Source organism: Aythya fuligula, chromosome 3 (genome assembly GCF_009819795.1).
Source record: "Aythya fuligula isolate bAytFul2 chromosome 3, bAytFul2.pri, whole genome shotgun sequence".
Lineage (NCBI taxonomy): Eukaryota > Metazoa > Chordata > Aves > Anseriformes > Anatidae > Aythya > Aythya fuligula.
The window spans coordinates 31389844-31526898 of NC_045561.1; the positions used below are offsets into that span (position 1 = coordinate 31389844).

A 137055-nucleotide genomic window follows, 5' to 3' on the forward strand; every position below is an offset into this window, starting at 1 on the left:
GGTACGGCGAGGAGGGGTAGGGGCCCGGGGAGGAGATGGCTGGAGGCTTTCCAGCCCCGGCTCACGCAATGCAAACTCCGCACGCAACGGGGAGGCGACAGGCGGAGGAGGGGAAGCTCGGCAGCTCCCTCAAGCCCCCCCCTCCCCATCCCCGAGATGCAGGGAGACGGTGCCTCCTGACACAAGAGGGGCTGCTGCGAGCCTCCCGGCCGCTCTCCTCCGCCGTGAAAAAAAAATAAAATAAAGAAAGGGAAAAAAAAAAAGGGGAAAAAAAAAAAGCATCCGGCGGCTCAGCCGCTCGCCTTGGCGACGGCCCAAGGGCGGCTGGCAAATAGCGGCGACCCCTCCGGCCAGGGGAAGGGCGATTTGTCAGCGGGGCCAAGTGCGGCACGCCCGCAGCGCAGCGCACCGCGGATGCCGGGGGATTTAAAGCCGCGGCTCCCCATGCCAGGAGCCCAGGCGAGGCTGCTCCGGCTCCGGCTCGGGCTCGGCAAGGCGGGCGGCCCCCCTCTCGCCCCCTGAATCCTCCGCACCCTTCTCCCGTGGAGGCTGCGGCAGGTGGCTGCCGGCGGGGCGAGCTCCGACGGGTGAAAGCGGCCCCATGGGGGGCAGGAGCCGGGGCTCCCGATGAGATTCCCAGAGCCCGGGATCTGAACGCCGATCTCAGCAGCCGCCCGGCTCCTCTCCATCCTCCCCGAGGGCTCCGATGGAGGCTGCGTGCAACAGGTCAGTCCTGCCGTCTCCCTCCTTCTTCCCCGCGCCGCTTCGGGCAGGCTGCGGCACACGGGGGGGAGCGCAGCCCGCGGTCAGCCCCTGCCACCGAGGAGCGGGGCCGGGGGCAGGCTCGGCAGGAGGGGGCTCCGCGGCTCCGTAGCCCTGCGGAGCGCTGCTGGGCGCCGGGATCAACCTGTCTGCGTGCGGCACCCGGGGAGCTCGTCCGGCCAGAGCATCCTCCCCTGCCTCAGCCGTTTGCAAAGCTCCCCTGGCAGGAGGGAGAGAGCAGCGGCCCCGCCGCTTCTGAGCCCTTATTGTCGATTATTCCTTGGTTTTCTTTTTTAATTTTTCTTCTCTTTGCACAGGACCCAGGCGGGCGCCTAGCGGGGACGCGCCGCCACCCCCGCGCCCTGCCGGCCGGCGGCGCGCCCCCGTGCCCTCGGACTCCCTCTGACCTGTCCCCTTCCCTTACAGCATGGCCCTGAAGAGGCTGGGGGAAGCCCTGCGCGGTCCTCCGGCCCCGCAGAGCTGCCTGCTGCTCCTCGTCTGCCTGCTGGCCGCCGTGCACCTGGGCAAGCTCCTCCTGCAGCGGAGACGCCGGCGGCGGCAGGGCGAGCGCCGGGGGCCGCCGGGCCCTTTTCCCTGGCCCCTGATCGGCAACGCGGCGCAGCTGGGCAGCGCCCCGCACCTCTCCTTCGCCCGCCTGGCCGGCACCTACGGCGCCGTCTTCCAGCTGCGCCTGGGCCGCTGGCCCGTGGTGGTGCTGAACGGCGAGCGGGCCATCCGGCAGGCGCTCGTCCGCCAGGGGGCCGCCTTCGCCGGCCGGCCGGCCTTCCCCTCCTTCCAGCTGGTGTCGGGCGGGCTCAGCCTGGCCTTCGGCGGCTACTCGGAGCTGTGGAAGCTGCACCGGCGGGCGGCGCACGCCACGGTGCGGGCTTTCTCCACCGGCAGCCCCGCCACCCGCCGCCTGCTGGAGCGGCACCTGCTGGGCGAGGCGCGGGCGCTGGTGGCGCTGCTGGTGCGGGGCAGCGCCGGCGGCGCTTTCCTCGACCCGTCGCGGGTGCTGCTGGTGGCCGTGGCCAACGTGATGAGCGCCCTGTGCTTCGGCCGCCGCTACAGCCACGGCGACGGCGAGTTCCTGCGCCTGGTGGGGCGCAACGAGCAGTTCGGGCGCGCCGTGGGCGCCGGCAGCCTGGTGGATGCGCTGCCCTGGCTGCGCCGCTTCCCCAGCCCCGTGCGCGCCGCCTACCGCGCCTTTCGCGACCTCAACCGCGATTTCTACGCCTTCGTCCGCCGAAAATTCCTCCAGCACCAGCGCAGCCTGCGGCCCGGGGCCGCCCCCCGCGATATGATGGACGCCTTCATCCGCCTGCAGCGGGAGCAGCCGCGCCTGCAGCTCGAGCACGTCCCCGCCACCGTCACCGACATCTTCGGCGCCAGCCAGGACACGCTGTCCACCGCCCTGCAGTGGCTCCTCATCTTCCTCATCAGGTGCGCGGCGAGGGGCGAGGGGAAAAGGGGAGGCTGGGGGGGGAACGCGCTGCCCATCCCCGGCGAGACGGGGGGCTTGAGAGGCGTCGGGAAGAAAAGCACAGCTGGGCAGGGGTAGGAAGAGGTTTGAAAGAGTACGCAAGAAGCACAGGGTGAGGAAATCGCACCTAAACAGTAACAGAAAAGGGACGGAGAGAGTAGTTTCTAAGAACAGGATAGTCATAAAACTCCTCTGAGCACCGTTAGCAGGGATTTCTCAAAGCATGCAGACCTCCACGGGGGTGTAACGCCCAGCGATAACAAACCCCGTGCCGGCTTCTAGGAGGCACACACACAGCTGGAAAACCAAGTCCTCGTTCTGCCAGAAAGCCCCGTATTTTAAAAAGTAAGGTTCACTATAAAACAAAACTTCAAAATTGGATCAGTACATTCAGCTTAAAACATTTTAAGTTATTTTCACCCTTTACATTAATGTCACATGTAATCATTTTTTAATGTGAAAATTGAACCTAAAATGACACCATTGCATGGAAAACTGGGAGTTCACAAAGTTTTCCATCAAGATCTACACAACCGAAGTTTAAAAATATCGCAGGAACAAGCTGCCTGATTTAGAGCAGGGATGAGGATCTGGGAAAAATGTTTACAGCACGGGTTGTTTAAAAAGCATTATTGAGAAAGACGACTAAATCCTTTGAAGGTGTTATGTATGTACACACGCTTACTTTAAATGGCAGGTATCCCAAAGTGCAGGCCAAAATGCAAGAAGAAGTGGATCGGATTGTTGGCAGAGACCGCCTGCCGTGTGCTGAAGATCAGCCCCGTTTGCCCTACATCATGGCTTTCTTGTACGAGTCCATGCGGTTCAGCAGCTTTGTGCCCGTTACCATCCCGCACGCCACCACCACCAATACCTTCATAATGGGCTACCTCATTCCCAAGGACACCGTGGTATTTATTAATCAGTGGTCAGTGAATCACGACCCAGCAAAGTGGTCCAACCCAGAGGACTTTGACCCAACGAGATTTCTGGATGAGAACGGCTTCATCAACAAAGATCTCACTAGCAGCGTGATGATTTTCTCGATGGGAAAGCGGCGGTGCATCGGGGAGGAGTTGTCCAAGATGCAGCTGTTTCTCTTTACCTCCATACTGGTGCATCAGTGCCATTTTACCGCTAATCCAAATGAGGATCCTAAAATGGACTTCATTTATGGGTTGACCATTAAACCGAAGCCGTTTACCTTGAATGTTACGCTTAGAGATACTATGGATTTGCTTGATAAGGCTGTCCAGAGACTGCAAGCAGAGAAAACAGCCAACGAAAGTCAGCTGTCTGCAAACACCTAAGCACCGAGCCTTGCATCTAAAGATACTTCCTCTGTCTTCTTAGAATTAAATAAGTTATAGTTTGTTTTGCTGATTCTCTCTTTTTTTTTTTTTTTTTTTTTTTTTGGAAAACAGCCAACATTGCAAGGAACAAGAGCAGAAAGGAAAACTTCACAAGACATAATTCAGTACTCTCTAACTCTAGGAGAGCCAGGGTAATGATTTAATATATTAAATGTTAAACATACGCAGTTTGAAAGCAGGACTTCCATTTCCTTGCATGTTCACAGAAGTTGCCATTGTAAAGCACATTATATCTACTGACTGGTTGGATGGAGCACCTCTGGAAACTGGTGGTACAATCCTTTCTGTGTCTCCACACGCTGTGCCTTAACTCTAACTTTGCCTTCAGTGACTCCACATCCCAAAGTAAGATCTCATACTGACAAAACAAAACACACAGAAACCAACCAGCCAAACACGCTAGGATTATTGTAGCCTCCCTCTGAATTCACCATCCTGGAAAGAGCCATAAGCATGTGGCAAGCCCTGTGTTGTGACTGCTGGGGATGTACATTAATGCCTCAATAATAAATGTTTGAATGAGTTTTGGGAAAATGCCAATGTAAAGTCTTGCCTTTAACGTTCCAAAGTGTTTACATAAATGACTTTAAAAAAAAAAAAACACAGACTTGCTTATGAACACAACATTTTAAAATACAATTCATATTTTATATGCGAATGAACAGAATGTCCTGATACAATAACTTTTCATTAACTTTTGAAAGGAAAAGTCAAGTTTGATATGTCACCAAATAGCAAACGGGATATAATCCATATGCTGATATGTTCATTAGCGTGAAGCAAAGAGATATTTGAATTAGAAAGTTCTTGTAAAGGAAAAGCTGAACTTTTTTTTTTTCTCTTGCAAAGTATTAATGCCCTGTCCTTGGGCACATAGGTAAGTCATTTAAGATTCACATGTTCCAAAGTACACAGAAGTGAGAATTTGGGAGTTCTACATTGAAACACTCATGCCACAAGTAATGCCTACTGCAAATACAGGCCAGCTCACCACTCATTCTGTTAGGCTGAGTGCATCCAAAAACTAACTACATAGTTATTCTTCTGAGACTTTGTTCCAAGCAAATCATGCTAAAACTAACATTACACATCCTGATTGCTGTACATGTTAACTGAAGAAAAAGGTACTTCTAATTTCTTTTGATGAGGCAAATGGTTAAAACAAAAATCTAAACTATTATTTTCAAGTAAAACATACATGTGAAACTTTATGGCCTTGAACCTCTGGTTAATGTTTGTGCACACAAAGTAGCCTGTAATTCTCTGAAAAACAAGCTGTCATACATAAATGCCTGATTTTGAAATGTGTTGGGCATTTCCGAGGAGATACAGATCACCACAGGACATCCATCAGAAATGAGCATACCTCACGAACCAAGGTGTTCGTAGATACAGAAACACAAGGGCTCAGTGCTGCAGAGTGAGGTAGCTCTGTGAGACCCAAGCAAGTCAAGGGTTGCAGGGCCAGGTCTTCTCCTAGTCTTCATCACATTGGCAGCGGTGACAGTGCTCATACTGAGATAGGTGAAAGCTGGGTTGGTGGCACCACCCTCACTTTCTCAAGTAGAAACTTCACTGCTGCTGTTGTAATAGCCTGAACTAAGTCTAGCAGTACTGCCCCACGCAGTAGTGCTGTAACCATTTCAGGTCTCCGATTTCATACGGCATCAATTCCCTTTTTTCAAAGCTTAAGCACACACATGAACAACAAAACCCTTTCTTTGCCATGCAAAAAGAGTAACCTCAGGTGTTTTTCTGAATTATGTACAAGTCTGTGATATCCCAGAACTTAGCCTATACCTGTGAAAAGCTTTATATGATACTCAACATTTCCATATAGAGATCTACATTAGATCAAATACTAGCAAGACAGTTCTCTTTATGCCTTTCTACGTATCATTATTAAAAAAATAAAGGATATAACCTGTAACTGAATAGTTAGTATAACCGAAGGATCACTCATTCACGTTTTAGTAAAACAGGCTTTTGCAATTTTATACTCTTCCAAAAGCTTTACCTACGCATGGGCTACTAATGCAGCTTCCATTCACACTGTTCGTGCCTGTCAGGGGGTCACGCTCCGTAGCTGCTGGTCAATTAGTGCCTCATGTAATCTGTAAAGTTACTCTAATTTAGTAGCACCCATTTAGAATGTATGTAGTTGTTCAGTGGTTCAGTGAGCTAACTTTTATCGTCATTTTGAGATCGGTTGTGTTACCAAAATATTAAATAAAATTATTCTTATACTGCTTTGGCTTAGTTTGCGTGTGACTTCCTAATGTTAAGATAAAATTATTATCACTGATCTGGAAAGTATTCTTATTTTAGACCTTCGCTGTTCGTATACCTTTCACCCTCTTCCCATTTCTGGATGTTGATGTTTTTCTGCCCGATCACACCTTGCCACCTGCATTCACACACCATGCTATCAGCAGTCTCTGCTGCTCACCTTGGCAGTGCTCTGAATCCTCTCGTGTCTTTGGCTTTCTTCTCATGCCTGCCAATCTCTCCTCAGCCTGCGCGATCTCCTGTGTTTTCTACTTCCCTTTGGCATTTCAGCTGACATCCACCTACCCTGATTTCAAGCCTACAAACTGGTTTTCTTTTTTTTTTTTTCCCCCCTCCCCCTTCTATATCCAGTGCTGGCATCTACAGATTCCTGACAGCAGGTCCCACCACCACCCGTGGGACCAATTTGGGCCATTTTGGCCTCAGTGCATAGTCAGGAGCACCAGAAAGGAAACCTCAGGGCCAAACATGCCTTACTGTGCCCCCACGGCACAACCTCCTACGAAGTCAAGGAACAACAAAAAAACTGCACAGGCTGATGAGGGGCAGCTCCCTGCTGATGTTGGATTATTTTTTTTCCCCAGAGTTCCTCCCTGAGGGGGTGGGATTCTGAGTACTGGATGAGTTTGTGAAATGAGAAGGAGCACAAGCTGAAGATGACATTCAAACACCCCCTAGAGGTAGCTAAGGACCTGTGGAGTAGATTCAGTGTCCAAAGGCACCCATATGGCTCATAGGCGGCTAGGGCTGACCAGTGGGAGACACAGCATAGAGAAAAGGCGTCCTCCCTGGGGCAAGGCCCAGGAGCAGCACTGCATGCTCGAGGTGCTGCCACACTGTCCCTCTTCCCATTGTGTTGGGTCTGTCTGAGCTGGAGTCACCTTTTCCCTGCAGCAGCCCGCACAGTGCTGTACTCTGCACTCGTAGCTGGAACAGCACTGATATCACTCCAGTGTTGTGTCTATTGCTGCGTAGTGCTGGCACAGCATCAGGACTCCTTCCAAGCCCCCAAGAGCCAGCAGGCTGGGGGTGGGCAAGTGATGGGGAGGGGACATTGCTGGGGCAGCTGACCTAAACCAACCAAAGGGATATTCCATAACACCTGATGTCACACTCAGCAATAAAAGGGGGGGCTCTCGTGGGGGAGGGGGCTGTTCCTCCTGAACAACCACTACGCGTTTGAGGCCCTGCTTCCCAGGACGTGGCCGAACACCGCTCGCTGATGGGAAGTAGAGAATAATTTTTTCTCTCTCTGTGCTTCCGCACGGACTGATTGCTTCTTTTGTCTCTGTTTTTTCCTCCCCATTCCCTTTCCCTTTAATTAAACCTTTCTTATCTCAAACCTCGAGTTCTCTGTGTTGTATTTTCTCCCCCTTCCTCTTTGAGGAGAGGGGGAGTGAGAGAGCAGTTCTGGTGGAGCTCGGCTGCCCACCTGTAAAACCACCACACCCATTAATTTCTAGGTATTTCTCTGCTTATCAGTCATCCACAGCTAAAGCCTGGACTCCCTCTTCAGTGCTGGCAGGCACATCTGTAAAGCAAAACCTGCTCCCTTAGTGCCAAAAGATGCAGTGTTAATGACAGCCAGAAGTTGGCATGAAGAAGCTGTGCTTAGAGAGATCCGTGAATGTCACTGCACAGCTGTGTAATAGGGAACCGAACATTTCTGACTGCACACTGTAAGCCAGCACCAAGTGTTAGGGAAATAAAGAAAATTAGCTTAAACTTTTTTTTTCCTTTTTTTTTTTTTTTTTTTTAAATAATTCTCTATTTCCATTTTCCCTCTGTTTCATTAGAACAATTGGTAGAAACCCCCAAATTTTCAGTCTGGCCAAGGTGACGTCTAATAGCAGGTCATGCACATCTCAGGAGGTTTCCTGTTTGCACTGTCACTGCCTCACTCACCAGCCTGTGACTGGATGTCATCACAGCAACACTAGACAACAACACATAGTTCTTTCTTCATGAAATACAGCACGAAACGAATAGAGGTTAAGCAGCTGTACTCAAGACAAGTGTTTGCCCATTTCAACCTTCATGCTCAGGTTGCAGTGGTTTCTGTGGGCCAGGAAAGGCAAATATCAACTCACATCTGCTTTGTGTGCGCGCACACTAAGTCCGTCTTCCAGAATTTTATGAAAACCCTAAATTCAGATCTAGTTACTTAAAATAAATAAAAGACCAGGAATCTCAGGGAGAATTCAGGAAATCACGTTTCTTGGAAAACCAGCAGCTGTCAGGTCACCCCACTACGTAACACGGAGGGGAAGCAAGCAGGCTGCCCTAGCAGGGTGCAGTGGAATACATTCGCGCATCATTACATTCCTCATGAAGCCAAGAGTTAAACTCACTGGCTTCAGCAGGAGACAGTTCAGGGCAGCTGAAATAAAAATAATATAAGAGTAAAGAACAAAACTCACCAGAAACAGCCACTGCTAGAAAGAGGAGAAGGGGATCAATCCAGGATCTGGGGATCAGCTCTCGGTTCCAGCATAGCCATGGCACAATGCTACTAAAAGCAAATTTGCACCACAAACTCCAACTAGTTTCACATCTGATCCAGGACGTTTTTGTAAGTGGCACATACTGGGTGGGTGTAGGTCTGACGGTAGGAAATGAGTTCAGATCACCCAGGCAGAGCAACTGGGTAATTGAAAGCTTACATTTTACCTGAGAAAGTCGAGGACTTGGCCATGGAAAGAGAATAGTTAACATTTGCCTTCACTGCATCTTTAGCTCGGCCAAATTTCACATAGACCTCCCATTCACCCACACAAAGAATTCGAGTTGGGATAACAGGGAAGATGGACTTGGCTGTTTCATGGGTGAAGAAAAGGGCTGGATTCTCAGCGGTGCCATTATTTGGGTACGCAGCACAACACAGATGCAGTGACTCAAATTTCAACAACTCTGCTGTTTACTGCTCCACATTTTTGCAACTGAGTTTTTTCTTGTGTTCCAGTTGCTTGTGCTCAGACCAGGCCAACTCACCGAACTGCCAGGTGAAAACAAGCTTAGTGCTGAGCCCCAGAGCATTCAGGAAGACTGCAGTCAATGCTTTGATAGCCCTCCCTCAGGGCTTTTTGCTAGCTTTTCAGACAGCTCCACTAACCAAAACATTCCTTGTTAGCGTTGCCCTGTCCTTCAATATGTAGAACAAATCTGGCTCCCACTTGAAAGGGCTACGCTAGAGATAACTAAATCAAATGAATCTATCAATACTCTCCACTCTTTATCCATGCTGAAAGGCTGAGGATACTTATTGGTCTGTGCAGTAAGCTTGGAAAACTCAGGACTGAGGCATTTCAGCTGCAACCATGCAGAGGGAGGGAAAAGTACACACAGGGGACTTTTTAGAGGTGCATAAATCAACTGCAGAGATATGTCAGAGGGACTGAGAGCTAGCAGAGGAAAATACACTTCTAACATGTAGAAAGACCCTCCAGCTAGGGAAGAAGAGAGCACAGGGCCTCTGACAGGGAAAGAAGCAGTGGGTTTTGCTCTGTTTATACCCACAGTGTGCCAGGGTTTGGATGGTAAGAGCTCCTTGTGGTGTTAGAGAGGCTCACTCACATCGGTGGCAGGGTTCATCAGAGGGCTCTGGACACACCACAGATGTTCAAACACTAACTCCCTCTTGTTCCCAGTAATAAAGCAACATTTAAGACAATTTTGACTTTACAAAGCAAGTATGATTTGCAATAATCTGCAAAACCAGATAAAACTCCATGTTTCTTTTATGCTTTATATTCTGTGAAAAACTTCCAACCTGCAGCTTGAAAATTTAATTCTACTGTACATCTTATCTTCAATTATACTTTCTCCTTTCTATAGAGAAAAATCATGAATTGTGAAGCTATTCATCCTTTGTGGTTCAGGAAATTTGAGTAGCTCAGTTCAGCTAGAAAGAAGTGCCACCTGAGATTAAACAGACTTCACAAAAATTACTCTTTCCAATGAAAAATGAGATTCACTTTTGCATCTCATTGCAGCAACCCCCCTTTTCCTTCCTTTCACTCACATGCATGGCTGCCAGGACACAGCATCGTGCTGCAGCTTGCTCTGAGACAGAGCTACGTTCATCTTTCTGGCCAAAGCAAAGAGGAACTGTACCTACACTCCAGAGCAATATGTCTTGAGGGGAAGCTTTCTGGGCAGCCCTTTCAAGCGGTACAGGAGCAGAAGGGAAGGGTTTTCCATCACTTTTCTCCGAACGTGTGTTGTTTCTCTCCAGTACCTAACATCCTGCATGTGTGCCGTGGTGAGCACTGAGCTTTGGTCAGAAACATTGCAGGAAGTGTTTAATACTATTAAACAGAGATGAATTCCCAGAAAGGAGAGAAAAATCAGTTTTAGACAAATAATATAAATTAAGAAGGTTCCCCAGAGAATTACAAAGCAAATTCTCCGGTGATGTTGATGAACTAAGACTGAAATCTTGTAGTGAGAAGTCTGAATGCTGCTGGCATTATGACTAAGATGCTTAACATCTGTGCACACAGAACTGCAGCACGCTGACAGTACCACCTTCTGCGTTTTAAGTAAAAGGCACTAATTTTCTTGAAGCCATCAGCAGAGCCAGAATTCAAATCATTTGGCTGGTAATGTAAAGTATATGAACACTTCTTCAAATACCTTTGTCTCCTGAGAGCCAGAAAGATTCCTGCTGTATCTTCAGAAGTTAGAGAGGGAAGAAGAGACGGATATTTAGACCTGTTGTGTTTAGATGCAGACACGTAAAGCTCCAGGACCTCCTCAGTGGTGCCGAGAGATTATAAAGAACAGTCCCTAGGGGTTGAGGAAACAAGCCACACTGATTTAACAAGACCGTGCTGTAGAGTCTCTCCAAATTTAGCTACCTGATGCCACAGCATCACAGAAGGGTTGATGCTGGAAGGGACCTCCAGAGGTCACCTGGTCCAACCCCTGCGAGAGCAGGGCCACCTAAAGCTGGTTGAGCCATTCTGCTTTCACCACAAGATGCATTAAAGAAGTGAAGCCATCTCCCCAGTATTTTAAAAAAGAAACCCCTTGCAAAGCACTGCCATCTGTTTTCCTATGTTCCCAAATATCCCCATGGTAATGGTAGATGAATGGCATTTCTTTCGGCAAACTTTGTAGGCAGTATTAAAGAGAGGAAAAGATGAGTGTCTGCAAATATGATGTTCTATAAATCCCTAATCTTACCATTACATTTTACCACGTATTTATTTACCACAAACTGAAAATTAAATTTTATATGTAAAACACATATTACAATTTATGTCTATCCAAATCTTGACAGGAGAAATTCAGAGCACAGAAAAACAATTGAAAAATAACTAGAGAGCAGAACTCTGCCTTTTGGTTGCCAGTATTCAATTTTTTTTCTTTGTTTTCCCCTTCTTGAAACCTGAACTCTCAAGTCATTTTGAATTCATTCTTACAAAAGCACTCAAGCACAACTAAATAGCAAACTAAAGAGAATCGCCACATCCCCAAGATAGTGTAAAAACCACACCACCCTCTTTCAATTCTGCACTTGCTGATGTCAAGTTTAGCCATCCAGCCCCAGGAGCCACTATCAGAGTTTCTCTGCCAGTAGCTTGCAAGTCATGATGAGGTCACTGATTTTATCCAGGGACAAACTAAAGCATGGGGTTGAAGTTCACGGTTAACTAAAGCTCTACTCAAAGCCCTTGATGAACATCAGCATGGTTCCAGGACTGTCAGGTTACTTTCCTCTCCCAGACAAGTAAAAGGCTGTCCAGGAGACACACAAGGAGCTTGATTTCTGCCTCCACGACCCCTAGATTTATTACTACTCCTCTTGTTTTTAACGAAACACACTGAAGGTCCACATTGCTGTCAGCTGTTTGCAGCTTTTTTTTTTTTCCTTGTTTAGCTGCTAATACAGTTAATACAAAACAGGTACAGCCCCCATCCTGCTTCAGAAGCACATCTTGGAAATTAGACAGCTCTGCTAAAGTCATCCCAGATCAAGATTATGAGATGCATATAAAGAGTCACAAGACAAACCATTCTTAATATGCCACGAAAGCATTGTTTATCCGTGTGCACGCACTGAGGCATCTGATGTTGCACTTCCCCATTTACAGAGAAAGCCAGCTCCACGCAGGGAGACCACACACTGTGTCACATTTAGCACCTGTTAGGAAACTTCAGCATGACTTTAATTATCTCCAAGCCTGGTAAATCCCTTTCTGCCTCCTTGCTGCAGGGGTTTACACCAATTACTGTGATACATCATATAAACCATACAAACCCCTAGAAAGCTGCAGTTTGCATCCCAGTTCGCAAATTCCTCTCTTTTTCACTTTCTGGTTGCAGCACTGGCCGTGACAGAACAAAAGACACAATTGCATCCCCGTACTGCAGTGCATACTTGTTATCAGTTGCTTGCACTGTCTATAGAGCTATCCTACGTTGACAGAGGAACCACGTGAGAGCAGTGATGCCAGGGTTCACACCCTTTCAGCATTTTTATCTAAAGAGTAAATTTCTAGAAAAATTTTGTAATGTTAACTTGTTGTCTATGTCTACGACCACATTACCTACATCTAAATCTGCTGAGAAACATCAGGTTTCACACCCAAAACCAAACGACTTCACTCATCTCAGGGTACCATCTGCTTAAGCTAGAAACAGGAGCCAAGTGTAGCACCAGCACAATAACATGGCCAAGCCCCTGGCCAAAGCTCTGGCTGGGGATGGCTGTAACCACGAAACCTACGTGCATATTTTGAGCTGTGGACCTCACAGCCAGCTTGCCCTTTCCCTAGGGAAACAGCTGTGTGTTAAGGAGATGCTCCTAGGAAAGTTTTTTGGCAACCCAACTTTCAGCCCCAGGGAAACACTCATGTCCCTGGACAAGCTTTTCATCTCTGGGCCTGAGTGCCAAAAATGAAGGAGCTAAGAAATAAGTAAATGGAAAATTAAAATCCCACGGCATTTCATTGTGGGAGCAACAAAATGTGGGACTCCTGGAACAACAGCTGTGCCCCAGGCACCTCCACCACTGCTGCTCGACACCGCTGAGACCCACCGGCTCCCGGCCATCCGGGTGGGAGGGCAGCTGGGGACCGCCGGGGGACAAGGAAGAAATCCTGGCATGCATCCGGGTTTCTCCTTTCTTTCCTTCTTTGATGTCTGTGCTGCTGTCTGTAAGGCAGCTAACAAAAGCTCCAACAACTGAAACAACACACGGGGCTTCCTCAAAGCAGCCCCTTGTCTGAGGGAGCCGTACGGCTGGCAGCTCCGCAGCTGCTCGGCCCCGGTTTCTGCCCCACATCCCCGTGTGGTTATCGGTGTATCGAGACTGACCTGCAGGCTGACAGCTGGCCTCTGGCTACAGGAAGAGCTGCCAAAATTTCTGTTTTTATTTAATTGACAGACATGCCTCTTTGCATATCAACACCAGGAAGGTGTTAAAGCCACTTTCACGAGGAAAAATTTGGATTAATACAAAAAATATGTTTCAAAGGTAACAATATTTAATCCTTTAGTATGATTTTTCCTAAGTTCTTTGCTGAATTGTCACTGATAACATTGCAGTGGAAACATACCCTTTTCTTTCCTATGCCACATAATCTATTGAATTCCCCCAACCCTAAAGTTTGCAGGCAGTTTAGAAGCTAGGGCTTTTGTAACGTGCAAAACCCACACTTTCACTGGCCAGCTTTATTGCAGGGCATTAATATGCTGTCACTTGGCATCCTTTCTGGACAGCGACAGAAACCCAGAAGACGATTCCAGTTCAGTTTATGACACACTACTCACTACCACATCTGAGAACAGTCCACTTAAAAATCAGCTGGCAAGTGCCTGCTGAACCTCAGGGCACCTGAATGCCTCTCCCCCTTCCATCAGGATCAGATTTAGAGACTGGTTTGATGGCTTTGCTGTTTTAATTTTTATACCTAGAGGGAGAAGGGAAAAACACGAAGGATAAGGAATAGAGAGCAGTTTGCACAGGGTGAGTGTCAACTAGGGAAGAAACATCTTAAAAGGCTTATGCAATATTTCTCAAAGTAAAAGAGCAAAGGTAAACAACGTGTCCAAAAATATTGTTTCAAAGGCTCATGGCACATAAAAGTTGTCACAAAGCACTTTGGATAAAGCAATATTCAGAAGGCTAGCATTTCACATCGGAAGTTTTCCAAAACATTCTGCAAAGTTTAGCAAAGATTTCTGTCCGTGTGTGTCTCTCTAAGGCTCTGTGATGCCAGCAATACCAAGAACTGCTCACCCTGTCTCCAAATATAAAAGACACATCTTTCTGAAATCTGACTGTAACAACTGGAAAAAAAAAGAAACTTGGTCAATTGGGCTGCTTTGTACCCAAGCTTCCACACCAGCTGTATTTTACCATAATTGTATTGATTGAAATACCACCTGACTGGAAAGTTTCACAGGTCTCCAGTGAAATAATTATTTATTGGTTTATTTTTAGCATTTAGGAAATAAGAGATGTTCAGTGGAGCCTTCAACAAAACCTAAGTCAAAGGAAGGCAACGTCAGCAGGCTTTGGATGAGATCTCTAATGAAGCACACAACCTCCCACTACACAGGAGGTGTTCAGGCAGACTGGAGACAGAAGAAAAAAGACTGTAGGATACAGGGGTGGCTTTTGCTTCTCCCTAGTACTTTCTGCCTGCAGACAGTGATGCTCTGACTGGAAGACCCTGTCCTTCCAACTAGGAATCAAGCTACAAGACCCGGAGGTAAAAGCTTGTGTAAGATATTAAGTCTTGCTATTTAGAAACACCTTCATATATTGCCTCTAACTTCTATATCCCAAAGGATGAAAACTTTCTGAAGAGCAACAATTAAAATCTTTTCCTGTCCTACAATTTTTCCTTTATTTTCCTGCTAAGACTGCCAGCTAAAGCACTCTAGCTTAAAAAGTGACAAATCCTAATTAATCAGCACTGCTACACAAGCCAGCTAAATTACACTAATCAAGAAGTTGGATTAAGCAGAAACACAATGAAATTGTGTTCTAACAAACACTATTAAAGGCGAGCCCAGAAAGAAAGTCATCCATGTTCAGCATTGAAAATTAGTTGCCAAAAACCTTGTGAACTGAAGTCAGTCTTTGAGAGGTACATGTCTCTTCCAAGGACTTCATTTTTATGGTCACCTTCCCTTCTGGCCACAGGTTCCCAACTCATAGGTCAAACTGTGGACAGACCTGCAGCTACTGCTGAATGCCCCCACCTGGTTGCTGGGCCAAAACAGCGCCGGCTCTAAAGCTCACTGATTTAAGATTTGGTTTTGACTTCTCCTTACCTGGAGTACCACTGAAAACACCACCTGTTTTGGCAAGAAAACTAGAAGAGATTCAGCGTCATAGTGGTGAGCAGACCAACAATTTGAGTCTCAGCAGGAGCCATTCCTGTCTATTCAACTCCTGCTGGGCAGGAGGTGCAGACTGCCTTCTGATCAAGGAAACGGTGGCAGTAAATCCCAAAAGAGAACAGCGTCAAGCTCAGAGGAAACCTATGTTAGCTCCTGCCTCATGTCTCCCCTCAGCCTCTTGCTACTCATCTGCATGCCTGGGGAGGGAGATGAGGAGGGAGACAGAAAGGCGATGGCTTCACACGCTAGCTGCACGCGGTGCTGAGAGAGGCAGGGGGAGGAGGCAGTCCCTGCCACTAGGAAGCATCTGGCCCCAGGTTCTGCACTCCAGGGATTATTTAACTTTTTATTATTTTCTCTTCCCCTCCCACAGGTGATACTTTACTTTTCAGAGACTCTTATTCTAGCAGCTGACTACCAAAGAAGAAAATTCTAGAAGATAGCTTCAAGTCCATAGGTTAGTCCTTTTTGTTCTGTGTCTGTCACACTCACTCTTAGTTTATTGATCAGTGAGTACTGACTTGAAGAAACCAAAGAAAATCAAACCAAAGGTGGGTGGCAAGCCTCCTTCAGCATCTCCCTGCACCCCATAATGCTTGCTTCCAAAACGCACCCTCAAAGTACAGACAAAACCCCACCTCTGGCTGCATAAGGCCCCCTCTCCCTCCCTCCCCTTCAGGCACAGTTTCGCTAGAAGCAGGTGTGATGTTTTGGAGATGCTGATTACGTGCATCCCTCTAAGAGGCAATATTCATTTCTAGAAGTAGTTTGGTTTCTACTGACTCAGTAAGCCCTTCAGAGTTCACAAGATCCTTGTTTCAAAGCAGGGACAACTAGTACATCAGTTTACAGCTTCTTTCACCTTTTTTCTTTTTAATCTGCTGGCCCCAAGTCAGGGGATTCCAACAGCAACGGTTGGCTCTGGTCATGATGAGCTTGCAGTCTCAAGCAGGGCTATCACCCAGCATTTCCTCTGCAGTTTACAAGCAACACACTACTGAGCTGTGGCAACTCCCTTTCACAAGGTAGTTTTAACTCAGGTCTTGGAAGTAGGTTTCTGCCTGCACAACCTTTCTCCAAACTTTCTTAAATTTTCAGTTCACATCTTATAAATTTCAAAATGTTCATGAAGTAATCATGTTGCTTACCTTAGCTACAAAATGAAACAATTCATATCTATTATAATTCCCCTATTAAACTTACAGGTACATACATCTACACAAAGATTTTATATGCGTATTTACACAAAAACAGAAACTGTGGTTTCCATTTAATTTCTACATGTGTAATTATGACTCGACATTCAAAATAAGAGAGGATGAAGTCCCAAAGCCACAGCATTTGTGCCAAAGTAAATCCAGTGCATCCCCCAGAAACCAGCGTATTGCAGTGCAGATGAATGCAATCATCTGGTTTGCCTTTATCTGGTATCATTGTAGATACATGAAACATTCACTTCTGCTTCATATAAACAACAAAACCTCCTTCATTCAAATTCTTTCTCTAGTATAAATTTAAAATTCACTTTTAAGGAAACCCTGAACAGTTTAAGAAAAACACAACAAAGCTTAGCTTGCGTGTAAGGCTGCAAATTACTGAAGGAGATGCCAGCTGCTGGCTGTCAGCATTAACTCCTCCTGCAGACACTCAGGCTATGGAGCTGGGCTTGCTCTGGCCACAGTACTTCATGCAGGCCAGTCAGCAAGGGTCTTAACTAGGCATTGTGAAGAGTTAGAGAGGAAACCGAACAAAACATTGCACATGCACAAGCCCTGAGGGTACAGAAGAGGCTGGGGCGGGCCCTCAGAGGAAGGCTCTGGGGCATCCTCACAGGCCTGGCCACAAGCCCCAGGGGTAGCAAAGCCCTGCATGGAGAGTCTTGTATTTAGCTAATTACAGGCTCAAAACTGAATATGCCTCCTTGTTAGGACTTGCCAAATCCTTTCTACGCTTGGTTAACTTTCCTACAGGCAGCTTCCAGATTTTCTCCTTTAACTGAACCCTGGCAGGTGCCAGGAGCAAACACGCAACCTTGTGAAAGACCAACCATTACAAAACCCATTAGGTGCACCAGAGGCTCTCAAACAAAAGCAGAATAAAATTGGATACTCAGCAAGGCGTTTACTCACCCACTTCTTCACCTCCAGCAGCCAGAGGCTCAGCCTGTCTTCCAGCAGACTCCTGCAGTGGCACAGCTCCAGAGCAACCAACATGCACCCCCCAAAGATAAGAAGCAGCCAGGCCCACCACATGCCTAACACATTTCTAGAGCTCCCAGAGAAGCTTCAGCTCAACCACATGCACCCAGCTGCTGATTCTCCCCCAGAAGGGCCCACCTGAGCCCCAGCTGCAGGCACTCAGGGCCTGTCCCCCCCAGCCCTCAGCCAGGTGGGCACATCCCTGCCCCAGGTGTGGGGCTGATGGCCCAGAGCTGTGGGGAGACCTGGCTCAACCCCACCTGATCCATGGATTTTGCTGATTTGCCACTTTCTCCTGAACAACAGACAAGAACATTTCTATCATCTGGGGGCTAAAATTTCATCCGTCATATTGATTTCCTTTATCCAGGAACTAGAAACCTTAACATAGTTTGTTAGGTTAAAAAGTACCTCCATATTCACGCCCATATCCCTACAACATGTTCAGTTTACAATATTCCCAGCCAATATTGTGTAACTGTTTGTTGTTGTTTTTATTTTTAATTTTGTCATGTAGGCAATTCAAATCAGCTCAAAATTAATCACAATAAACAAGACAAATGAAAAGTGGATAGATGGTGTTTGCATGCATGTAACTTGAGCAAGTAACTTGCCCTCATCATGGGTCAGCAGCGCAACCAAGCACAGGACTCAGATTGTTCATATCCAAGTTCACATCGGACATTGCCTCTACAGATGCTTCTAGAATGACCAGCTGTTTACTTTAATGAAGTGAAGTAAAACATTTCCTAAAAAAATACTGATGTTTCACATTTGTAGTTCTAGTGCTTCATTTACCAGTGTCACACATGCACGGGTTACACAAACACAGACCAGGACAAAAAAGCTTATTTCCTTTTGTACTGTCAAGACAGTTCAATTTATTTCTTCTCCAAGGAACATGGGAGAATCTGTAAAAAAGGAAAAGTGCTGGAAAATGAGAATATAACCTTACATACACTGTTAGTCCTGAGTTTGCACTGGATGAATGCTGCAATACAATTTAAACTATCACATTACTGCAGGATTCTCTCTTTTGGCATAGTTGTAATACATCCATCATGACTACTGTGCCCACTGAAAGAAAACACCACAGAACCATGTTCCAAAGCCTCCAGTAAAAATCTAGAAAATCCATGGACCTTGCTGGACTCCCTAGAGCCCGGCACTTCACAGGGAAGGTGTTCAGGTAGTGATGACTGAAGAAGGATATGCAGGCTCCACATAAACAGGTATGTTCAGGTTGACATGGCTGGATCTCTGGGTAGCCACTTCTTCACTGTTTTATTATTATTATTTTTTTTTTTAATTCAGGCTATCACTACTATAACAACAGGGTTCTGTTTTGTTTATTTAACTGGACAAAGGAATTGACACTTTCCTTTCTAAATTGTCAGCTACTCACCATTGGACAGTTGGACGGTTTCCTGATTCATTCCAGAATGAATTATATGTCAGTGTATTGATATTACTACATAAAACTATGTAAATCACCCTGAGACTCCAAAAAAGGAAAGAGCAATTTAAACAAATTTGTGAGAGTGTACCCTTGTAACTGTTTCCTCAATGAACCAGCGGCCAATTGCTAAAAATAATATTTATAATAAATTAACTTAGTCTGTGTTTACCTATTGTTGCACAGGGGCAATCCCAAAGGGATCAGAATCCACTGACAGAGTTCTTAGCTTCACCACAAGAAAAGAAACACCTCAGTTATTCAGGAAGGCAGAACGAGTAAGTTTAACTGTAGGAAGCACATGAATGCTACTACTGGATCAAAGCTCCCTGAACTCACCTTCTGCAAACACGCACAAAGACCAACTTCCCCAGGGAATGTACACTATACATACAGGAGCAGAGACCAAATGAGAGATGCCATAGCAGAAGAACTAAAGGAGGTAGTGGGCATAGCTGCAAGGACACGGAGGCTTCAGACAGCTGGTGGCACCATCCATAGGGCGTAAAGGCCTGCAGGGGTTCATATGGTTAACTTGTAGCTCCTCCAAGGAGACAAAACTACGGAAGTGAACGTCTGCTTGTGGATATTTTAAACAAAAAATAAAACATATGGCCCTCTGGAGCTATGGTTGCTGTTTCTCTAACTGATATGTCACAGAGAACAGATAGCCTAGGCCTAGAATGACGTGGAAAAGTTTTATTCCAAGGAGCAATTGGAGAACAATTCAGGGAACTTTAAAACCTTTTTTTTTTTTTTTTTTTTTTAAAAGCTTCGACTTTAAAAGATCTCAGTTTAGCATAGCAGAAAACACAGAAGATGAGAATACTTGGAATACTTGTGTACAGTACCCAGAAACTATAAAAAAGCACAAAATGCCTTATCTGTATAAAGCAGCAGTTTCTTACCTCTGTGAGGAACATATCTGCAAATGATGGAAGACACCTTAGGACAAATAATTAAAACCAGCCTTTTGATTCGCAGATGATATTTTGTGATTCTACACATAGACCAGTAATGAGTGGAAAATTAAAACAGCAGAATGCGCTTCATTCAGGAAGCTGCCTAGAAAGATCAGTGATCTATTTTATAAAATCAGAACTTTCATTAAAAAATGTAAGCGCGTGGAATAAAACCACAGGTGCCATAAAGAAATCATTGAGGGCAGTTACCACATGATCTTCAAATTCATGTCTTGAAACTCGATGGTGAATGTTTTGCAGTACAAGTTCATTAGGTAGTATGGGGCCAAATTCAGAGCCAGTGTGTGCAGCCACGATCCCCTTGATTGCAAAACTGGTGTAGGAGCGCCCATGGCTCACAGAGGGCAAGGCCAGGAGAGATCATAAACAGTCATCCAGACTATGCCCTGCCAGAGGATAAGCTGTGCCTTAAACATCGCCAACGTTTAAAGACTTTTTCAACTTTTTCTTAAAAACTTGTGTAAGTGATTTTATAATGTTCTCAGGAAATGTACTGCGGGGCTTTGCAAAAGTTGCCAATTACTTCTTGTCTTGTGAACAGGGGATTTGGAGGACAACTTTTTTTGCTTTTTTCTTCTTTCCTGTCTTCAATAGCTTTTTTACAAATGTGAGTATTCCTTTGCTCGTTGCTTCTACAGACTAAACAAACCAAATACTTTCATTTTTTAACACACAAAATGATGTTGTCTAGCCCTCTCATCTTACTTGTCTCTCTCCACTGGATTCTTTCCATTTAGCCCCCAGCCTGCTTGTAGTGTGATGCCTGAAATTGGATATAGTATTCCAGCTCAGAGCTTATTAGGCCTAATTAGAGGAAAAGGTTATTTCATGTGCATTTAATGGGGAACTCTTATTTATTCACTCTATTATGAAATCTGCTTTCTCACCAAAACATGACATTATTGACCCATGACTAGCCTGCCACTCACTGGAATCTACACATCTTCTTCCTCAGAGTGACCTCCACTTCCAGATCTCCCCCATCCTGTTACTTAAGATGGATAATCCAAACTATTTTATTCATCAAGTAACAAATTATTTAAATAGAAGCCCTATTTACTGCATCCTCCTAGGTGACAGTGAATTGCTAACAACCCTAAGCACCAATCACTCTCATAGTTCCATTTAGGATATGCTTCCTGCATTGGGTATAAAAATATGAAAAACAGCCTTTCCCAGAAGTCCCTTACCAAAATCAAGACATGTCACCTTTGCAGCTTCTCTGTCCACACACCAGTTGTTCTGTCACGGAAGGAGCTATCTAATAGGATTTCACTCACGTATTTCCCTTTTTTTCTGAAATTGTGTGAGAAAAAAGGAGAACTCTGGGACTGAAAAACAGGTATAGGAACTATTTTCCCTCAGAATGAGCAGTAAAAAATAAATAAAATTATTATTTTGATTTGTGAAGATCTTCAGGATAATAAAAACTATGAAAACGACAGCAACAACTTCAAACCAGTTCTGAACTTTCAGAGTTTGTTCAGTTATGTCACAGTAAGGCTTGCATTTCTGAAAATACATTTTAAACGAATTTGTTTTAAGAAGGACAGTCTTTTTTTTATGAAAAGCTTGAGAAATCTCTGTACTTTATAAGGCGTCATAGATTCAGGTTAAATTTAATACAACTCCACATGTCTTCCTCTGGTCTACTGCAGCTATTGCCTTCTGTCGTTAATAGTTAAAAGCTCACTCTTACTAAGAGATGCTTCAGTCATACATCCGTATGACTTCTTCACATAGTCCTTCACACCAGCCCTATTTTTAGATCTTTGCTGAGACCACAATAGCTCCTAGATGCCTATAAGCTAATATAACTATCCTAAATTAAAGGCCCAATTATTAGTTCAATATATTGGTGCCATATGAGTCCTCCTCACCTTAGCCATAAACTGGTCCATGTTACCTTACACATCAAACAAGCCAAGGGATTGTGCAGTTGTCCTTATCCAATTATACTTCCTCTGTCTCCTTTAACAGAAATACTTTCTTCTTCCAGATAAACTCCCCACATCTAAGATTAAGACCCTGAATTCAAAAACAATGAAAACAGACCTTTGTTCTTCATTACACTTAGGTGAATTCTGGATCAGTTCAATGGTGAACAAAATTATCTCCCTGCCCACCACATTTTATTGAACACTCCCGTCCCGCATGCTCAGATAGAGCATGTATTTTTATGTGTAGGTTACATTATACAAAAGATTAGGGATAGTTACCTGCTGAACTAAGTTCTCATAAAACATATTAACACCATCCCATTAGACAACTGCTTAAACAGAAAGATCCAGGATTCACAAACTTGATGGAGATCTCGTAACAAAACCACTAAACATCACAGCTGTAATATACTCATCCAGATCACTGAATTTCATCAGTCAGATTTTTAATATTGTACTTGTTGATGTTACAAATAAAATACAACTTAAATATTTTATTTATAAATTTTTCATGTTTCCATGTAAAACCAGCAGTAGGTTTAAGGTAAAAAGAGCTTTGTGGAAGCAACAGCTTTTACTTTAATAAGATTCTAATTTTATAAGAATAATGTGTAAACATACACATACATGATTTCCTTTTGTACACAACTGTGTAGATTAGTTGATACAAATATAATTTATTATAGAAACATTTTTGTTTTTGCTACATGCAGTTCTATGCTGGCATCATGTATTTATTGATTAATCTTTCAAAGAGTAAGATGTGTGCATTTTGCATTCTATCCCCAGTATGTCCATTGCCAGCAGTGGACCTCCTGTTTAGAGAATCGAATTCACAGTGTCAGCAATCTCAAATTAAACTTCAATACCAGATTATAAATAATCAAAAATGAACGTGTCGTTTTCATGTCATAATTGCCAGATGCTCAAAGGCCAAGATCCAAGCCAACAAAAATCAGAGACAGTTTTCCCATTGACTTAGCTGGAATTCACCTGCAGTCCCCAATCACTACAGACTCTCGTTTTAATTCTTCAGTTTTATCACAACGTGAAGAGTTAAAAAGTGCATCGTATCAGAGCTTCAGTGTGAGAAGTAAAGCCTCTAAGTCTTTCTGGGCCTCTTTGTCCTGAAAGAAACAGACAATCATGCATCAACTCAAATAGGATAAATCCCTTGGTTTGCTAATACGTGCCTATCCACATTTCTTTACTAACAACAGACATAACACACAACTGGAATAGCCACAGAATGTACAAGACGTAAAGTAAGTTAATTTGTCAGTGATTGCAAAAATAAAGCATGAAGTAAAAACAAGAGCCAGATGGCAGCCCTCCTTTTACAGCTCTGTTAAAGCACTTAAAATGTTAGCCCCACATATCCTTCTCAGCAGACAAGTAAGCCTTTCAGCCCGGGCTACAACTTTTATTGGTGTAACTTGTATAAAGTACATCCTTGCCTTATACTTTATGCAAGCTGGTAACCTGACTGTGCAGTTTTTCTACGGGTACTTCTGTGATGTTTGCTAACGATTTAATATCCAACTAACAAGGAAACACTGGAAAAGGCAATTAACAACAAAGGTTAGATAGTGGCTTCAGTGTATAAAGCCATTGCTATCTGTACTCACCACCACGGAGTGACTGCAGCTTCAGTACCATCCAGACTGGTGTTGGTGGGCTCTACCTAATCTACTGGGCTCACAGAAGAGTGGAGCCAGTCAGTGAGCAAGGGGCAAATAACCTGCTGTGGTCAGAGCCAATACCATAATATATCTCCTATGACAGAAGGGAAAGGCTCCTTTTAGCCTGACAAGTAAATGCACAGTGTGCATGGGGCTGTAAACCAAGCCCAGCCCACAGAACTCTTTCAGAGGTAACCAGTAACATACATTTTGCCTATTCCATATATAACCAGTTACGAAAGGAGCACGTGCATAAAACTCCATTATTCTGCTCATTTTTGAAGTGTCCCCTGGGTATAATCCACTTGCTCTACTTGCTGCTGCAAAACTTGCAAAATGCACCTTGGTTTAAGTCCACGTTTCTAAAAATTCAGCACCTCATACCTCCAGGCTGGTAAGGGTCCAACCACCCAGTATATGCGCTCGTGTGCATTCAGAAGCGCAAAGCCAAGAGCACATGGACATCACAAATTTTGTGCAAGTATTTCTAATGACAGAGACCAGTATTCCTTTCCCAGATAATGCCACAAGCAATTCTGAAAGAAAATACTTCTGACAGACAGTGAAGTAATAACTGAATTTCAGGATCACTTCATTATCCAATCAACCAAAGAGCTGGAACAAAATACTGGATATTTTAAAATACATTTTACGGGTGAAGAAATCCCTGCTTCTCTTTATTTTGGTTAGTTGTCCATAATGTCATGGAGGAACAGAGAAGAATATTGAGATGATAAAAACCATATGCCAGACACGTCAAAATACATTATATTATTGGTCTGGATTAAGGCATTAATACATTAGCTGGATGCTTCTCTTGGAGTCATTGCCTTGCTCCCACTGGCAACAATAGGCTAAACTATCTGCCTAATCATTTATCAGAGGCCTTGGAAGGCACACACTGCAAAGCCAGTAAGCTCTTGCCAAAATACTCTAACAGAAGGAAACATCACACTGAATTCAGCACCCCTTAAATTCCACATCACTACAGGCTGCCTGGAGCACCAGCCCATGGCTTGCAATAAAAACCAGGAAACTCAAGATCTGTACCAATACATTCATTAATTTAAGGAAAATACACTCTCTTCTGTACTTACCACAGTCGACTTGTGCAAATTATGCCAAACTCCATTAAACAAAAAAGTAAAATGCCAGATACTGTCCCACGTTATTAAGAAAATGGTTTCATTGTATCTGGTCCTATTTTTTTTTTTTTTTTTACACTTTTCTAAGCCAAAAATAACGATGATGCAGGTTTTTCATATCTGAACAGTGTCCAGCATTTCATGGGTTGACAGATTTTACTCATTTTTCATGACACAGCTTTTTAAAATACAGCTCCAAGCAATCACGTGTAATTGCCCAATATAGTCCTTTGCTTCTAAGGAAAGAAACAAGGAGCTCTAGTGAGTTGCAAGGTCCCAAAACCATTGAGCAATCCTTCCTGAATCTCCCTCTGAGCTTAGGACAAAGAATGAAGCAAAACTGTGACTGTTCTAAGAACTAATTGGAGAAGAAACTGCAAACGTGCAAAACTCTCTGCTCTGGGTTGCCAGTTCTAAACAAGACTGGATCAGGAACAAGAAGTATAATCGTTACAAACTATTTAATGGACTGCGTTAATCGAGCCAGTGGCTTCCAGTCAATAATAATAACCCAGATGGTAAAAGCATTTTAAAAGTCTGTAATGGTGTTAAAAGCAAAGCTGAGAACGGCCAGGGAAGGGAACAATATTGTCACACTTGGAGAAGGTCCTTGCAGACCCAGAGTTATGTCACACCAGAAGGAGAGAGAAGCCCAGACCGCTGTTCATTGAGCCTGTCTCCAGTCTTAAGGATGAAAACTTCATTAATGTCAAAGCTTTATTTCAATTAACTGTAAAGGCTTGAAGTCCTATATTTGAACAACGTGCTTTCTCTTTGATTTCTGGGTCTGTGGCTTTCTAAAAATGAACAATTTTTGTTTTAAATTTGTTTATTTTAAATTTTTTGTTGTTTTTTTTTTTTTGTTTTGTTTTTCCAAGGACAGGCAGGCTTTGATCTCCCTCTAGAGTGCAGCAGGAAGAGGAAGAGGTGCAAGGCACAAGGAATGCAATGTATTTTGCGTCAGTCCCATTTGTTCCCCCTGAGGCTTAGTTCAGCGTTCACTAAATACCCAGCCATTTTCAACCTTGACTTTTTACTGTCAAGGCTTACATTTATTAAACACTTCTCATATAATTTTCAGAGTTGAACACAAGTTCAAATGTTCTGCTAACTGCTACACGAAGGGTATTCGGAGTTACAGGGTCAGTGACTGCATTTTCCCCTTCTCCTCTTTAGTTGCCATTCTCTTCTGTTTCATCATTCACAGGGGATATGCACAGGAAAAAAAAAAAAAAAAAAAAAGACCTGGGAGGCCAGGGGCTGAAGAAGGGAAGAGAGGGAGTTGAAAACAAGAGCAAGAGAGAAGAGATAGCTGGCAGGAAGAAGGGAATGTTGGCTTAACTGCATGTAGCCCACATTTTTACAGCTAATTTCTGCTAAAAAAATAAAAAAATATATCAATAAGCATACACACCGACATAAATGTGCATATACAACTTAAAAATATAGTGTATAAATGTGCATATAAAACTTAAAAAGCAATTAGAACTGACAGAAAGATAACGATTTTACCTTCCATCTCAGCTAATTATTTCCGTATGCACTAAGCACACTCAGCCCAGGCACTACACATGTGTGCACTTGTCGACAAAGTCCCAACTGTCAGCGGAGAACAGATAGACCCCCATGACCACCGACAGAATGGTAACTCCAGCCAACTACAACATAACTGCGCAGCCAGAGCCAAATCCCGAGCTGACATGCATCCTGTAGGGTTTCACTGAAGTCAGTGTGGCTGCTTGGTATATTAAATGTGAGGGCTGCGAGGGTGGTCCAAAGCTGTGCTCTGATATGTGGTAACAGAAAGGAGGTGCTGAGAGCCACCCCTGCTTTCGGGTACAGCTGTATCATTCCTTCACAGCTCCAGGAAAAACCCTGGGCTGTAACAAAAAAGGCTCCCTAACAGGCACAAGGATTGTTAATTAGAGAGCAATAGCTCTTGTGGAGCATATAAATCATATAAAGCTATATGCTATCCATTCCCAATGTCATAGTAGATTCTCACACACGGCGTGACTGTAGTAGGTGTTTGTTTGCACACCAAGGCATATGTATTTTTTTTCCTTCCCTTAGATACTTCAATAAACCAATACAATCTTTCACTTGCAACTTTCTGTATGACTGCCGTACATCCCAAGTCAGGGCGCTTTGTGTTCTTTCATATTTTTAGTATCTTCCTCTGGGGATGAACTGTAACTTCTCAAGGCTCCTAGGATCAAGGTAAGCACAGCTTTAAAATATGTAGTTGACAATAATTCAACATGTTCTGATTACACTTTGAGCAGACAGGAAAACACCCTTTCACACCCAGATGTCGAGGACTAAATAGTTCAGCTAGTTCTAGGACTGCTGTTGAACAATTACAAAATGTCAGATTTCCGTTCAGAATAATTGCTAACGGAGCAAAATTTTAATCCACCAGCAGATTCTTTTCTAATTTACAAGACCTGGTTGCACCCATACTCTGGTTTCCTTTAATTATTGTATGGAGCTGTTGGTGTCCAAAAGCAGATGTTCAGAGAGATGCCTGTTGAGGCTCTCCCTCCACCCTGTCTATTGGCCCCAGGACAACATGCTTTAAACTCCTGGAAGCTTGACGTCCCTCGGCCACTCTTCAAAACCAGGAAAGTAACTGCACACCTCTTCATCCTGCAATGCCTCCGAGAATCCTGCTCTGGAAGTACTCCTCCTGCACCGCCAGCAGGAGACCCGCTCCGTGCTCCGAGGAGCTGCCTGCCGAGCACTCCTGCTGCACGAACAGCTGTGCTAAAACTGTGCTGCCTTCCTCAGGATTTTGCCTCCAGTACTGCGTGATAAACTAGTCATTTAAACCACAAACTGTAATTCACTCGGCATTTATCAATGCAGGCTTTCTCCCTATGTATGAAAATACTACACCACAAAAAATAGCTTCAGCATTTTGGGAAATGGCTTTTGGAGGGAGATAAAGTATTAGCAGACAATGCAAACAAACCTTTCAGCAAGAACTTCAAAATGATGCAGATTGCAAATCAGCCCAATCACTAAGAGAAAAATACACTGATAAAATAATTTACAATAATGGAGGTCTCAACTTCTTTAAGCTGATCTTTTACAAATGTCTCATTTTTAGCAGCATTTTACAGTTTGAAATGTGATCTCTTTGCAATGAGTTTTTAAAAGGACTATTCCCTGAGCTCGAAGCACTCTTATTCAGTGTAAACTGAACCACAATTTAAGGAATAGCTTTTAATAGTGTTTTTTTTGTCATTGTTTTTGTGTTTTTTTTGTTTTTTTTTTTTTTTTTTAGCAGTTACTGTAATTTTTGACAAACAGTGCATCCACAAGAACTTTTAATTTGGGGTTGGTGGTAGCTGCTAGGAAGTTCTTGTTCAACTTCACAAACAGCATTAGCAGGAAAAGCAATAGTCCAAAATTCAACATGAACACAAATACGAATGCTTCCTTTATTGTGTAAATAAAGCATTATGGACTTCTGCTTTTGGATAGCAACGCACATAAAATCTAAAGGAATTAACATCCTCTGAAGACAGTAACATTTTGCACTGAGCAACATGTATAGTTTGATATATCTTAACAGGGGAAAATCAGGAAGATGAAAAGAAAATTCATAATTTTTACCCTTCTTTTAAAAGCAAATTAAATTTTTCCTCCTTAAATTCTCACTCAGAAGAACTGCAGCAACTTCAAATGAGATCTATTGGAAATATCACAGCAAGGTCTGCTACACAGAACCAGTCAGTGGCGGCTGGAGGAGGCATTTCTTGGTGAACTTGTATTGGAAAATTCAGGATATTCAAAAAGTCTGTTGTGATGAGAACAACTGATAGAAGCTGAAGTTTATAATAATCCGCTCTCACTTCAATCCCTTTTAAACTCCCATTCTTTTATTTACAAACAAAATTCAAAATGTGAATTAATAACCTGTGAAATTAATTATGAATTGTAAAAAAAAAAAAAAAAAAAAAAAAAAGTAAGAAAATCTTACAGGCATTATTTCTTCTCAACAGCTACACTCTTATTTAAACATTCAGCCACCATTCTTTCCCGTTATTACTTTTACTTCCTTCTCTTCCACACTGATTTCCCCAGATTTCAAATGTCACTGCGGCTGCAGGCAGATTCCTTACCAACCCTTACACTCCTGCCATGCTCCAGCTGTAAGAAGTGAATGTCAGAATGATAAAGTTCTCTAATATCTAAATCTCTCTTTCTTGTTACTTTTAACTCTGAATTGCCTTTATTTTTGTTGGGAAGGAAGGAGTGCTTTTTAAATTAATATTTTTAAAGTCACCAATAACTTTAAAATACATTCTTAGCTCCAGGAAACTTTTTATCTGCATTTTAAGTAAGACTTTTCAGTACCTCTCAGTGCAAACATTTATTTTGTAGTTTTAGAAGAGCTGAAAAGAGAAAACCAGGAAGAAGAAATTTATTGTAACGTAACTACTGCTTTTTGGATTTGTTTTTAAAACATGTCGGAGAGACCTGAACTTTGAGCTTTTAATGAATTAATCCACTACATCTTTTTCTCTGTTAGGCTGCTAATACCTCACTGTGAGCTCACTGGCCCTAACAGCACATATGGTTCATTCCCAATCCCCAAGCTCACCTCCAGACAAGAAAAAAATAGTAATTTCTTCACATTTATACTTCATAATTCTACATTTATATGTACATTTTCTACAAGTTCCTCCCCTGAAAATGCCAAACGATCTTTTATAAACAAGAAATTGGTGTCATCTACCTAGCTCTGTCAAATCACCTTATTCCACTCATGTGAAAAGCACTGTGTGTTTAATCAAGCTCAGACACCCACACACTGATTTTGTCTTTCTGAATATAAGAACATTCATGTTTTCAAATATATATATTTTTTCCAAATTCAAAGAAAGGTATTTTCCCATCACAGTAGTCCACCACATCTGGTTTTGACAGCCCTTTATGTAGCCACACTCAACGAGGCTCTGAGCACATAACAAAATAATGAGTCTCAGTAAGGGTAGTGCAAGTTCGATGAGATAAACAGAGCAGCTGTTACACACTTTGCAATAACTCACAGCAATGCTAAGCGTTAGGATGTCTATTTTTGAAGGGGTAAATGTTTCCCAGGACCCAGGGGTTATCCACCTGGACAGCAACCAGAGAAAAGCAGGACAATTTCATGTCCCATGCACCTCCAGCTATGTAATACCACCCCACAGTGTGACGGTATTTATGGCCAAGGAAGGACCATATGATTCATCGGAGGTTTCTGTTTAGAGTAGAGATGATGGAGAAAGATCTCTAATGTAGTGCTGTAACAGGAGTTTTGTTTCACAGATCTAATTTCTACCAAAAACACCATTTCTCTTGTATTCCCTTTCAAAAGAAAAAAAAAAATATATCACAGAATGGTTGGCTGAAAATGTGCCAAACTATGAAAAAAAATCACACTAATATTAGGATTTACAGGAGTCAGCCATTCAATCAGAAGTTGTCTCTACCTTGATTACTTCTTTAGTACCCTTTTACAAGTTTTTTGTTTGGTTGGTTGTTGTTTTTTCTTTTTGTTTGTTTTGCCTTTTTTTTTTTTTTTTTTGGAAGAATTAATTCTGTTTGGAAGCCACTGGAATGAAAAAGATATTCTGTAAGTGGTAGAAAATACACACGGAAAGGCTATTTGGATGCGATACAACATTCAAGACCAAAACCATCTCACTTAGCCTGCAATGTTACATGAAATGAATCCTAGACAAATGTCAAAGAAGTACCCTGAGTTAGACCAGCTGAGAATTTGACCTGGGGATTAAAATGAGCTATGGGCTATTTTACTGATGCCGAGTAACTCTAGTTCCCACTGAAGTCAACGGAAACTGTGGATGCTCAGAAGCAAAAAAAAAATAAATAAATTAAACCATTATCTACTATTATTTTTCATAGCTATGCTGCAGGGTGATTTGTATCATGAAATAGTACGTATTTCCTCACTGTGGCACCATTCCAGCAAGCATGTCTCAGTCTACAACTGATTTTATGCCTTTATACATATATATATACGTTTCTCAGAAAAAAATAACATTTAGAAACAAAGGAATTCCCCTGCCTGAAGAAAAAGATGTTTTAAAACAACTCACATGAGAAACTATGATTATACTTAGGAATGATGGGTTTCACATGACTGTGACTGCATCCTATGCTGCTGACAACCTTAAGATCCTGTGCTGTGGCAAACGGAAAGGAATCATCAAACTGCTGCTGAACTCTGTTTTCTATTCCAGACCACAAACCCTGCATTTCACATGGCTGTAGGCAATTCAGTCTCCAGCCATTACAGTCTCTTCCCTCCCTTAAACTAGCCTGACTAAATGTTATTCCTACATACAGCTCCAAGCTCTGAATCATTTCAGTTCCAACACATTTCCCCCAGAATTAACAGTTTTTCTCTAAACAAGTGAGACACGGTATTCTAATTCAACTGGGATTCATGGTAACAGTTAGCATTCAAAGAGTTTGTGTTCCAGATCTTTATTTTATAGTAATTCCCATATGTGAGCTTGGTGTTACCTTGTGCTGCCTGCTTTAATAAAAAACAAAACAAAACAAAACACAACACATGGTTGCTCCAGTACTGTGTTTTCTTAGACCCTTTTTTCTAAACTTAAAACAAAACAAGCGAATGAACCAAAGCAGACAAATCTGTGATATCTATAGAATTAGTCAAAACAGAAGAGGACTTTGTCTTGCTGTCATCTTCAGGTGGACAGAAGATTTTGGGTGCTGCTTGCTGCTGCTTCTTCGGTTCACAGACCAATATGATTCTTATTTCATCACCACTCTGCTTGCCAGAATACACACGCACCTCAAATTGCTCCCAAATTCCTGCTCTCACCTCTGGCCTGCTGGCACTTCAGAAATGTGACAGGGTGTTCCTTTTGGCAGGGACTAACCCCTGTCCCCAGGGTGGCCCAGGAAACACTGAACTCTGAGGACTGAACTGAGCTCACGTTTAGACTGATGCCGTTGGCCTTCAGAGGTAGGATTCACCTCCCATTAACTATGCAGTCTGGAAGTCAGGTGTCTCAGGTATGCATCTTACACGTGTCTTCACACCTAATCTCTCTCACCCACCAGGGAAACGAGTCAGGATGAGACACCTGGAAGCCTCTGTCTTTCCTCCACTGAGCGTACGGGGAGCCTCAGCAACTACCTGTGACTAGACACCAAAATTTTGTCCAGCTGCTGTTACCAAAGATGAATACAACTCTGTGTTATCTCTGTGCTTTTCCAAGGAGTCTGATGAACATGCTGCATGACTTCCAGTTCACTAAACACACACAGCCTTCTGCCCACCAGAAGTTTCTGCAATGCATATGTTTGAAATTGTGCTGGATAGCTACAGAGTTCATTGCGATAAGACCTGGCATGTAGTAGGTTAAATACAGAAAAAATAAAATAAGATGCATGAACACAGTCAAAGCAGATATATACAAAACAGGCTGAGTTCAAGCAATTGCAGTTGCATGCGCTCTCTCTCAAACCATTTCTCCTATGTTTTATGCAACAAAGGTAGAAAATAACTGATAATTCTGTAAAAACATTCTGTAAAAATGCACAAGTTGAAGGTACGTTTCAACAAAAGGTAAAGAATAAAGAGTTAAGATGTTATTATATCGTGTCTACATCAGTACGTATTTAAAGAAACAATGAACTTAAGCAATGATTGCTTAATTTATGATTGGTACATGCTCTCATTTGGACCAAAAACAAATGCCACCCAGGAGCAGCTGCTGGTGAGGCACGCAGTGGTCTTTCTTCTGAGTGGGAACATTTGACATAAACATGTTAGTGCTCCACACACAGCGCTTATTGTCAATCAAAACACAGAGCTATTTAATGGTCTTTTTCCTTAACTTCAAAGAACTCAATGGGATAGGGCCAATTCATCTCCGGAATCACCTCTCTCTCTCCCTACCACATCTGCTGTGCTCAAAGGGGGTCCCTTAGGCTGACAAAGCTCAGGTTTGAACTTGTCACGCTCTAGGATGGTAACACTTTTTCAGTCATAGGTCGATAATTATGGAACTTGCTTCTACATGAGATGAGACAGCAAGAGGGAACCTTCTTGCCATGACTTGGTTTACATTTGAGAAATTCAATCACTTAAAAACTCACAAATATCTCTAGAAACTTTGCTCGCATATACTAAAATACTCTAAAGGGTCTAAAAGAGAATCTAATAATCTCTTAGAATGAATTATGTTGCAGCAGATATAACAAAGAACTATGCCACTTTAATCACATTGTGGTTGAAGACAAAACCAAGTTTGAACAATTCATCCACTTCTGCTGCAGCTACAATCACACAGTGCCCACAGGCCTCGACACAGATCACAAAACAGAGGCTTTCAGGAACAGAAGTAGATCTTGTGGGACAAAAATCCCAAGTAATTTCAACTGAGAAAAAGTAGGTCTGAGGCAAAATTTCAGAACAGTAACATGCTCAGCGGCTATGGGTTGAATTACAAAGACTGCAATTCAATTTCTGACAGCCTCTGACACTGACACAGTCCCTCTCTCAAACAAAGATGATTTTTTTCTTTACAGCTGTAGATACAAACAACTGCAATAATCCAACCTAGAATGGAGGAAAAAGGAAGGTTCTGTGTTCAGAGGAAAAAGTGAAACATTATTACTGACAGTGTAATAATGGGTACCAAAGCAGGACAGTGGTCACAAGAGAACAACTTATCACTCTCAATACCCACCTCATTAGTAACTGAGAGAACTGACAGTGCAGAATCACAGTACTTCAGTGCATTGTTTTTCTGCCCAAGGTCTTTATAGCACTGAGAAGAAAAAACATTTTGTTTCCAATCAGACCACTGTAAGAATACCAGAGTCTACAAGCCATTAGTTTTAAAAGAACTTGGTTACCTTTGCCAAATACACATAATTGTATTTGGAATATCCTGGATGCATTTCTTCTGCCTAAAGAATAAAAAACAGGAAACAAAACAGACATAAAAACTGCATGAGGAGATTTACATGGTCCATGTAACGTTTTCTGTAATGCAGTAAATTTCCTCAAACATCAGAGTGAATCATCCTTACTGTGCACCACAATGTTTAGCACTTCCAAAAAAAAAAAAATCCCAAGAAAATTAAAAAACCAAACACTAATCCAGGCACACAAGTTGTTGATATTGCACACAAAAGCATTCTGTATTCTTTGGTCTCCTCTCTCTAAATGCTTACATGTAGTAAAGATACTGGAACATTCTATAGAACATTATTGGATTCATCCATTTACACAATAGGCTAAAAGACACTGCTGTCACTAGATTATTAATAATTATTTCCTCATCACAGAAATTAACACGCAACCAATCATTCACATGTTGAATAACTGATGCTGAACTGCATTCATCAATGTTTTAATTATTTTTCTGCACAGATCCGTATCTTCTAGCTCTAGCTCTTCACCCTTCTTTTTACATTAATATCTTCTGAAAAATTCAGGTAGTTTGAAAAGCTCAGGATCATCTTCCTTTTAAAACAAATCAAGGATGTAAAACCTTGATTGATGAGTACAAATATTATCAATTATCTAACTAACCAAGAAGCAGCTTTAAATCAGCAAATAGCTTTGGGGAGAGAAAAATTACATCAGTGAAACTTACTGTAGCTGCAATTCTTGAACCAAAAAAAATGCTGCTTTCACTCACTGTGTAATACCACACAATTGTCTTTTCGAAGGTAATTCAATTTCTGTTGCAGAAGTTGACTTAAAACCACAGCCATTCTGCAGTCCTCCATGAAATACCCTGAAGCTAAAGTATATATTTCAAATTATTTCTACCATCTTTGGATTTTGACCTTACAGATAAAATCTCTACACTGGGAAGATGGCAATGTATTGTATTCTCCAAAATTCAGAAAATCGTGCCATCTTTAAATAGACACAGAAAGAACATAGAAAATAAACAGTTTTCATAGTGAGGAAAAACATGTTTGTCCTTGGAGAAACTGACTGAAGGTAATTGTAATGATGGAAGTTTATGCTTTCAGTTCAGTAAAGTAAAAAAATTCTATGTAGCAGGCCCAGAGTTTGAAATGACTCATATGAAAGACACTGAAAGGCAGCTTCATTTTAGGCACATAGTGTTGTCTTACAACTGTGCAATCAAATAGAACAAGGACTTTTGTGACATTCTTTTCTACTTCACTGTAAAGGTCTTTCCTCTGTGTCATTTCAACCCCACAAAGAAGAAAGGCTTCTACTGAAATTCAAAGAAGAGCTCTAGATCAGAAAAGCCTAAGTGTCACAATGCCAAAGTTTTCTTTGCCTATGTTAACACTGTTGCAAAAGTGGACAAATGAGTAGTTATCACTAACTCGTTTCAATGGCTTATGTAACTAAACCATATCTATTTTGCATTAAATTCAGTAACTATTAACATAGCAAGTCATTGAAGATTTCTGTAAAACTAAAGGAAGAGAAGTGCTAGCCACTCATCTCCAAACTATTTTTAAAATAGAGAAGAAGAAAATATTTTATTATAGAGCTCTGTGGTGTTTAGGAGAACCCTTGATTTATAGCCACAGAACATAATCTGTTGAGCAGACATCTTGACAACAGTCACACACAGCAGCTGGTAAACAGTCACACAGGAAAACCCTTGGCTAGAACCTACCTTCAGAAAATTCTGCAGTGCTTCTTCTACTGTTGAAGTTGGTGGAGTCCCAAAGAGAGCAGCAGCTACTTTCTTTTCAAGCCAAGACAACTGAGCTACCTATAATAAAAATACAAAAGCATAAATCAAAAGCCCTTAGGATTGCTTCCCAGCTTTGGAGTGAATACTGTCCTGTGCTGCTGTACTACTTATACAACTTATTTTGCAAACAAGCTTGTAAAGGAATGCTTTATGCTGTTGATTTGCCAACTCAAAGCATAGCCTTTTGGATATTAGATTCCATTAACTCAGAAATGTACACTTTAAGAAATACAAAACATCAACATCGCTGATATGAGAGTATTCCAATGTATGAATTTTAAAGTACAGTTTAAATATCACGAGACCATGCTATTTTTCTAAGGCTAGAAACCTGTTAAGGTTTTCATGGCAGACACCTTAGCGTGGTAGTCCACGTAGACTGCTCTTCAACATTATGAAAAGTTGCTGCTGCAGTCAAAACGTCAGTGCTTTTGGCCCTCATAAAACAAATTCACTTACTATGCAGAAGCTGGGCATAATCACAGTAAAGAAAGAGGTTTCATTTTTTCCTAACAAATAACATTTGCCAAAGGCTTCGTCTCTTTTCAGGAAGACCGGCTGCTATGAAAGGGACTTGAAGGCACTGTCACATTGCCACATAACGTACACGACTTCTTCCCTTACATATATTGACAGCTGACAGAAATTGCTCTGTTATTGCCACAGAATGCTTGGCTCCATCCCCTAACACAGCAGAACACACCTCACGTCTCTAATGAAGGACAGAGCCAGGAAGGAATGCAGTGCAAGACTGGAGCCTGTTGAAAAGGACAAGCCACACTCATTTGGCCACATCTACTACATCTGTAAAGAAAACTCAGAACTTGATTCCTTCATGTCAGGATTTATTTGAACCACGGCACTGATGGCTCCCGTCACCAAGTATGTCTGAGTTAAAAAATAGTAAAAACATGAAGGTGTTGTGTTTTACCAGCAACTTCCAGCATGATCTGTGCAACACAGAGAAGGGAGACATGCAGTCCAAGAGAGAGAGCCTCTCACTGGAGAGACAAGAAGTGAAATAAGAGTCATGACATCTACAGACATCTCTGTTTCAGAGGCAGAAGTGATTCAAATAACACGGTTGAGCGTTGAGCTCATGTCTGTCCTACCGCTGTTAAAACCAAAATGGTTTTGGACAGCTTTGGACTATTCCCGCCTCATTCTCTGGCTTCCCAGTCTCTCTTTAGGGCTGTTGCTGCTTCCCCCTACCCTCTTGTGCTGAACTCAGCAATAATCTATTAGGTTACAGTTAATTATGGTAAACTATCAGAATCCATTGGCACCGTAACACAAAGCTATCCACAGCCATCAGCCAGAACACTTCTCTTTTGAACAGGCATCAATCTCTACACATTTTCTTGTTGCAAACTGCCCTAAAATACCATTGCAAAGAGTACAAATACAGGCCAGCAAGCAACAGAAAAATGCACAGGACCAGGTTTTCTTGCTGGCCTCAATGACTCAAGCTACATAAGAGCAACTCTGCTTGGAGACAGAGGGCATCCCGGCCAAGTTTTGCTGGTTGTTTGCTAGGGTTCAACACCTTACCCGTTAAATGTTATCAATAAGTCTTTCACGCAAAACCATTAAAAATGATCTTCCAGAGAGAGTAATAAAAAGCGTTCTTCATTCTCTCTCTCATCTCCCACTCTTGAAGCATCTTCTAAGAGAATGAAGTTTATTTATTTATTTTTGAAAAGCTCTCTGGTAATATTCAAGTTCTCGTTCATAGAAAGAACGAGATGTTTCCCCTGTCCTGCATTGCTTTAACACTGTTATAAACTGCAGCATCCTGGTTAAAACTTCAAATTGGAGGTATGCATACAGCTCCCTCCCACACTTCACTTTCCTAGCTGCTCCCTAGTTTCTAAGACATACGCTGTGAAAGATGTCAAAAGGATTCATGCAAACGTATTGTTCTCTTCTGCTGCAGCGTTCTTTATTCTCTTCGAAGAGGAAGGGGGTTTCTTTATTTCTAGGTCCATCTCATCATAGAGTAAGCTTACAGGAGAATGATAAGAAGGAAATAATATGGGTAATCCATAGGTTTATGCTGTTCTCTGCAAGACCACCCAGCACCCCAAGGGTACACATACAGCGCACAGATACAATTACCACACACGTGTCTGCTGGTCTGCAATGAGGGAACAAAACTGCAGTTTTTCCATGTAGAGTTATAATTACCTATTGAAAACACAAGTCCTTCCTGGCAGTTGTTTTATTTTCTTGCAAGATTTAATCAGAACTGATTTACTGAGGTTTTAGGCCTTATTTTGTCTGGCTTGGGTGCTGCTTTGCACTATTCAAACTTTTTAAAAGAAAATACACTTGGCCACTTTTATATTACAAACCCAACCAATCTAAAGCAATGCTTAAAAACAGAACACCAGAACACGTATGGACAATAGCAATTTATCTTCAACGCACAGTGGATTCAATCCCATACTTTATGACTATGACACGGATAGCCTGATGGTGCTGTAATGCTTCCAGTTTGTATTCCATACTTAAAGTATTCCAAGTTGTAATCCACTGGCTTGATGAACTCATTGCAGCTAATTATCGCCATCTGTAAATGGAGTGCCCACTTTGTACTGCTTGTCCAGGTTCCTTGCACAGTCCACAGGGACAGCAGCATTTCTAGTGGGCCACTGCTCTTATTTCACCTATGACAGTCCTGGATGAACACTCTTCTCTTTCCCTTCTTTCTTCCCCTTAACTACAAAAGGAGCACAGACAGTTGTACCTCTGGCTAAAGACAAGTGAGATGAATCCCATCACAACAGCCTCCCCACACCCCTCCTGCATTAGCCTGCACAACTGAGGTGGGAATAGAGCTGTTTTATGCAAGACACAAAATCGTGTCCTGGAGCAATAATGATGAACAGGAAATGATACCCTGCCCCTAAACACACAAAAGCACTGTTTTTAATTTGAAATAACTTTATTACAGTAAATCTTTTATGCCATGTTCAGTGAAATGGAAACGTTATTCCTAGCACACCAACTAACCGTATTAAGTGTTCTCTGCGTGTGAACAAGCCCAGGCAGCAGAAACCCTGGTGTCGCATGCTCCAGTGTAGTGAAAATTTAACTTTTACATTCAAGGTTACCTCAAACAGTGCAAAGCATATCGGAAGGTCCATAGAAAATAAAGTACGAAGAGACTGTTTGGGGTGAGACTGTAACTGTCATCAGCTTGAGCTTCACTTAATGTGTGTCCAGGAGCAGTACAGCACAGCAGAAAGTAATAAGAAAACAGCTAATGCAGCAAGTAATTACTACTATAACTCAAGAAAAACAATATAGAAGGAAGACTGTCCTTGCCCCACAGATGATTTCCAAACCTTAAGTGAGCTCTGTTTTTTTTTTCAGGTTCCCCAAGCATTTTTTCAGGTTTCCTGATGCAAGTCCCTCCCAGCAGCCTGAAAACCCACAAAAGCACTGCAAGAACACTGTTTCCAAAGATCTCCTTTGAATGTACTGGGTCACTCTGAACAGGAACACTGCTCCCCAGCTGCCATACTGAGGACAGCTAATCTCACTAGCTATAGAAGAGGTAAAAAACAAGGACCTGAGAGACCATCAGCCAACTCCTGAACTTCCCTAGAGTTGCAGCAGTGTGGGTCACCACAACAGCCTGGCTGCTGGCAAGGAGGGGAGGCCACTCTTCAGTGTCCCAAAGCTAATGGCATATCTGGCTCGAAAGACCTCTTCTCATGATCTGTCAAAAGAGCAAGTTCTCATCATCTTATCCTACCCAAATCTCTATTAAGACCAGAAAGAAGAAAGTCACCCACAGAGTTAAACTGCAGCTGACTGCAATACTCTCCCAACCAGACCACTCTTCCCAGCAAAGATTAAGGCAGAAAATGTGGTTCTCTCCTAAATACTGGGAAAAGAGATACCCTAACATGCATTTCTCCTCCATAGGCATCAACAAAATTCACGTCGACTAGATCATGTAGTGACTGGAGACCGTTTTCAGTTTTGTCTCCCATTTGGTTTTGATGAAATGCAAACCCTGCCCATTCACAGCTTATTGAACTCCAGGATGTTAGCACCAAGGAAACTAAGCCATCTGGACTGAAAATTCAGCCAGGAGGGACCTGCACCCCTAAAAGATATCCTCCTCCAACATTTCCTTGCTAATAGCTCTCTGGTGACACATAACACAATTGTCTTCCATAAAGGAGAATGATTTCATTGATCCAGCTTCAATAAAATATTAATGGTACCTACTTCATTATCCCCAGAGTATTATTGTTATGATTTTTTAATTACAATATATTAAATGTGAAATTACTTAATACAATTTTACAACGTTGTGACTTCTGGAAGAGATTAAATAACTAGAGAGCAGTTTTTAAACACTGGCTTCCAACATAAATATTCTCTTTCTTGCCAGCTGACGAACCTACACTCTGCATGGGCATTTAGCCATTTATCCAACTTGAATTCCCTGGGCTTTTCACTTTCCAGTAAGAGAAGCAAACTTAGAGAGCACACAGACAAAGGAACTGGGTCAATTTGTTCCCCGATGTAACCCAAATAGATTAAATTGGGATACACCAGAGATGAACTCAACACATGGCATGTAACCTACAAAACTAAAATTCCAAGAAATCTAATTTTTAACACCCCACTAATATTTGCCAGAGGCTCTGCTCCAGTTTCACAATTATACGCTAGCCATCTCATGTCACTCCTATAATGGCAAGTAGCCATTAGTCTTAACTAGATATGGACTCAGTTTTTTAAAAGCTACTCTAAACACTAAAGCAATAAACAAAAACAAACACTAAATTTTTAAGGATTATCAGACAATTGCTTGCAAAATTCTAAAGAAAGAAATAATTACTCTACACTATGCACCATAGATCTTTTCACTTCTAATAAATATTTCTTGCTGATCTCTTAACAACAAAAAGCTGCAACTTAAAAGGGTTAAAACACTACTTATTTTAAGTCACATGCATCTATGCAAGCATATACTTAGACCATGCAATGTTCCCTAAAAGATAGTGGTCAGCAAAGCTTGGTTATGTCATGGAAGGCTGAGGAGAAGGAGTTTAGTTTACCATCATTAAAGACATTTTAGATAAAAAATATTTTGAGGCAGTTGTTTTTCCTTGCAATACTAGTATCTCTTATGCACACTAAATACTGGTTCAGTTTTCTTAACAGATATTTCAAAGTATTTTAATAACAATTATATGGTATTTAACTTTTCCTACACGTTATCACTGAAGATAAACTGGAAAAAAAAAACAACAACACACCATCATTTAGAAGTGTGCATTAGCTCTAGAAAAAGGAATACTTCAGTAACACTTGGTAGGGCTCCATAGTTGCCTACTACTGTGGTGTTCTATTATATTTGCTCAATGCATAAATAGTTGCTATTTTTTCCCTTTGTCATAACAAAATAAAAACCATGCTCTATATGGGAGCTACACATGCCTTCTTGAATACACAGCAGCTCTTCCAGACAATACTTTGCCCATTATGACATCTATAAAGTGATCTTTCATAAATCTTGCCTACCTGATCTCGATAGCAGAATTAATTCTCTAACAAAGCAGTGATGATATTCCTATCAAACCAGCATCTACCTCTTTCATACAGCTCTGCTGGTTTTATAATGGTAAAAGAAATCAGAACCAGAAAAAAAAGATTTTTAGACAATGTGGCACATGAAAGTCACTAGCTCTGCATCAGCCCACTCAGTGCTGCAAGGCAGTGGCAATCCAGCTCCTTGTTCTGCTGGAAGGTGCTGTGTCACTTTGCACCAGCTTCAGCTCTGGCCCAGCAAGAGCAGCCACTGTGTAAGAAATGTGACATTGCCACGCCACTGCTCTTCACAAAGGGCTGTGTTGCAATGAGAAAGTTAGGCAAGGCCAAATTCTAGCAAAACTAACACAAATCAAATAAGCAACGCTTATGGAAGAGCAAATGTTAAGGCAAATCTTAGCTTGGCCCAAAAGTGAGCTAAAGCTTCAAGTACAAACTAACCTTTTTTCCTCGGTCAGCCCTTTTTTCCCTTTGTTTTACTTGCAGTGGGCAACACCGCCTTCCCAGCCTCAACCTCAGCTAGACTAAACAGAAAAAAACACCGGGTCTAAGAGGAGCATAATCACTCCATCTACAGGTAGCATTACAAAGGAAGTGTAATACACATTCTTTAAACACCCTATCATACTTCCCACCCCGAGGAAGTATTTAGAACCAATGCCACAGCTAACAGCCTAATTGAGGGATAATTACCATGGTATGAAACAACACAGTCTGCAGAAAAAGATCACAAGATCTGCTGCATCTTCCACAAGGTCCTAGACTACCTATACTACGTGCATGACCAAAACCTCTATTGGTGGATCAGCACAGAAACTCACTCAGTCTGCTAAAACTAATGGGAATATCATGAACTTCAAAAGGCTAGGATTAAGACCTAACTTCCGTACTCAAGCAAGGTTTCTAAAAGCCCGAACAAATGTCCTGAATAATCACCTCATCCTGCTACTGAAAGTGTACAAGTGACAAAACAGCTGACCATCCTAGAAGTTAAAATAAAATGTTAGTCCAGTAGTTGCGTTTATCTGTACTACGCAAGTCTGCGCTTAGCTCTTCAGGCTACTATTTTGTCAAGGCCAGCAAGAGAGTCACAGAATGCAAGAACTGAAAATAAGAAAATACAAAAAAAAAATAAAAAATAAATCTCAAGTATCTCAGTGGCTACATCTGTTTTTCAGTGGCTACATCATACGAAGTTTCACTTAATACAATGCAAGTCAGGTCACCCCCTAAGGCAAATCCTAATCTGTTGCTATATTATTCACCAAGGAAGTTCTGCATAGATGCTGTAAGTGTGGAACATGAATTCATAATGGTACTGTGCAACAAACCACATGTAGTCAGTCAGTAAGTGGTGACTGTCACTAACATGAAATACGATTAAAAGATAGCACAGCATTAACAAAATGAGGTATGCTGAGATTACATGTAAAGCTTCCAAATGCAATAGCTCCAGTGTTAAATAAGCCATGAGAAACATCTGGGAGTGTTTGACAGAAATGGAAGCTGCAGTCAGTTGTTGGACATCATATGAAAGTGCTTAAGGAATCACTGGTGAGAGAGATGCTCTTCAAAAGGCAGGACAGCATGCATGATATAGGACAATCTTTGGCAACTCACTTTTGCATTGCTTATGCTGACATTGAAGAACACACTGCGATGAAAAGCAAAATAAGCTCTTTGAAAAAGTTGGTGTCATTCTTCATTTGGACCAACTGAGAAAAAATGTAGTTGCTGAAAGCTTTTTGAAAGTTATATATATGATCTGAAAGAACTGCTGAAAGATTACCTGGCATCAAGGCTTGTTGCAGATAAAGACAAACAAAGTCAGAGGCTGCAACGTTCTAAATAACACGGCAACTCCTTCTTTCCAGTTTGCAGGCACTTCGTAATGACTAGCACTGGAAGTAGCTGGAGGAAAAAGGCAGGGCTGGAATTCACTGTATATCAGCCTTTACTACTCTGAGAAGCCTCCCAATGATCTTTTACAGCCTAGACTACGCAAGAACATTTTCTTTGGACAAGAGATTCTTCGTAGCATAAAAGATGAAGTGATAAGGATAGTCATATGAGCCATCAAAGATGTGGGCTTCAGAATAGAGCAACTCTCATATGCACAAAGCATCTTTTTTGCTAAAAAACAAACAAACAACTGCTAAACTGGCAAACCAATCTATTTTTTTTTATATGAGTACTTATCACTACGTCAATAATAAAATATTTAAAAGCTCTTGCTGAGTTGGCATAACAAAACTTGTATTTCTTGCAAAACTTCGTTGAACGACAGATTTTCTCTCTTTATCTTTGTTGAGACATTCTCTTGAAATTTACCAAGCCTGTATGGTAGTCTACTAACATCACACACATGGAAGTTGATTCAGGAAATGTATATGCACTGCTTCATTTAGCTCCAAACATCTACTTCAATAAACACCTACTTTGTGTTAAGTCCCATTACTTCATTTCAAATGTATTATATTTTTTCTGTATATTCAATATGTAAGATACAAAAAAATTAAGAAAACTTACTGAATAGCACCATCTTCCATTTAGGTAATATAAAAAAGGATCTTGAGGTTTAAGTTCAATTGCTTTGTCTAGGTGCTCCTATTAAAAAGAAAATCAGTGTCACTTTAGATGTTTGCTTGGCAAGTGTGTTTACATTCTAAGAGATTTGCTGCAAATCATATACAAATTCGGAACTTTTCTTTTGCTGCAATTATTTTCTAACATCCTAAATACATTTTAACTAGCAAACCATTTCCTTATTGAGGAAAACCACAAACAAAATTATTTAACAACTTTGCACGCAATGCAACAAGACCACAAATAAACTGCTCAAAACTTCAGTCAAAGAGCTCGAAAACTTTTGTCTGAAAAAGGCAACAACTTCAATTATATTCTTTTTATTTACAGTTAGCATTAGGGAACTGTCACACACCAGACCAGTGAGAAAGCAACCACTGTCTTTGATAGTTCCTACATGCCAGCACCCATCATTGAAGTCTTTTCCACCCTATAATATTGCTGCTCCAATGAAATGGTACAGGAGACAACAAATTGTTATTATAACATAAAATTCAGGAAATAAAAGGGTTCTGCTGCAGTGAAACAATAACAGTTAGAAAACATCTAATATGGTGATTCTTCCAAAACCACTGTCATTATAGGTCATAAATATCTTTATTTCTCTCTTTAATTTACTAAGAAAGCTCTGACTGCTCAACCTGAGTTTAAAGAAAAAGAGATACATTATTTCACCCCTAAGTACTATTTGTCTCAAAATAAATCTCTCTTCTAAGGCTTCATTTCTTTCAGATCTCTCTTCTTTTCTGACTAAGCCAGTCACTAAAATATCCGAGTTATACAGATGTAAGAGCCTATTATTCTATCATTTTGTCCACAAACTGATCACATAGAAGCTATGTTTTCATGCTCTTATTTTCCTCAAAGCTTTAGCATTGCCAAATGATTCACTTGGATTTTAGAAATTACTTCTGAAGAGGTAAACCTCACTGAAAAGGCAACTAACACCGTGGTTTCTTTTTAAACCCCATCCTTAAACAACTGCAGCACTCCTCTGGTTGCATTTTTGTCATTTTCTCTTTCTTACCTAGCTAGTTGCAGCAGTTGAGGCTTAGCTAACTCAGCACAGCCTGGATGTAGTTAATGTAACACTCCAAGCCCTACCACGGGCTGGATGTGATGGGGACCTGTCGCACATCTGCTGCCTCTCACTGATACCCAGAACGGGGGGACGCTGGCTTGGAGGGCAGTGGGTGCAAACAGCCAGAGCAATACTGAGGACAAGAGGTAGGGAGCACATGCAACAAAAGCTGCTAACTAGAATACACAGTTACCTCTGAAAGGACAGTGTTAAAACAAACATAACTTATTAAAGGAGGCATGAAGCATGATTGCAGGACTATGTTAGTTCATCACTTAACAATTTGTATGTTCTGATTTTCTGAACAGAATTGTTTCTCCGTTTTCCTCATCCCTTTCACTACAAACTATAACAGAAATCTTGATGTTCCTCCCAGAATCCTACATATTTTTTTTTATTTTTTGAAAGCATATAATCTGTTTGCATACGTAAAAATAACTTCACTTTAACATCGACACCAAAATAAACCTGTGAGGCTGAATTACCATGTTGGAAAAATTTCTTTGACACTATATAAGGAAATAAGTTAAAGGAATAGCTTAAACAAAGCACCAAAAGCCTACAAAAACATACCTTAAAGAGATAACCATTCCTGATTTTGTTTTGTACACTTTCAAACTGAGACATATAGCCACACATAATTGCAAACCTGAGAGGGGAAAAGAAAAACACACACACATACTTTTTGTGATTTAAATAAACCTTTGAATCAAATTACAAAATATTTCAATACCTAGTTCACAGATTAACGACTGTTTTTCTTCTACCTTGACAGCTGGATAGAAGTTTGGCATGAACTGTACATATTCAGGAGCAGACAACAAAACAATACAAAACAAATAATGGAAACAAGAAGCTTAAATGACACTGTCAATGAAGTGAAAAAACAGGGATTTTTCCTCCAATATTTCCACACAGCACCAGCATTGACAAAAGCTTAACTGGACACATCGTGCTCCAGACTGTGACACTCTGGGAACGAGAACACCATCAGCCACGGTACCTCACCCAGGAGGGCAAATCCTTGAGGCGGGCTCAGCAGCAAGCCACACAAGCCTCAAAAATCATACAGTCATCTTCTACCCTTCTCAAGCATCTCTGTGCCTTTCTGAGCCTCTAGCATTCTTTTAATATTGTTAAAATTATTTAAAAAGCATACAAAACGTTTTGCTCTTAGAAAGTCCCGTCTGCCATTACTAGCTGTATATTGCTAAGGTTGTTTTTTTGTTTGTTTGTTTTGTTTTAATTTCCAAAGTTGTGTACTGTGACCAGAGATAAAAGAAATGTAAGGTTATTTCTGTTAAAAAATGGTCTAATTGTTAAGCAGATAAAACTGAAAATATTTTCAGAGATGCCTCTGTGTAGAAAGTTATTTAATAAGCAACACTGTTGACTTGTTGATGCTTCATTTCAACTTTTATTGCTTTGTCCTTATTACTTCAATAACTACAGAAGCTCCTGATCATAAGGCAGCTCTCCCATGTATGTCAGTCCCACATTTCTTGGGCCTATTTTCATTGCTGTTAAGATAATTTTAGATTTCTGTACAACACTAAAAGAACCACCTAAGATATATTTAAGTAGTATAAACCAATACAGATGTTTTCTTTTTTCAGAATTTTACTTTTGTATTAAAAATTTCGCAATGTAATATTGAATTAAAACAAAGAATAATCTTAAAAAAGGGAAAAAGAGTTGAAGTACAAAGAAAAACAGGAGAGTTGTGCAAGAAGCTTGTTAAGTTAATGATGCTAACAGAGCCGCAATCCATACGGTGCACACAGTTTTTAAGCATTACTAAACCTCAGCTTTCTTGAATTTCTTTATATAATGTAATTATTCAAGCTCCAATGAATTTTAATTAAAATATCACCGTTATCACAACTAAATAAATAATTGCTTTGCTTACAGTCATACCTAATGGTTTTAATTTAGGAATACCCACACTATAGGTTATTGCATTTTTAGTCTGCAAGCGTTTCCAGGTAAGGCATGAAAGTCAGAATAATGAGTAGTTGAATTTGTAAGAGCTCTGAACAGCCTGCCAAACACTGCTGAGCAGGATGTAAGTTGTGACCAGCAAGCACAGAACAAAATCCAGCACATGGCAGCACTACTTCTGACAGTTAAATCTGCATGGGGAGCGTATTTCCTATGGGAAAGAGCTGGGAGGGAGAGAAAAAGCAAGGGGGGGGTCAGGAAAGTTCAGGTATTTAGAAAGAGGGGGAAGGCACGGAAACCTTTATTAGGCTTCAGTAACTCAGGCAACGTTTCCCCTATTCCCTTTACTCATTAAGTGCTAATCTGATAAACTCAGCATACCATAGCTAAACGGATTGCTGCTACAAAAGAAAACAATGAAAAGCGAACAAGCTAATCCAGCACCTTGCAGTATTTCCCTGTCTGTGCGTGACAAGAAAGAGGGCCTTAGTCTAAACCAGTTCAAAGAAAAACTTCTACTTACAGCTAAAATCGCCGGGGAGGGAAATCACAGTGAAATTTTCAATGAATGAAAAAATAAGCTGACCTACTAACTTGAAAGCTTTTTTTTTTCCCCTCCAAGGAAAAAATGAGAACGTCTTTCTGTATTAACTTTCTTTTTGTCTCTATTTTACACTTTTGAACGGGGCTATACAAAAAAAGAAATTGGCATAAATCTGTTAATTTGATTTAAGATTTGACGGCATTTCAGACGCTCATTTCTGGGAGAGAAAGAAAAGATCTGTGTTTTTTTTTTTTTTTAATTATTATTATTATTTAATTTAGGTTTTAACTGGAAAGAATTCTTAGATGTTTGAAATGATTTTAAAGTTTTACAAAAGAAGCATAAGAAAGCAAACTTTATTCTCACTGATCCAGACAGGAGTATTAAGAAAACGATCAGCACAAACTCGGGAGGACCTAGCTAAATACGCTTCCATCCGTTTTTTTAATTCAATCCAGAAATCGTCTTGCCAGGTCCATGGCACAGCTCCTCGCAAGGCAGAGCAGCAGTGCTGCTGCTGCCCAGATCCTCACCCCGCAGCTGAGCGAGCTGCTGAGCTCCTCGGTCTTCTTCAGCGCCCTGCTCCATCTGGTGGCCACACGTGGAAACATCCAGCAACTGAAAGCCCTAGGGATTTTAGCTTTTTTTTTTTTTTTTTTTAAAAAAAATCATTTTGTCCGCTATTATAAGAACTACAGGGAGAAAAATAAATAAAAATCACATAATAACGATTAAATAGCTTAAGAAATGAGTGAAATGTATCTTTTACAAGCAAGTTTTCCTGTTTTTTCCTCGCAACCGCTGCTTAGTTATGCTCTGTGAAAATCAGGATTAAAATACTACTATGCTGTCTTCTCAGAGAGAAATAAAAAGCTATGCAATGCTAGCACTGAAAAGAAGTGATCTAACTGCTAATGTTACCCCTGGATAATGTCAACAAATGGCCACAGAAATTCATCAAAATAAATGTAACGTAGATGGCCATGTAAGTTCATTAATACAGATAAAATATTTATATGCAGTTTAATCATTCACAATTAAAGCTCAATTATTATTATTTTTTCCCCAGATCAAGGGGAATTCATGTTATCCCTTCTGGTGTTCCAGAATTTCTATACATATTCCAACAAGATAAGACTGTGAGGGGCATACCTGCTGCAAAAAGAAGAGCAGCAGGTAGATCCAGCAAGTTTTTACATCAAGAATGCTCGCAAGCAACATGATTTTTAAAACCACAAATTCAGAGAGATGATACCAACAGCTAGGTTCTGGCAATCCATCCCATATGAGACGGATATACAGAAAAGATTTAAAGCCTCCAGTCAGAATTAAGCCACGTTAGGACACTCCAAATCCCATTTTACTACTTGGCCTTCAATCCCCTCGCACACATATTTCACAGACTGCAATGCAGCCAGACCCCAAAGCTTTCTTTTTAATCTGATGTCAACGAGATATCAATTCCTATTGAATTGTACGGAGATTTTTGCAACTTATTTCGCTGCTTACGACTCCTGTTGCATTACTCTTGGAGATCAGAGTTATTAATTCTTCAAGTTGTATCACTTTGCTACAATGATGCATCATTATAAAAGTATAGCTATTAAGATTCAAAGGAAAAATAAAACATCAGTTTGCTATCACCCCCCTCATGGGGGTGAGGGTACAGAAGTAGCGGCTAAGAATGTGAAAGACTGCCAATGGACAAAGTAAAATGTGCCAAGGTGCAAAGTGAAGTGTTCAGGATTTGGGTTGTTGGGTGTTGACTTTTTTATTTTTTATTTTTAGTTGGTTTTGTTTTTACAACTTGGAATGCATTCTACGTTGTAGAAATTGGCAGAAAAATAGTTTTCATATTAAAAAATTACCAGAGCACTGAAGCTGAGCTCCAGGAAAACATCACATGTAGCATACACTTGCATAGATGACACTTCCATGAAAACCATAGCCATATTTTGGTAGAAAACAAGAACAAAACAAAACATTAAAGTAAGGTCATTGAAGAATTCTGGCTTAATAAATTCTAACATAATAAATCAAAAGAAGAAAACATGCTGCTGCTAAGGGACATTCATAGAAGTTCATCAGTAGAAAACATATGCCATAGTTGCATTTCTGAGGCGGTAGAACCCACAACCAAATTGCGTTCCAAAAAGTTAAGATTTTATTTTTGTAACAGACATTAGTAGTCCTTAAAGCTGCAAATATGACCTTAAAAAAATTAGCCAGGTATAGTCCTGACAAATCTGGAAACATAGTGAAATGATAGCTTTCACAGATAGCAACACAACGACTGCCCTTGACAGAAAGGTAGTAAGGGACCACTTGGTTGCCAGTATTATTTTCCCTGTGACCATTCTGGCAAAAAAGCTTCTAGTAAATAGATGTTTTCACAATTCAAACCTACCTCCTTTGAACTTGCTGCATTGCTGTTTCAAGAACCTTGTCCCAGGGGACGCATCACAGCAGTACTATCTGAAGCCCTCTGTGAAGCGCTCCTGTCATGCAAGTGTCAACATCTGCTATCTCCCCTCCACAAAGAGGAAAATCCACACCACAAAAAATAAAAACATGAGTAGACAAAGAACTTGGGAGGAAGGACCAAAAACATCCTGAGGCACTGCAACATTTCTGAACAGAAACATTGCAGTGACTTGTTCTATGGAAAGGAAAAAGAATCCTCACTAGATTGTGGGTTCTTTTATTTTGCTCAAAAAATGACTTACCTAATCACTATCCCCTGCAACCACATAGTCCTTACAGGTGACCTTCCACCATTATCTAACTTAAGTGCTCTTTAACCAGAGATACACATCTCTCTGATCCACTTACTATAGAACAAGTTACACATTTGCAGAAATGGCTTCTAAATTTGTCCTTCTATATTTGATTATTTTTTTCTGAAATAATAAGTAATTTAAGGATAATTTATTAAGATTAAGCATAATTAAGAACAAAGATTGCTGTAAAACTAGTTTTTGGTCTTCTCATAAAGCTAATACAAGACAAATAACTACTAACCTGAAACTTTGTTACAGGAAGTTTGACTGAGAGCAGTATTTCTGGTCCAGGTATCAACTCCTGAAAAGTAAGACTGTATAATAGAAACAGATGCTTATAGCTTGTAATTTATCTGTCTCTGCTACAGTTCAAAAGTCACTTTAAATAAGAGATAACTCAGGAGAGAAGGTTACAAGTAAACACAGTTAGATACCTGGTATAGATTTCATTTTAAGTCAGTAGTATGACAATAACCTACAAAATGTTCTTTTACGAGTTTTATTTCACTAGAAAACTACTTTTCTGTCATTGAGCCCTACAAATTATCTGTTATAATTCTATTACATAATTCTATTATAGTACATGGCATGAAAGGTCTTGGGGGCAACTGTGGTTCAGGAGGAGTCTTCACTTAAAATTACTCGGTTTTCGCTTGAGAATTTCATTCTGGTCTAAATGAAACACATGTGCTATACAGCTCCTATCAGCAGGTAAGATCTACAGAGTAACCTGAACTTAACTGTAGTACTAAGTTCGTTTGTGGCAAACAAACCAAAACGTAGTGCACCAAATGGTTTTTCTAAGTAAATGGCATGAAAACTGTCTGCATCTAGGAACCTCTCTGTTCTTTGCAAAAACTGTAACAACGCCTCTTGGGCAAAAAAAAAAAGAAAAAAAAAAGAGGTGCAGGGCCCTGGGTAACAGCAGAGAAGCTTTCTGGACCAAAATCTTGAACAAAACAAAACAAAAAACTCATGTTTTGCAGAAGAACTTAAGTTTGTATACTACTAACATGTGTTTATATTTTGTGCTTTGTGTAATTGTAAAACCGTAGAGCACTGCCATCTGAAGTAACTACAGTACTGAATCATCCTTGTTGTACTTCCAGTTAAAAACGTGAGTATAATGATGGTCCATGGTCCAAGATGAAGTGCGAGGGTTCACAGTTACCATTTGGGAATCGCTGACCCACTTTTTTTGAGACGTGGGGAAAACACCATGACCTGCAACTGGCCTATGGCAACTTTTGCAGGCAGGTTCTTTCACAACTCATAATGATCAATGCAGGCTGCACAAATCAGCAAGCCATGCACAGTAGTTATTCCCCATCTCTTCAGGGGTGATCAAACAAATAATAAAAGGTTACGGCTATGGTTTTATTTTCTAGTGTTTCTATTTATTAAAGTTTTTTAGAATTGACCATTCAAAACAGGTTTAGTGATCTGACTGGCAACCGCAGCATGAAGTGTGATTGCGTTGCGTGTAAGACACGACAACTGAACTCGAGGCCTACATGAGCAAGAGTCTGCCGACAAAATCATTCCCCAGAGTTCTAGTGCTGCAGATAAAAATTACATTTTACTTCCCAGACAGCTCCTAGCAGTTGCACAGCACAAGAAAAACCCTGCTCTGGAAAAGAGATGTTTTTGCCAGTATAACTCTCATCTGTACTAGGGCTTTACTGAACAGTTATGTCAGTCAGGGTGTGACCAAAACATATTTTATTTATGCTGTAAACAGAGCTTTCAAGAAACAGGGATAAGCTTCCAAAAGAAACTTTGAGAGGCCTATTGCCCTGCTCTTTGCTAAACTGTAAAAAGAGTGCCAGATTATATAAAGTTCTATCAAAGTGTTATTGTGAAAAAATATTCAACGGTGCAGCTGCAAATGACCCTTTCTGATGCAGAGGAAAGGCAAGAAGCAGTTGTAAAGACTAATTCAGTTCCCGTGAAATGTTCTCCATTGAAAATCAAAAAGGAATTGGCCCTAAAATTAGAAATACACACACATCTAAGCTAGTATTACCCTTATTGGTTGGGTATTAAAGAATAACAAACAAACAACTGAAGATCTACATCAGAAATCCTCAGTACAAACTGAATTGCAACTTGCAAGAGAAATATGAAGTAATAAGAAGAGGTTCTATAAATATAGCAGAAGGAAAAAGACCACAAAGGAAAGTATTTAACAATTCATAACCAGAAAACAAAACGAGAGATGAAACCAACATGGTTGAAATCAATTTCCTCTTGGCTTATATCGCTCTTCCCCAGGTTAACCGTAAGTAGAGAGCTGGGAATATGACCAGGAAAAGAACAGGCCTATCCTTTAATCCTTACTCATTTATTAAACAGTTTAAGACAACATTAGAAGTAATGCATGAGTGAACAATGTAGATAGCAGCTATACCAAACATGCGTTAAAACCTCAGCTGTGTTGATAGGAAATATCAAAACCCCTCAGGAAAGATAAAGTGCAGATTAGTAAAAATCAACCAGATCTTTCCGTGGGCAAGCTCAGAAAGCCAGCTTCATCACCAGCAGCTAATACCAAAACAGGTAATCTTACATAAAAAGTGAAAAAAATCCGTCTGACAAATTGATGGACTTACCTTACACAAGCTAAAATTATTTAGTAGGTTCTTCCATTACCTTATATAACTTTACAAACTTTTACAACAGCAGTGAGATGAAAAGGAAGAATTTTGGTCTGAGACAGTGCTGTTTTTCCTCATGCTCATCTGCAGCCAGACCAAGTTCTCGCCGTGTATCTGATCTCCAATTATAGTTGATAGAGCCCCTGTTCAATTCACAGAATCCCTGCCTGGACTGCTCTGCCTACTGCTGCTGGAGATGCCATAGGGTGTCCCATCACTCCCAGCTGCCGGCCCAGAAGGGTACAGGGCCCAAAAAATCACATGTGATGTATGTCGTGTCACACAAATACCCTGGCATTGTCAAATACCAAGTGGTCTATCATATAACTCTCCATCCTCCCAAAGGGTAGGAGAAGTCCTTTACTCAAATGTAGGCATGCATAAGGAATACAGTTACACGCCAACCTGGAACTGGGTAGTGCACTTCAACTGTGAACTTGGGTAAAACTGGTACACACTTCTTCCCTAAGTGACTGCCTGTTAGCAATCCTAATATTTTATATATTTTTCATTATGCTTTTCTCTTATCATTTTTAATTACAGATTTCGTATTACTCTCACATCTTATTTCTTCATGTCTTAATTGTATTTTGCTTTTCTGTTCACACACTATCTTGGCTATTTATGATTTTAAGCAGAATTCTGTTTGCACACAACTTTGAGAGCCCAGTTGATACAGAAAGGACTCCCTGAACTCTTCTTTCCTGTTCATGGCAATTAACATGTAAAACACTGTTAAGATAAACTGCATAAATTTGCATCTGCCAGACCCAACCAAAGCAGATCTGACATACAGCTGACAACCAAGTTCTTCCGGGTAATGGGGAAGGTCCCAGGAGAAAGGAAAAGGGAAGAACAGTTGCTATTTTGAAAGTGAAAGAGAAAGACAGGACAGAGGTTACAGACAAGCCAGCCTAATCTGAAAACATTCTGGGATGTTTTTTTTGCTTAAGTGTAGAGGTACACATAGCAGTTAACACAAGTTTGTCCTGAACACACATTATCAAAGAAAACCACCTTGTTTTTTTTTCCTGAAAAGGTAAACCAGTTTAGTATATTAAAGGAAAGCAACGCAGGGAATATAGACCTCACTATACCCACTGAGTTTGTCCTGTATGACATCTCTCAACCTAATTATGGAAATACTGTTTAGATTAAATCACCTGTAGACAGCTACAGAACAAGGTTCATGTGAACCTGAGCATTGTTAAAGGTGTTCCATAGAGTCTCATCCTGGGTGAATTATCTTCCAGTAATTTCATTAATGAAATCAATGCTTTATAAAAAATAGGAAAAAAAAATCCTTCAAAAATAAGACTGCAAATTGGACACAAGTATTTGCATCCCAAATGGGAGATCATCCTCAGTAAACCAGAGAAATGATCTATAATCAACATGAAATCTATGCAACTTGTGGAAAGTACTACACCAAGGAAGAAAAAAATAAGTGCACAGTTACAAAACAAGCCCACTGCTGGTTAGGTAGCAGCACAGCAGAAGAGGACCCCAGCCTAAGAGTTGCCAGGCTAGAAAGCAACATTCAACTGTCTTTCTGGATCATATCAACAGGGAAGTTCACTACATTCAGTGCTTCAGCTGGAGCAGCATGGTGCACTATACTTACTATGCATCAAGTCAGAAAGACTTCAGAAAAGAAAAATAAACAGATAAAATAATGTGGAAAAATATAATTATACCAAGCTATTCAAATCTGTTGTGTCCATCTATATCTCTAGAAAGCCACCAGTTCAGTAAGTGATAAAACCCTCACATTTATTTGCAACCCACATACAAGAAGTATGGCAACTGCAAACCCTACAAAAATCCGTTGCTTGTAACAAGAAGCAGTAGCTTACAAAACATGAAATTCTCTACTTAAAACTCTCAAATTGGCTTTCTCAGCTAACTCTTTGACCACATCTCCTTACACTCATAACTCTTCCCTTGCTAGATGTGCCTGCCAGTACAGGATCTCGCATCTGAAGTCCAGCAGACCACCTACATCTGCCCAAATAGCGTGCAAGCTTTTGTCAACATAGTTTCTGCCACTAGAATTTACACTACAAGATTCTGTTGGTTTCACAGGCTAGTGGGGGGGAATGGGCAGTCGTGCATGTGTGTGATTTATGATAGTTTATAGGCCCAGCTTTAGCTGAGAGGGGTACACCAGCATTATCCGAAGAAGTGACTATGACTGTGATCAGGCAAACACCAGACATGGCTGCAAATTGCTTTCAGCAGGTGCTCTAGCTACAGGGGCTTCAAATCACCTTGAATTGAGGAGTGATGCTCAGATGATCCTATTTTCTGTTAATTTTGCCACCAGAGTTGCAACCTCCAGCTGATTGGCATTAAGAGGCAGGTGGGTAAGTCCAAAAGCAACAGTTTTTTACCGTAAACTGCCACATTACAAACACCTGGGGCCTAGGTTTCACCTCCAGACAGGCGTCACCATTACTTCCAAGAGACTGGAAAAAGTAAATGCAAATTTCTGTGACAGTGAAGCTTAGCCAAGATTCCCACAGCACACCACGTCCAGCACCCCATTATTACAAAGTGGGTGTTTTGATCGCTAATTGCTATAAACTAAAAGGGAAACAAAAATCATAGAAATATGGCAATGCTCACAGGAACACAGGCGGGAAGAATAACATAGCCATCTTTGAAGATCCAGAGGAGCGAGAGACCAAACCGGAGAGTCACCTAATTAAATGAAATCATCTGTATCTAATCACATATCTAAACTTGAGCTAGCCGACATGTGCTCCCTTTATTGGCAATGGAGAAGTAGTCAACTGAGCCTGAGGAAAAATTAATCTCACCCTAACTCAGATGGGTAAAATGAACTCAGATGGACTGCACTTCAGAAGTGGCTACTTCTTTTTAGACAGCAAAGGAAGCCTGGGATAGGGTTTAGATATCTGAAAGATAAGCAAGTTCCCAACCTATAAGCGCAATGATAAAATTGATTTCTATGTTCTTAATTAATTTTATCATAGCTTGATAAAATAGAAATCCATAGAAATCCAGCTTGATTTCTATGTTCTTAATTAAGCTGGAAAGGAAAAGCTAAGAGCATTAGAAAAGAAATCAGAAATTCAATAAAATTGACTAGCAAAAGAGCAACGTGAGGAATTACTGGTTAGAACTCAGCAGAATTACCTTCTACCTGATAACATTGATTGGATAAAAAAAAAAAATATTCAATTTGCAAAAAGATTGTTAATTTCTGGCAAGGTCTATGAAATTAATCCAAGTGCAAGGCTTAGAGGAAGATGACATGATAGAACAAAAACTGACAAGTTATTTCAAACTTCCACAATGCTGTCACTTTTTTAATTATTGGAGTTTAGATTATCAAAATTTTGGGAGGGTGCTTGCTTTTTGTAAATGTAAAGACAATATGAGACTGAAGGACGCTATTTTGAAAACTGTTGAGAAAGGAAAATTAATAGAAAGCTATGGTTTCTCTGAGCAGTCATACGCTGATTTAAGCAAAATATTTACACCTCGATTTCATAGTACTTACTAAAGTATGGTTGGTAAGCTGTTTAACATGCTATAACAACTGCTTCACAAAATACTTCAATGTAATTTTTTAGCTAAAACTGACAGTAATTGACTTCCATAAAACTATTAATGAATATTTTATCAAATTGCTGTCCAACTCCAGCACGATAAATACAACTTGCTGTGGGCACTATTTATAGCCAAAAGACAGCCGTCTTTTTGCTGAATTTGAAAATATATATAACTACAAAAAAAAGTAAAAATCACTTTCTCAAACTTACCACTGGTGACTCTCAGCACTGCTGGCATCCAGCTGGACAGCCTTTTCAGCTTTATCCTTTCCTATAAAAGGAACACAATATGTTAAAAGATTCATTGTACTCTTCCACATCTTAGGCAACGCTCAAGAACCAAGAAATCAGATATACTCTAGCTGCAAATAAATTGCTTCTCCTTCTTACAAACATATAGATTGACAATCATGGCTTTACATCATTTACATACATATATAGTGTTCTCCCCCCATTTTATTTATATATATAAATATATATATAAAATCGTTGCTGTTTTGTATTTTCTCTTAGTTCATTTCATTAATTCAGATGCAACTAAATGAGGGAAGGATTAGACGAGACTGTTGAAGGTGGCTGTGTTTGTAAGATAGAATTCCCTTAAAAGCAGGCTAGAGAAGCACCTGTCAGGGAAAAAAAAAAAAGAAAAAAGAAAAAACAAACAAACAAACAAACAAAACAAAACAAAACAAAACAAAACAAAAAAAAAACACAGCAGAGCTGTTTTCTGCCTTGGGTACAGAATGAACTAGTTAAATTTCATTTCCAGTAAAGACCTTCATTAGGTTCCACTTTTAACTGAATAAAGATGACAGTAGGTGGCTTGATCAAACCCACACACCCAGTACGATGTTCAGAAGAGATGCTTACAGTTTGCAAGATCTCAGCTGCAACCAATTAAACCACACTGACATTTCTGTATTACTAGTTAACTGCATAAAAACAAAGAGCAGCATACACAATCCTCCAACCTAGTGGAATGAAGAAAAACACAAAACTACTGCCAGCTCCCCCGCAGCCTCAATCCCTCTGCACTACTTCCAAAAACAGAGAAAAAAGGCTGCCGCCACCCAGCACTTTGTGAGAATGAGACAGCCAAGGCTGATTACTCAACACCTAAGTCCAAACATCATTCCTTCTCTCCCTGTCTTTTGCTATGCCATTATCTTCCTGAAACAGGTGACATCTAGTTACTGGTAAAGGCAAAGGATACAATAACAGAGTTCACTGTTGTAACATAGTTTGTGTCATAATCTTCACAGCAATATGCAACTTACGTACAAAGAAGCTAAGCTGCTACTAAAGCAAAGAGAGTATCAATTAAGTAGTTAAGATAGCACAAGTCTTCATGAGCATTTAGATGATAAAAGGATAGGGATGGGGAACTTGGACAAGCTAAGGTTAGTTATAGAATACGTAATGACAGCCCACAAGCATGACACTGCCTTCAAGGATGACAAAGGGCAGTCAAAATTGCTTTTTCAGTGATGGTGTCACTGTTGACAGGAAAATAAATAAATAATTAAATACGTGAAAATAGTCACAAAAGATAAAACAACCTGAATGTTGTGAATATACTTACATAACCTTAATTTGCTGCAGCAAAAAAAAGGAGAGGAAATGCATAAATAAAGGAGAGAGAGAGACATTCTCAGATACAGGCAAAAAGGATTACCATAAGAACAATGTGTCAAACAGACTTGAGTAGGGTGACACAGGTAGAAAAGAAGTAGGCTTTATTGCAATCAAGGGAAGGTCCAAAATAAAAAAGGAAATGTAAACTGTAAACTTTTTACTGTAAATGTAAAATACAACTAGACAGGAAAAAAAAAGGGGGGGGGAGGAGGGGGAAGACGCTTTTAAAAGCAACAACAGGAAAAAAAAAAAAGACCTATGAAGAAGAAAATCAGAAGCCTGTTAAGGCTAAGTTGTCAAAAAGGATAGATGGGGAGAGAAGACTGGAAGCAACATCTTCAGTTGTCACACCTAACTTATGTTTCTTGTGGACGGTGTTTCCAGATTCACTGTTTTACCCCTACCACCACCACAAAAGAGGCTGCTCGTTTGTAGGAGTGCTCCTTTGCCTCAGAAAAGCAGAAAAACAAACCTTCCTTTAAAGAAGACAGATGTTGTCAGCACATCCTCTTTCCATCTGATTCTTATCAAAATAAAGGATTTTAAGGCACCATCCAGAGCCAACAGCCTTCAGTCATGTCCAGCAATACTTCCACACCAATTTCAGATCTTTGCGATGAGGAAAGACTGGACTGAAGCTAAGGTAAGGTTGCATTTTTTTGTGCAAAACGTTTTTATTACAGTAAAAACGCTCACATTTACTGGATTGGAAAAATGTACTGAAGCTCAAATAATGTTTCACCACATTCACATGACATTATACACAAACATTTTTTATGTATTTACCATCAGAAACATATTTCTTCTTCTCCTCAGTATCAGCAGTCATCTCAAACATATCTCCATAAGCACGTGCAACTCTCCAAAGAAAGTCCACACAGTTTTCATACTGAAAGTAGAGGACAGCTGAGTAATTAAACTGATCAGAATGGGATTTACACAGCTTTCTTTAATAATACTTAGAGTAGGTTAGAGGAACATGGCATAAACCATTGGACAGTTCGTATCCTTCTATAGAACTTCTAATTTCCATATATGAAACAGATACCAATTTTCAATTGCCAAAGGAGAAGACAGCTTTTGGAAATACCCTAGACAGTCTAAATAATTTTATTTCAAAAAAACGGTTTTACAGTTGTTTTTTAATTAAAAATATAAAGGTAACCCAGTAAAGCACAACAGCTCCCTGAATGGTGTGATGCATATTTTATTTAGGAATGAAATGTGCACAACATTCACTTTCAAGTAGTACCTCATCTACTTGCTTGGGTATTTCAATATGTAAATAAAAATAAAATCAGAACTACTGATGTCTGTCAAATCAGAAGAAAATGATACATTGAAAAAAGCACTAACCATAAAACATTTTGAAATTTTATCAAGAGTTACACAAGTACATAGTAAAATCATCAAAGGAAAAATTCACACAAAGATTACCATAAAGGTATAAGCAGATTACAGGCTCATAATGTCATTTCTTCAGGACACTTGGTCAGGATACTATCTTATTCCACAGGACTTTCTCCTATGGGCAATTCTAAAACCAGCAAAGAAAGTTTAATTTATCTAGAAGAAAAGCCCATTATATATTTCTTTGTTGCATGTAAGAATACACATACCAAACAAAGCCTGGGTGGTATATAAATTATATATATCAATTACTGAGCCTGGGTGGTATATAAAATAACGCAACTTCCATGCCCACCCAACATGAATATTGGTACCACCTTGAAATATTTATTTTTCACCATATTTTTAAAGTGAGCATGAAATTGCATCTTCTGTTCCTGAGTGTATTTTTATGCTTACGTTAAGGAAGTTCTCAGAGGTAGAGCTAACCATAAGCTAATAGCAACATAATATTAAGTTTACCCTTTAATACCTTGTCATCTTTCTCAAGCAGCAGCCTGAAGCTCTCCTTTTTATCATCTTCTGAACCCTTGTGCAAACTGTCCACCTGCTGTAGAAGAGTAAGTAGCTCTTCTTCTTCTGACTGCACAGTGACATCAGGTGGTTTCTTACACCCCTTTTCTTCCTCAGAGTCTCCTTCAGTATCAGTATGAGCTGTGAGGTAACTAAAAAACACAGAAAATAAATAACCATCTTTTCTACAAATATGGGCAAATTACTGTGAAATTAAAGTGAAAACAAAACAAAACAAAACAAAAAACAGAGTGTAATTTATTCAATTTGTCCTGAAAATAATTTTTTAATACATGGAATCAAGCTTATTGTTGTTACAGAACCTTTATCTTCAAAAGGATAACCATAATTCCAAACACAACAGGCAAGTAATTATATTGTCCTGCCTAATACTACATTGAAAAAATTTAGATACATATTAGAAACACATGTGTCCTTGTGTTTCTAACACAGAACACTTTAAATCATTAATGTGTATTATGACATGCTTTGCAACCCTGAATAGGCCTCTTGAACTCTTGGCCTCAATTTCTGTATTTTTTGAAATGGGCACGGGCTTACTAACCAAACCACAAGTGCTATAAGAATCACTTACACAACGTTCTGTTAAACACTTCAAAGATCTAAATATAAGTGATAATATCATTGTTATCAATTTCTTTCCTTAGCTTTTGTACATTCTGAAGGTCAGAATATCTGAAATTGGGAAAGAGCTTATATTAATTCATTACGCTCAGCGCAGAAGTACTCAGCACAAGGCAGGCAAGGTCAAAGAAATGTTGACAAAAGCCATAAATACCTCACAGAGATAAGTAGGTGGCCTTACTGTCCAAAGGACTGAGCATATATTAGTGCCCTCCAATTTCACATAAAGCAGCTGAACAGCATTTACTTTTAAAAAGTAACCATTTGCTTATGGCAGAAAAGCCTGATCTTTTGCATTTAACTTTTGATAATCTTGTTCTAATGAAAAATAATAATTTAGAAGTATTAGCTGCTAAGCTGAGAGATTTTTAAACGGTAACGACTAGCAGAAAAAGCTTGCAACACACTAGATACATTAAGCAACTCAATAATCAGGACAGTCAAAATATATAAAAACTGATTTTTGCATCTATATAACCAGTACAGAATGTTAGCAATATGAATGGAGGTTAATAATTATGGTTTTCAAATATTCTATTTAAGAAGTTGCTTTAGGAAGTGACCAGACCTAAAACATTGGCAGATCCACTTGCAGCTTGTAAATGACCATTTACAGCTACTTACGAAGGCACAGAACTGCAAGATGTGGCATGACGATTTCTCTGCCAAATTAACAAAGTAATATAGGAAAGACGAGTCTAAAAAGTTTTGTATTTACTAAAAAATATATTTAAAATGTGCATACATGTTCAAACAAATAACCCTCACCCCCCCAAAAAAAAAAAAAAAAAGCCACACAACATAAAGCAGAGCAGAGATGAGAAATCTCATAGATTCCTATAGATTTGCTTTCTATAACAGCAAATCTTGATAATGCTGAAGTTGATAATAAAACCTATATTACATCCTCAGAGTCTGTATTCATAAGTCATTGAATGTTTACTTTGCTTTTCTGAAACATCTTTAAAACCAGAGCATATTGTTCTTCCATAGTTGTACTGAAGTGGCCACAGAATCCCACCATATTCAAGCTGAATTTGTAGGAGTACTAACTAAGGAGCTAACCATGGAAGAATGAGGTCCTCGGATCAGACCGTACCACATCAGCCCTTCTCATTCCACCTCTCCTAGGGAAACATGACCTCTGGGCCATGGCTGTGCTGAGAAACAGCAGAGGGAACAATTTGAATTCGCTTGTTCATTTGCATGTTTCAATGGTGGCAAACCAATACCTATCAAACAACCTCTGGGAAATGAAAAACACAAATGTTTTTTTTTTTTTTTTTTTTTCAGTATAAGACAATGCCAGTAGTTTCTAGGGACTGCAACAGGCTGTACTACCCTGTGCCTGCTCACATCAGTCAGACACTGAGATAAGCTAAGGCACTGGAGTTTCTATGTTGCTGTTCTGAGCAAAGTTTATTTCCATTTGCAAACGAAAGAATCAAAATGTTTAAAATCCTCTTCAGCTTGGTTTGAAGTGAACAGAGTTTTTCAAGAGAAGGACAGAAATTAATTGTCCTGATACCAAATTTTTCAAGGGAGTGTAAATAACACCAAGTGGTTAAGCTTGGGCATGCTAGTTACCACCTGAGATGCATCAGCATTCCTCTAAGTTTCTCCCCAGTTCCTAAGAAAAATAAAAATAGTGCTTTCAGAGGGCCCTTCCTCCTTCGTCTCTACTCCTACAGCTCCAGAGCTGACACTGCTGCCTCCTGGCATTTCTTCCAGGGAGAGCACAAAGGTGACAGCCCTGGCCTCCGTAACTTACTCGTGCTGAGTTCCCACCTCACGAGCCAGGCAACCCAGGCAAACTCCCACATTGCTCAGGAGTCACAGGGGTAAAATAACAGCAAGGTAATTTAATCAAGTATCAAACATTAAACACCACTTCAACCATTTTGGCAAATGAGGCACAAAGAACTTTTTTTTTCTGGTTTGTTTCTGATGGCATAAATTTTCTTACTAGCTCTCCATTCAGTCCGTATCGTGGTTGAAACTTTTTAAGCATGAAAACATAACATGCTACGAAGGCAACACAGCCTTTTAAGAAATACAGAGCTAGGATTTTTCCTAACAATGAGGTAAGCTGTGCTTTACCAGTTTGAACTGAAGCAAGTTTTATTTCAAGACAGGAAGTGTGTCCAGACACTTATGGACAAAATAAGAGCATAACAGATATTAACGATATAAAACTACAATTCAAAGAGCTTGATAATTCATTTCAACAAACCTGCTAGCAGGCTTATTCATCTGCTCATTGTAGAATTGCAAACTACATGTTACAAAGAGCTATAAAATTATATATATATAATTTTATATATAATATAAAATATTATAATATATAATATATATTATATATTATAATAATAATATATATTATAAAAAAATATATAATATATATATAATTGTATAGCTCTTTGTGTATATATATATTTTATATATATATAGTACTCTTTTATATATATATAGTACTGATATATATATCAGTGTATATATATATATATATATATATATATATACTGATATATATATATATCAGTATATATATATATATATATATATCAGTACTAAACCAAAGCAAATTAATGCATGTGTTTTGTGTTTCAACAGTTCAAAAACTGCTAGTCTAATGGATGACCAAAGTAATCCAAACTGGAAATTAACAAAAAAGGATTGAGTGTCATTACATAAAACATTTGTAAAGCAAGGCATAATAACACTGATATCTGCTATTTCACTTGTTTTTTTTTTTTCCTGCAAGAAGTTTAATCAGATGATAAATAGAAAATGTTTGAATGTGATTGGATCAAGCACAGCCCTGAGGAGAAGGACCTGGGCGTGATGGTTGGGAGAAACTCAACATGATCTGGCAAGGTGTGATTGCAGCCCAGACAGCCAACCTTACCCTGGGCTGCATCAACAGCAGAGTAGCCAGCAGGGCAAGGGAGGGGATTTGTAAGACCCCACCTGGGGTACTGCATTCAGCTCTGGGGCCCCAGCACAAGAAGGGCATGGACCTATTAGAACGAGTCCAGAGGGGCACGTCTCCTGTTAGGACAGGCTGAGGGAGTTGGGGTTGTTCAGCCTGAAGAAGAGAAGGCTCCAGGGAGACCCTACAGCAGCCTTCCAGTACCTAAAGGGGGCCTACAGGGAGTGTAGTGATAGGACAAGGGGGAATGGCTTTAAACTAAAAGAAGATAGGTTTAAATTGGATATAAGAAAAAAATCCTCCACGATGAGGGTGGTGAGGCACAGGTTGCCCAGAGAAACTGTGGATGCCTCATCCCTGGAGGCACTCAAGGCCAGGCTGGATGGGGCTTTGGGCAGCCTGGTCTGGTGGGAGGTGTCCCTGCCCGTGTCAGGGGGTTGGAATCAGGTGGTCTTTCAGGGCCATTCCAACCCAACCCATTCTACGATTCTATGGTTGCACAATCTTGAAGGTCTTTTCCAACCTAGATTCTATGAAAAGTGAATATTTATATGTGACAAACTAATACCTGAGAAATTCAAAGAACTTGAAAACTATCTACAATCAGTGTGAACTGTTTTCACCTTTATTACCAATAGATTTTATTTAAAAGAGAAAACAGTGATAAGAACGTGAGGAGCAATGATCAACCAACAGGACTGTGTTGGATCACTCAGGACTGTTTAAAGTCCAAAGAGCAAATGGAAACCATGCTAGTGACTCACCACACTGCGCCTAAGCTGTTCCAAAATCCAGACAGGTAATACTGCATTAAAAACAAAAACAAACAAACAAACAAACAAAACAAACCACACAACATACAAACACACAAAAAACAACTGAGCTACCTGGTATAAAACACTGCTGGGGTGTAAACTTGCTCTGCTGGTTCAGAAATTGTTGGCCTGCCTTTTAACTGGCAGGCACAGGGCCTAACCAGGTATTGGCCGTTCACAACACCCCAACTTTGAGACGGATCAAACATCATCTGTTGTTTTCCCGGTGACTTAAAAAGTCATAAGCTGACACAAACCCTGTCTCATCCGCTCCAGCTAATTCAGTAGAAAGGTGATTATATGTCACAGACTGATCTGGATCAGATTGGCATGGATGACCCAGTAGAGCATACACACCCAACAGGACTGATAAACAGCCTTTGAGGAAAAGTTTACCAAACCAGAGTCAGGTCAGCCAAAGATTGCACTGAAAACAAATGGGCAGCAAAAATAAACGAAGAAATGGTTAAGCGAATAAATTCTTAGAAGCAGGGAAGGGAAATGTTAAGAGAAAAATTATAAATAAAACATCAGAAGGAAAACTATTTACTGCTGTGAACCTTTCCGGTGACTGATGCCAAAAGCATTTTGAAAAGCCTGGGTGAAGCAAAGCCTTGCTGAAGACTGAGGCCAAACATGACACTGGTGTCAACAGTTCATCAGTGCTGCACCAGGGAGGAAGCGGCTTTAAAGTGAAAAGTAGGGCAGAATTAGGTGAAACTCTGCAAGCCAGGTGATCATCCAGACACAATCTATTCTATTTGTAAATGAATGTGTGATTGTTACAAATCCTCAAATCTTAGACTGAGTGAATGAATGATGGAAACCAGAACTCTTCAGCATTCAGTCAGTGTCTCATGCATCCAGCACACATTCCTACAGGATAGCTTTTATTATGTGAAGATATATCTAAATCTATTTTTAAAAGGGGGAGGAGGGATATTTTTCCACTTAGAATTCCCACATAACTTTTGAAAGGCAAAATATAAAGCTTCTCTCTCCAAGGTGTTAAATACCAACAGTGACATTGGGAATATGGCCAAAACAGATCAAAGCAGTGAGGGTCATAACAAGGACTGCCAGAATCAAATAGTTTATAAAATAATAATAATAAAAAAAAAAAAAAAATAGGTAGTATTAAAAGCTGGGAGAATTCTTCAAATCTGAAATTGATGTAGTTATTCAGCACAAGTGCATAAGACTCTTATGATTACTTCATCTGCCAATTCCCAGCATCTACCCGTGTGTCACTTAAAACCAGAATTGCTTAACACAAATAAAATCCTGTCTTCTGGATCATGAAAATATTGCTGGGGCAGTGAAACACCTTGCAGGTACTTTATCTCAGATAGTGTACAAAAAATGAAAAAAAAAAAAAAAATTCACAAAAAAAATTAAGTGGATTCACCACTGAACAAAAAGCAAGGCACATGGTGTTTATACTTAGAACACATGAATTTCTGATGCGTGTTAACCAGAAAAAAACCTGTGTTGTTATAACCTCTCACAGAATAAGCACAACTGCCACTGACGTTACATATGACCTCAAAATAACCTATATAAAATTGAACTGTATGCACGCTAGGCAGTAGGCTTAATACCCTACGTCCGTTTATAAGGGGAAGAAAAAATACAAAAAGAAAATTACATAAATGAAATCAAACTATCTTAAAAAGAGAAGATATGCAAAACAAACACATCAAGTACAAGGTGTTATGAAAAAAACGCACACAAAAAAACTCTTTTCAAAGGAGATTAAAAAATAGCACTGATAAAGCACATAGTATTAGTCACTTGGGTATCTATAACCTTGGATTCTCTTCCTTCCTTCCAATTCTACGCAAATATTCGTCAGAGAAGGCCTCTCTTAAGGACACATTCAAAGCTCTTGCACACTCTAATCACTTGTGTCGGATCATCTCATCAGTTTCTTCATCACAGAGAAAAACCTGAACAAACAAGTTTCTTTGGTTAGTTCTCAAACAGCAATGCATCTGCCCTGATGAGAAAATGTGGCGATCCCAATTGCTAGGTGTGGGATAACAACTATCCTGTGTTTGGGAACCTGATTATTTGTAAACCCATGCTTTAGCTTTACCTACATCTCCAACTATTTTATGCTCAGTGCAAAGGCCTCTGCAAACCTACCCCCAAAAAAATAAATAATTTGAGGAACTATAGAACTGAAACAACTGAATGCCACATGAAGGGAAAATGTTTCTGATGACCCTTGTCAATACTGAATATTTAAAGTAAAGAAAAAATGAAGAACTAATTTGTAATATAATTGTGGAATCTCAAAATATGGTCTCAAAATAAAAGACTTACAAAGCATACGAGCTGGGATATAACACAAGAAGAAATTCTGCCCACAGGAACTTAAAATGAATATGAAGAAACTCTTCAAAAGTAGAATTTCATTAATTATTATGTGCATTATTCTTTTCTCTTCAGAATATTATAGTTGATTAAAGACTCCTTAAAGAAAAGAAAAAAAGTGACTTACAATGGACAATTTACATACTAGTGTAGGCAGCATTATGTCTGTATACCACACCAAGGAGGTGGTACCAAAAAAAAACCACATTTGCTATAAACATGCCCTGATTAAATTGCATGCAAGTATCTAACCTGATTATATCAAAACGAAGATGTAATTACTGGAAAGTAACATCATCACCATTTTCACATTACTACTGTAGGGTCTATTAGGCAACATATGACAATAGGAAAATATAGTCCCTCTCCTGAACTCCTGGTACGTTCTCCTGAACTCCTTCAGCATGTTCCTCAACTGAAGCCCCCATTAACCACAATGGGACCAAACGCCATGATCAAAACCAGGAACTTTGTACCTTAGTCAGTACCTGAAATCCCTCACGCTTAATTTTAAGCCAGCAGGAAACATACACAATAGCAAATGCATATAAACAAACTGCCACTTGTACATGCTTTGCATTCAGACATAACTTCCATGGTGTGTAATACCTTTTGGCGGAACACTGTAAGAACTCATCTTTAAGGCCCAAGGGAGACAATTACCATGAAAAGCACAAGAGCACTCCTACAGTTTGAACAAGTTCTATCAGAGACCTGAGACAAGACTACTGTCTTAATGGAAGCACTCTTAAAATCACAGCATTATCATGAACTTTGCCTCTTATTACATAGCTATGTAGCAATACTGCATCAGATGGTTGCCAAACAGGCTGGTGGAAATCTGTAATGTGCTTCATATTAAACCAGCTTCACATGTCGTGCAGACTTACAGATGGTCATCCACAGTTCTCTCTGATTTAAAAGCATCTGATTTTTTTCCTGATTGGAGAGAACTTTAAAACATATGTAGAACTTTTGAAGGGCTACTGTTTCCAATACAAAGTTTCACACGCATATTGATGCAAATTGCAATGCATATGTAGCATAAACAAAATATTATCGACTCACCCTCCTTCACTTTCTGCCTCCTCAGAGCTGGTAGCTTCTTTTGCAGGAGTTGTATCAGCTTTTCTCCGCCTTGCTGCTCTGTGTGATGGGCTAACTCTCTGAGCATCTCCCTTCCCTTGGAGCTCATCTCGAACAAGCTCTTCAAGCTTTGGAAAAGCTTCTTTCAGAAACTTCACCTCCCTCTTCAGTTCATCCACGCTTATTAGCAAGTCATTCAATTTTTCCAGTATCTGCAGTTGCCTCCTGTGTAAAACCATTACTGCCCCTTGCTCGTTATGAGTTTCATGTTGCATGCCTACAGAATTAAGCTTGTTACCTACATCTGCAAAGTCAGGTATACGCACAGCTGCACCAGGTTTTCGGACCTTGCGGTACCAGATCAGGACCAGGCTTATTCCGGCAGTCCCTGCCATGATGCCCAGTATCAGTCCTTTATTTTCAAAGCGAGACATTTCTGCGCTCTCCTACAACTGGGAGACAACAGTCACAGAATTAAAGACGCTCTCCCCCTCTACCCAAACGACTGACTTCGCTTTTAAATCGCAAAAGCTTGAGGCTGGGATAACCGGTGCAGATAGGAAGCCACAGTGCAACTCCAGCAGCTTCTGCAATAGCAGCCTGTGTGCAATGACAGCAAAACCGAGCCGGCAGCGACTTGTTTTGCCGGAGGGGGGGCAGCGGGGCAGCACGCTGCCCTACCCGCACAGCACCGCAGCCTTCACTTCTGACCTCCCGGCTGCTTTAAGCTGACGTTTTTCCTTTTTTTTAACGCCCAAACCCGCTGTCCTCGGCTTGCCGCAGCGCTCAGCTGCCGGGCCGCAGCCCAGCAGGGGGGTCCCCGCGGCCGCCTCCCCACAGGGCGCCCACCCCGCGCCCGCCGCCGCCTCGCCCCCCGCTACCTACCGGGCCCGGCCCGGGGCCCGCCGCGCCTCACGGCCCCGCTGCGGCGCTGGGGGCGGCGAGACCCGGATCCAGGGGGCCGGGCCTGCGAGGGAGGCAGCGGCCGGGCCTCGGGGCACGGCTGCCGGGGCCCGCCCTGTGGCAGCCCCGGGCCGGGTGCGGGTCCCCGGGTCCCCGAGAGCCGCGCCTGCCGCAGGGGGTGAGCGGCGTGGCCGTTCAGGGGCGGCTTGTGCTGTTATGGCTCTGCCTTCGGGCTGCCGGTGCTGGTTTCTGCGAGCTTCACCTTTGCTGCTACTCCCAGGAGGCAGAGGGGGAGTGTGCGCTGCAGCGGGGGAGGCCTGGTGCTGCACAAGCACCAAAAAGCCCTGACCGGCTGCATGAAGGCTTAATAGTACCTCAGCCATCTGCCAGCCCCAAACTGAGCGTGTTTCTCCAGTCTCTTGCACTCTGCCCAAAGTCAAGGAGGAACTTGAGTCTGACAGGGTGTGGGATGCATTGCACCTACAGCCCCAAACTCGTACCTGTGGCACAAGACCATTCTTTCGCCTTATGGCAGTATTTCCTCCTGTTGCTGGCTTGGCAGAAAGGACCATTGGAGACAATTCGCTGTGCCCAGCCGTTGTCCTGAAGGCTCCAGGAGGGTCCCCGTGCACAACGTGCCCTGCCAGAACTGCGAAACAAACTCGGGTTCTTCTGCAAGAGCCCACACAAAAGGCATTTACTGAAATTATTACGACTGCAGGACAAGAGATTGATCTTCAACAGTTGGAGCTTTCCCCAGCCATATCACTCAGGAACAAAGAAAAGTTATTAAAAACAAACAAACAAACAACAACAAAAAACACCTTAAACAGGTACCAGGAACATAAATTGTGTTCCCAAACAGAATTTCAGTCTTAATGCAAATTAGCAAATGTAAATCTATCTTTTAGTCTTATAGTCTAATATCTCTTTATCTTTGAACACAGATTTCCTTTATAATAACAGTAACTGCTAACTAGTTCCCCATTGAGAACCTGAAGATGAAATGAGCCTTATGGGAGGCCAAATTACAACCTGAGAGGAAGGTTCGTCTATTAAGATGGAAAAATGAATCCTGTTTCAATATTCTACAATTTTCCCAGTTAAAAAAATAAATAAATAATAATAATAATAATAAAGTATGGCCTGTTCATATGTTCATAATTTGAAATTTGTAAGCTCTTCAATTTTATAGAAACTTCACTAATTTCCAGAGAACAATTTTCACTATGATAGAAATAATTATTTTAAATTACATAATCCATTAGTGTTTAAAAACAAAACTGTATTACATGAATCCTCATTCTGATCGTATTTCAAATGTTTAGGAGTGGTAATAAATTTTTGTTGGATAACCTTTACTTGTATTTTCTCTTTTCAACACCATTTGCCAAAAATCTTTCTATAAGCCAAATAAAACAGGAAAGGTTATTAAAAAGATAATTAATCTGAGGACAAACATAGCTGAAACAGGCCTGCAGCCTTAGACTAGGCAACTTGCTTTCAGATATAATAGTCTGTGAGAACTGCTTTCTAAATCTGCCATTAGTTTCTCTGGATGCATTGCAACTCTGAAAATCAGGTCACAGGTCTGGATCCAAAGTCCTAAATTGCTTTGCACCTGCAGCCACCTTACCCAGGCATTGCAATGCTGAAGTGTAGGAGTCACTGCATGCGTGTCACCTGCCAGAGGACAACAGCTCCCCACGCTGGGACCTAAACACTGATTTACCTAGACTTGGCACATTAAAATAGCCTAAATCTGATAACTATTCTAAGCAAACTGAAAAGAACTGTTTTTAGGAAAGTGCTGTTATTCTGCATGTGTATTTTTTTTCTAGTTCAAACCAGACTTTGTACCTGAAGTCCTAATAAACATCCAAGTCCAGACAGCTGTCTGTTAGACAACGTCAGGCTCATTGCTAAACAGTGTACTTTTAGCTCTACTTCCTAAGGAGACAGAGCTTACGCTCCCACCTTGTCAGTGCACTGTCCTGCTGTCCCCTAATACCATGACACTTTCTTCACCCAGTAGCTCCTGCATCTTCAGAAAATTTTGACAGAAAAAGAAAGAAGTCAATATACTGAGATTCCTGCAAGTTTCATGATGGTCAGCAGCTCTGATGTGATGAGACCCTGTTAGCATCCTGCCTTCCTCCCCACCTGCCCCAGGCAGATGTTGCCAGATGAGCTCAGCACTCCCGAGCTGCACCGCAGACACACCTGCCTGCTCACAGCACTGTTCGTGTAACACCAGGCTGTGTCGTTTAACTGGTCTATTGGGATATTTTGAGCTTGGACAGTAGCTTTGTGTCAGACTAGAAAAGTTAGCTTATTATTGAGCAATTGAGTTCAAAGGGTGAAAGTACCATTACATTATAAGTAACCAATGTATGCTGTTTCCAGCCAAGATGCATATTAATAACTTATTGGTGTTCTAATTTCTGCGTGAAAGCCATTCATATTTTACAATCAATATAAAATTCTTTAGCTGTAATTTTTAATTTTTTTTCTTTCTTTTTTCTTTCTGGAAATGGCCCCTACCTAGATATTAACCTGCTGCTTGTAACAAATACAGAAACTTTTTCATCTGTTAGTAACACTTCATACTTATTATTTCAGCAGTTGTAAGCATATAATCAAACCCTGTTAATAAATCACCAAATATTGTGAAAGTTTAAATACCTTTGACCAGGCTTGCTACCAGCCTGTCAGAAATCCTACTGTTTTGTCAAGTTTTATTGAATTCTCCCAAGTCATATGCTCTAAAAGAAAATAAAATAAAATTCTAACTTACCTCAAAAGGAAGGAAAGCATTCACTGTCCAACTTGCATAAATATATCTTGATAAATCTTGTCAATATTCTCTGTTGCTCTTGCCCTGGGCAATTGCCCTTAATGAAAAATTAATAAATTGGAGTCATAGGGGATCAATAATAACACACTGATATTTATTTTTTCAAATAAAGATATACTGTTTAGCATAATTCTCAGAGGAGATGAATTGCTATAACTGCACTGATTTTATGCCTCTGTGTGTGCACAAGTAACTGTACCTCTGCATCCCCTCCAGTACTTTTGAATCTCTCCCTGATCACAGTTAAATTTAACAGAGAAGTAAGTAATGAAAAGTTTCTTTGAATTACTTGGTGTTTTAAAGGGGAAAATTCTGAACTTGCTCCCCAACTATGAGGGATATTGCTCACTCCTTGTTACACAACTAAGAATTCACACAGAAGAAATGCATTTTGCAGGGGGAACTGAATTACCAAATATAACCTGATAGGAAACTTGGCTTCATTAGTTCAATGAATTAGTTCAACAGAACCATCCGTTCATTTATTTATTGTGTTGATATGATCTAGTGCTGCGATTTCAGCTAAGCAAAAATGGTTACTAATGCCATGGTGTTAAAAAAGAAAAAAAAAAAAAAAAAAAAAAAGGAAAAAAGTGCTGTTCTTGCTTCTTTGTGTTTGTCTTCATCTCACCAGAAATCTCAAGGACATTATCAAGATGTATTTATGCAAGCTATGTTAATTTTTTAGGCCAAGGTACATTATTCAGCTTCCTTGGTACAATAAATGAGAGTTGGCAGCCCAAAATAATTTGTGTATGTTGTGGAGACAACAATAAGAATACATATGCAAGGTTACATTAGCCCTAACTCCATAGGGCTGCCTGATGCCTTCACAAAGAGAAGTTTAAATGGGAATGCTAGAGTATACATCAAAGAGAAAAAAGATATGAATAGTCATGAAAACATAAGAAGAGCGTGTGTACAAACATATATTTTACATCTACAAGTATATTAACCTCAGAAGTCCATCAAAATTTTACAAATACACATGCGTATGTGTAGGTGTATGCCACATCACCCAATCTGTTTTCTTCTATTTAGTAAGAAATGCCCTTTTTTTCTGCTTCCCTATACTATTTCAGAGCATTAAAAGGTATTTTAAAGAGCTTTACAGTTTCTACCTGCAAATGGCAGTGCCCCTTTCTGAACTCCACAGATCTGTCCCTCCAATATGGCTAATATACATGTAGGTCCCTACAGTGTCTGCAATTTCACATAAAAACACTGACTTTGTTCAGGGGATATGCCATGTTCCTCCATCGTTTCTGCCTCATTTTTGTACCAGCCTTTCTGAGTTTGTCAAAAATTTCCCTTCTGATTTCAAGTTTTTGTCTAGGCCAGTACAGCTATGTGTACATCATCAAGTGGTGGGGACCAACAGGGGTGCATCTGGAGGCAAAGTAGCTGTGCTGAGGCCGTGACATCCCTGCCATGCCCCAGGTTAATTTTTGATGAGCTGTGGCCTGTTCTCAGGAACTCTGTGCATACCTAATGCTTCTGCAATGGATCTTCCCGAAGTATGGTTCCAGTGTTCCAGGCCTGTTCCATGGGGTGAAGCAAAGCTTGCCAAGCTGGGACAACTGGGAGATTTGCCTCAGCAGTGCACACCTAACCCAACCCAAATCATTGCTCTGTAAATACACATTTACACTGCCAAGCATAACTGCATCTCCCATAAGCCCTAGAATTAGCTGTGGCTTGTAGCATAAAAGGAAGACATCATGAAACTCAGACAAGACAAAACAAACCCATGAAGTCAAGTCCCTGCCTAACTAAAGCCGCTCAGTGGACATTTTTCTTTATCTCTAAAAAATAAGTCATTTACATATCAAAGTTTTCAGCTGATACCATTGCAAAGACTAGAATAGAATCATAGAATCATTAAGGTTGGAAAAGACCTTCAAGATCATCTGGTCCAACCATCACCCTGCTACCAATGTCACCCACTAAACCATGTCCCTAAGCACCACGTCCAACCTTTGACTACTTTCAAATATTTTTAGAATAAATGAGAGACTTCTCTTCCTAAACATCCCTTCAATGAAATGAAGTTTAAAATAGTGAATATTTTACAACTAATCATTTGAGTGAACATGAAGCTTGTCAACATTCACCACTCTTTGACAGCCTTCTGTGTTGCTGATGAGAGACTGGTAACACAGAGCCTACTACCTGTACCTAGCTCTGTTGCAGACATGTACGTGTCCCTCAGTAAATCATTTCACCGTTTAGCATTTGCATTTCCCTTTCAGCAATACCATAAAATGTTAAAGTTACAGCTATACAAGTACTTGTATATATAAAAATTATGCTATACACAACATGAAGATGGGATTTCTGCTACAGTCAATGCACACACATATTTACACTTGCAAGTACATACACACACAGAGAGAGCGTTCGACTTTGCAGATTGTTTCAAGTCCCTTGTTTTGCTTTTCCAGCAGGTCTGTTAAAATACAACATAAGTGCAGAATGTGTTTTAATTGCTGTTTGCACCTGGTCGTGGCGTTTGAGGAGCTTTTTGTCCCTGGATCTCAGCTAGAGCCCCCTGGAGGCCGAACAGCAGGTAACTGGGGCAGCCTCCTCATTCGCCGTTCTCCTGCTGCCACCTTGTGGGGAAAAAAATGTGCAAAGAGAGCATCAAAACCAGCCGTCAAGAACGGGAGCGTTGTGTCCGTGTGTTTCTATCGCTATAGCTGCTCCGAATTCAAAAATATTGCAGCCAAGACGTACGACTGGGAGTAAAACAGCGGGTCACGGAGGGAATCGGTCTCCAGCGTGGCGCAGAGAGCTGCTCTCTCTGACCACGGAGGATTTTGTGGCATCTTTTTTACCAGAAGCAACGCACACCACCCCCCCGGCCCGCCCTGCCCTGCCATGGCCCCGGCCCGCCCTGCCATGGCGCCGTGACGGGGCCGCGCGGGGGAGCCCGAGGGCCGCCGCCCGATGGCTCCGTCGGGGCCCTGAGGCCTGGGCGCTGCCTGGAGGCTTGCGCCGGCTCCCGGTTCGTGGTATAAGGCTGCTGTGGGGTTTCCAGCCCGGCAATAAACAGGAAACCTCGTGCCTGAGTCCCTTTATGGGAAATCCTCGGGGAAACGGAGCTGGGCTGGGACAGCGGGCTGCGAAGTCTCTCCACACAGAAGCATCCCGCTAAGGGTGGGTGCTGCTAGCTGGGCGCCTCACCAAGGTCGGTCTCAAGAGGTTCAGGTGGTGTGGGGAGGCACTGAACAAACAGAGGTGTTAGTCTTTGGTTTTCACTAGTTTTATCTTTGGTGAAGAGATAAAACTCTAGATAAGAGATAAGAGGTAAGGCAACAGGAGATAGGGGATCTCCGGTGTGGAAAAGAGGAAAAAAAGGATGAGGGTGGGAAGAAGAATGGTGGTAAACAAAGCTGCTTGGACAACAGCTTGCTTCTACGCCAAGCAGGAGTCCAGTTTTTCCACTGATTTCCCACTTTTCCCTGCCCTGAAATCAGTGTTCAATGGGGCTCTCAACTCACCAGCTTATCTGAAAACCATTTTTTTTGCTGAGTTACTTTTCTGACAGGTTGGTGGTGAAAGCAGGAGCTGACCAAGGGCTGAAAGAAAAAGTGAGCAGTTGGATTGGCTTGACCCATCTCATGGAATTGCACCTTGAGGATACACCACTGATTGGGACTGTTGTAGTTGGAAAAGGGTACCATACACATGGACAAAGGAACAACAGCACTAAACTGCTCGTATCCAGAAAAAACCTGCACCAGGAGGAGAGTACCTGGTATCTCATACACTAGTTAAAAGAGCAGCAGAGCTCTCTGTGGTGTTTGCGCTTGTTTCAAGCACAGATCTGCAACGAGTTAATTCTCATGGTGTGGCTCTGTGTAGGCTGACCCTGGACAAAGATTCAGCTTTGAGTATTTTGTCCCCTGAGTCTTAGAAAAAAATATCAAAGAGAAAGGGAAACAGTAGAACAGAAGCACCAAATAAAAGCAGAATGATCAAAAGTAAAAACCTAAGGTAAAACCAAAGAAGCAAGAAATAAAGGAAGGTAGAAAAAAGTCTGTAAAATTTTTAAAGGCTTAGAGAGCTTGTCTCTGCATCAAAGGTGACCGTGACCTGGATTCCTTCCTCCTGAATTTAAGTGTGTTACCAGAGTGCATAGGTATGGGCTTTCTCTAACTTCTGTGTAGAGAAAGGCACCTTCAAAGGGCAACAGCTCCTTAAGTAGGACAGCAGCATCCATCTGCCTCTGGCTGTAGGTGACTCTGACGCTTGCTCTTATATGCCTAGGGTATACTGACCTCTGCCTGTTGCAAGATAATCCTTGTCATGGAAATTAATGGAGAAAAATATTTGGATTGTAATATATTTGAGGTCAGCCCATGTGACCATCATTTTCTCTTTGGTCTTAAAAAAACGTGACTTTAGTTTCAACCTTTGGCAAGATGTCCTGCAATCTATTTTGAACTGAAACAGGAGGATGAGCAGAAAATCACAACGCTGTGACAGCTTCCCTGCTTATCTTGGCTGCCTTCTCCCAAAAAATTGTGCTTAACAGCAGTCTGGTGCAACAACGAAACTTGACCATTATTTCTAAACAAACATGGATTTCTCTGTGCATTTTTTCTTATCTGTATCTCTTTTTATGCTTTAATCCCTTTGAGGCAATGGCAGTCTATATCTGTGATGGCACTAAGACCATAATCAGTGTTCAACAGTAAAGCATAGAAGTTAGCTCAATCCAAGCTGCAAAACAGCATGGTTTTAGACACTTACCTTTGAAAAGTCAAGTTGCTACTTAGGTCCTGGTTGGTATTCTTTGTAATATCTACTTCTATGTACCACGAGGAGATGAAAAACGTGCACTAAGCACAAGCTTCCTACTTCCATTGTGTTTTACTTTCTAATACATGGAAAAGAGTAGTACATGGAGGGTTGCCATGTAAAGAAATAGTATGATAATTGATCTGTTGAGAAAGCAAAGTCGCAGTTACAGTTTAACAATACTACTTATCAGGAATAACATCCTGATTCATTTCAAAAGCTCAGCTTCAGTGCTAGTACTCTTGGGCACAGTAATTTTGGTAGCTTTGCATACTTCAGATAGATGCCATTGTTCATGTAAGCTATAAATGCGTCTCAGCCAGATGAGGTGACAAGCGTGAGTTATTAAACAACTGGATGTTTAATAAAAGAAGCATATACTTCTTCCTGGGAAAAAAATATCAGGAGAATTTACTTTCCTTTTCAGCTCAAAGAACATTGACCAATTCTAGGATTCTAATAAAAAGCAGAACTTTCTATCAGATGATTACAGTGTTGCATAAAAGCCATTATTTAAAGTTCTGGGCAAGGCACCTGCATTGTTTTGGCGGTCACACATGAGTGAATAGACATACTTAATTCTGGAGGGAATATCTGACATTTCAGAACTGTATTCGTGGCTGGGTTGCGGAAACCAGCATTACAGACCAGTTGTAATGCTAGGTCTCCCAGGGCCCTGTGCCTTCACCCTGCAAGGCTCTCTGGCCTTTTTGCCATTTTCATCTGGAAAGGCAATGGCAAAACAGGGCAGAACTCGCTGGAAATTTCTGACAGTACATTTCTCCACTGGGGAAAAAAACAAAAACAAATTGTAATTGACAGATTTCTGAGTAGTGCATTGGCTCTGACAGAAGCCAGGCAGGATCCCAAGCTGCCTGCTTCCCCTGCAGGCATACTTGGCTTCCTGTGTCAGCAGCTTGCATGCTTTCCGGGCTCCTTGACAGTGCTATAAGGAAGCTACCATTGGTCAAGGAGCCTGCAAACCTGCGGGGTGGAACCAGGATCAAGCCCACATTTTCAGTATGATCCAACTTTGGACAGATAGTCTTTTCCAGAAATGTGGAGGATAAAATCTGGTTCTCCAGCACTCTGATGACCAAGCAGATGGTCTCCTTTCCCAGAGCACCAGAGGCAATGCCAACAGCAGAAGGAGCAACCATCCTCCTCTAGCCCAGAAGCAGCAGCAAGGGTGATAAGGTGATCCAAGGAAAAAGAGGCATCCCCTCTTCCCTTTTCGAGGTACAGAGGTGGAAGGGACCCATCAGCACCATGGGTCTGTGGTTGCTGGGCTTTTCTGTTCCTGGCACATACCATCTTCCGTGGAGATACAGTTAATGGATATTTAGCACAGATCAGTGAGCGAGGGCAGTAAACACAGGGCAATTAGTAGTTCTCAACTCCTGTTTTCAGACTGATAAAGGCACTAGCACACCCTGCTACATCAGTGATGCTCGGATCTTGTTTGAAACTCTCCTTCACTGGGCATCTACAGTTTTTAAGCAAGTAGTGAAAAGCTAAGCAACTGTTCAACCTGAATATTTTTAGGCTTTCTACCTGTAAACAGCTGTTCTTCAATACAGCTCTGAGTTCGTGTATTTCATTTCCAGTAAACACAACATAATAGATTACCCAGGCAACACATGGCAATTCTGCTTCTCTTCCCTGTAGAGGAGAAACTGCTGTACAGTGAATTTAACTAAAGCCCAGAACACTCTGTGTCACTTAGACTTCAGAACAGCGCAGATCCTGAAGTCTTTATTCAGGCCCTGTTTAAACAAGCTGCGCAAGCATAAGTCTAACTAACATCATGGCTCACTGAATTTAGGTCCCAAGGCCAACTCAAGCAAAGTGTTCAATGAAGTTAAAACCGGGCTGCAGCTTTTGATCTGTCATTCATATCAGAAGCCTTACACCTGCGAATAAGGCCTATTATCACTTCCTCTTTTCATACCTTTTAGTTCTCATTAGACTTTCACAGTCACCTGTAATGTATTTTCCCAGCTAGAGGTATTTGTAGAAGCAAATAGAGCAGGACAGCCTTGTAAGACATCTGGTCAAGAGGCAGCATTGAACTTGTCACAACTAAATGATTTGCCATAAAACAGTGAAAAAAACACATTAATCTTTCACTGGTTCCATTCAAGGTTGTGAGAAGAGAGGTGAATTTTATTTTTTTTTTTAAAGTGTCTTCTATACACAATACCAGAAAGTTAAACATGCGTTTTCTTTGTAAGCAAGTCCAAGCTTCTGGCTACAGTCCAACAGACGTTTTTCTTTGTCCATTAAGGCAATCTCCTACACAGTTTACCAGGGGAGGATGAAATTCCTCATGCTGTGTTATAAACATTCATCATTGAAATCACGCTCCTAATAGCAAGAACAGCAGGCAAAATTTAAGACAGCTCTGTGCTGCGTGTGCTTTCCATACAGAGACTCCAGAATCAGGACTGAACCTGTAAAGCTAAATACCAAACAAGCCACTGGGAAAAGCTTAAACATGACAGATTTCTATCACTAAGAATTTGGAGTTTCAGTGAAAATAGGAAAAACCTCATTCTGTCACTCCAAACATACGCCGAAGTAATACTTAGATGTCAAAGGAAAGAGTTGTGGCCAGGGAGATCTCACTATCAGCTCACCTTCCTGTCTTCCCTTTCAGCTGCAATTTACTCCCTTCTCTGCCAGTCTCCCTAATTAGTTCAGGGGATATGTTTTTGTATAGCCCTAATAAAGAGGAATCACCTTAGATATAGCGCTTCCCCAGGCGCTGACCTTTTGCTCTGCATCCGTGTCCTGTGCCAGCTCCTGGGAGGGAGGGCTGGGCAAGGATTTCCTATGTGCTGCCATTGCCAGCAACGGGGAAGTTGGACTTCCCTCCCTCCTTTAGGCCTGTGCTACCACCATTAATGAATTATTTCCTTTATGAAAGCATTTTTGCAAAACTGAGTAGGGAAAAAGCCAAGAGAGCTATCAAAAACTGAACAAGTTACTACAGAATTTCTCAAGCATTTTCAAAGAAGATTAAAACTTTCTGCAGTCCATGTCTCTAGAACAAAATTCATGAACCTCCATGAAGGGCATATTTTTATTGAACAGATAAATTTGTAAGGGACTTCAAAATGGTCTGATAACATGTGATTGGCAAGAGGCTGCTGGGGTGGGATTTTCTGGGCATACTGTGAGCACGTGAACACCAGCCTTCTGCCACTGCACCTGGTTTTCAGAGTTAGGTTTTAGCAGTGTTGCTGGCAGGTATTTAGTGTGTGGACCTAGCGAGTCCGGGAGCCCCATTGGTCTGTAACTTACATAGAAGCCTGTGCTGAGTCCTGGCAAGCCTAGTCATCCAGAATTTAATGGTGCATTAGAAGGAAACATGCCAAAATATCTACCTGAACTGTTCCCTCAACACATTCCTTTGTGGTGTTTCTTGGCTGGCTGCTCGATCCCTTAGATATGAAAACTGAAAAAAAACAAAACAAAACAAAACAAAAAAAAAAAAAAAACACTTAGATCTAGGACTGAAAATAAATAAATAAATAAATGGAATACTTGGAATTATATTCTTCACAATTTTTCACATAGCTTATGTGGCAAAAATACCCCAGAATATTATAAAACTTCAATTTTCTGAAAAGAAAGGCAAAACCTGAGAAATAATTGTATGTTCCTAATACATACTATTAAGGTAGCATACTTTTAGTTAATACTCTAAAGTAGCAAAAGTGTGCTTGTGAATTTACATGCAGATATATGAAAGTCAGAAGTGCTCTGTAGACATTTAGTTTTTCAAATTTTGAGTGAGATATTGCAAAACTGAGACTTTGAATAGATTGCCTTTTAAAGCAATCTTAGTTAGAAAAGGTTCTTTAGACTAACACTACACTCTATAAACACAAACATATCCTGTTACATCATAACCTCTCTCAGTTTGTCCTCTGTGGATGGCTTGGTCAAAATCCCATCAATTGCAGTGCTTCCCTCTTCCTTTCCCCAGTGGATCTCTATTTAGGTAGCACTTTAAAGCTGGCACACAAAAAGCGTGAAATTGTGGTCCTAGGGAAAGAGAAGAGCTTAGCACAGGAAAAGATCCAATGTACAACTAGCAAAGGATTATGGAGGTTATTTAATTTGTGTTTTCCCAGTTCACATACGTGGATGATTACAATGTCTGCTACAGAAAGTGGAGAGGTTTCTGTGCTTGCCTGTGTTGCTGTGCCACGAGAAAACAGTCTGGGTTAGCTGGGTCGTGACAGTCAGTTGTGTCAGTCAACAGGAAAATGCAGGGCAGATTTCCTGGAAATGATGGAACTGGTATTTTTGTAAATTGTGGAGTATTTCGTATTCGGGCTGTATGAAATTGTGGTGTATTTATAATTCTTTTTGTAACCATCGTAAACACTGAAGGTTGTTTCTAGCAGAAGTAATGCTTAGTGCGAATGGTCCTTGGCTGTCTGCTAGCTACAAACCGAGCAGTGAGTTCCACCAGAGCAGCAGTCACAGCACAATGGTTTGTATGCACAACATGCTACTGTACCTACTGCACATGCTGTATAAACATCAGCTCAGCAAGCAACGACAGGAATTTGGAAGTAATTTTGCATTGTATATTTGTGGTTTCTTTCCATTTCCTTGACCAGACAAAATAAAGCAAGGAATCCTCTTAGTGCTCAGCTAATGATTGCCACGGGTAACTTCTACTGCAAAAACAGTCTCACATATATAAAATTCCAGCTCTCTTCTCCATAAAGAAGAAATTCCTTCCAAATGTCCTGTCCCCAGATGACCGTGATATGTCATAACATTTCAGCCACAATTCCCTGTACTTCATGGTATTATTGGGGGTAAGAGAGTCCTTAGTTTCCCGTTGGAGCGAGGGAGTCCTTTCACTGTCTTCAACAAGCTTTAGACCACTCTCCGTCTTGCTTAGCCCATTTCGGGGAGAAGCCAGTGACTCTCCTAGACTTCACCCTCTCTTCCTTTTGGGACACCTATTCATTTATAGGCTTTTTGAATCTCAACTATTGTCTTAGGAGAGATTTTTGATTTTTTTTTGTTTGTTTGTTTGTTTTAAACCCTGGCATTGGACTGTGAGTTGCTTGTAGACTAAGAAGAGCCTCATATTTATAAGCATCTTGAGAAAACTGAATCACGAGTATTCAATAAAATATAACCAGCAGTTAAATTACTCACAGATACAAGAGTTTAACTAAACACAGAAAATACCCTGGTGTTCCACCCCACAGGGTCTTATCACGGTCAGCTTGGCTTCTATACTACAAAAACATCCTCAGCTCTTCAAATATGCCAATGAACTTCCCCTGCGAGGCAGACTTCAGCAAATAAAGCCATCCACTCACGCTACATTGCCAGTGTTTGCTTGTTAGACTGAGAATAAAAGAGTCAAAAATGTCTCCACTGAACCAACAAGCTGCTGGAGAGGTTCGGATAAGCATGGGAAAGCAGAAGAGTTGAAGCCATAGAGATAGGATTCGGGACAAGGTGATGTCAGTGCCTAGCATGCAGCATTTTTATCCCGCAGACAGCAAAACATACAGACTCCAGAATCCTTCTAGCAGCCAAGCAGTTCTGCTGAAACACGGATGTCGCAGGGGAGGTGTTTAACAGACTTGCTGTACGGAGCCAGACTGAGGTCTTCAGAGAGAGAAATGAAACGCGCACATCTGGGAACTAAACCAAACCAATACTGGTACTTTAATTGCACGAGGCTTTTACTTGCTATCACATATAAAGGAGGTTGTACATTTGAACAATTCTTTTTTAAAGTTCACTTTGATTCTCCACTCTATTGTCTTATAAATGGAGATATGCAGACTAAAAAGCTTCGTTGATGGATATCAGACTATACTATCAATAACCAGAATACAAGAGAGTTGGTCCCCAAAGTAATATATTATTTTTCTATGAATAAGAACGTTAGAGAAAGCAGAATGTTCCTAGCTGCTCCTTCTGCAGCGATAAAAAGGGAATAACGCAACTCTCCGAAGACTGAATACATCTACAGCGTAATGATGTTCAGGCAGCATGCTGGGAAACAGAATTGGTCAGGAATGAGCAATTAGTTCAAGGAAAGGAAACGTAAAAATGAGGTTAAAAACATGGGGAACTTCTAAAAAATTTTTTTTATTTTTTTTTTTATAAAACAGAATTACCTTGAGAAAAAAGGTTTTCATTTTTAAAGCAATTTATTTGGCACGGATTAACAAAGCAATAGTTCAGTCTAAGGACAGCAACTATTCGCTTTCCAAGAAGAAGCAAATGGATATCCTCTATTAGATGCTAGGAAAAATAAGTGTATGACAACAACAACAAAGCAATGTTTGTGGGGAAGGAGAACTTAAGTGCCCCAGAAGACTCAGAGAACTCCCGAGGCAGAGATACCCTGTGCCCAGTGCTGTCTCTTTGCTACTTGCACCCTGGCCTGGGCATAGCACCAGAAAAAAGACATTGGTTTCGCCTTTGGTATAGAGATGATGGTCTGGGGGTTAGTGAGCATATGGTCTACAGCATTTGGGCTTCAAATGGGAATCCTTTTATTCAAAGTCGGAATAGATGGTCTTTGAAGGACCCTTCCAATCTAATCTATAATTCCATGAAAATTTCTAGTTACAAATAACATTTGTGGAATATCTGTATCAGCAGTCATTACATTTACAAGGCTGCTGAATTAAGGGAAGCCTCAATGTTTGCGCTATTCTGTGTTTGTTAGCCAGGCATGTGTCGTGTGTCCCTGGGCTTGCTGAGTCTGTTTGGACCCAAGACCAGGCACTGCACCTTCGTGCAGTCTCCTGACTGCCTCAGCCTCAGGCTGACCTGATCCTCTGGAACATGCTGTGCCCCAGGCCACCAGCAAGGCCACCAGCAATCTCCTGTAGTCCCAGATTGTTCCAGCCACTAGGCAAACCTGTGTCCCTTGTGTGCCATGCAAAAATGTTTGCTCCACAGAATTTATTGGTAACTTACTTAGAAGCAGGTTTAGGTGGTCATTCAGGGGAGTTCTTTCTGGCTGGGTGCTTGTGTTGGCAGAAGGAGAAAAACAAACATAAGCAGAAGGAAGGACCTAATGCATGGTTTCTTCTGATGCGAGGTTTCACAAACCAGAGCCGCAGACTGCCCCAGTGATGGGAAAACTGGAGCAGGAAAACACATCTACAGCTGTGCATTTTGGGGCTGGTTGAGGTCTGAATGTGCTGCACGCTGCTCTCTGAGCACTGGGGAGCTCAGGCACAGGTGAGTGCAGCAGCAGAAGTGCGTACAGCTGCCTCTGAGGGCTGAACCAGGAGATGCTACCTGGGCTTGTGTCTGTGTCTGCTTTGTGGAACTCACAAAGACTTATAAGTATTTTTATTTTTTTTTTTCCACTAAAAGCACAATTTCACAGAATCACAGAATCACAGAATTTCTAGGTTGGAAGAGACCTCAAGATCATCGAGTCCAACCTCTGACCTAACACTAACAGTCCCCACTAAACCAGGGCTGCCTTCCACTTTACACTTCCCTGTTGTTTTAACAACAGAAGTCTCTTCTCTCATCTAGAAAACCTTCACTGAGCCCCTGGAGGGACTTAGGCCCCTACCTGCCCCATTCTCTACCCAAATTCAGACCTCCAAACCCCAGGCTGCTGCTGGCATGCATCTGCCTGAGGAGGCACAGGAGCAGCGTGCTGCCTGCTCTTCTGCCTCTCAGCACACTGTAACTGCTGTGGTGCTGCTGTGCCCCTGCTGTTACATCTCTGAGTCCTTAAACAAGCTCTTAGCTGACCTACGGTGCCTGCAGGCTTGCTGCTCCAGGCATTTTCCGTATTGCTGTCACAGGGTCAGGCACACAGTGCTCCCAGCAAAGGTGTTTCCTCCTGATACCCGACAGCCACATGACTACTGCAGCCTCTGGGAGACAGGAGAGCCTGCACCCCCAAAAAAGGGACATTGAATGTTTGTGGAATAACCAACACCCTTCTCATGACGGGAAAAGCAAGACGGCACCCTCTTCATGTGAAAAGGGACTGAGTGACTTGCTTTTGGTGCTGCAGCAAAGGCACGTGGTGGCGAATAATGGGATGCGAATGCTTCCATCCAGCATGGGGTGGAGGTAGGTCCTCACCTGCCCCTGAGCTTTGCTCTTCCCCTCAGCACCATCCACTGGCCTTGCAATCAACATTTCAGCTTCAGGAGACTCAAAGCTCTCCTCACACCGTGCCTGATGAGGTACCCAGGTACTAATTGGGAGGGGTGGATCCCCTTTGTGCTGTTATTGCAGGACACAGGAGGGAACACGGACAGGGAGAGCCGAGGGAGCACAGCACACCCACCCAGCCCATTTGGCAGCCTGAGCTGGAAATCTGAAATGCCTGCTTTGCAAGAGACATTTCCTTCCTGAAGACACTGGAATGAAGACCTAGCGCAGGGCTGCATTGAATGCACGTTCTGTGCTAAGGCTGTAGTGCATACCCCAGCACCACTAAAGGCAGCTTGTCTGCGTGTGTGACCCTTCCCTAAGCACCAGGGGCGAATCCACAGAGAAGGTCATTTGCTGCAATTCCCCTAGCCCAGGTGAAGCTGCAACAGCCAGCGATAACACAGGCTTTAACAGACTTGTTTTTCCGGGCAGCAACAGGCAGAGGCAGCATATCACAGCTCTTCTGTCATGAAAGAAAATGACCCTCTTTACTCTATTTCAAGGCAAAAATAGGATTTTCTTTCATCCTCACATATCTTCTTTAGGAACAGTCTCAAGTGACGAAAGTTTTTGAGGTGTTTGGATTCTGGAGGCTGCTTCAGAGCTATCTTGGGACCTCCTGAGAGGATTTCCAGAGATTCTCATCAGCTCCTCATAAAAGATCTTGCCAAGCCGAGAGGGTATGTGGGCCAGTTTCCAATCTCACCTGAATTCCCCTCTGTCCTCTTCTGCATTCTGGGTTTAGCATATTTCCTAAAGAGATGCAGTTTGCTTTCCTTTCTCATGTGTGACATGAGCGTGCACAGTGTCCCAGGTATTTGGAGTCTCCAGGCATTTGCTTGTGCTCACACTGAACCCATTCTCACCCGGAGAATATTTTTCACGCTCAGGACAGACACACGGGTGTTTCTGGAAAACCTCGCCTTTCATCTTCTCCAAACTAGCCATAATAAGCATCAAAAGATTTTAACCTGCATTTACTGAGCCACTATCCCACAAACAATTTGCAGGTCAGTTTACATACCCTCCACACAGTCTTTGGGCTTTAGAGATGGAAGCAACCCTGGCCATGCCAATGGGTGTTACATTACGTGACAGCTTGGTGATGTTGGGTTAACCTTCAAAGAAACTGGACTGAAAGCATGTAACTATTTTCATTACAGCCTTCCACCTGGACTGACATCACAGTCTCACATAATAAACAAGAGCCCTGTCCCCTAAAGCCTTTCAAGCTGTATGTTTTAATCAAGTTTTCAGCTGATGCAAAGATTTTGGTGAAAATCCCACTTTGAAAAAAATCACACTGTGAGTGCCTTTATGTTTGTGGATTTCCCCTTCCCTTGATCACATTTTATTTTGTTCCACTTTCTTTACTAATTTTGCCAAAACTAACTTCTGCTGACTTTGGTTTGCTTTACTCCCAGGTTTTTACTTCAAACATTTGATTTTGAAAGGTTTTAAAATCTGGACTTGGGAATAAATGTCGCAGGTTTTCAAAGCCAGAGCAATTTGCTTTAGCAAGCTGGTGTATTGCACCTGTATCAGCTTAGTGGCACAAAACATCTTTTGGGAATTTTTCGTTAAAGATTTTTCATTTTATTTTCACTTAGACATCAGAACAAGAGCCTAGCCAAGACTGATTGAACTTTAAATAGTTTTACTCACAGCAGTGAGGAGAAACTCTGTGCTGCATAAAGGGTTCGCTTGCTGTGTGCTTGGCCTGTGTAAACGCCATGCCATTAGTACCAAAATTATTCACACTTGTGTTCCTCACTTAATAGGTGAAAAAGAATAAAGTATCAGAAGTTTGAGCAGATAAGGCAAGGGTTCGACCCATGTTGTGAGGGAAAATTTACTTTACTAAAGCTGAAGAACTGGCTGATGTGCCTGACAATCATAGACAATTATCAGCATTTTAAAACACAGCCAAATTTGGCATTTTTATACATGCTAATACTGTTTTGTGCTATTTAAATTATTCACGTCTTATTTTGTATGCCCAGGGTGAGAGATCTGCCCTTCTTAGCACACTTCATGTTGCTGCTCATGACCTCAGCGTTATTTCATATAGGCAAAAGCTGATGTTTGCTTCATTGCTGTCATTTTACTAGGGATGGGTCATTATGCAATTATGGGTCCTTTAATACACAAATTAATTAGCTTAATTACTTTGTATTTGCCTGCTTTGACTGGGCTCTTTGCCTAATGAAAAGATCTGTAACATAGGAGCCGGCTGCCTGCCCTGAACCTGTCATTTCTCCACACACGCTGCTCTGCCACAGCTTTTGCTGGGCACACAAAACAGGATGACAATCAGAATGCGCAGAGGGGAGAGAAACTAATGAACAAAGCCTGTGTTTGACAGCTTCTATGTGCTGAAGCCAGCCAACACCTGAAGTCACCTGATGCCGGTTACAGGCACGTCTGCTGACAGAAGCTGGGGCATCTGCAGGGAAGATGCAGGTCTAGAGGATGTGCTCACAGCCTGTCAGAGCTGGAGGAATACAGCTCAGGCACAGCCCACTGCTGGCTAGGCTGGAAGCTGCAGATACCTACATCTTGGCTGAAATGGTATCTGACCCCTTTCCTTAAGCGGCCGCATGGGAAGGTCGTGTGGGAGGCAGGTGTTAACCCTGTTTAGATCCTTTTCTGCAGGTCTATTTACTGGCAAGGAGACCCAAAACAGGCAAGGGAGGTGGATTTGTTTCAGCCCATCCTTCTGTCATCCTTATGTTGGGTAGGAGCTTTCCAAAGCTATCCTTGCTGGACTCCTTGAGGAGTATCAAAGTGAATTTGTCATGATTGGTAGGAACTGGATCACCATCTAAGGCCATTGGGGAGGAGAAGTCAGAGAAGCAAGCGATGAGTAGAGTTCAAAGAGAAAGTACTCCTGCTGGACCCGTGCCGGTTCTCAGGTCCAAGCTTGGCATCCATGCGGGCTGGACACAACCTGTACTCGGTCAGAGCACTAAGAGGACTGAGACACACAGTGGGAGCCAGCCACATCCCTACATGCAACTGTGCCAGCATGTAATCCCTCTCCAAACATCCTGCTGAGACTCCACCTGCACTTCTTTTCTCTCATTCCAGAACCTACGAGTTTCCTCACCAACTGCCTCCTGGTTCTGCGGGCACAACCATCTGCAGTGTCTGGAGGTGGAAACCTCAGAGCGCTCCTTCAGCTGCTTGGTGCCTGTTCACGTCAGCTCTTCAGTCACCTCCACTCAGCAGCATCTACTGGCTTTTTGGGAACCTTCAGAAACAAGGAAGTCAGAGGTGCTCTGAAAAATATTTCCCTTTTTGTCCTTCACTGTGAGTTGCCAATCATTTAATCTTCAGCCTCTTTGTTGTTTGTTTTTTATTATTATTACTTGTTTGGATTTTTTTTACACGGTCGTAGAAAGGCTGGGGTTGGATGGGACCTCTCAAGATCACCTAGTCCAACTCCCCATGCTCAAACAATGCCAGCTAAAGCAGGTTGCTCAGGACATTGTCCACTTGGGTTTTGGAATATCTCCAAAGGTGGAGACTCCACAACCTCTCCGGGCAACCTGTGCCGGTGTTTGATCACCTTTACACTAAAAAAAATAAATAAATTCCTACGTTTAAATGTAATTTTTTGTGTTTCAGTGTGTGCCCATTGCCTCTTGGCCTTTCAGTGGGCACCACCACATTGCTGGCTCACTTGTAGTCCGCTGGGGTATCCAGGGCCTGCTTTCTAGCTAGCCAGCCTTCAGCATTTACTGGTGCATGGGGTTATTCTTCCTCCAGGGCAGGACGTTGCATTGCACTTCTTGAATTTTGTAAGGTTCCTCTTGGCTCATTGCTTCAGCCTGTCAAAGTCCCCCTGAGTGGCACCAAACCCATCTGGTGTATGAACCATTCCTCCTTGTATTGTACCATCTACAAACTTGCTGAGGGTTCAATCTGCCTCAGCATCTAGGTCATTAATGTCGAGGTTACCTAACTGCCGAACAATCAGATATTTCAAATGCTGATAGCTTTTACCCACTGGTAGCGCATTTGCTCATTTTGTTTATGAATATCCTGTTTGTGGAAAGTAAAGACAAACAATTCTCCATTATTCACCTTTGTGTTTTAGGTGCAACATAAAGCCAGGGGATTATTAAGTGAGTCTTAATCTGATGAAAACTGTAACAGACTATTTCCAAGAAAGCAGTTTTGTTTTTCAGGATGAACGTCATGTAACAACAATTAGAGGAACGCTAAGACTTATTTTTTTACTAAAGATTATGTACTGAAAACAGTCTGTTTTCTAAAGTGGGTTTTGTGGCTACAACACAGAACACACATACTGAAAAAGAACAAAGGAGACATTAAAAGATACTCCCTAGCCCTGGAGTAAAACTAAAACACTGGAAATAGGATGTTCCCAGAAAAAAAAAAAAAATAATAATAATTTAAAAATGCATAAAGCATATCTAAATATATGTATATGTATATAAATATAAATATATATATATATGAGAGAAGTTTTATTTTTGTTTTCCAGCCAGCACAAGCATACCCTAGCTTTGACAACAGCACAGTGTAGTATATATTTTCATGCCAATATGGGTTCATTCTCTTGATGCAAACGTGTGCAAAAGATGTGAGACAGATCTGAGGTGGGGAAGTAACAGATGTATACACAGACAAGCTTGTAAAGCTCTCCTGTGTAAGAAACAGAGCAGCAGCTAGAATTTGTACAAGGCCAAGAGCCTCCATCCTCTTTCCTAGCAATAAACAAGGCCCTATAATGTCTCTGATACATTGATCTTTGCATCTGTCTTACCAGAACTGTGTCTCTTTTTTGTTTTGTTACAGTAACCCATAGGGTACTTTGCTATCACTCTCAATCCTGAGAGATAATGGGGTAAAACATAACTGTTGTTTGTTCCTTTGCGTTCACAGGCTGTGTTCCTGTTTGATTAGTGATGTTTCCTCTTTCCTGTCCTTTGTTTATTGCTCTAACACATTTCCTGTTTATCAGTTTAGAGTAACCAGACAAAAATAAAATTGTTTAGAGCTCTGAGAGACCTCTGTCTGGAAGTGCTGGAGGTTCAATCAGACAAAGTGTTTGACTTCTGCACTCCTTCCTGATCTCTCTGCTTCCTCTTCCTCTCCATTTTCTCTCCCCTTTCCCAACTCTCCTCTCTTTGCCATCTCACATGGTGCTTTTCACTCACCCCCAAACCTTTCACTCACCCACTCAGGCACTGGAAACTTAAGTATTTGGCCAGAAGGAGGGAAGGAACCACAAAAAGAGGCCACAATGCAGCCAGTGTAAACATGAGCTTCACAGAGGCAAACCATCTTGGTCCAGCAGTACTGGTAAGAGAAACAAAATTGGACTTGGCTCTCCTGTGATAGGACGTGCGCAGGGCAAGCCAAACAACTGAGTGAAACTGAACCCATTGCTGGGCGTCCACCAAAACCTGGATTTAGAATTGTAAACCTCAATAAATAAATAAATAAATAAGTGCTGCTTTTGCTTCTTCATGATTTGGGGACATTTAGGGTTTACAATTCTAAGCTTCCTTTTACCATATGGAAGATTGTTGTTTTTAAATTACTGTTTTATTTTTTTGACAGAAGCTGACATTCACAGGTAACATCCTGACAACAGCATCTAGATCTTTAAAAAGACAGGACAATACAGACACCACTCCAAAATACCACAGAACCTTACCAGCAGAGAGATCTCTTTGCCTGTTGAATGCACCTGCGATTGCCCTGAATTTGCTAGCAGTTTGGAAGCAAGCTATCCTGGTTTCTTCATCAGGCTCCACGTGTGCCACCTGCACCAGCATTCCCCAAATGTACATGTGCAGAGAAACTCAAGGCCTTCATTAGGCCTGACAGAGACCTTGCCTAGAAATATTCAGGGCACAGTTGTCATAACAATTATTGTAATTGCACAGATTATGCCTTCACACCCAGCCCCAACAGGACAGTGAATTATAGGAAAACAAGTGTGGTTTTTTTGGCCCAACGTGAAGGTCATTCCTTCCTTCCACAGACAGTTGCACCCTGTGGTGCAGAGCCACAGAGCAGCAAGCTGTGGTCTCACAGCTGCAGTCTCCTCAGGGGCTCTTTGGTGACCACTGGCAAGTAGCTGCTTGCTACTGCTCTTCTGGCCCTGACCACCACAGGCTTCTTTCTGCAGCTGCAGAGCCTGGAAAGCTGTCTCCGATCTGCTTCTCCTGCTCCTACTTCCCTCCTGGCTCCTTCTTGGGAGTAGAGTCCTGTATGGTCTAGAGGATTTACTGGAGGATATTGCAACCTGGAGGCTGGAACTGTAGGGTAATATCACATCTAGCAATGAACCTGACAGTCCACTGCAACAAATGAGACCTCACAGAATCACAGAATCCTTTAACAGCTTGGGTTGGAAGGGGCCTTGAAGATCATTTTGTTCCAACCCCCCTGCCATGGGCTGGGATGCCACCCACTAGACCAGGTTGCCCATAGCTTTGTCCAGCCTGGCCTTGAACACCTCCAGGGATGGGGCATCCACAATTTTTCTGGGCAAACTGGAAGGCTTTTGTCACAAAGGGGTGTCAAGAGCCATAATTTTCTTTTTTTTTTTTTTTGGCTATAGATATAGCTCTCCTTCTTGCTAGCCACTTACAGTCTGTATAAACAATCTTATTAGCTGCTTAATGAAGAGGAATTATGTCTGTCTAAAAGGTGAAGGGGATGCCCTAAAGAGAGAACTTAGATCAGATGAGGCAAGGAATGAACATACCAAGGAAACCAGATTTGCCCTTACATGATGGTTTTTGTTCAAGGAAATACTTAAAAGAGAGCTTGGAGAAACTAACTGCTTGGAACAAAGTTTGCTGCAAGCCCAGTATGGATGTAAGTCACAGCAGAGGGCAGAAAAACTATTTCTTAATTAATAACCTGACTGCAGCATCCAGAGTTTCCCAGTGACAAAAACCATAGCTGTGGCATGTGATGTCATATAACAAGTCAAGTTTCACAATCCCTCCCACTAAAGTAACTGAAGGCATGAGAAGGTTATAGACAGGAGGTCAAGCTTTGATGCTTGGAAATCATGTGTATAAACAACTTCAGCTAGCATTTCTAAAGAAGTTTTCCATTCATTTTTTCAGTTCTTACTAGGTAAGATAATGATGCTAACTATTTAGATACTTACTGATAAAATTAAGTGTCTGACTTGAGGTGTAAGTTTCAAAATGCTGGCCCAAGTTCCTTGTCAATGCTTACAGTCAGTCACTGGAAGAAGGGCGACTGCTTTCCAAAGCACTGCATTCCTACCACTTGACTGGATGTTGGAGAACGGAATAAAAAAAATAATTGTAGGGTAATAAATTCTTGCCTTGAATGTTTTCATTTTCATAGGCATTCTTGTCCTGAGTGTTTTCACAGGCATTGATTTCCCTCAGGTAAAAATATATGCACCAGAGTCACATTTACATTTTTGTCTTAGTGTTGCCACCCCCTGTTTTTCAATAAGTTTTTATGCCTTTATTTAATGACATGTAATTTGTAGTAAGTTTTATGCTTCAAAAGAAACACATAAAATTCAGTTTATTATCCCATTCTTTATTTGTCAGCCGAGTTCAGCTTGTCCCCCCATGGCATTGAACAGTCATTTGCTAACAACTTAGACAGTAGATAATCACCACTTTTGTCTCCAAGAGTTAAAATAGTTCAGGGTGGTGCCTGTGAGTTTTTGTGTGTACATGCACACCCGTCCCCTGCCCCCAACAAGCCACAGTGACCACAGGCATATCGCCACATATCTAAATACCATTTTTCCTTGCACAACAGTGGGAATATGTCCTGAGTCACCCCAGCTCGCTCTTTCTCTTTTTCTTTGGAAGCATGCAATTAGCATCTGTTTTTAGTATGTAGTGTTCAGGCAGGAGGGGAAGGAGAGAAGTCCCTGTTGTTAGCTGTTGCTATGGCCTAGTTGGTAGCAGTGTGCAAAATCATAGCCAGCAGAGCTAGAGGGATCGCTCTCCCAAGTACATCCCCACATATTTTAGTTATTAGCTTCCCTTTCCCTGTGTATTAATAAAATATTTTGGAGATGGAGAGTTAAGGGTCGTAGCGGAGGGCCAAGCAATGCTCCATCAGGGTGCACAATAAGCTGTGGTAGGAGGGGAGAACAGAAGGGGCCCACAGAGTGCTGCTCCACCTCAGCACAGAGGAAACACACCTCACTGAAAGACTTAGGTTTCTTAGAAGTCTCTTCTCCGTTCCCACTTGTAATGCACCTGAGCATCACTGCAGGCACGGCAACACAAGAACTCTGATCTGGCAATGTTTTGCTACTTGGTTTCTGAACTTTTAACAAGAGTATCTTATGGGGCTGCACAAAAGACATGGAGAAGGATAGGAGAAAATTAGCAACATTTTAAGAAAGAGAAGCCTCTCAGACCTTTTTAAGGTCAATAATTTGATGTTAGCCCCAAAGGACTCAAAAATAAAATGTAGCTCTAACATTACATCTAATTATCACTTAAAACTCAAGTCTGCTCAAGGTGGTTGCGAATTGCAAACATCAGATTAAACAACTCCTACCACCATACTTGCTGGTTTCCAGTTAGGTCCTTTGAACAAGTACCGCTCACCTCATTTCTTTACCAAATCAAGCACGTTAAGCAAGTTGGAGACACAGTTACAAACACTGCAGTCCAGAGTACCCAGATCAGTAGGCAGCTCTTATGGAGAGAGGTGAAGAGTTGAGTCATGGCCAGAAGGAATGTGTGTGAGTGAGGCTGTAAAAGGGAAGAGATAGCAGCAGAGTGGGGAGTGAGGAGCTGGATGCTGCCCTTTGCAATGGTTCCCTGGTGCTGCGAGCAGCCACAGGGACATTATTAGCATTTTGGACATGATGCACCAGGCCCTGGGGAGCAAGCTGGATTCATGGATTGACAAAAATCCTGGCTGAAATCTGTTTTGCACACTTAAAATATGATACAATTTTATGATTCTGAAATGTGTGCTAAAGAACACAGTGAATCACTCTTAAAAGTGCCACATCTTTCCCTTCACAACATCCAGTGCAACAGTTTCAACTATGCAACCACCATGACTTTAACAACACACTGGTGACTACTGGATTTACACTTTCCTACTCTTCCAGTCACAATTAGCCATAGTTTTACTGCAGCATTTTGCATAATGGTTTGATGTATGATGATCTCACTTTACGTACAAGATACTACCGTTGTGCCAGTAGTGACATAGTAACATGGCGACCTGGCTCTTTACGATTGTTGCAAGGTAGGCCTAAACCATGGATGCCCATATTTTCAAAATGTTTTCAGCTATTGTGTATATTGCTTCATTCTCTGAACATACATATACACAATTTGTATATTATATACATACTTATATATATACGTGTATGTGTACAATTCATGTATTCTGTATATTGCCTCCCTCACTGCTTAGGCAGCCATTTTGTTATTGGCTGCAAACTTTCTACATGCAGCAAAGTTTTCCCCACTCTCGATAATTTCTATCAAAGCAGCCAGAGGCAATGATAAACAGCCTAGTTACACGTTTTCATGAACACAGAGCCAATTTTTTTTTCTTGTTGTATCAAGCATATGTTGGATTGAGCTAGAAGGAAGTGTTTGTGTATTTAACTACACATCCTTTTAAAAAGGATGAGCTATTCTGTTGTCAAACCACATTAGCAGTTAGACAAGATGTCTTGTCTGTGATTTGCTGAATATTCAGCCCCGAAAATAATGAAACGGAAATTCTAATCCTAATTACTGTGGGCTGAATGCATGTGCAAATTAACATAGACTAGTACTCTACATGTCTGGTAGCAAGGAGAGCCATAATTGCAGACCTTGAACTTCTAATGCCTATTGCTGTGGGAGAAGTAGGAGAAATCAAGGTCATTTCCCATTCTTTCACTAGTCTCCCTCTGGAAAGGTCACTTTGACTTTCATTTGAAAAACAGTGCAAAATTATATCACATCAACAAAAGATGTTGCCTGTAAATGTTATGACCTGCATTTAAATTACAGGTGAAACTTGTTCCAGTTGGCTGCCGAATTCCAAAGTGGAATCAGAAGCAGCAGACTGGAAACTCGTGAGACGTAGCTCTAGCACATACTGTGGGTCCAGTGTTTTACCCCTGCCATCTGATTTGACACTAGGCTTTGGGATTTAGCCTGTTCTGGATTTGAGACCAGCCTCAGGGTCTGATACTATACAGCATCGCAGGGTACAGCCACATGGACGTCAGTAGAACTCTGTGGTTTATCCAGTGAGTTCAGTGAAAACTATTTCATCCAATCAGTAGTGCAAGACTGAAATGCAGTTTATCAGCAATCTCAGAGCCTGCAAATGCATGGCTTTTATGCTGCTGATGGGACTTGGCACAGCAGCTAGATACCAATGTTGCAATCAGCAACTGAGATCTCAGTTGCAATTATCAGCAATCTCAGTATGATTTGAACACGTTTCCTCCAGGATTTCAAAGTATTCAGTCCTCATAGTTGTCTATAAAATGGCTCCTCTATCTACTACAAGCATGTCCTAACTGCAAAACTGTTTACATTAAGGTAATTTTGTTATCCCGTTTATCTGAAGAATCCTTCTGAGAGAAGCTTTGCATAGCAAAACTCCAACCAACTATCTATTATTTGGGTGGTTCAGAAGAGCATTGTTTCCAAGAAAAGGCTTAGCTTTGACCCTGCTAATTAATAACCATCTTTCCAAAGATCAAAGAACAGAACCTGATCAGGAACAGATGCTGTTTTGTATCATTATTTACGTTTTCCCGCCTGATATCCTAACATGTTTTTAATGATTTATCTCCCCTTTGCAATGGATAATTCCACAGTTTTATGAAAGAAAATTGATGTGTCTGTTCTTGGCAGATGACTGCATACCTAAGATTGTGCTGCCCTTGATCTGTACATGGAATTTTTCCCAGCAGGAATGGGAGTTTCATACAACATGTGTGACCACAGTCCAGGAAGGGAAAAATCCTGCTGCCTTCAGGGAGCTTTTCCTGGAGAGCAATGGGAAAGCAGTGATACATCATGGGGCAAAAGGGCCACAGGACTCAGGCATGAAGACTGGAGAGTGTTCGTAACACGGCGGCATCTGTCTTTCCCCTCCCGCAAAGGTGTCATTGTGCACATTAGCATGGCACATCCCTACTCTGTCCATTTGGGTGTCTGCAAAGAAATCTTTATTCCAGGTGTTTCAAGGCAGTAGGTGCTGTTGCTAACTCAGGCTGGATAGGTGACATGTCTAAGCAGTAAGAATCTCTTACCACCGTGTTTATGCCAGTAATCCAAGTTCAGGCACACAGCTCTGTTAAGGAAAAGTAAACTCTACTTTAGCTAAAACTGAACAAAAACTGTATGTTGGTGAAACCTAATGGTACCGAGCTCAATTTCCACCTAGAGAAACTGAAAATAATGACCACAAACTTATTAAATATATATATATAGGTATACTGATGTGCAAATAGCTCAGAGAGAAGGCAGAAAGATGACAGAAATGACAGGGCAGTAGGTGGCAGAGAACAGATGGGGAGAGAGGAAAAAACTCTTACTCTAAGCGAGATTTTGCGTGCATGCATATCCTGTATATAGGCCACCCATCCATGACACATGGATTTTGGAAGGCTGTTATTCTACCCCTTATACATAGCACTGGCTTTCCCTGTAACTAGGAAAACATTTATTTTAAAAATTGAATCAACCCTGACTAAAACATGGGTTTCAGTTACAGGAAGAATAGGTTCATGAACTCCAGCTAGATTTCTGAACCCTGCCATCTTAAAAGCAAAATCAAAAAATTGCATGTCTGCAAAACTCAAACTCCAGGAGGCTCACCTCTCTCTGGATCATCATGCAAACTACCCAGTAAGGGGTTGCAAACTGCACATGAGGCAAAATAGCTGCTAATACTAACTGTTAACCCACTGAGAAAGAAGTAAAAATGAGAATGGGTACTGTGACTTTCCTACAAAGTGGAGCCACTTCATTCTTCTGCTCTGAGGCAGTACTCATAGGCATGTTATCCCAAAACTCATGGTAATCTAGACAGCTATTAATGCTAAACTGGGACAGATTCAAGTCTCCTAAAGAGCGATTGAGAAAGCTCTCCAATTTCTTCTGTTCCTTTGCAGTCCTTAAAAGCTGAGAGGATTTGTAGTCTTGGTGCAGTTACCTATCCCTTCTTCCCCATAAATAAGAGGTTTTACCAGCCAACCCAGCCTCACTGGCCAGTGATGAGTATCTGCAGCCACTGGTGTATGATGTGAACTCACAAACCACTCAGGGAGGACTTCAGCCCCTTCAAGAGAGCCCTTGGTGGTCCTACCCTGGCAGTGCAAACAATGTTAGCAGAATAGTCTTTGGACAAGCAAATGGGCATATCCTCATGGGTATCCAGAAGCTTGACAGCACTATTTTCCATACCATTGTTTGCAGAGTGCAGCTTATGTTTTCCCCACTGAGCATAGCTGTGTTAGTGATGTGGTGTTGTTTCTATAGGTATGCATGGCAGTTCCCAGAAGCAGTAGTCACTGACTCATGAGGGAGGAAGGTTTAGTTCATAGAAGCATTTTACCTCTGCTGATGTTTTGCAGCTTTCTGAAGGCCCATGTCTACATAGCCAAATGCTATTAAACATCGTGTGGCTTAAATTTCTATATAAGCCAAAACCAAACCTTATTGTGGTCTCATACCACTTTTGCATCACTACAGCCTCACTAATTCAAGGCTCTGGGTGACTTGAGCTGTAAATGGAATCCAACCTGTTGCTCTAACTTTCTATAAATTAAAAAGTAGGGTTAATAACTGATCTCCATACAATTAGCTTGGATTGCACCTGAGGATAAGAAAGATCAGAGTCTTGCACACTACATCGGGAAGTTTCATTTGTCATAGAGGTATTTCTGGCTTTTCCGCAAACCTCAAGTTATGACTTTTGACAAGTTCATCTCTTCCATCTTCTACCTGCCCAGGGTCAATCAGTGCACATGTTGGTTTGACTAGGATATGAGCAAGCAAGCGCTCAGCTGGTTGCATCCGAGAAGATCTGGCACTTGGGCTACAGCTCTCAGTGTTGTTTGTGCCTATGAATTCAAACATACTGCTGCAAATTCAGCAGCTGTGTCTTCCCCACATAGTGAGACTCTTCTTCTGCATATAGAGAAGGTCCTCGGGAGGCTTGCCATGTTCAGGAACAAGGCTGTTCTGTTTGTTGTGGATGTTTACGTGACCAGATATACTCTGCTGAACAGTATTCGAAAAATATCTGTGGCATGTGCTTCATCCCAACCACTCATTCCCTTTCCTTGACCTGCCCTTTGTGGAGAGTGTGGAATGTTAAACATTTCTTGTTGGTCTGCCCAGCCTCCTGCTTTATTTACACTTACTCTCCCATTCCCTTATCCTGGGGCACCTTTCAGGATATTTTCTTTCCTGCTGCAAGTAACAGAGTGTTGGTAGGGCCAGATTCTTCAGCAGTAACCAAGTGGCGTTGGCTATGAAGGCTGGAGTCTGTACCCGCTGAAGCTGCATGTAGGCTCAGAAGTAAGAAGTAACAAAGAAAGTTAGGGTTTAAAAATGCTTTAGACTTCCTAAGCATTTCCTTTAAAATATCTTTTTTTTTTTTTTTTTTCTGCTGCTCTGAGAAGTATTTTTAAAACTGTAGGTAAAACAGTCAGTTCTGCTGAAACATTTCTTCCCAGCATAAACAAGTCTTGGGCTCTTGAAACCCAATGGTTCAGTAATAACAGGACCATCTCCGCTGCATTTAACAGAGATTGTGTAGCAAAGAATGAGCCTCACAGCAGGAGAGCCAAGATCCTGCACTTTCATTCAAACTTATTTACAGATTTTATTTTAAACTATTATAGCAAAACTAAGCTATCGGAACAGTTGCTTAAAAGTTAGTCAGGATTATTCCACTTTCTGTAAGACCACCTAGAAGCTGCTTTAAAATAAATAAACCAAAATAAAACTCTGTTGCCACTTTTTGCATTGAACTTACATGTAGATATACTTGTATATATGTGAGATAGGTAAAGTAAGATAAGGATGCTGATAGACAGGAAACAGCGCAGTGTCAGTCACCCAAAAATTCCAGGTAAATAAGGATTCGGTTATTTCCCCAGACTTCACCTGTTGCCTCAGAATTCATCTACTTTCAAAGCTTTACATCACCTCTTGGTGAGGTGTTGTGATGCTAAATCTTCCCTGTATGCTGCTTAATCTCATCTTTACTTTCATATTTCAGTTTAATGTGCTATGCATTTTAAAAACATGATGTCACCTTCCCTTCTTCAGCGTTATCCTTTGCATTAAGAGGAAAGAGGAAATATGTTTTCAGCAATAAGGTTGCAATAGAAAAGTAATTTTAAAGGGAAATCCATAGAAAAGCATAGAGAAGCCTCCAAACATTTTTAAAGCACCCTTCTCACATATCATGTTAGATGTAAGATCCAGTGAGCCCATTGTGATGGTGTCAAATACATAATATTCAAGGTGAAAACCACTGTTTTTGTATGTATTGTCACACCTGGATTACTTCTGAAAGTTCATACTTGTAAGTATTGATATATTGCAATCAGTGGATTATGTCCTGTTATCCCTGTTCCTTTCAAGTACAGCTTGCAGGCCAAAGCAATCCTATCAGAAGTAAATAGCTGTCTGAGAGGAGCAGAGGTAGAAATGGGGCCCCACTTCATCTCAGTTGGGTACAGATTAAGTCCTTGAAGTACTAAGAAGATTTCTGTCTGGCCCCTTGTCCGCAGTAAACATTATGAGTGCCTCTAACCTTACAGCAGTTCAAGCCTTGCTTTCTCAGAATAAACACTGGCCAAGATTTTGAAATATGTCTAGTAAGTTCAGATGCCCCCCACATTTCAGGTACTTTGCATGACCCGGTTTACAGGACCTGCTGAAAATACTCCCGGCCACGTAAGGGGACAAGTTCACTAACCAAAGATGCAGATTTTCTACATGCAGTGTTTAGCTGTAGCATTCAGAATCCAGATGAAGACCTAAGACTCGCAATTTTATTTGCTAGCCTGGTAACAGTGACACCAAAAATAGGCACGCACGCCAGTGTCACAGTAGCTTAGTATGTTCGGGGCTAAAACACTGCCTGTCTGCCTCAAGTGGTCATGAGGTTTAGATCCAGCTGCCAGCTGCCTGCCGAGCTTTGACCCAAGCTTACGAACAGCAAATCTGTCCATGCCTTACATGTTGGTGTGCTTTTTGGTGATAAAGAGGACATTTGCCTACAGTAACAGATGCAAAGCAGATCCACGTCTTCCTCATCCTTTCATCTAACAAGCAGGATAAGAAGGATCTTGGCAGTGGCAAAAGGCTGCTCAGTTCATTCATTCAAGTGTGCCAGAGGGAAGCCAGATTTCATGGTGAAGAAAAAAAAAAAGTCCAAAAAATCTGACCAAAAAATAGTGCCATCGTATTCTTCCTTGCTGCTGAATGGGTGATTGACCACACGTCTCATCAATAAAGCCATTATTCGTGATCTCAGCTATCTGGTGGAAAGATTCTTTGGGGACATCTGAAAATAACTTTGGTTCTAAGGATTTACAGGGGGAGAGGGGAGGAATTCCATGCGCAGGCCACGTTCAAAGCGTGTGGATTCCTTGTGGTTTCTCATATTCCTGGAGGTAAGCTAAGAAGAGAGAAAATGTGCACCAACTTTTCATTGCACAAGAGCCCTGTAAGATGATCAGAGAGACTTACTCACTAGATGCCAAGAAGTGTATTTAAGGTGAGCCTCTGCCCTGCATGGGGGTATGTGATGGTGGGGTTGTATGGAAAGAGCATCCATGATGTGAGTAAGGCAGAAGAGAAGCCCCAGCACTGCTTTCTTCCCTTCTTCAGTGTGAACAAAAAAGCAGAGGAATCACCAGGTCAGATATGGAAGCAGCCTAGGATTTGGGGATTTAAGCCCCCACTGTGCCATCAGCTTCTTCAGTGGCATGGGGTGAATCATTTAGCTATTTTGTGCATTTGTTCTCACTCTAGGAAGAAGGTTAATAACATTTCATATGGGTTTTTATGAAAGAAAAAAAAAAAAGTGTTAAAGGCTGGGAAATGCTAAATCCCCACAGAATATAGGAGAATATAAATACTTAACGTCAGGGCAGACACAACTGCCATCCACATTGAGGACATACAGTAAGGATTTCCATGGGTGCAAGCTTGGATAAAAACGTGGGCACCTAGTCCCATAGCCCATGCGTGAGGTGAACAGAACAAGGATGCCCAGAACTTACTAAAAATGTATCAGAAAGTTATCCAGTGCCCATTGCATTGCGTATGGACAGTAAATCCAGCTCTTCCAAAACATTTAGTATTTAGTAAATGTCCAAACAGTGTCCAAAGAGTGGGGGAATTGCTGGTGCCTGGATGAGTGCTCTGCACTGATCAAAGCTAGTGGTGAAAGTCAAGGCAATGTCACCTCCATACCCAAAAGAGTAAGGGCAAAGGCAGCCCTCACCGGGAACAGAGGAGAGCAGAGTTGGGTGGCAACAGCAAACAAAATGCTTGGTGCAGAAAAAACAAGTCGCTCCCGGCCCTCCTCAGGCCTGAGGGGATTTTATCACCCTTGAGGTGGCTCCAGGCACCATCCCCAGAGCGGCTCTGCAGTCCCATGTTTTTTAAACCCACAGCCAAGAGGGAAAGAGCAACTTGAAGGTGGATGAGGTAATGACAGCGCATAGAGATTTAATTGGCATTATCATGGCTTAGGATTCTCATACCTTCCAGTGTCTGCGCTGAGAGTCTGGGAGAAGCCTTTTCAATTGCACAGCTGATGAAAGAGAAACTAAAATAAGAACTGGAGGGCTATGGGGAGAGAAGTCAAGACAATTCTCCCCACTCCTGTCTATATCAGGAAAGAGACAAAGGCTTGTATGGAAGGGGAACCCTTGTTGTTTATATCATGGTCTCTTTCTTTGTGTTATCTGTAGCCTGAAGTTTTTGGCAGTCAGTGATTAGAGAGCCTCAGTGACAGGAATTGGGCAGTCACCTTCACTGGAAGCTTTAATAATAAGCTTTGGAAAAGGACCCTGAATAAACCAAATATGAAATACAGAGTATCCAGGTAGTCAACATGAAATTTCAACATGAAGTTGGTGTTGTAAATAAAATGTTAAATAAGCAAATAAACAAAATAACCCCATAGCTTTGGCACTTCATATTTGTCTGATAAAACTTCTTCAAGCACAACTTGTTTCTTCCATACCAACAGGGTTTGCACTTTAGTTCAAAGGCCACAACCAAAGCGTGAAATCTGAGATACGCAACTTCATTTACAGAATAAGAAAACTCTGAAAAAAACACTTTGTATATCACCACATGCCTGCCCTTTAGGAAATAGTACTTCAGTACTGGTCTTAAGAACAACCTTCAAGGAGTGGATTTGATTGGTACTGTGTACTATTATTATTCTTTTTCTCCTGATAACAACGAAATGTATGAATACACCAATGCCTAGTTCAACCTCCCTCCACCCCCAAAAGCCTGTAAATTGTTCTCCAGAACTTTTGCGGGTAACTTTATCTGCTGCAGGCCCCAGTGTAAGCTTCTGAGATATTTTCTTCCACTTTTCTTACTTGTACCACTGCATTTGCACAAGCAGCCTGTCATTCTCCCTTATATGAGCTTAGGTCTCATTGCAAAAATGGCAATACCCGTTCTTTGTCTTTGCAGACCTGACACTTCTCTAGAACGTTTGCAAAGACTTTAATCCAAATACAAACATACAAAGGAGGAGGTAGGGAGAGAACAGACAAATCTAGTCCTTCCTTTAAGACTTGATTTGGTATTGGCCTGAAGTCAAAAACCTGTCTGAGCTGCAGCTACCCACACCAGGAAAGTATCAACCTGCTTTACTTTTAGCCATCATTTTCTAAATCCTTCTAATTCACAGTTAAATCAGAGCAAAGTTTACATTAAGTGCAATCAATAGCATTGGATATTGCCATATTTATCCTGCTTGTCTAATTAAACCAACTGAAAAATGAACCAGATTTCTGTAATTTTTAGTAAGGATTTTTCACTGAACCCATGTACTTGCTATAGACTGTTACCTGTTCACTTGAGGTTTTGATTCCTAACAAAAACAAAGAAGAGACCAAAGCCACTCAATCCACATCTGGCATCAGCTGTCCCAAAGCCCAGGGTTCATATGCCAACACACGGTCCAGCCTGAAAAGGCTTCCTCTGACATTTAGATCCGCACCTGGGTCTTCAGCAGAATGCCCTTGCTGTCGCAAGGACTTGAACTGGCCATGGATTTTACATGAAAACGATTCACAAGCACACTCTACTCCTCCTCAAAACTGAGAACAACACCAAAACTGCTATCATGAAATGATCGAACCACCATGGACTGCTTAATATAAAGATCTTTGACACTATCACCTTGAGGTGAACTAGAACAAGGGATATAAAGTTCTGATCACTTTGAGATATTTGAAATTTGAAGACTAGTGACAGTCTGATAACTGTTTCACAGGAGTGTATCTCACCTTGTGGCTACCCATGTCAGAATTTCTTGTATATATTTTTGAATCATCAGATACCAGATGGATGGGAACAGTTTAGCATGGCATTTCCTGTCCATTCCTATCTGTGAAATGAATACAGTTGTGTGGCTTTCCAGTGCTTTGATACCTACTGGAATTACAATACAAAATAGAACAAAAATACCTTTACTAATACAGAAGATTTAGGAAGGGAAGGTGAAGTGGTTTGATTTCTAGTTTTAGAGGTTCTATAATCCTGTATAACAGTCAGATTAGTAAGCACACACTCAATAAAAGTGTATTCTAAAAGTCTGAAAATACACTAATTTATCCATAGAAAAATCAAATTACTTAAATAATCTGATTGAGGGTGCACAGTTCAATGTGCTTTTTTCTAAAAGCTGCTAGGTTCTTACTTGTTCCCAGCAATTTAAAACCACATCAGCAAGATAGGATATCTTCTCTTTTTCCTCCCAGACCTTTACTTTTCCCATATGTAAAGTATATAAGTTTGTAAAATTTTAAAATATGTAAAATTATGATAGCAGCCTAATCAAAGATGGAATTTTTGTTCAGGGAATAAAAGACACATATGACTTTTTTGCTCAGGGAGTGGTATCCCATCAAAAGGAGAAACAGGATTTGCCTCTGAAGAAGGGACCTTGTTATTGAACACATTTGAACTTAATTTCCAATGTTAACATCCTTTTCTCTCCATAAACAGAATCAGGAGTTAATCAAAGAACTTCCAAGTTAAATTCTCCATTTTCCATATCAATAAGAGAAATTCTTCCAAACCCACAAACTCCGTTTTTTCACTTTGTGTTGAAAGAGTGAAACTGGTAGCCAAACCTCAGTATGCTACACATTCAGCAGTGTAGCATCCGTTACATGGGTAATAAATTGCCTCCGGAGGAAGAATTTTCCAGCTCAGATGAGCTTCCAACAGCAAAGTGCAGGTGTTCCAAAGAAGCCCTTGGTTTAGATGTGGTGAAAGGATTTTGCAGATGATAAATCAGAACTATTACTTTAGAACAACTACCTGGTTTTTATTTCTAAATTACCCATTTGCATCACACCTCCTCATCTCTGTATACCCAATTTGAAATGCTCCTTTCATTTACCAGTGTCACGACCACCCAGCGATTTCAGAAAGTGTGTTCTGAGAGAGAGAGAGAGACAGGGAAAGAGCATGAGTGTTCACAGCTGCCCACTGCCAGAATGAACACCCATAAGTAATTTTCCAGGGTATGGAAGTGATTTTGGATAACCCTCAAAATGAAATGCAAATCCATTTCCCTCTTTTAGATATCTATATTTACATGCCTAAATATTCTCCCCGCAGTACTAGCATCACATCAAAACGAGGGAGCGCAGTTGCAGGCTGTGCTGGCATCAGCAAGCAAGGACAGAAGATAGCCAAGAGAAATTGATGGTTTGGCCTTTTAGGATGTGCTAGAAAACAAAATACATGGGCAGGATTCTTGGGAGAGTTCTTCGTGTGGTGGCTGGCTACGCTTATACATTGGACTTTTGGGTCTAAATTATTTTTATCATTCATGCTACTGGATTTTGCTATCAAGGTAAGCCTACCCATATAACAATCATAATTTTCTTTTCCTGCACAGACATACCAGAAACTGCCACCACCAGAGCTTGAAGTGGAATTTAGGATTTTACTTTGAACATCTCAATCACATTCTTTAACTTCTGTGAGGTTTCCTGGCATTAACACATGCCACAATGTTTGGAAAGAAATTTTTGTGGCACCTTGTTGCTGAGTTGGCATTTCAAGGAGGGTTATACTTGGAATCTTTTTTTTTTCCCTCTTTTTCTACAAGAAAATGAAGCTCTATCTACATTTTTGCCACCTTAGATTCCACATGTCTTGTTAAATTACCTTCAAATTCTCACACTGGAACTGTTCAGGTCTCTAAGGTGTAATAACAGTTCAGTAAGAACAAAAATTTGTTCAGATGACTGCCCTTTGAGTTCCCAGATCAGAAACAAAAACAGTTAAAATCAGCACTTTTTAAAATGTACACAAATATATGTTTAGTTTAAAGAGAAAATAAGTTAACACTGCATGAAGTTTTTCAACATTCATGTTTGAAATGAACTTTTCCTCCTCTCCACTACATCTGCAGTTCACCCCATGCAGACAGGCATCGTACATTTTTGTTGAAACGGAAAAATGCAGTAAAATAATACGAGAGAAATTATAGCCACTAACGGCTTCTGCGGAGTCACTGAGGTGTTTGAAAATAGCACTTCATCATATTTTCTTCTAGGCAATTTTTGTTGTCTCCCACAAAGACGACTGCCAAAGACCCCACGCTCAACAAGCAGTGCTCCTCACAAAGCCAAACTGCTGTTTGAGTCCCAGTCCTTCCCAGGATAACCACTGTCTCGTTCAATGTGTTTGTTGATGAGTATTTCACAGATACATTTTGGTTCTATTATGCCCTGGTTTTTACCTCTTCCAAGACCATGTGTGACACCAAGCTACCATCTGCTCAAACTCTCCTAGATGCTCGTGCATCAGCCCAGGGTCAGCTAAGCACATCGCTCATCCCCAGACTGCCAAGCAAGTGAGAGGAGAAGAGCACAGAATGTGTTAAGCCAGCTGGAGACCTGCTCAGCAGGAGGAGCTGCATTCATTTTAAAGCAGATGATATTACACTTAAATCTCCTATCTTACTTGCATACTTGAAACCATGGGTCGCTACATTCTACTGGATAACCTTTACTTCTAAGCTGCCCCGATATTTCCTTTCACACTACTTCTGTACTGCCTCTTCAATGAAATAAACATTCCCAGCCTCGGAGTAGAGGCAATATCTTGCCATAAAAAGTAATTTCCCATTGCATCTCATTCTCCCAGTTTACCACCACCACTGGTGTGAACTTTGGTATTAACTAAAGCTTCAGAGACTGGGGATTTTGACCCTTCCATCATTTTGAGGTCTCCTCTCTGTGAAGAACATTATTTTTGTCATTAGCCCAACTTCCACATTTTCCTTCTCTTTAGTGGAAATCCATTTCCCCTAGTTACTGCTGCATGCAGCACCACATAACCCCTGCCCTTATTGGGTTGTGCCATGCCCCTCTTCCCAGCTGCCTTCAGCCTGTCCCTGCTGCCCTCAAGTACTCCATAGGATGCTGACTTCACTGCGTGGCTCAGGAAGCAACAGAAACCTACTGCTTGGAAAAGCCATCATGATGGTGCCTCTAAGCGCCTCCATCCAAAAGCACCTTTCAAAAGCAAGAATTTTGGAAGGAATCAGAAAGTCAGAGCACCTGCTTAAAATGTCACAGTGGACGTCTGCTCTAGCTAGGAGAGTGTCTGCAGGTAAAATAGAGAGGACACTTTGACTCTACCAGCAGACTAGTCTCTCTCCTTCCCCTCATTACCAGGCACAACAGTCGCAGCTGGAAAACCTGCCTGTACCCTTCTGGTTTGCAGTCTAGGTCCAGCCCTCCCAGTCTCTACCAGAGTATCTCAGTGGTTATGCTCCTAGTAAAACTGCAATTGCTTACGTTTCTTTCTGTTTCCTGTTTTGGGGAAGGCAGCCTTCTAACTGGCTTCTAGCTCTCCAGTCTGCATTTGAGATATGTTGATCCTATCAGAAGTTATTTTCATAAAACTATGACATTCACAGAAGAAGTAGCCATTGTCTGATGATCCTTTACCAATGGAAAGTATGACTGAATTTTCAACCATTAGCATTTTTGTTACCTGTCTGTTTCAAGAACACTCTTCTCATTGTTTTACAGACTGTGAATCTACATGTTCCCTTTGCTAATAACCAGTCAGGAACATATTCTTGCTATGTATTCTGTAAGTTTTTAATTAAATGACCTCAGTATGACCACTCTTTGAAGTTGAATCCATAAAACATTATTAAAAATTACTCATATGCTCTTACTTTGGTATTAAATTCTATTGAATACGTGTGAAAGTTTTTCATTCTTCACCCTTAACAAGAATTGTAATTACCTTACGATAGTAATAAGAAGAATAAACAACTTAGTCTGCCAAAAATTGTTTACTTACCCGTCCTAGCAGGGTAGCTCCAATCATTATACACATTTTTCCAGTTCTCTAGAAATACAACAAAATGAAAAAAACTATACTTTTGAAAATGTTCAGTAGCATGATCTCATTAACAAGAAAGATTTTTGCTACCAATAACTTAGTACTTTTCTAAGTAAGTGCTTTTGGACTTTGCAGTAATATTATCAGATGATACAATGCTAGTTGTTTGTTTTTTTTTTTCCCACTTTGTTTTGTTTTTCTAGGATACTATTTCAATTTTATTCTACTGCTTAGTAAATGCTGGGTTGTCATCCCTTTGAGACTTAAAGCTCCGATTCATAGTTAATGAAGCATAGGCAATAAAGCTCTTATTCATAACTAGTGAAGCACAGTCAAAAGCAAGGCAAGAATCCCAGTCTTTATAGAGGTAGTTAAGAAATAAAGGAAAGCATATCATTTGTCTAAATTCAGTATTCTTAAAACTTACCCTGACTAGTTGCTATGATATAATAAATCATTAGTATGCCCTAGCAGTACATTGGATGGAGTGCTCGGATGGATAAGCCAAATGACATGAGCAAAATTTCAGCTGAGAATGTGGCTTTTGAACACAGACTTAAATGTTGCAGCTAGGGTTACAGGCTCATTTTATATGTCTCCTATGGCTCTCAGGCATCTTCAGCTTCAGTAACAGGTTCAAGTACCTGTTCAAGGAGTTAGCACTATTGTACTGAGCACTGTTGTCCTATACCCCATTGGTATTACTGCAGGTAATTTTTATGTAAGAACAGTAATATGTACTGTTTGTTTCCACCAATGGATTATTCTTTTTGAACGGATTCTGCTCTGGTCCCTCAAATATTGTCTTAAATAGATTAAACAATGGCAGGTGAGACAAAAAAATAATAATAATAGCATTTTAAAGTTCTATTCTATATGCCATCTGCAGAAGAAATCAAGATAGTTGCCACCATTGTATAGTGTGACTAAATTATGTATTACAGCATAGCTGCAAGAACTGTAAGAAACTCCATTCTCTTTGGGCTGTGTGAAAAGTCCTCTGGGGTAAAATGTTCTGTTCATTAAAATATGAATAGGCAATGCCATTGAATATTCTTCAGCTTCATAAAATCACGCTTGGTAGCACTGTTGACTTAAGTAAGCATTACAAACACTTTCTACCTACTCCCTTCTCCATTGCAGAGCCCTAAATGGAACTCCTGTGGGCTCCTTTGCCTTGAGGTGGGAAAGCATGAGGGTCTGTTGAAAACTGAGGGGCAGATCTGAAGACTAAGGTGCATCTATCACTGTGTTAAACAACTAAATTACTGGTTAAAACTCAGTGAATACTAGTTTATTGAATGCCAGCTAGTAGAAATTGTAAAACCAGTCTACAAATACTTTAGGCTTACCCATCACTTAAAATACAAATTTCCAACTTCACTTTCTTCCCAAAGGTAGTGCTTTTTACAGTCTCTCAAGAGGATCTCCTCAATTACTCTCTTATTTTTTTTTTTTTTACTAGAAAACTGTTCCAGTTTCTCCTTTATCCTGTCTATCTAGAACAAAATACTTCTGTCACTAGGACACGGCTCTAATTACCCTGCATCATTAAGCAGTGTTCAGGCAGCTGGCAGCAAGACAGCTTAGTTCAATTACCTATGATTTTGGACTTTACTGGGCCTCTGCAAACATGCAATTGGATGTTTGGTTCTTCACGTTTCCTCTGGAGATCAATCCACTTTTTCCCATTTAAAACAGAGCTGAAATGATACTAGGATATAGCTATTAGCACAGTTACCTCACTGCTGTAATAATGCAATTTGCTTACTGAACCATAGCAGCCCACCAAGCAGCAGCCAGCCTTCTCTCAGGTTGCTTTTCTGCCATTTCAGTGACCACTTCAGCTGTGGAAGTAGCTTTCACTACAGCTGGGGCACGTCCACCACTAACGGTACCCAAGTTCCTCTGAAAGGGTGTGCAAAGAAGGTTCTAGATCAGGGTCTGAGACCTGAGACCTGCACCTGGTGATTGATTGGTAAGCAATCAGCCACCTGGACTGTGGCTGATTGCTTACAGGCATGGGCTGGGCCAAGATGGCAACCACCTCCACACAGGCCTTGCTGCTGGTCAGGTGGGAGACCCTATGCTGGCTGGGCCCCTAGCCTGGGGTGAGGACAGGCCAGGAATCCTCTTCCTTCTGCATAGAATCATAGAAAAATTAAGGTTGGAAAAGACCTTCAATATCATCTGGTCCAACCATCACCCCACTGCCAATGTCACCCACTAAACCATGTTCCTAAGCACCAGGTCCAACCTTTCCTTGAATGCCCCCAGGGACGGTGACTCCACCACTTCCCTGGGCAACCCGTCCCAGTGCCTGATCACTCTTTCTGAGAAGAAATGTCTCCTCATTGTTATGCACCCTCTTGGTACACAGATGTACCCACACAAACTGAAGGTAGGAGTCTCTGCACTGGATTATTTATAAAGGCTCCCTGTCAAAAGTTTTTGGCCTTATTAACAGGAAGTTACATTCCTTTCATTGTAGTTCTTGGATGAACTTGTTGATACACATGGAAAAATCCTGTCCCTCACGTGTGCATGTGGGAGGCACATTTTACTCTTCCTTAATTTTATTCTGGGCTTTGCTACTCTTCACTTGCATTACAAAACATATTACGTTAGCACCAACAAAAGATATATATATATATATATATATATATATATATATATATATATATATATATATATATATGCCATGTTTAATGTCCTGAATGCTCTGAGGGAATAAGCTAAAAGCTGTTACTACCACTCGAGGGAATAAGAGCTAAAAGCTATTACTACCACTCAGCATCTGACACTCAGCATCCTCCAAAGCTATCTGTGATTACCCTCAGACCAAAGAATTACACCTTCCTTTAATATCAAGTTTTGACTTACCCCTGAAGGATAAAAGACGTGGTAGTTTTGAATCAGTTAGCACATGGAATTAGGTTTAAAGACCACACTGTAACAGTGACTGACACACAGAGTTGCAGCCCTTAGAAGGAGATATAATTATGATTGCATTTTCAATCCTTGGCCAAGTTCCAACTCCAGCACTCCAGCTGTGGGGTTTCATTGTTTTAAGTTGCTGTCCCTAAATTGTAAGATAATCTCTACCTCAGATGTAGATGCTACTAGGAGATGCTTTGGTGTGTTCTGCTCTCTGTCATCCATGACATGCACTTGTCTAGGCTTTAATTTCTTATAAATGGGAACAAGTAGTTTGTGTTTTGCCAGAAGTGTGATGCTATCAACATCTTGCAAATCTACAAGCAGCTCACTCACCCATATGTTCACCAAACGCCCTTCAGCTCTATCTGGGCATCCCATATCTGTCTAAAAGCCATCTGGAATAATGCATTGCCAACTTCTGATCTTAAGTACAGTAGCAACTTTCTGAGATCATGCTTGCTAAAATGAGTAAATTTGGAAAGATTATAAAATTACACTGTAACAGAGGAGCCTGTTGGATGCTTTGTATCCCCCAAAGCACACTACACTGTTCTTTTTAGTCTTTTTAATGAAGTGTAAAAATAGTAAATGGCTTGATCTGCATCAATTCCACAATAACTTCTGGGAGCAATTTCTCTATCATTTTGGCTTTCTCTTAATCTGCCTTTGTCCCTTCTTTATCAGTTGCATTTTCAAATAACATTAATGGCATTTGTCACTGCAAGCCTCTGTCTCCTTAACCTCACTTGTCATCCAGTCTTTCTTTGCCTTGTTATGTTTATCCACTGACTTGTCCTACATGTAACTGTTGCCTCCATACTTTGCCATTTCTGTCTGAGCTGGAGTAAGTGACTTTGGAAGATACCTTAGGCTTTTGTGAGGACAGAAACAACATCTTCCAAAGAGATTTACAAAACTTGTAAGCCTGTAGACATTATGGGAATTACAGCTTGCTAGAATTCCTAGGTAGAGCTAGCTACGGAGATGTTTTGTCTTTAGCAATGAAGAGGGATGTTTGCATCAATAGCAGAGGCAAGCATGAGATTTTGCCTCAGTTGTGTTCTCACGTGTCCAAGCTGACAACTTTAAAACGTCATTCACCAGGTGCTTCTGTTAAACTATATATTGAAAAAAATATATAAAAATGTTCCTTTGTCAACATTTTGCTGATGTTGCAATTAAGTATAATGTTTATTAGAAAAAATTTAAAAAGAGAAGGTTGTGAGTTATAGAAACTTTTTGTCAATAGATTTTTATTGGACTAGATGACTTAGAGGTCAACATCTATGCTGAGAAGAGTGTATTTTTCCTCTGTACTGATTCACTGAACTGTTTTAGATCTTTGGAGAGAGAGCTCTAGATATACAAACAGAAAAGCCTAGGCTGAATGAATATTTATCCCAACATGTCATTAGCACATTCTCATATGCCATTTTTTTCTGTTCTTATTTCATGTTCAGAAACAACAGGAACAGTTCATTCATGATTATCTGGAACGCTGTTGGCACACTATCTTTCATCAGTGAAACGAATGCTAGAAAACTGAAAATTGGTGATGAGTGCTATTCAATTTACTGAACATATTTTAGAGTTAACTCAGTGGCTGTGCTTAATTTGGGGTTTACTGGCATCAAACGGAGGGAAAGGTTCATCCACTGTGGCAAATCAGTAAGTGCTTTTGATGTCAGTGAGTTGCGCTGACAGTGGCTACAGATGTGCTCCGAATTTTGTTTTCCTTTTTGCTTTAATGCCACTATTTCTGAAGACAGCAGAGACTATCAGTAATTCCAGCACAAGATCTGTCCCACTGGATTATGCAGAGCTGCTCCTGTCAGAGGAGTCAGAGTTCATTTATGTAAAGTCTTCTTGAAAAAAAAAAAAAACCCACAAAACAAAACAAACAAAAACAGTCATCCATCCCTCTTAATCAGTTTTATATTTAAACAGGAGTATTGCAAAATCTGATAATAGCAGTCAAGTTCAAAAATCCCATTCTTAAGACATGGATCTTGGAAAATAAATACTGGTCCAGTTTCTGCTTCCAAAGGCTCTTTTCCAGGTTAATATCTTCTTACATTTCCTGTAAAATTTTCCTTTCCTGGACATGTTCTCATCACCTCATGAGTTCTGGTTTTCTCTGAGTTGCCTTTTTGTCCCTTGCCTCCATTATACTTTTGTGAAGGGACGTGCATTCCCATTAGCCCAATTGTATTTGCTTGTAAGTTGGCTGATTTTTACTATGTTTCACATAAGCACCAAAGTTTATTTAAGCACCAATTCATCCAAGGTAGTCTTTAGGTTTATTATGTATGGACAGTCCCTTAGAGGATTTTACTCGGTTTCTTTGTTCCTGAAAGTGACTCAAGGGCTGTAGGTGATGCAACGCCCAAGTGGTGACAAGGGAAAGTGCCAGTAGATGGTGCTGAAGAACATGCAGCAAGGAACCTTCTTGTTCCTGAATTCCGGCTCTTACAGCAAGTGGCTGCTGGTGTTCAGAACACACTCAGGAAAAGGGAAAAAGCGATCTGGATCTTTATCTTATTAGAGCAGATTAAAGTCATGTTATTTTCTTGCAATATTGAGCAAGGAACTCTCAGTTAAGGGGGAGAACAGCTTTGTCATCAAAGACATGCTATTCCCTCCACTGCAGACCTTTTGTCAGAACCTTCTCCAAGCTCTTCCTGCTTTAAAAAGCCCACATTTTCATATCCTATCACGTTCTCTACTCAAATACTGCTACTTCCTTTTTTATTTCTTTATGTCTCAGTCCAGGCTAACTCCTAACCATGGGATGGCCATTGTGCACAGAACCATCTTGAGGCACTCACTTCTGCATAGCAATCAGGAAATACAAGTCCATGTTGGTCACATCCTCTCCCCTCTCTAATATTAAAAATGAACTACAGAAGGGCATTTTCCTTAAAAACAAACAAACTAAATTATCTCTTATCTTCCCTCCTCTCACCCCCCCCCCCCCCCCCAAAAAAAAAAAAAAAAAAAGACCTTCCCATGAAACTAACACCTAGGCTGTGATCTCCCATTTTGTACGACTTTCACTTTGTGACCTGGCTAAGGCTAGGAAAAGTTTGTTTTTATCTTTCAAAGAAGAAAGAATGCCACTCTTCTTCATTCAAAACCTAGAAGCCTTGAGGTAGGAGGATAGATTGTGGATGGAGGTGGGGAAGGAGAACACTTGAAATAACATAGATTGCGGGTGGATACAAATATAAAGTCGGTGAATTCGTGGTTGAGGCAGTTTAAATTAGTGACTCCTTCCTTGTCTTTTATTGTACTGAACTTCATAAGCAAGATTCAGGAGACCAATTTGGCTGCCTGTGTCTGCTTTTATCCTCACTTCTTGTAGCTTACAACCTTTCTGAAATGACGGAAGCTAGAAGTGCTGCCAATAAAACGTGCAGTTCCATGAGACCTTCTTGTTGTCATTTAAGGAATGGTCTCATTTAGCAAATTTAGATCAGTTAATTTCAGAAAATTCCTCTACGCCTGTTTGCCAGGGAGATGGCACAGGGGAAAGAATCATTACCTCAGTAACAGCTCCCACACTGAATCACAGAATCACAGAATCACAGAATTTCTAGGTTGGAAGAGACCTCAAGGTCATCGAGTCCAACCTCCAACCTAACGCTAACAGCCCTCCACTAAACCATATCCCTAAGCTCTACATCTAAACGTCTTTTGAAGACTTCCAGGGATGGTGACTCCACCACTTCCCTGGGCAGCCTGTTCCAATGCCTCACAACCCTTTCAGTGAAGAAGTTCTTCCTAACATCTAACCTAAAACTCCCCTGGCTCAACTTAAGCCCATTCTCCCTCGTCCTGTCACCAGGCACGTGGGAGAACAGGCCAACCCCCACCTCGCTACAGCCTCCCTTGAGGTACCTAAAAAGAGCGATAAGGTCACCCCTGAGCCTCCTCTTCTCCAGGCTGAACAAGCCCAGCTCCCTCAGCCGCTCCTCGTAGGACTTGTTCTCCAGGCCCCTCACCAGCTTCGTCGCCCTTCTCTGCACCTTCTCTGCACTGGTTCAATAGCACGACTCCTTCCTCACCAGGGTAATACACATTACCCTCAGTTTATGACATACTGCAGCTGAGACCAAGGCACATGTGTATTTCTGCTCCAGGGGTGACAATATCTGGCAGATTCCCTTAAAAACATCTTTTAATACAAAGATTTCAAAAGGTTGACAGTTCCTGAAGTTTTCTATATTGCCTTCATTTTAGAAGACATGTTAAGCAGTATGAGTGAGGATTAAGACAACAGATGCATAACCAAGAAAGCCTCTTGTTTAACTCCTCCATATGAGAAGACCCAGCTCCACCTGTGTGCAGAACCGTGCGCAGCTGCTCTCCTGCTCCTCCACCTGCTCTGAGCATGCCATGAAATACAGAGAGGTCTTACTCAAGCCTCAGAGACACATTTGCACTGCTCTGTTAGAGGACTGCTGGATGCCAGGGCGGTGAAGGTACCTAATGTTGAGACACCCAGCACTCAGCCTTCAGATCCTGGGACAATTCTGGAGAGCTTGGGGGATGTGTCAGCTTTGCATGTGGCTTCTAGTGCTGTTGGGAATGGCACATTTCCCAGCCTAGAGCCTGTATCCCTCTTGGAAAGGCTCCTCTAATGCTTGAGAGTGGTTTGTCTGTACCACCCACATCTGGTAGTCCTCCTGTGTAGTTCTTCATCTGCAGAATTCACACCATTACCCACCACCCTAGGGTCAAAAGGAGGGTGCTTAGCTGAAAAGTCTAATAGCCCCCCACAATACTTTCAATTTTGTAACTGCTAAAATGCCTAGGATTTTTTTAAACTATTTCATTTATGCTTTAAATGGAGGAAAACTCTATTTCAGCTTTTGTTTAATGAAAATTACTTAACTTTGTCAAGAATTGTCCTCTGGATGTACAAAAGTTTTTGTTTCTGTCCACTTTATGGTGCATAGTTTGTAAGAAAATTCTGCAGTGGCAAAAAGCATGGTCTTGTCCAGAAGCTCAGCCCGTTAATAAAGCACAAAGATGCACTGTATTCTGCCAGGCAAAAACACCAGACAAGCTGGAAGCCAATATGGAAATATTCAATGAATTTTTCAGTAGAAGTGCCAGCTACTGTATTACATTAAATGGGAGGAGGAGTAAAACTAAATAACACATAGGTTTTGTAAGATGTGCGTGTCATAATTTACAATGAGAATAATGGGGGGTTGAGTCACTGTAGTCACTGAAACGAAGCTACTATTAAAAAAACAACGGACAGACTGTCACTTACAGTGGCTTGGAAAAACATTTTTTGAGAAACTCGATGTATCATTTTTCTTAAATTCATACACATGTGCTCTGATCATCTTATTTTATAATTTAGGTAAAAACTCATTTAAAAATACGGGGAACGTGGTATTATTACAGAGGAACGGATATATTTGTTCATTTTTCTCCTTCCTTGAATGGATTTTGGAAGATATGGTACCTTAGCTAGGAAGATCTACAGAGAGCTTTTCTAATCCTCGGCAGTAACAAGAGAGATGGAAATTGAGCCAATACTGTAACTGAGAGTTACAACAGTAATCTGAGTCAAGTTATAAACTGTACTGGGTTGCCTGCGTTGCCATCAAAGGGATACTGTTTAGAATAGCAGAGCTGAGAGATCTCTGGGAATTCCCTGTGTTGATCAGATCCCTGGGTCAGATCAGTCAGAAATGGTAAGAAAATACTACCAAACCAAAAGAGTCATGTTTCACATCTGCTTTCCACCACTGGAAGTGACCAGATGATGCAGTGCAATGGTTATCAGAGCTACAGTTCAGATAGGTCTGGCTTTTAGAGCATTTAGGATGCATCTTTAGAACGTTATCTCCAAATTCTACCTGCGCTTATGGATGTGCACCCACAAATACACCTTGAAAAGTGCTTGTGCAAATGGTCGTATAGCCCCATATGAAAGACTTCTTGATAATACATGGAATGATGCTGGCTGCATGAGCTGGCTTGAGTGATATTGCTGAGTAGTCTAACATTACACTAAAAATAATCCATATACCTTTCTTACTGAAGGCAAGTATCATGAAAATGGAGGATAATTTTCTTTTTATGGGTTCAGTGGTATCTTACCTGTTACAGTCCAAACTGAGTGAATTTTTTGGTTTTAACTTGTTCTTCACTTATGTCTCAGGTGAAATTCTGGGCTCAAAATATGAGTGTGATCCTCCTGAAGATGGTTGCAGCCCCTCTTCATTTCTCTCAGCAAGTTAATGATACCTTTTGCTCTTTGGGAAAAATCACTCCAGAAAACTCTCTGAAAGGTAAAAATTATTGTTCCAGGTTAACATGTGTCAAACTGATTTGTCTACAAAAATGAAATAGGCATGTGGAGTAAAGCAAGAGGATTTCCAGGCAACCAACTGTCATGATAACTCAGTGACTTATAGTGCTACGCAATCTTCGGGGCACTAATGCACTGCAAGATAAAATCCCACCCTTCACAAATCTCAGGAAATGCATATTTATGTGCTTCATGGTCTCTGTCTGATTTAGTGCTGATATTGTAAAGTGCTCTATAATCTACATCCAGGCTCCAACTGTGCTTTAGGAGTACCATCACGGAAATTAGCAATAATTAAATAGAGGAAAGATGAAAGACTCTAGGAAGCATTTAGGACCCAGTAATCCTGTTTCCTAGAGAGGGAGACTGAGTGTGGTCAAATAAAGCTGCTGAGTGATTAGGTCAGAGGTTCCTGCCTTGCAAACCGGGGCCAAATTCAGTGAAAAATGCTCAGCAGCCAGCACGGAGAGGGGAAGGCAGTTCCACACTGGTTATTTCCATCTGAACCTGTTCCCCCTTTCTCCCCTGCCTGTCCTTACCATAGCCACTGCCACAGGCTGTGAATCAGAGGCACCCTCTCCATCTCAGTTTGGTGTTCCTAGGAGAAATGCTGCAGTCCCGCTTAAGCTGTGGGGTGTCCAAAACCTGGAAAATAAACAGTAAAAAGGCTGAAGTAATTGTTCTTACTGGGGTTGTGTTCTGACGGTTGGAACTGCAGTACCTCCCTGTACTCAGGGATTGAGATGTCTCGTGTGCAGTAGGTACCTCGTGTTCAATGATAGTGACCTGAGCTAGAGGTTTCTCTTAACAAAGAGAAGCAAAAGGTAAGAGTTTGGTATTCAGGGCTGTGTCTTGCTGTTCCTTCCCAAAGTGTCCCACACCGTCTGTGAAGCTATTGCATTCCTGGCAAGGCCTGTCATCATTTGAGGAAGGCAGAGGTAAGGTTGTGCTGTAGAAACAAGGTGTGTCTTTGTTTCATATTTGCTGTTTTCCAGGGTTTACATCTGGAACAATGCAACTTGCTCCAGCTGCCTTCCCATGCATGACAGCACCATTAGAGTGTGAGACCCAAACCTATGGTGGAACCATTTCCACTTGTTGGTAAATGCAGAGTGAATGTAATATGTGCTTCTGCACTTCTGATTTGGAAGAAATTTATCTTCACCTTCTCTTGGTGGAAACAGCCACGTGAACTGTCTGTGAAAGTCCATACTGCAGACCTCAGGGTCAGATAGATCAAACTCAGTCTGTAATTGATTAGATAAAAATTCTCCTCTATTGCACAGGTTGGCTACTGAAAAGATTTGTTCATATTTTCTCAGTTATATACATTTATCAAATTGCCAGTGGGAAGACAATGTGCTCTGGAATTTGAAGTCCAATCTTTACTTCATCACTGAATCAGAATCTGATATCAGGTAAATCTCCTCCACCCAAATTTCTCCATTCATAACAAGGAAGTCACTGCAATGTCAGAAAGGTGTTATGAGGATAAATTAGTTGATAATTAATAATTAGTAGATAATTCCTTAATAATTAGATGATAAAAAATGTGCTTGGAATAAAAAAAAAAAAGTAAATTATTATCAGTGATTGCCTTTTCAGTAAGATTTGTATTTGCCTTCAATTTCTAACAGTTTATTTAACTAAATAATTTAAAATCTATATTTTAATAAAATTTTCATTCTTGTTTTTATGTTGCATTCAGACAAAATTAAAAGAGCCTTCTAGTGGATATAGTTTCATCTAACCACAAGAACGTGACAGACTTCAGAAATCAAAAATCCTGTTCCTATTACAATTTTAAGATCTGTCTCCTCCCACACTGCAGGTAAGTTCAATTAAAATGCTGAGGCTGAAGCCGGGTGCATATCAGGGGCAGTGGCTCTTGGGGCAGACTCAGTGGCATTCAGTGAATTTTAAGGGGTACTTCTACTATTTGTGAGGTTGCAGTTTAGATATGTAGGAATGGCTGTGGCATGGTGGCTGTGTGCATAGCAGTCCCAGCTCAGAGCCCTCCCCAAGTCAGTACTATTCAACTTCCATGGCTCTTTCTGGGTCTTCCCAACAGAAGAGCTGAAGGACAGACTGTTTCGTATTTTGATGTGTTATTGAGCATATCTTGTGCAACGCATTGATGTGCAAGGCTGCCTGTAATTTTACAAAGGCTTTCAGCCAGCAGAAATGGGAATCAGCTTTGCTGGAGAAAGCAATCTTGTAATGGCCTGAGCTGTTCGTGCCCTTGCTCAGATTACCCCCTTCTTGGGCAACACCAGGGTGAGCTGGAGAACCAATCTGGTTGAAAAACAATTACACTGGCATAGGAGAAGGGCCCCCTCGAGGGGTGAGGACATGAATCTGGGGGTGAGCAGAGGGGAGAATACAGCAGTGATGGCTTAAAACATCTGTTCAAGCAGAGCTAAAAAGATCTGGTTCAAATATGGGAAGTAGCTGAGCTGCAGTTAACACAGGGCTCTTTGAAAGCCAATTTATCCCGCTGAGAGACATCATTAGACAGCTTCAGGTACAAGACATGTTTTACTTGTTATCAGAACCACCTTCACTTAACTGGCAAGTACAGAATAAACACATCTGCTGCCAGAGATACAAAGTTTGTTTGGGGAGTTTTGCAAGTATCAGGTGTTCCTGAATCAGGAATTCTGATTTCAGGACATGCTGGGGGCTGACACTACTCAGTATTGGGCAATCCAAGGACTAAATAAATAGTATGTTACCGCTCTTTAAAGATCCTTGAAATACATATATACATATACATATGTACATGTGTACATATACGTGTCCATGCACGTGTAAAACAAAGCATATGTTAAAACACTTAAAAATTTCTGTACAGGTTCAAGATAAAGGAAAGAAGAAATCTATTGCAAGGAGAAGAAATGTCTCAATACGATCATGAAACTCATTTACAATAATTCCATAAATCTGTATTCCCACAAGGTAAAGAAGAGAGTGTAAGGAGGATTTGGACGATTTGCTTAGGTACTGCCAACCGAATGCAAGTCTTATGTAAGTATGGAAATCCTTGTGTTGGCTCCAGCCAGCCAGGTCCTGAGTGTTCAAGGGAGGAGTAGAGGACAGGAGACAAAACTCACTGCAACTGCTGCTGTTGCTGAAACTTGCTCTGATTCTGATCTATCAGAAGAACATAGCCATTGTTTCCCCATGAATTTTTTCATAATTCGTACAAAATATTCCTGAAATGTAGAGACTGTGATAATACACCACTTGTGCTCCCTATCAGATTGGTTTCAGGTATAGAGTTTATTGGAAAGTCATAGACCGTGCAGTAGTTTTCACATCTACTATTGACCTACTGCATTTTTTTCAAAACTGGTTAGCTCACCAATGTTTTATATAACATAAAACCACTACAAACACTTGTGTTTCTGGATTATACACAGTATTAAAAACATTAGCTTACCCCTCTGCCTATTTCTGTGCTAAGCCCAGTATATACTTCAGTCTGGATGCAATGAACTGGAAACTTAAATAATGTTTTGGTTTTTAATCCTTTTTTCACTCCATTATGCATTGCTCATTCAAATTTCCTCCCTATATTTTTAAGTACATGCAAAAAAATGTGGGATCTACACTTAAAATAACAAATTCCTTTCAGAAAACTAGATCCTGATTTTGTGACAGTTTCTCAACCCTTCATAGCCAGGCTGCTAGATTACACACACACACACATGCATACACACACACCCCATCACTTTCAACATCCTTATATACTGCTGGCAGGGGAGGAAAGTGAGAAAATTTTAGATGATGTTACAACTGAAATAGAGCTGCCAACATACCATTTCATTTCTAAGGCCTATGATATTCACTACTGTCACAGAAAAACTAGATCCTGTAATTCTGTTCTGCAAAAAGCATGAAAACGTGGTACTAATAAACATGTTATAAAGACCCCCTAAAGAAAAAAAAAAGGGGGGGAGGAAGGGGAAGGGGAGGACAAACAGAATGAGTACAGCATTTATTTACTTTATTTACTTTTTAATACTGTGATATCTAGGCTAACCTCAAGGCTTGACTCCTGTTTTGCAAAATGTTGGGACTGGCAAGGCTAAATGAAGAAACACAGTACTTAACTGATGTTTAAACAGCATTAAATCTCCATAGGAGCTATTGCTAATATACATATGTGTAAACGGACACCAGCATATTCATAAGAAAACCTGCACCGATCAATTTAATGTGCATATGGAGTGATTCTTACTTCTAAATATTATTTATTTGAGTAAAACTGCATGGAAACTGATTACATCAGAGATCTGCTGAGTTTCTTGGGACACAGAGGGTTTTTCAGGAGAATGAAACCCAATATCGTAGGCTGTTTTTAGAGCAGGATATGACACAGACTATTTAGAAGGTCACACAAAGTGTATCTTACATCAAGGAATAAAAACAGCATCAACATTTTTATTACTTAAAATCTTATGATTTGGGGGGAAACTATCTTATTAGTTTTGGATGCCTGAGTTTTGCAATTGCATGAAACCAACTGCATGGTAAAACAGCTCCTGATAAAATTTAAATTGGTATGATCTATCTACTGCTCTGACTGCTTTTACAGATCCCAAAGCAGCTTAGCTGAGGAGGGAACTGGAGGCTTTATAAATCCAGTTATTATTAAAAATAAATAAATAAACAAATCTAGTCAAACAAGCTGAATTCCTTAGAATTTATAGTATTGGCAAAAGATGATTCCTCTTATCCTGTTAATTGTTCCTATTTTTATCTTTTCAGGAAAAGAATGGATAGGAAACCCCTTCTTGACTGGAAAAAATCCAAATGAAAGAGTTAATAAAGCAAAACCATCAAAGGAGTCCCAACACAATCACCATTGAAAGGGAAGCATATATTTGACAAATTTGCATAGATGGAAATGATACCAGCAGCCCTATCTCTGTACAATTCTGTCCCATCCATCCATAAGCGAAGGACATGGTGCTTTTTATGTTACCTGTAGCTCACTGAGTACCAGACAAGCACATTTTCAGCCATGAGAAAGCCACGGGGCTACATGTTCGTTCTGCACAGAGGACTGCATTCCATGCATGCATTGAAATTACAGCAAAATGGAAACTGGAGTTCCTCAGGGCAAGAACCATAACTTCTAATTACCAAAGGTAAAAGATAAACTGGAAAAAAAAATATTCTTTCAGATATGGCTAAAATTATGATGTGAGTCTTAGAAATATTTATCTTTCCTTCCTTAAGTGAACATTCTTCTGGTGACTTAGAGTTTTTCTTGGACTGTTATTACTGTTTCACAATGATCTAAGGCTTTATTTGTAGTCTTAGTGGTGCTTATATAATTACATAAATCTAAAAAAATATAGTGTCTGATTATGCTAAATTCCAGTTAAAATGAGTCAATTGAAAAAGGAACTATACCTCAACGTTTCAGCTACACTTCAGAGGATCATGTATTCACGTGCTTAGAGGGGTGCAGAATGAATGATCTTGTCACAGGAGACTGTCAGGATTTCTGTGAAACCCCAAATATAATTAAAATGTCTAATGTGTATTAAAAAATACATTAAATACAGTGTTCAAAATCTCTGGTAGTCCTGCAAAAAAAAAAAAACTAGAGTTGGGCCAAGTGAGAAATGAGACCATTTATCTCCTCTGAGAGCTTGTCTTTGAGAAAGCACATGAGAAAGCCAAGGCTAATTAACTGAAAACACAGAATTAGAGTTGATGAAATAGCTATTCTCATGCCATGAATACAGAATCAGCTGAACTCTGCCAATGATGCTTTATCTCTGTGTGGCACCACCAGACATACCTCCGGGATTTTCTAGACGTACCACCCATCCACAGAGTAATTGTGCCCACTAACCAGCCCACACATTAAATCTGATCCTTCCTATATATGCCAAAGTGATTTCACACATCTGAGGTGACTACATAGTGCATGTGGAGCATATCCTATGCTTCCTGTAGCACCAGGCATCATATGAGTGAGGTATACATCCACACTGTGTGCCCACTCTCCAGTTGTCTAGAATATTTCTGTATGCAACAGGTCCAAAAATGCCAGCGCCCATGTCGGTAGACAGCACACGCAAAACAGCGCCTGACCTTTTACCAAGAACTAGTCTCTAAGAAGGCTGAAAATCCCTGACAAATATAGAAAGTGATCAGAATTTGCCCAGGCAAGATTTCCAGGCAAGAAAAGGGCACATGCTGGGAAACAGCAAGCAAGAAGCCAGAGGACGTGCCAGGAATGGCAGTTCTGCTGTATCATCCACAGCTGTTAACGTATGCTGTTGCTGTTGGAAAGTATGTCAATATAAATATTAAAACTTCTTCTGCAGAAGCATGTCTTCCTACCAGCTAGTTAAATCATGAAATCAAAAGTCTGTATTATATCATATATTAATGACTAGAGCTGGATCAAATACAATTCAGGTTCATTGCATAGTTTTCCATGATTCACCTTTTTCTCTTGCCTGGGCCAGAAAAATCTTACTAATGACATACAACAATCATTTCTCTCAGTATTACAGAAAACCTTAGGAGCAACAGGATCAGACATGCTGAGAAATTCTCTTAGTAATTGCTCAGAATGAAAACCAAACACCTTACAAGATACTTGATAAAAATATGAAACATTTAAGAAATGCACAGCATTTAAAAGGAAACATAATTTTTCAACAATTTTGACCAGCAGTGTAATGTGTTTCCAATAGAGTAATGTGTTTCTGGGTTTTGTAGTCAGGGATCTTTGCAGAGCACAGCAGATCTGATCCTAAGCTTTTCCAGCTCAAAAAGCTAGTGACGATAGCTCGTATATCATATAACGATTGCTCTTGCATATGCCCTCCACAGCGCCCCACAAACCTCTGTAGGTGAGAGGTGTCTAAGCTTTGGCTGGCTGCCAGTCCCAAGATGTTAACTTCCTCTTTCGGTGTAGGATAGAAGCAAAAATGGCACAAAACATAGGAAAACACTCATGATGGCTCCAGAAATCACTAAGTTTTCATCAATAGTATGTACCGTATGCTGCCATGGGGAGTTTGGCTACCATGCACTTCTTCTTAGTAGAAAACATTCTCCATCTAGTAAGAATTTGCTGAATGTGTAATGCCTCCCTATTAATTCTGAGCAAGCAATGTGCACCTGAGAATCCCGATACGCAGCTGGATCAACATTCCCGCGCGCTCATGCGGTGACTCATTGGGTCTGATCCAGTTCATCTCGCCAATTAATGAAAACAACAGCACCTTCAAAGTCCAGCCTTAAGCCTTTTATCTCGAACCACTTGACCATTGCTAAAAATAATGATTTGCTTCCTATGATATACATGGAGATCCAGGACGTTTTACAAAGGATACAATAAAAATACATTTGTCTTCACTGAGAAGTTGATTTTCATGTGAGTGCACTAGCTTTGTTATATTAAAGCAATGCTTTTAAATAAAAAGTACAGTATTTTCAACAGCGCGGATTCTTTCATTTTCTCTTTATCCATGAATTAATGAAATTATCCAAATACGAGTTAGAACAAAATCTAGATATACATGTATATGCTTTGGAAAAGAAAATAGGATATAAGTAATCACTGTCAGGCTAAGCTTTTGGTTTGCACCTCCTTCAAACTGGACTACCAGCAAACACAGGGCAGACATTAACACTACATTTTATAAATATCTAAGATCCTGTTTCACTGACATTTTAGCATTACAGCTCCCTTGATATCTGTGGACTTTTCTTCTGATCTGTGCTATTCGTAATGACAGCAGAATCAGCCCATTAAGAGATAGGCGTTTTATCAGAATTTGGCCTGGCAGTGTACCACCCTAATAGTAACAAATGGGACTTCTGGGTAGAGGCCGCAAGCATCAGGCTTTTAATTTGGAGAATGATAAAGTGGCAAATTATCTCAGCCCTTCCCTTCCATCAATTAGGCAATACAAAATGCAGTATTATTTGATTATGCTATTTTTGTTATGAGACCTACGTTATGGAAATGAATACTAATAGTCACTGTTCGGTTACTGGCGAAAAGCACATTAGCAAAAGACGCAGTTCCTGCTGGAGTCTCCTGTACCAGGAAACCATGAGAAATCATTTTTTCATTCTTGGAAACTTGCAAAAGCAAACACAGTGAAAACATAAGATATAGATGAACTGTAAGGAGCAACAAACAGCCCTGATAAGAGTTACACAATTGTTGTGCAACGGTAGAGACAGTTAAGAGAAGAGACATAAATCTGTGCAATTAGCCACAGATTTAACCCGGCCCCTACCTTCCCCTCGGGGTGCCCACAGGGAGCCTCACGGCTGCTGAGGACATTGGGCCTTCTCGCCACCCCCTCTATTCAGCACATCCCTGGTGGGGCTCTCCCAGTGGCCAGAAGGATGCTGGCACCTGAAGGTGGCCCTGTCCTTCTTGAAACCGCCCTCGGAATAGCAAGGAGCCTCCAGGGTCATCAGGCAGTGCCCCATTCCTTCCTCCCAGCTGTCCTTCCTTGCTGACCTGCCCCTAATGACAGGTAATGCTGTGGGAGGGAGAGATGGGAAGAGTCCTGGGGGTCATTCCTGACGGACGGTCAAACAGCACCAGGTGGATGCTACGGAAGGAGCTTAGAGGTGTGATGCAAAGAAGGCTGAGCTGTGGCTCCCATGGTTTGAACCTAGAGAGGGGTGACTGTCACGGTCAGACCACAATGTGGCTGTAGAACGAGCCTAATTAGGCCTGTCTGTGCCGATGGATCCAGAAATATTTCGGATCTCCTAGGTGAGGGCAGCCCAGCCACTTCCCAGCTTTGGACTGGGTGGAAAGTTGGACCCACGCTGCCTGCTCCCTGCCTGGGCTTCTGCAGGAGGCCACGGGGCAATCCAGTGGAGAGCTGCCCTGTGCTGAGGGAAAGGTCCTGGGGGGGCAGGAGGCGGCCAAGCTCCTCCTGGCATGCACACCTCTCCTCAGCCTCAGCAGGTAGCCAGAGCCTACCCACTGCACCAGGAAATCAGTCAGATCCTTGAAAAACAATAGGGCAAGGTTGGTTTGTAGCAGCCACCAGCCCACGGTGATCTAATTGTGCTGCAATTTCACGTACTCGCATTCCTTGATTCAAACCTACCGTGAGCTAATCGATGACCCATTTGTCTCCCATTGGACAGCAAATAATAGGGGTTTAGATGCCAAAGAGGAATGTGGCACAAGGGGGGAAGCTGAAAGCTCCTATTTATTTGGGACTTCCCCATACTGAGATCAGCAGTGATAGGAGGGCCAGCTGAGTAGGAAGGATATTATGGGCTATTGCCTGCTCTGTGCAATCAATTCCTTTCAAATCCACACAGGATATAGCCTTGTCATCCTGTTTGAAAACACTCTTTGCATGTCAGAGTTCTCAATGATAAGAGAAAAGGTGCCTAAAAAGGTTTCTTACAGCCACAGGGAACAAGAGCACATATATGCGTGAGGATGAGTGTCACCGAATAACTGTATATCATCCTGCTAGCTCACTGCACCTGTGCGGACATTGTGTTTTTTAGGAAGTGTTTCAGTTGACAATATCCTGTGCTGCTCAGCTGAAACCACAGCTATTTACAGAAATTGCCAATATTACTCCAAAAGGACAAATGCTGGAATGCGGAAGTTCCACGTTTCTTGATCCTGCGCTAGTCTCAGCTCCTGCATCCCCACCCCCGGAAACAATTATTTAGCCATGAGGTAATTCAGCTCAGATTGGTATTTATCTCTCAGGTCAATATTTGCCTTTCAGGTAATTCCTGCTGAGGGCAATAACATGGCTACTTTTTTTACCTGGTAGTAAGGAAATCCCCCAGACTGTAAGGCAAGCATAATAATGTCACTGTCACTAAGTTCTTGTAAGTCAGTTTGAAGTCCAGGCAGGATTATCTGTTAAGGGCACACTTTGCCAAATCTCAGTTCTTTGGGAATTAAAAATGTACCCTAAAGCCTACCTGTCCGTGTGCAGCAGTATTAGCATAGCCTGCTTTCGATGGCACTTTCCTCCCACATTTTTATTTGCATTTCACCTTGAGACTGCATATTTCAATATGAACTTTCTTGGGTGTTAATAACGTTAATTCCTCAGTATTGTTAATAAAATAAATATTTGCATTTATTCTAAATAGCAGTGTAATTTAAAATTAGATATAAATAATGTGCTAGTCAAAACTCCCAACTTGTAAATCTCATTAGGCCCTCTGCCAGGCAGTGTGGCCTGAGGCCCTACCAACTCCCCTTTGGCTCAGGTGGGCCACGAGATAACCTGTCCCAGGCCAAGCCGCTGGGGTGCTCCACAGACAGGGCTGCTGGCCATCGTGACTGGGTTTGCAGGCTAAACCTGTAATTTGGAAGCCTGTATTTTTAAAAATCCAACATTTTTTAAGATAACGTAGCATCTGTGTGTGTAAGCTCTTCAGTATCACTATCTTATTTCTTGCGGAGGCTGGTGTGCGTGGAGTGATGGGCTCTGTGGGGCCTGTCTGCCTGCCACCAAACGCTCTGCAAGCTTTTGTGGGGTCGGCCTGTACTCCAAACGGTCGTACATCGCAAAAGAGGTTTTCAACAGAATTAAGTTGGAATGATTTGTCAGCACTTGTGATGTTTCACAGCTCAGAAATGCAGTTTCAAACAGAGAGGGTATTATTAACCAGCATGCAATTTCTGCAGGATGTCATGAATCACAGGTTACTGGACTTCCTCCTGAAAGACTTCATAAATTCTGAGTCACTTTTTAAACAAACACTACACAATGGCAAGCAAGGCCAAACCGATGTAAATATGAAAACACTGACATGCAGAAATCAGATTCCTTCCGCTGTCTCCTCCCAGCTGATACCTTCCTCCCTTATGCAAACCACTGGACACTTTCCAAATGACGGAGTCCCTTCAGGAAGGGTGGCTTCTGCACCTCTCGCCGTGCATCCTACCTAACCAAAGCCTGAGAAAGTCTTTGTTCGTGATTTCAGGAATTGGTCAATTGTGAGCAAGCTCTGAGTAAGGTTCTTTCCCTTTTTTGACGGAATCCACTGGAGAATTTGATGTAATCTCTGGGTTATTTTTTTTGACAACGCATTTTTTAATTTGCTTTTGATAGCTGGACACATCATGAGAGAATGATCACGATATCATTCCACAGCAGCAAGAGTGTTTTGGTTTTTGTTATTGTTGTTTTTGTTTTTTCAAAAGATGCGCCTGTATTGTTTGAAATATGCACACCAATTAGGAGTCCAGTTAAAAATAGAATAAACTGAGTAGAAAAGTCATCTCTTCAAGTACAAAAAGGCAAACTAGCCCACAGGGCTGGGCATCTAAAGCTGAGCACTAATACTCTAGCTTTAAGCTGTTTTGGTTCCTATGGTGCCATTAGCTTCACAGTATTAAATTGATGAATTTACCTGAAATATTTGTAAAAGCAACTCAAAGGTTATGGAAGAAAGACAATCCTACTTCTTCCAGATTAGGTCAAAATGGAGGAAAAGTTCACATATATGAAAGCAAGTTCACATTTTTCTATTTCTTTCAGGTTTACTTTTAACATTCTTGAACAGACAACCAGAAGTCAAGTGCCAACCATATCTTGGGCTCCATCAAAAGGAGCGTGGCCAGCAGAGCGAGAGAGGTGATTCTCCCCCCTCTGCTCTGCTCTCCTGAGCACTCACCAGTGCTCACCTGGAGTGCTGCATCCAGCTCTGGGACACCCAGCACCTGAAGGACACAGCACTATTACAGCAAGTCCAGAGGAAGGCCACAAGGAGAATCAGAGGCCTGGAGCACCTCTTCTATGAGGACAGGCCGAGGGAGTTGGGGTTGTTCAGCCTGGAGAAGAGAAGGCTCCAGGGAGACCTTACAGTGGCCTTCCAGTGCCTAGAGGGGGCCTAGAGGAAAGATGGGGAGGGACTATGTCAGGGAGTGTAGTGACAGGACAAGGGCAGATAGCTTTAAACTAAATGAGGGTAGATTTAGATTGGATATGAGGAAGAAATGCTTTACTCTGAGGGTGGTGAGGCCCTGGCACAGGCTGCCCAGAGAAGCTGTGGATGCCCCATCCCTGGAGGTGTTCAAGGCCAGGCTTTGGGCAACCTGGGCTGGTGGGAGGTGTCTCTGCCCACGGCAGTGGGGTTGAACCAGGTGGGCTTTCAGGGCCATTCCAACCCAACCCATTCTCTGATTCTGGGATTCTAAACCAAATATGAAGTCACATGCAATGCATTTTCCAAGTATTCAGACAGGCTGAATAAGCAAATGACTGGAAAGTGTTGTATTTTTCTGTCCTTGTAAGGCAAGCTCATACCCAACAAGTTTTATTAGATTCCATATTATCTGCATTTACAGCAGGGCTTGGGACAAACGTTGTTGTTGTTGCTGTTTTTTCTTGGTTGGTTGGTTGGTTTTTGTTTTTAATTTCATCATCCAATGGTACTAACTCAAATGTATAACCTGGTTTGGGTTAACACATACTTCTGCATAGCAGCCTGAAAGCTTAAGCCAAAAAGAAGGAGCTGTTCTTGAAGGTTCCTGAGCACTGCCTACTGAAAGTAGTGGAAATCTTGTAACAAAAACACTTTGTGAGTTTCTAATAAACTGGCAGATGTTACTAACTGACTCTATTTGTTCCACTCCAGCAGCTTTTGCAGACATCAGCATTAGTGTAATACACCTACAGTAAGCTACACTAAAAAAAAAATAAAAAAACAGCCAACTTCAAACCTAACAGACTCAAAAAAATATATATTGTGGTTACTTAAGAAATACAGATTGTGTCATTTAGCTGAAAGGCTGATGACTGATGACAAAGGTTTAGTACACATCTTTCTTCTCTAAAATACATATTCCAGTCATACCAGTTTGCTTAAAGTTTACTCAAAAACATAATATAGCTAAAAGAGGGTGGGATTTAAAATAATAATTTAGTGTCAAAAACCACACAGATAGTGAGGACTTGATTCTGGACTAAGCTACTGCAGGAAAAAATCCTACAGACTTCAGTAGGAGTTTTCTTATTCTAGGATTTATTTACTTTAGTAGGGCTCTTCTTGCCTGTAATTAATTGTCCGTTCGTAGGCTGTTGCCACATTTAAAAAGATCAGTCCAGTGGTTTCCCTAATTATCTTCTAGGATGACAACATATTTATATATGTGTGGGAAGGTGAGGAGGGAAGGGGAGGCGTTAATGAGGCTGATATTTTTTCAGAAGAAAGTATTTTGGTCTGGGGAAAAAAAAACTATATATCACAAGCAAATGAATTTTTCCACCACTGTCAAATTACAATCCTATGCAATTTGATCAGTGCTTTAATCGCATACAGCATGTTGGTTGTTCAGCCAGATGTCAGGTCATCTAATTATGCCACAGGAGTACTGGTAAAAACATTCCCATAATTGATGCGAGTATTAGGAAAATTAAAACATATACATGTATAACAGTAATGTTTGTTATTAGGTTTTCAGACATTTTTCTGCAAATGCACTAGGTATCTTACAGAATGGAGGTATCTTTAAAAAAATTGTTTCACATCTTATCAGTCTAACCATTTTTAAGCTTTCCCTATATTTTGTTCCCACTAATACTTTCCAATCTAAAATAAATGGCTAAATCTTTTCCACGTGTAGCAAAAATAAATAAATAATAATAAAAAAAAGGTGTAAACTTGCATTCCCTGGATTATTTGTTTCAGTATTTCTCATGTTGCAGGCTCCTCAAAATTTTCCTGTGCAACTGAAAACCTCCTAACAAGAAGCATGCTTTTCTTACTTATCTTTCATAAGCCCCTTAAAAGTGGGCACTTGGGGTCCCACGGATCACAGGTTTGAAATCATGGCTAAAAAATAGGGTAGCAACTAGCTTCTCTTAACTGATCTGGGGAAAGTTTCCAACAAGAAAAAAAGAAACCTTTAAAGCTTTTTGGGGGTTGGTGGTTTCAGTCTTGGTTGGTGACGTGTAAGCTGTGAACTAGAGAATATTTGTGGGGTTGAGGCATAGGTAGTTTTATAAATTCTGCACTTTAAATGCAGCTTTTGTTGACATTGATGAAGAGGACATAGCTAATTTCATCTGTAAGAAGAGGCAACTCCAGCGTTTGGGGAATCTGTAGCAGAGGCAGACGTGGTCCTGATCTACACGGCACAGGATGGGAGCTGCACAGCTGTGGTAACATCAGGAGACACAGAAGAGCGCAAGGTAAATATGTCGTGAACATGCACCTCCATGAAGTGTCATCTTTAAGTGACACCTGATGGTGATTTCCCACCAGCATCATGCCGTTGATCTTCATAGCTATTCCTAACCTACAGAAAAACCAGCGGAGAATGGGTTCCGTAGTGTTTAAACAATGTGTGAAGGCCCACACAGAACGAGATGAATCAGTCCTTTGTTTCCAGGAGAGATAGGATCTCAAAAAGGTCTTCATGGCAAAGCAAGCAGGTAACTGTAGATTTTTAGGTCAGATCTAAGCATGTGCATGGCAGAGCTATTCTCAGGCATATCTATCCTGGTACTGTGCTCAGTTAGGTGGCAAACCGTGATGTCTGAGGTTATATTTACTGGTTTTGACTGCAGACTCAATTGCACCATTCTGTGGTGTGCTGTGGGAAGACTGGTCTGTCCTTTGTGGGTACCTGTACAGATGTGACTTTGTCCTATAAACATAGTAAACTGCTTTCAGTTGGCATGCTGAAGTTTTCTCTCTGCAACCTCTGTTCCATTCAGTGGTAAGGCAGGAGTCCAGCTTGGAGCACTGATCTGTTCCAGCTGTTGGCATTAACGCAACTTTCAGTTTGGAACCAGGAGGTAAATGCAAGACATGAGACATATTTGAAGGCGTTTTGTCAGTGACTTCTTGTTAGCCAGCAGCTTGCCAGACTAACAGCAACGTGCAGACGCAGTGGCAGCTGATAGAGATTTTTATAGCTGTGAAATCCCATCATGCTGATGAGTGATGCTGTGGTAAGGCTGCAAGCAGAGAGCAGTGAAGCAGCCCTGTCCTGCACACCAGAAGGGATGTCAGAAGGGCCAAAGAGGGAGGACTGTGAAGCTGTTGGAAGAGCTTGCCCCTTCACTTGTCCAGTAAAGATGAGCCCGTAAGGAATCTGTAAGGTGAAAAGATCTTCCAGTCCTCTAAGTACATCCCATTCAAGCCCCAAAATGAAGACAAACTGAAGCTACGTTACAGCTGGAATTGTCCTGTCCCCCAGGTAGGTCTGCAGGTACCTGCAATCTTTTGCTGCTGTAGCAACACCTGGGAAAGTGTGTGACGACCCAAAGGAGGCAGCTGGCCTGCCAAGCTCATTTCCTGGTGTGAGCCAGTGGGGTTTGTGTGATGGGGCCAGGGGCTCGTCCATAGGCAGTGCTGGGGAAGCACACACACAGGGCAACAGCTTCCTGGGAGAGATTCTGGCTGCCTCCCTCTGCAACCTCTTCCTTCCAGCACGAGAAGCCGGGAGATAGCTCTAATTCTCATCAGGATTAAAAATAAGACTGTGACCAAATTTGGCTTGCCCCGCTGGATTCGTAAAGTGTTTATGAAAGAGCTGCATGGAAATGAAACCTGGGGAGCAATTGTTTAGCTTAGTGGCAACGGTAACGAGGAATGTGAGATGCATACATGATATCTGGGCTCAGGAGCTGAAATCTGCATTGTTACCTTTTGTTTTATGCTCTGTGAACTCTCATTTTCAGTAAGTGAAGGTCATGTAAAATGGCTCTTTACCAGCCCACATCCACACCCAGCAGACCAGCATTTCCTAATTAGGTTATATTCAATCTTTATAATGTGCTTGTAATAGATGCGGCATAATCTCAACTGATATTATTCACTTCCCAGGAATGTACAGCTGAAGCTGCTCTGCAGGCTCTGACTGCAAACAATGGGTGTGCAGCTGACAAATAAAAGTAGCTATTTTACATGCCCTGGTCTATTTGGATTCCATTATTCAAGCGATGTCTGCTGAACAGGTATTCGCATTGAAAAACAAGCACAATTACAATTTTCTGATGTGGCAGCTATTTTTGAAACTCATTAAAGCTTGCTAGGGCTTTTCCCATGCAATGAAAAACTGGAATTGCCTGTTGTAATATTGGCTGGCAGATATGAATGGTTTCAGCTCACATTTTATAATGAAGAAATGAGCTCATGCTATATAATTGCGGGCTATCCCCAAGAATATTTTTATTCAGCCTTATTGTCAGACTAAATTAAAACCGCTGAAGAGCCTGGTTCCTCATGATGCCAGGTGCTCTCAGCTCCCACAGTAGTTAAGGGAAGGCAAGAGTACTCAGCAGTTTCAGAAGCAGTCCCTAAACGCTGATAGCAACGTGCTAATTTTTATATTAAGCAAGACAACATTTTGCAGAGTTGTCATTGTTCTTTTACTCTTTGTTTGTGAAGGGAGCAATTATTATTAAAATGAATATTTATTCTATACTTCATCCATTTATTACATTTACAATACAATGAACAATTTACAATGAACAATTACAACAACCTTTCAAGATTTTTTTTTTTTTTCCCTATTACTTTTCCTCACCTAAGCTTGAAACAGCCATTGACTTCCTTTTATTAAAAATTAACTAATTACCTATTTGAAGCTGCTGGTGATTATGGACAGTGGCATCCATCTGGCACTAGAGACTTGTTTGCATCCCCTCCCTCCAGCTACTGGGGGCTTGTGTCCTCCCTGGGGAGCTCCGTGGAGAAAAGTGGTCTGAACTCAGGGGACCCAGAGAGAGCAGAGGATGAAAGAAAGAAAAGCTGTTTGGGGCACTCGATGAACTACCACCTTCTTTTGCCAGCTGAATCGCTGCCTCACCCCATGCGCTGCCCCCAGGCAGAACTGGGCAGCCTGGGAACACGTGGGGGAAGGTTGGCGCCTGCACGCACACGTGCTTGCTCATGAGGTTTTGTAATGTAGGAGGAAAAGGCAGGCTAGGGAAGCCAAATTGTGTGCAGTGTTGGAATACCAAAAAAAGTTGCATGTCAGACATCCATCACTGATACGTAAAAGGTCACGTGAAGGCCTTGCTCGAACAGGGGGTCAATTAGCCCTTCTTTCTCCCCTGTGTCCAATGTGTTATCACCGCAGAGGATAATGAGTTAAAGCTAAGTAAGGACCTCGGGAGATCAGAGGTCACAGAACGAGAGGCTAAAAAATGGGATCCAAATATTATAAGTCTTTCAACACTGTTTTCTAGGTATTCTGTTAAATATCCCACCGGGAGGCTTCTTTTCGTCAAAGCTAACCACATTTCTTTGGACTTTCTTCTCTGAGTGATTTCAAATATATAAAGAATTTAGATGAAAAACAGATCTGTATTTTTTCATTGTTTAAAAAATGGTAGAAAATGCACATTTCTCAGAAGAGTGATAGTGATTGTATTTATAGAAATTCCCAAAGTGACAGTTACAGAAATAATCCATGGCAAACAAGTTGCAGAAGATTTTTCCCTCAGTCAGATCACATTATTTCTTTCCAACGCTGCATAATAATTTCCATGAAAAGAAGCTGCACTGTGTAGCTCTGATCATTGCTTTGACTTGGTAAGAGCAATCAGTGAGGAAAAACTATAAGGCTGGGGAACAGAGCAGCTTCCAAATAGGATTGTTATAAGGAAGATGGTTTCTGTGTTCTTTGGGCTCAGGGAGAGAAGAAAGTGGGTTACTTTGCAGCAAAGAGAGAAGTAAGTTGCTTATCTGCCAGGAAAACAGAAAAAATAATGGTACTGAAGGGATGAATCTGTGGAGCTACCGCAGGGGGCTGTGGGGTTTCCATCAGCAGATGAGTTTAGCAACAGAGGATAAATAGACATGTGAGAATAGCCTGGCCCCGTCTGTGGTTTCCCAACCCATCCACAGTGCCTTGGGGATCTGTGGGGCACAGCAAAAGGTGGCGAGGGAGGTGGGTTTGTGCCCATGATGCAGCAGCCTGTGTCAGGTAACTGTAAAGGGGCTGTGTTTCCCCTGGAAAAGAGAATGGAGAGGTCCAGAGGTTCCTGAAAGGTTTTAAAAGGAAAGCTTGCTTGATCCTGCATCAGGGCAGAACAAGGAGGGGATGACCCTGAAGTCCCTTCAGACCCTACAGTTCTATAACTCTATAAATCAGGTTATCAGAAATGATGTGTGTTTGGGTATGTCCTTTGGTTCTTCGTGATAAAATTGGCACTCCACACAGATTATTAAAAGAGACCAAAATTCAGACTATTCCTATATATGATTACTAAATACTATTTAGGAATGGCATTTCAGAATGCAACCTTAAGGAGCACTGGAAAATAGCATTAGACAGATTTTGAAAAAGGTTTTAGTAATATGTTGTTTGTCATCGTAAAATGAAGAGTGGTTATGTTAAATAGTTTAACTTCTTAGCTTCCAGAGTTTATGTTAACGGTGTGTGTTTTAAGGATCATAAAACCTTTCCCAAAGTACAGCTTTTGAGCAGTCGATTTCAAAGCATAAGACTCTGCTTAATGATCCTCACTAAATTCATAATCTAGCTGCAGCTGAAAGAAGTGCAAAAATGCCACGGACTTGAGTTGGACACACATAAATAAAACCAATACTATGACAAGTAGAAGTCATCCTGATTCAGGAAGGCACTTAAACAGATACTTTAATACTTACATTCTCTAGATATCATGGGGACTAAAGTATTCAAGTATTCAAGCATGCCTGTCATTTAGGAATCTTAAGACTGTGCTTTAAACTCCAGTTTTAGTTCCTAATGTCAGAGGTTTGAAACGACAGGAGAGACAGCCTTAATCTGTGGTGGAAAGGGACCAAGCAGTGGAAGATTCCATCATTCCTTGCAATCAGTTCAAAATCTGCATGTTATTAACAACGCTGAGGCTTTAACTGCTAAGAATTTGGAGGAATTCAGGATCTTGTAGGAACCATCATTCCCCCTCCGACAAATACAGTTCTGTCCTCCAGGGTTTCCTGTAGCACACAAAGCTGGGAAACGGATTGGCAATTTTTCTGCAGAGAAACTGAAACTTTTCTCTGAAATGTTAGCGCCTCAAAACAATAACTGCATTTACTTGTGTTAGAATGCTTTCCATTTAATGTATTCCTTTGGTTCTTCATGATCAAATGAAATTCAGAATGGATTTGAGGAGAAGGTTCTTCACCGAGAGGGTGGTCAGGCACTGGAACAGGCTCCCCAGGGTGTGATCACTGCACCAAGTGCGCTGGAGTCCAAGAAGCATTTGGACAACTCTCGCAGACACATGATCTGATTTTTGGGTGGTCCTGTGTGGAGCCAGGAGTTGGACTCCATGATCCTTGTGGGTCCCTTCCAGCTCAGGATATTCAATGGTTCTGTGGTTCTATGATCCTTGTGGGTCCCTTGCAGCTCAGGTTGTTCTGTGAAATGTGACCCATGGTGGTACACTTGGGTGCAGTGCAGGTTAAAGAAGACATTCCCTGTACTGGGGTGGCACAGCCTGCTTTCTGTAATCCTACAGTGCCTAACACAGGAAACAAAAAGGTAAGACCAGCGATACGAGTACAACTGAAGTGGTGTTGCTGCAGCTTCTGGCAGAACGGGCTTTTAGGACCAAAGAGAAGCTGCTTGTCTTCTCACCACAGCAACATGAAGCACAAGCATGAATCTCAGAATGGGAAAGACAACAGTAAAATGAAGGGGGAAAAGCTGGAACAGGTGCCGCAGGTCAGAGGCACAGGAGGTCGCTACATGAAAGAGCATGAGAGGGAAACGAGAGTTAAACCAACTGTGGCACGGTACAGTGACGTGCAGAGGTGTGGAACCCAGCTCTGAAAAAGAACCAAGAAAAAAGGATGGGGAAGAGGCAGGGATGTGCAACACGACTGGGACAAGCTTTTCAGCGTGCCGCTGTGCAGCACTGGCAGCCTGGCATTACAGCAGGTGAACCCGTGCGCCTGCCTCCTTCATCCTCAGACATAGCTCCGTGGATTTTCGTCAGCTTCAGCACAAGAAGCCACGCACATGCATGCCCACACACATTTCCTTTCTGCACTAAAAAGAAGCGTGAGCAATGTCATCCCTCAAGTGTCCCGTTTCAAACGTCCTAAACCACTTAAATTAGGCTCCGACATGAAAAAGCAGTCTCAAGAATAGCGTCGGTAGATTAAAGGTAGCGTGGAGTGCATTGGCGCAGAATAAATAATTGAATAATTGCTAACTTGGACATGTATCCAAAGAAGCCAGCATTTATTACAGAATTCTTTTCTTTGCTTTTGCTTACACAAACTTTACAATAGCTGTTTTCTCTGAGTGTCCTGCTGCAGAAAGCGGGAGCAGCCTCTGGGCCGCTCTCAAATTTACTTTGGCTTTTGCAGCAGTGACTGAGAGTTACTGGAAGCAGGAGCTCTCCGGCCAAGCCCTCGGCACCATCAGCTCCCGCTGCCTCCAGCCACCTGCTCGCTGGGTGCCCGACCCCAGATGGGTCCAGCATTGAGACCTCGCATGGACTGGGCCAGTGCCTCCCCTCAGACATCGAACCCGCCTGGGGAGGGCTGGGGCTGTTACAGAGTAAAAATTGTGTTACACGAGTCAGGTGGCTAAAAGCATTTTGGCAGAGTTGGAGATAGTGCCACAAGGAGGCATTTCGTGTTTAGGGGCAGTACTTTCTGCAGAGGGTGTATTCTGGGGATTGGGATTGGGGTGCCCAGAGCCACCCCCTGTGTGTGCCAGTCTGCAGGCACGTGGCCCACTGAGATGTCCACCATGTTCTGGCACGGCATTCGTGTCAGAGGGAACATGACTCTCTGGTGGCAAGGTGCTTTGGCATCAAAACGCTCCCACACCA

The 137055-nt window shown here is 41.3% G+C and overlaps 2 protein-coding genes across 3 annotated transcripts; one reads left to right on the plus strand and one right to left on the minus strand.

The window, feature by feature from the left end:
- The first annotated feature begins 488 nt into the window (after positions 1-488).
- On the plus strand, positions 489-3621 carry LOC116488292 (cytochrome P450 1B1). The gene is made up of 3 exons (XM_032185775.1): positions 489-726; positions 1189-2205; positions 2943-3621. Exons 1-3 carry the CDS (start codon positions 707-709, stop codon positions 3553-3555), a joined length of 1650 nt encoding a protein of 549 aa, XP_032041666.1. The 5' UTR covers positions 489-706; the 3' UTR covers positions 3556-3621.
- An 18702-nt stretch (positions 3622-22323) lies between these two features.
- RMDN2 (regulator of microtubule dynamics 2) lies at positions 22324-68502 on the minus strand. 2 transcript variants are annotated; one of them, XM_032185735.1, is made up of 11 exons: positions 68476-68502; positions 67573-68042; positions 59693-59885; positions 58597-58699; positions 56386-56446; positions 45246-45321; positions 43535-43612; positions 35348-35446; positions 33588-33641; positions 33419-33499; positions 22324-22971 (listed from the first exon to the last, which is right to left on the minus strand). In XM_032185735.1, the coding sequence occupies exons 2-11, from the start codon at positions 68022-68024 to the stop codon at positions 22918-22920; spliced, it is 1251 nt and encodes a 416-aa protein (XP_032041626.1). In that variant the 5' UTR covers positions 68025-68042; positions 68476-68502; the 3' UTR covers positions 22324-22917. The 2 variants fall into 2 exon arrangements, with proteins under 2 accessions (XP_032041626.1, XP_032041625.1); XM_032185734.1 differs by lacking the exon at positions 68476-68502 and having other exon boundaries at positions 67573-68148.
- Positions 68503-137055: the final 68553 nt, after the last annotated feature.

Bases quoted from the DNA above. Each gene is read 5' to 3' on its own strand.
- LOC116488292 (XM_032185775.1), top strand. From the start codon at position 707: ATGGAGGCTGCGTGCAACAG. The intron at 727-1,188 runs GTCAGTCCTGCC...CTTCCCTTACAG, and splicing joins ATGGAGGCTGCGTGCAACAG to CATGGCCCTGAAGAGGCTGG. The intron at 2,206-2,942 runs GTGCGCGGCGAG...TTTAAATGGCAG, and splicing joins CTCCTCATCTTCCTCATCAG to GTATCCCAAAGTGCAGGCCA.
- RMDN2 (XM_032185735.1), bottom strand. From the start codon at position 68,024: ATGTCTCGCTTTGAAAATAAAGGACTGATACTGGGCATCATGGCAGGG. The intron at 56,447-58,596 runs GTAAATACATAA...TTCCTTTTATAG, and splicing joins GAAGAAATATGTTTCTGATG to GAAAGGATAAAGCTGAAAAG. The intron at 43,613-45,245 runs GTATGTTTTTGT...TCTTTTTAATAG, and splicing joins GGAATGGTTATCTCTTTAAG to GAGCACCTAGACAAAGCAAT.